At 42.6% G+C, this 144,179-nt stretch overlaps 1 protein-coding gene across 1 annotated transcript; it reads left to right on the forward strand.

The window, feature by feature from the left end:
• Positions 1-28,683: 28,683 nt before the first annotated feature.
• Positions 28,684-65,421, forward strand: LOC309557435 (uncharacterized protein). The gene is made up of 4 exons (XM_082260153.1): positions 28,684-28,789; positions 58,448-58,792; positions 60,565-60,695; positions 65,308-65,421. Exons 1-4 carry the CDS (start codon positions 28,711-28,713, stop codon positions 65,410-65,412), a joined length of 660 nt encoding a protein of 219 aa, XP_082116279.1. The 5' UTR covers positions 28,684-28,710; the 3' UTR covers positions 65,413-65,421.
• The last annotated feature ends 78,758 nt before the right edge of the window (positions 65,422-144,179 follow it).

The following is a 144,179-nucleotide window of genomic DNA, read 5'->3' on the forward strand; positions in this document are numbered from 1 at the left end:
TATGGTCAGCAGGTAGTTTACCTTGTCGGCCAAACATGAGATAGTAAGGTGTATACCCAGTAGAACAGTGAATGGTGTTATTGTAGGTGTACATCAATTGAGGCAATAGAGTAGGCCAATCACTTCTTGTAGCAGGTGGTACTGCTCTTAACATCTCAATTAAAGTTTGGTTCATTTTCTCGCAAAGTCCATTCCCTTGGGGGTGGTAGGCTGTGGTCCTGATTTTCTGGCAATTGTGAAGTGTACACAGTTCTTTGAAGAGTTGCGACTCAAAGGCAGATCCCTGATCTGTAAGGATTCTTTCTGGGCATCCATATGGCAATAGGAAATGTTTCCAAAAGGCATCTGTAGTTGTTTTAGCGGTCAAGTCCTTCACAGGTACGGCTACAACAAATTTGGTATAATGATCAATGATGGTCATGGCGTATGTGTAACCTGAGCGACTTGGTTCCAGCTTCACATGGTCAATTGCAACTATTTCTAGCGGTGTTCTGCTTACAATGGGATGTAAGGGTGATTTTTGGTCATGTTTTTCATTTCTTCCAACAGCACAGGTGGAACATTCTCGACACCACTTTTCAATGTCTCCTCTCATCCCAATCCAATAGAATCTTCTACGGATGGTAGCTTCTGTCTTCTGCACACCAAAGTGTCCCGATTGATCATGATACATCTCAAGAATGATTCTTGCATCTCGGCGTGGTATTAAGATTTGGTATAGACGATCCCAGGTAATTGGGTCTAAAGTTCTTCTTAATAGTAGGCCCTTCTGTAGGAAGAGATGTTTTCTGTGTCTCCATAGTTTTGACAATTCTGGATCAGCATTTCTTCTGCGAATTCTTTCAGGTGTTCTTCCGCTGGTGAAGAAATCTTGCAGTTCTCCCAACACTCTGCTTTCATTTTGCAGCTTGATCCACCTTTCTTTGTCCACTTGGGATCTTGGATCCACTTGTTGTTGAAGGTTAAGGACTTTTCTTCCTTTGATGGTGATAATGTCTTGTTGGGCAAAATTTTTGTAAAAAGCTGGCATTTCTACCTCTTCCCAAACATCTTCCTGTGTAGTAGGGTCTTCTTGGGTAGGCAGACGGGATAATGCATCCGCATTTTCATTTGCTTTTCCTGTTCTGTATTTTATGGTGAAATCGTAGTTAGCTAGGCGTGAGGCCCATCTTTGTTCCAATGCTCCCAACTTGGCGGTATTAAGATGTGCTAGCGGGTTGTTATCTGTGAAGGCCACAAATGGTGTTGCGGCAAGGTAATCTTTAAATTTTTCTGTAACAGCCCACACGAGTGCGAGGAATTCCAATTTGAAGGAACTATAGTTTTGGTCGTTTCTTTCAGTACCTCTAAGAGATCTACTAGCGTAGGAAATTACTCTTTCCTTACCTTCTTGTACTTGCGACAGGACAGCTCCCAGACCTTTCTTACTAGCATCTGTGTAAAGATGAAATGGCTGCTGGTAATCTGGATAGCCTAGGATTGGTGGTTCTGTTAACTTCTTCTTCAGGAGCTGGAAGGCAATTTCTCTTTCTGTGTTCCATTCAACTGGTATTGGAGACTTTTGGTACCTCTTAGGATGTCCTCTCAGAAGTTCTAGTATTGGCCCCGCAATTTGGGCAAAATGAGGAATAAAGCGTCTGTAGTATCCTGCGAAACTGAGAAAACTCCTCACTTCTTTCACTGTAGTAGGAGTAGGCCAATTTCGAACTGCGGCTATCTTCTCTGGATCCGGTTTAACACCTTCAGAGCTTACAATATGCCCTAAGTATTTGACTTCTGACTTCAGTAGATAGCACTTAGATGGTTTGACTTTGAGTCCATGTTTAATGAGGACTTGAAAAACTTCGGCCAAATGTTTCAAGTGATCTTCATAAGATTTGGAGTAGATGATGACATCGTCCAAGTACAACAGGACGGTTTCAAAATGTTTGTGTCCTAAGCAACGCTCCATTAATCTTTGAAAAGTTCCGGGCGCATTGCAAAGTCCAAAAGGCATGCAGTTGAACTCAAATAGGCCCATAGGGGTGGTAAATGCAGTCTTCTCACGATCTTCAGGTGCCATTGGTACTTGCCAGTATCCACTGGTTAAATCAAGGGTAGAGAAGTAGGCTGAAGATCCTAAAGCTGTCAAAGATTCCTCTATGCGTGGTAAAGGGTAAGCATCCTTGTGGGTGATTTGGTTAATTTTTCTGTAATCCACACAGAATCTGATGTTACCATCCTTTTTACGGACAAGGACTAGAGGTGCAGCCCATGGACTATGGCTGTCTCTAATGACATTGGAGTCCTTCATCTCTTGGATCATTTGCTTTACTGATTGGTACATAGTTGGTGGTATAGGCCGATATCTTTCCTTGATCGGTGGGTGTGAACCTGTAGGGATGGAGTGCTTGATGATATCCACTTCTCCATAGTCTGTGGAATGCTTACTGAAGGCACGGTGAAGCTCCTTCACAATTTTTAGTACTCCCTCAATTTGGTTTGCTGGTGTGGAAGCATCTCCCACATGAAGTTCTTTCCACCAGGATGTGTTTACATTTTGGTCCTGTGGGTTCTGGCTCTTGGTAATTTGCTCTGTGGTAGCTGTAGCCACACTGATGACATCTTGAAAAGTGACTTGGATTAGCTGTGCAATAGGACGGTGTTTTGTTAGTGTTACACTGCTATCACTCAAGTTTAGGAGTCGTATAGGCACTTTACCTTCAGAGACGGTTACTAGGCTTCTTGCAGCTCTAACTAGAGGATAGTCTTCCAAAACAACTGGCTCTACCAGGGCTTGGTAGTCTTGACCCTGAATTCCGACTACAGCTCGGCACCACAAGAGAGTTTCGGTGTTGGGTTTGAGGATCACAGGTTGCTTATCTCGGATGCGGGCACAGCAAATTTCTCCTTTTTCGTTGGTGAATCTCTGTTGCGCACTTAGTACACGGATGGTTTGTTGGATCACCTTCTTAGAATCAGGAGAGGCAGTAGGCACTAACTGGTGCAAGGCTTCTAGCATCTCAACATAACAGTTCCTGAGGACATTCATTCCTAGGACTATTGGAGGGTTAGGGTTATTGTCTCTGACTCGTACCACAATAAGGCCTTGTCGAGGAAGTGTAGTTCCTCCTACTTGAATGGTAGGTTCCCAATAACCATGGACTGGTATGGGTTTGCCGTTACTGGCTATGAGACTCAGCCAGGATTCTGGAGGCTGGGTAAGCTGATTTTGATCCCAGTATTTTTCAAAGGCTGCTTGTTGGATAGTGGTGACTTGGGATCCGGTGTCAACTAGGGCAACAAAAGGAACTCCATTTATTTGAAGTGCCACTTCAGGACGGGATCCAACGTATCTTGGCATCCAGTGGGGATCTTCTGGACCTATTGGTTTACCTCCCGAGGGGTGGTCCTTGGCCTCGGGGGTTTCCCTGTTTAACTGCCAGCAGGTTGCTTCTGTATGGCCTGGCTTGTGACAGTACGTGCAGATAGGCCGCTTAGGGGTACTAGTGCGGTCAGGGGGGCGTCCGCCAGAATTTCTGGAATAAGTCTCTCTATAATTAGAGGGGAAGAGTCTTCTGGACACAGGTTTCTCATTCTCTAGCATTAATGGTTTCTCCCATTGTTCCAACTTTTGGTGGACTTTCTCCAGACTTTTAGTCAGGAAATGGACTTGCTCAGTCAAAGCAGCAACTGCGTCAGGAACTGGAGCTTGGGTTGCCTGACTGACTATAGGTAAAGACTTTGCAGGGGTAACCAGCTGTGATACAGGCACTTCAACAGATCTAACAGGTTCTGTTGGTGGGCTTTTTCCCAGTATGCTGATAGCTAATTCTTTAAAATCTAAGAAGGTAGCTCCTGGATGTTGGGCGGCTAACATTCTTAGTTGGCTCTTTAGATTGTCTGTATGGACGCCTTCAATAAATTGTTCTTTCAGGGTTTTGTCCTGATTCTCTGCCTCACGGGGGTCTACTTGGACAACAGCTCTAAGGGCTTCCTGCAAAGATAATGCAAAGTCTCTGAGTGACTCACCAGATTGCTGTTTCTTGCTGAAGAACCTCATCTTGACCTCTGACACGGTTCTGGGTTCAAAGGTGGTGTAGAGACGTTCAAAAATCTGCTCCATGGTCTTTCTCTCTGAGCTCGGCCAAGATTTCACTTCTCTGAGCGCAGCTCCTTCCAATTGCGCAAGAAGAATCTCCATCTGTTGCTCTGAGGATACAGGGTACAATCTGAACACAGCAAGAATTTTTTCTTTAAAGTCCCTTAAAGTATGAATTTCTCCAGAATATCGTGGGAACCAGGGGGCCCCAAAATAATAAGGCATGGTTAAAGGCATTAAGCTTGGTGCTGCAGCGGTTGGTATTGTACTGGGACCGACTGTGGCTGATGCAGGGGGTCCGCCGAGGTCAGGCTGCACGTCATCTTCCTGCACAGACATGGTAACAGCAGGTGAATTCTAGTTAGGTAAGTCAAATGCGTTTTTAGACAATTTTTGTGCGGCGTTGCTATGGGCAACCGCTGTCTTGCGGGTGTATGTCCCTTTAAGAATTATATTCCAGCTGAATACAATGCTGCAGCAATGTTGATTTTGGGTCTCTGGCAGCGTTCCTGCTATTAGTGCTACTTATAGTTAGTAGAGGCAGCTGACAGGTTGCGATTACTGCTCGGACGGCAAGCAATGCGATTATTTTCTCTTTTGCTCGCCTGCAAAGTCTCGTGACTTCTGGGACGTGCGCTTGTGACACTCTCCTCCCAGGATTGACACAGGAAAGGTAAGGCGGGCTGGCTGGACAATTTTGCATAAATGGGTGGCACCAAAATTTCCCGCTCTTCAGGGAGTGTCACTAACTTATCCACAGTGATGGCGCAGACATTTTTAAACAAGAAGGCCTCCGGCAGCCATTTTAAGTGAATAGAAACAGTCAATTCAAATACAGCAAGCAGTTTTGTTGACACACAAACGTCTGATTTTCTCACTTTGGATGCTGCGATTTTGATGCTGATAACTGGGATAACACTTCCATGCGACTTTGAAACAGTTTAAACAGTTCTGTGGCCCCACACAGCATGCAATAAGTAAATAGTCTCTCAATAAAGCAAAGGGGCTTATTCTGATGCAACAGTCTTTTAGATAAGGCGCAGGGGCTAATATCCTGTTCATGACGCCAAAATTTTATGCGACGAGCCAGAACCGCAGGGGCGACACGTGAGGTGCACGGTGGGCCGATGAGAGACAGCAATAATACAGTTCATCGGTTTACTCACGGTTAGCAGAAAGCCTCCCTGGGCTGGTCGCACAGTGAAGAGGAAGACAGCACGAAATCCTCCGGGGCACGCTCTGTGATAGGGAAACGCCAGCCAAGATGGTGGTTGAGGTGCCCGTGATGACAGGGGTGTTTAGAGTGCTTGTGGTGGCTGGGTCCCTTGATGGTATTTGTCGTGACGCCAGTACCGTTAATGGTGGTACAACCAGTTGTAATAGCAATAGTGAAGAATGAGGTAGACAGTGGTAGGATACAACTCACAACTTTTACTGTGACTGGTTTTGATTGCAGTACAAACATCCAGATAGAATACAGTCTCTGGGTAAATAGAGGAATTCTGCTGATCCACTGTTAATAGGTTTTGGTAGGTCTTGTCTCAGGCTGTGGTTCAGTATAATGCTTACTTGTTTCTGGTCCCTTTAGAATCCAGAGAAAATTGGTGAGATTGCCAGTGGCTAAGAAATCCTTCACCTTTATTCTCAAAGGTCTTGCTGCCGTTTGGTGGCTTTTACCCTTTGATTTTAGCAGTTCCAATTTGTCCCTTCTCTGGACTGACCTTCACTAACCTTCTACATGGTGCTTCTCTCCTGTACACTCACTTCCTGAACTGAACACTTGACCACAGATAAACCTGAGCTGGGATAGATATCCCAAAGTGGTGCTATCCCCATCTTGTGGTGGGAAGTATGAAGCACACTTGACCAACCTATGAACAGGGATTAACAAATGTCAAATGCAAAATGACATGCAATAGAGCGATGACAAAGAAATAATACATTTGCAGTTCCCACGTGTCATGAGTGGGACGCTGCATGGGGTGGAGCGAGAGCGAGTCCGTCGGGATCTCACATGTTCACACAGACCCTCCCCCTCACACTTTTCCCTATAGCTCTCTTCTAACCGCATCTCTGCCCAGACCAGCCTGCTTAACTCAGCTGTCTGCTCCTTGTGTGGTGTATCTCCCAAAACAGCTCCCGCAATCCATACTGCGACCAGTACCTTGTCTGGATGGAGGGGAGGATTTTTCCCTGATGGCACTGCTCATGGGCTAGAGTTTCCTTCCAGAGATCCAAGTGCACAGAACCATGCCATCCTAGCAGGACCTGGTATGACACCGGTCCCCTGTGCTGTATCTGCATCTCTCGCAACCTCCTTTTGAATTCCTCTTCCATGGCGACACTGCACGGGTGTTAGCTCGCTCAATAACGTTACCGGTGTCTCCGAGCTGCTTCTCCTCGCACTAGGATGCCATCCCACCACTTGCTACCAATGTAACGGATCAACCGACACCCCGACCTGGTACCTCTGTTGACGGATGCTCCTAGTGCTTCCCGAGGGCTCCAAGCACTCCACCAGACACCGTAACCACTTCAGACCCCACGAACCGTCACAGCTTGGTTAGGGTCTCGCTGTCTCGTACCCACCCTGGACCTACGACAAGGCTCCAGGTTCCAGTGGGGGAAAATTTCTTTCCCCAGAGAGTGCAGCAGGAAAAGGAACAAGCTCTTACAAAAGATTAGTGATTATCCAAGGGAGTATGAAGAACATAGCAATCCCTTGTAGCATATTCCCCCAATGAGAGACAGGACTCTAGATTGAGGGTGAAGTATAACTTCCTCAACGTCTGTGGTTGGGCTTCGACGTCACGCGTATAGGGGACAGAGCCTGCGTGCTGGAAGCTGTCTCTTCCTAGACACCATTTATGCAGGGCTGGTGCTAGACTATTTTGCGCCCTAGGCAAGACCAGCTACTTGCACTCCCCCCCCCACAAAAAAAAAACTGTACACATTGCCCCGCATCCTGCACACAATTCCCCCCTCTTTAACCCTACACTTCTCTTCCTGTATACACTGCCCCCTTTAATCCTACACCCCCCCTTCCTGTACACATTGCCCCCCTTTAGAGCTACACCCCCCTCCCTGCACAAACTGCCCTCCTTTAACGCTACACCCCTTCCCTGCAAACACTGCCTCCTTTAACGCTACACCCCCTCCCTGAACACACTGCTCTCCTTTAACGCTACACCCCCTCCCTGAACACACTGCTCTCCTTGAATGCTACACCCCCTCCCTGCACACACTGCCCCCCTTTACAGCTACACCCCCTTCCTGCACACACTGCCATCCTTTAATGCTACACCCCCTTCCCTGCAAACACTGCCCCCCTTTACAGCTACACCCCCTTCCTGCACACACTGCCCTCCTTTAATGCTACACCCCCTTCCTGCACACACTGCCCCCCTTTACAGCTACACCCCCTTCCTGCACACACTGCCCTCCTTTAATGCTACACCCCCTTCCCTGCAAACACTGCCCCCTTTACAGCTACACCCCCTTCCTGCACACACTGCCCTCCTTTAATGCTACACCTCCTTCCTGCACACACTGCCCTCCTTTAATGCTACACCCCCTCCCTGCACACACTGCCCCCCTTTACAGCTACACCCCCTTCCTGCACACACTGCCCACCTTTAACGCTACACCCCTTCCCTGCAAACACTGCCCTCCTTTAACGTCACACCCCCTCCATGCACACACTGCCCACCTTTAATGCTACGCCCCCTCCCTGACCACACTGCCCTCCTTTAACGCTACACCCCCTCCCTGAACACACTGCCCTCCTTTAATGCTACACCCCTCCCTGCACACACTGCCCCCTTTTACAGCTACACCCCTTCCTGCACACACTGCCCTCCTTTAATGCTACACCCCTTCCTGCACAAACTGCCCCCCTTTAACCCTACACCCCCTTGCTGTACACAATGCCCCCCTCTCTAAAGGTGACAACTACCAGGGATGAGGAGGTGACAGGAGAGTAATGTGGCACTTGCCATGGCTGCGCCCTAGGTGGCAGTGCGCCCTAGGCGGCTGCCTAGTTCGCCTAGTGGTAGCACCGGCCCTGCATTTATGCTGATTGCTATGCGCTTTGGAAGCGCCACTATGTGAGTACTATTCCTTTTACTCAATAAAGTGGTTTACTGCAACCATACAGAGAGCACTAGATCTCTTCCTTTGTTCCCCCTTTATGTTTATCGGTGAGAATCCCTCTGGAGGTGATAGGCTATCCATAGCCTTTACTATCTGAAGGTCCCTGTGTATATACAACGCTGTGATTGACCCAGCAGTGGGTCTATAGTGGAGGTGAGAGACCAATTCACCTGGTGGTGGGATTGCACTAATCAGGAAAGCACTAATTAAGTTTTGCACAAGATTCTTTTGGACACGTGGATTCACTGTTTATTTAATTGATTGTATGGACATTGGAACATGTATGGACACTGATTTTGAGTTTTATTACACTATGTGTGCACATGACTGGCGCATCACTACTTTTTGGTTAATTTAGTGTGACAAGGAGTACCTAGCGACTGTGAGTAACCTTAGCGACTGGGAGGAAACTTAGCGACTGGGTGTAACCTTAGCGACTGGGTGTAACCTCAGTGACTGGGTGTAACCTTAGTGACTGGGTGTAACCTTAGCGACTGGGAGCAGCGTTAGCGTCTGGGACCAACCTCAGTGACTGGGAGCTACTGTAGTGACTTGGACCGAGAATACCTTGTGACTGGGAGTACATTAACGACTGGTGGATAACCTAGCGACCAGGAGGACCCAGCGACTGGGAATACCTTGTGACATTGTGACTGGTGAGTACCTTAGCGACTGGTGAGTACCTTAGTGACTGGTGAGTACCGTAGATGACTGGTAAGTACATTAGGGACTGGTGAGTACCTTAGCGACTTGTGAGTACCTTAGCGACCGGTGAGTACCCTAGGGTTAGTACCAGGGGAGATAGAGGTAGTGTAGGTAACGAATAGCAGGTCGTTATACTAATTATCCCCATAGAGTAGAGGGTAATAATGTCCGACAGGATTGGGGATGTCACTCAGTGCACTTCTTGCTGCATGTATGCGTTCCTTGGTGAACCAATCGAGGGTGAATACTGCTGTGCAAGATGTGAGCGACTTGTTTCCCTGTAAGCTCAGATCCTGGATCTAGAAAACAAGGTGGCAATGATGCATAGCATCAACAACCTGGAAAGGAGCTTGGACATTACCCAGCAGGTGCTGGCAGGGGCCAGCATAGAGGAGGGAGGAGAAGAGGAGACGCATGTTCCAGAGGTAGGCAGTTGGGTGACATTTAGAAGGAGGGGAAGAGGGTAGAGCACTAGGGAGGCCAGTCCTGAGTTGGTACTCCCCAACAAATATGCCAAGTTGCATGATTATGGGAATATCAGCTCAGGGGTGGCAGTGCTGGAGCAGGCGTCCTCCCCCAGCTACTAGGGGAGTGACAGCTCCAGGAAGGAGGGTGGCCGAGACTCAGGAAAGGCTAGACAGGTTGTGGTAGTGGGGGACTCAATTATCAAGAGGACAGAGAGGGCAATCTGTCAAAACGATCGTGGTAGCCGAACAGTATGTTGTTTACCGGGCGCTGGAGTTCGGCACATCACGGATCGTGTGGACAGATTATTGGGCAGGTCTGGGGAGGACCCAGCGGTCATGGTGCATGTAGGCACCAATGACCAAGTAGGAGGAAGGTGGAGGATCCTAAAGAATGATTTCAGGGACTTAGGGAATAGATTGAGGAATAGGACCTCCAAGGTGGTTTTCTCTGAAATACTGCCTGTAGCCACACCAAAGAGGCAGAAGGAGATTAGGGAACTGAACAACTGGTGTAGGAAGTAGGAGTTCGGGTTCCTGGAGAACTAAGCTCACTTCTCAGTTGGCTACCGACTCTTTAGTATGGACAGGCTGCACCTTAATGGGGACAGTACAGCTCTATTGGGGAGAAAGATGGCCACAAAGTTGGAGGGGCTTTTAAACTAGGAGTTGGGGGGGGGTCCAGAGGTAGAGTCAGTTAGGAGGGAGCAAAGGACAGTAGATATTATTGGGTTCAGCAGCGACAGTAGGTCCGTAACGTCTACAATTGAGGGGTCTGTGCGGACAAACCTCAGACCAAACAGGAATAAAATTAAACATTATTCCCTATCAACTTCCACAAAACTAAGAGGGGTATATGCAAATGCCAGGAGCCTAGCTAATAAAATGGATGAGTTGGAACTGTTAGTACACGAGGAGGACATAGACCTTGTGGGAATAGCAGAAACTTGGTTCGACCCCTCACACGACTGGCTGGCCAATATCCAAGGGTATTCTGTGTATCGGAAGGACAGGGAAGGAAAAAGAGGGGGAGGGGTATGTCTCTATGTCAAGAATAATGTAAGGGTGGAAGAGAGTAGTGATATTATGGAAGGGATAAGTATGGAGTTAGAATCCGTGTGGGTAGAACTCCATAGGGAAGAAGTGAAGGGGAAAAAAATGGTGGGGGTTTGTTATAGGCCACCCAACCAAAGGGAGGAGGTAGAGCTGGAATTTATATCACTGTTGGGTATCACAGTAAAGCTCTGATCAGTCATCATATTAGGGGACTTTTTTTATCCCGATATCGACTGGGAAGATGGGACTGCACACTGCCATGAAGGCCCGTCTCTTCATGGAAACCTTACAGGACAACTACATGTCTCAGTTGGTGGATTCTCCTAATAGAAAGAATGCAGTGCTGGATCTATTAATTACTAATGGCGCAGACCTAATCTCAGATGTAGGAGTCCGGAACAACTTGGGTTCTAGCGATCACAGGATGATCACATTTAGCGTAAATCACAATATAGCCAGGGAACATAAGAACCCTAAACTTCAGAAGGGCAAACTTTCCCAAACTGTGCTCAATGATAGAGGAAATAAAAAGTTAATTCCTATGGGAAATAAATTTAGAAGAGCCAAAGCCGAAACCTGGCTGGCTAAACCGTAATGTAACAAAACTTATTAGAGAAAAAAATAGCCAAGAAATATAAATCAGAGGACACATTATCAGCTTTCTATCAGTACAAGGAATCAAATAAGAAATGTTAATACGAAATCAAAATTGCTAAAATAAACTTTGAGAGACAAATAGCAGAGTATAGTAATAAGAACCCTAAGAAATTCTTTAAATATATCAACAGCAAGAAAACCAGGTCAGAGCATGTTGCACATATAATTAACAATGATGGGAGGATGGTTACAGAGGACACTGAGAAGGCAACCGTGCTTAATGCTTTCTTCTCCTCAGTCTTTACACAAGAAAAGGAGGGGTACACTGACCATGACTGTATGGTTAGCAGTACTTCACTGGACTTGCCGATATTGCTAACAGAGGGTGAAATCAGGTAAAGACTGGATAAAATTAACACAAGTAAATCACCAGGCCTGGATGGCGTACATCCGAGAGTACTCAAAGAATTCAGTAAAGTTATATCTAGAAAACTGTTCCTGATCTTTGCTAATAGTATTTTGACAGGAACTGTACCAGGTGACTGGAGGAAAGCTAACGTGATACCAATATTCAAAAAAGGGCAGAGGCATATCCTGGGAAATTATAGGCCAGTCAGCCTGACGTCAATAGCATGTAAACTTCTGGAAGGGATGATAAGGGACTATATCCAAGAGTTTGCTAAAGATAACAACATCATCAGCAGTAATCAGCACGGGTTTACAAAAGGGCGTTCTTGTCAAACCAATCTGTAAATATTCTACGAGGAAGTGAGCTGTGAGCTAGATAGGGGGAGACCAGTTAACGTGGTGTACTGGGATTTTGCTAAGGCGTTTGATACAGTTCCCCACAAACGCTTAATTTATAAAATCAGGTCTGCAGGCATCAACCACAAGGTTTGCTCTTGGATACGGAACTGGTTAAAGGGGTGTGTCCAAAGGGTGGTAATAAATAATGCATACTCAGACTGGTCTGGGGTGGTAAGTGGGGTCCCCCAAAGGCTCAGTCCTGGGACCAATTTTGTTCAATTTATTCATAAATAGCATTGAGAACGGGATCATTAGCTCAATCTCAGTTTTTGCAGATGACACAAAGTTAAGCAGGGCAATAACTTCACATCGTGTGGCAGAAATCTTACAAAATTACCTGAACAAAATAACAGAGTGGGCAACTACATGGCAAATGAGGTTTCATTTGAATAAAGATCTGGGAGTCTTAGTAGAAGATAGACTTAGCAATAGCATGCAATGTCAAGCTGCAGCTGCCAAAGCCGGCAGAATATTAGCATGCATAATGAAGGGGATGTATTCCAGAGATAAAACTATAATCCTACCACTTTATAAAACAATGGTCTGACCGCATCTGGAGTATTCTGTCCAGTTCTGGTCACCAGTCCTCAGAAGGGATGTGTCGGAGCTGGAGAGAGTTCAGAGAAGGGCAACTAAACTAATTAGGGGATTGGAGGACCTTAATTATGAAGAGTGCTTACAAGCGCTTAAATTTATTCTCCCTGGAGAGGAGACACCCAAGAGGGGACATGATAGTGATTTACAAATACCTCAACGGTGATCTCAACATAGAAAAAAAAATATTCATTTGCAAGGAATGCATTAAGGACACAAGGCCATACAATGCGATTAAAAGGAGAAGTGTTTTAAACACAGGCTACACAGGCTACGCTATACAGTAAGGGCTACAAGACTGTGTAATTCTCTACCACAAATGGTAGTAACTGCGGGGAGTATGGCTACTTTTAAAAGACTCTTGGATGTACATCTCAAGGATCAAAACAATCAGGGGTATGTGAAATGATTACGGCCACACACACCTACACAGGTTGAACTGGATGGACTATTGTCTTTATTCAACCTCAACTACTATGTAACTATGAAAAATACCAGCTTACATACCCTAAATATGAGAATGGTAACCGGGGTCTTCCCTGGTAAAGTACCTTGTCTGCATGTTAATAAAAACAAGGACCTCTTCCTCAAAATCCCTAGCCAGTGGACGTGGGGGTATGCAGACGTTGGGCTTATTGGAATCTGAAAACTCCTTTAACCAGTTCCCATCTGGCCTATTGTACAATGTCTGACGGGTGGGACCGCTCTTGTTCTGGGAGGACATTATATGACATCCTCCTATTCTTGCCATGCATGTGATCGGTAGTGCTACAGCCATCAGTGGTGAGCTGTGTCCCTTGGACACAGCACATCACCGATCAGATTAAAGAGCAAATGATGAAGAAATCATAACCAGCTTTCCTGTGACAGAGACATTTACACTGATAATCAGGGCATTGATCATCAGTGCCATGATTATCAGTGCAGCCCCATCAGTGCCAATCAGTGTCCATCATTGCAGTATATTAGTGCCCACCAGTGCAGCATATCAGTGCCCAACAGTGCAGCATATTAGTGCCCAACAGTGCTGCATATCAGTGCCCATCAGTGCAGCATATCATTGACCATCAGTGTCGCCTATCAGTGCCACCCTATCAGTGCATCCTCATCAGTGCCACTTTATCAGTGCCTGTCAGTGCACATCAGTGCAGCCTCATTATCACACATCAGTGAAGAGGAACAATTATGGTACTTATATGCAAAATTTTATAACAGAACCCAAGAAAAAGCTTTTTGATTTTTTTTTACAAATTTTTTTTTTGTTTGTTTAGCAAAAAAATAAAAAAACAGGGGTGATAAAATACCACCAAAAGAAAGCTCCCTCTGTCTCAAAAAAATGATAACAATTTAATTCGGGTACAGTGTTTCATGGCTGCGCAATTGTTATTCAAAGTCCAACAGCACTAAAAGCTGAAAATTGGCCTGAGCATGAAGGGGGTGAAAGTGCCAGTATTGAAGTTGCTAATATAAGTGGACCACCAAATATCACCTCTCCCTATGTGAATGAATACGGAGTACAAAATACCCTTGGTTATTCATTAAAAAAAAAAAAAATATTGCCATATTGCAGCATCAATAAATACACATCTTTGACTAAGCTCTTAAAAAATAAAACAAAAAAAAAAGCATCCAACAATGTAAAGCCACCATCAATCTTGTCATCCAATGATGCAGATCCTCATAATTTAAAAGAAATAGTGATTCTGATGGGACAATAAAAGGAAGATCAGCTAATGTGCATAACCATCTGATACTGATAAACTCCACATCACATATGACATTTACTGCCCCCCACCCCAAAGCAACTTGTCCCCATGTTGATGATGACAACAGCCTATTTCCCACAACCCTGGGCAGTGGTTGCGGGTTCTGTGGGCCCCAGATCTCGCCCTCCTATGTGAATGAGTATGGGGTACTACTCATTCACCAAAAAAGTGTCAAAAAGAAATAAAAACACACGCAGTTTTTGACAATTCCTTTATAAAAAACAATGTCCCCTGATATAGATCCATCATCAATCATGATGACCGCTGCACCGCTGGACCCGAAAAAAGAAAAAAAAAAAGCTCTGCCCACGACGAAAGATAGCCCCCAACTGCCTGCTTTGCTGTGTGAGAGTTCTTAAATGTTTAAGGGACGGGGCTACCTGGGGACGTCACCTGGTGGCAAAGCCCCCTTGTGACATCCCACCAATCGCCCCAAAAATGTGGGTATTTGCCAAACAGGCAGAGAACTGCTCGTTCAACACCAGCTGGGAGCAGCTGCTGCAGAAAGAGAAGATATAAAACAGTATTGCCTTAAAGTAGCTCTAAGCTTAGAAGATTTTTTATCTTAATGTACTTTATATATGTATTTATCTTAATAAATAAATAAAAAAACCTTCTGTGGGCAGCAGCCCCCCTCAGCCCCCTAATACTTACCTGAGCCCATTTCGATCCAGCAATGTTGCATAAGAGGCTTTGCTGTTGAGCGCTCCCCCTCCTCTTTGGCCGAGACAGCAGCGGGTGCAATTGGCTCCCTCTGCTGTCAATTAAATTCAGTAAGCTAATGAGGAGAGAGAGGGGGCAGGGCCGAGCAGCGGCTCCGTGTCTGATAGTGTTGCCAACCCCCCCAAAGCCAGTTTTTTACTGGCAAAAATCATGAAATTTACTGACAAAGCCACATTTTTTACTGACACTGCAAAAAAGTACCCAAAATGGCCATTTTCAGTGCTAAATGGAAAATATCAATATTTAAACTATCAACATGTAGTTAGTGCTATTAGCAATGTGCTTAAGTTAAACTAAAAACCAAAACACATATTTCTCCATATACATGAAGGTCAGGTTAATATAACCCAGCTAGCACAGAGTTCCCCCATGCATCAGATACTGCAGGATTATCCCTTACAGTGCAAGGTAACTCTGACGTAAAGGGGAATGCTGCAGATCATGATCTAATGGGGAACTCTGATGTAAGGAGGGTGACCAGAGACCACCTTATATTGAAGTCCACTGCGTTCCCCTTTACATCAGAGTTCCTATTTACATCAGCGTCTGCAGCATTTACCTTTACATCAGAGTTCCCCTTTACATCAGGATCTACAGAGTTCCCTCTTGCACTGTAAGGGGGAATCCTGCAGTCTCTGATATAAAGGGGAACACCGGGAACTCTGATGTGGGGGTGACCAGAGACCACCTTCTGCAGAGTGAATGCACTAAGGTAAGGATGTTACTGATATAAAGGGAAATCTTTAAATCAGTGCCCCCTTACATTATTGTATTAACTCCCTTCTTGCATCAGTGACCCTCCCTTAGATTGGTAAGAGAACTAGAATAAGGTGTGGGGACAGAATACAGTCATCATAAAGTGGTGATCGAAAGTTTGGGCACCCCAGGTAAAAATTTGTATTAATGTGCATAAAGAAGCCAAGGAAAGATGGAAAAATCTCCAAAAGGCATCAAATTACAGATTAGACATTCTTATAATATGTCAACAAAAGTTAGATTTTATTTCCATCATTGACACTTTCAAAATTACAGAAAACAAAAAAAATGGCGTCTGCAAAAGTTTGGGCACCCTACAGATTTTAAAGCATGCACTGCCCCCTTTGCAAGGCTGAGACCTGCCAGTGTCATGGATTGTTCTCAATCATCGTCTGGGAAAACCAGGTGATGTCAATCTCAAAGTTTTTAAATGTCCAGACTCATCTGACCTTGCCCCAACAATCAGCACCATGGGATCTTCTAAGCAGTTGTCTAGAAACCTGAAGTCATCAGGAACAGTGGAAGTTAAAGCAAGATCTGGAAGACCAAGAAACAAATCAGACAGAACAGCTCGCAGGATTGTGAGAAAAACAATTCAAAACCCATGTTTGACTGCATGATCCCTCCAGAAAGATCTGGCAGACACTGGAGTTGTGGTACACTATTCCACTATAAAGAGATACTTATACAAATATGGTCTTCATGGAAGAGTCATCAGAAGAAAACCTCTTCTACGTCCTCACCACAAAAATCAGCATTTGAACTTTGCAAATGAACATATAGACAAGCCTGATGCATTTTGGAAACAAGTTCTGTGGACCGATGAGGTTAAAATTGAACTTTTTGGCCGGAATGAGCAAAGGTACGTTTGGAAAAGAAGGGGCACCTCTGTCCAACTGTTAAGCATGAGGGTGGATCAATCATGCTTTGGGGTTGTATTGCAGCCAGTGGCACAGTGAACATCTCACCAGTAGAAGGAAAAATGGATTCAATAAAATTCAGCAAATTTTGGATGGTAACTTGATGCCATCTGTGAAAAAAGCTGAAGTTAAAGAGAGGATGGCTTCTACAAATGGATAATGATCCTAAACACACCTCGAATTACATCAAGAGGCGTAAACTGAAGGTTTTAACCATGGTCTTCACAATCTCCTGACCTCAACATAATTGAAAATCTATGGATAGACCTTAAAAGAGCAGTGCGTGACAGACAGCCCAGAAATCTCAAAGAACTGGAAGACTTTTGTAAGGAAGAATGGGCAAAGATTCCCTTTAAACAAGAATTGAAAGACTCTTGGCTGGCTACAAAAAGTGTTTACAAGCTGTGATACTTGCCAAAGGGGCCAGTACAAGATATTAACTCTGCAGGGTGCCCAAACTTTTGCAGACGCCATTTTTTTGTTTTCTGTCATTTTGAAAGTGTAAATGATGGAAATAAAATCTAAACATTTTTACCTGGGGTGCCTAAACTTTCGATCACCACTGTATGTATACCATATCGCCAGTAAGGTTCTGGCCAAATAACCAATTGCATACAGAAAAAACCCAAAGAATATACCTTTGGGGGTAAAGCGCCCCAGTGATATAAGAAAGTGGTTAATGACTGGCACAAATGTCACTCACGTGTCATGGACTGTGTCAGCGGAAGCCCAAGCTGATCCACGGATTGGTGAGAAGGGCTGTGTACCAGACTCCCATACTGGGACTGAGAGGAGTAGCCAAACAGACTGTAGGAGGGCTGTGGACTCTACAAGGGGTTGAACTTTCATCCTCACAGACCCCCCACAAGGTGTTTGAGGCTCGGTCTATATCAAGGTGACTTTACCTCAGCGAGGATTCAATTGAGCTGAAGCCTATAATTCGTGAGTAACCTCACCTGTGGTCTTTCAGAACCATCCTGGTCTGAGCAAAGGTGCAGTAAGACTTCCTTGCTCATCTTTTAAATGTAACTCCATCATTATACATGCTGGTTTGGCCCACCACACCCTGTGGCTACTCCCTTGATGACTGTAACTCCAGCTTTATCACAACCCTTATGTCGCCTTTCACATGCGTAATGCAATATATAAGCTTGTTGTGACCCTAAGCACAGTATATACACAGTATGTGTATATACTGTGGTCCCTATCAAGCTATTATTGTCATTGTACATACGTGTGTACTTTAAACATCATTACCTGTCGAACTTGCCAGTCATTAACCGCTTTCTTATACCACTGGGGAGCTTTACCCCCAGAGGTATATTCTTTGGGTTTTTTTCCTCTCTCAGATTTTCCTGGCAGCACTGTTACTGACCTCCTCCCAAGTGCACCATGCAGGGTTCAGTCAAACGGCTCCTTCTTGGTGGCTATGGTTTTATCCTATAGTCTCCTCTCCACAGTCCACACACGTCTGACTCCTCCTGTGACTACCATCCCCACGGTGCTTCCACTCTTGACTCCTCTCCAGGCTCCCCTTCAGAGACTGCAGACGTGATACATGACAAGAGATTGCAGATATGATGCAAGAGATGGTTAGATGCTGCAGACATGATACAAGGAGATAGTCAGAGATTGCGGACATGATACAGGAGGTGGTTAGAGGCTGGGGACATAATACAGGAGGTGGTGAGAGGCTGGGGACATGTGGTACAAGATGTAATAAGAGGCTGCAGACATGATACAGGAGGTAGTTAGAGGATGCAGACATGGTACAGTAGGCGGTTAGAGGATGCGGACAGGATACAGAAGGTGGTTAGAGGATGCAGTTATGGACAGGAGGTGGTTAGAGGATGCGGAAAGTATACAGGAGGTGGTAAGAGTCTGCAGACATGGTACAGGAGGTGGTTAGAGGCTGCAGACATGATACAGAAAATGGTTAGAGGTTGCAGACATGGTACGGGAGATAGCAAGCGATTGTGAACATCATTTTGTAAAATCCCACCACTGCCATTCTTGTCTGGTAACGGCTGTGCCTCCTCAGACCTCAAGTGTGGACATCGCATAGATACCTGCCAAGCCATGGATAGATGGATGGATGGATGAATGTTGCAAGGGTCCAGTGATGGGAGTTCCCAGCAGTTATGGACTGTGCAGGGGTACAGTGCTGTGGTGGTGGTGGTGGGAGTCCCCACAGGCTCCTTCAGCCATGGCGGTCCAGCGGGGTCTAGTCTCGTGACTGCTGATGTGCTACTGAGGCACTGAGACTGAGTGCCGACTGCCATCCATTCAAAAATAGCACCAGGTGGCACCATTACGTCACTGACTCAATGCGCATGCGCCCACCAAGCTGAAAGTGGCTGGGCATGTACGGACTTTCCCAAGCCCAGTAGGCTTTGGAATGGCGCATGCGCATTTTCACTGACAGCCGGCAGCCATATTTTTTACAAGTGCCGCTGTCCGTAAAAGACATTTACAAGCAGACCGAAAATAGGTTGAAATTTATGGGCTGCCATAAATTTACAGGCAGTTGGCATCACTTGTGTCTTAATGGACATACAGAGCAGAGGCTCGGCTTGAGTGCCCCCATAGCAAGCTGCTTGCTTTGGGGACACTCAGCAGGAGGGAGGGACCAGAAGTTCCGGCAGGGGGACCCGAGAAGAGGAGGACCTGGGCTGCTCTGTGCAAAATTGCTACACAGAGCAGATAAGTATAACATGTTTGTTATTTTTAAACAAATAAAAAATTAGAATTTAGTATCACTTCAATAAAGGCCTGAGGTTAAAACTCCTATTTGTCCCCATAACGCAACCTCATATCCGTAGTCCACTCCTTACTCTTTGAGAAACACTCCCGGAATACAAGCAAAGCCTGTACTTCCTGGGAAAGGGAGCTTGCTCTATCCCTCTCACAGGAAGACTGGGAACAGATACAGTATACACAAATATCCATAAAGGCTCAATTAATGTATCCACTAAGGAAAACGGTTACAAAATCCAAACGCGCTGGTATCGCACTCCAGACCTACTACACAAATTCAACTCCAAAATCCCAGAGACATGCTGGAGATGCCACTCAGAATGAGGGTCGCTATTACACATCTGGTGGTCATGTCCACAGATCCGACCCATCTGGCAGGAAGTTAGACGTATCATATCACGGATAACCACCTTTGAACTAAAGCTTTCCCCCCTCTCAATTTCTCTTACACCATTCACCTCTCCCACACAAAACCTATCACAAGTCATTAGCCATGCATATGGTCAATTCAGCAAAACAATGCCTACCGATGCATTGGAACTCCCCTCACCCCCATCAATCAAAAAATGGCTCCACCGCATTAAATAAGATCACAGAAATGGAAGAATGAATCCATAGTTCTCGAGATACACCATCAAAATTCAGTAAAAAATGGGCTTGCTGGACACACTTTAAGACAACTGATGAATTTTCTCATTTAAATAGCTTTCCTAGAGAAACTTAAGACAGACACAAATCAACAGATTTCTATCTCACTGATTAACCAAAACCAAATCCAACCACATTAGGTCTGATACGCTTTCCCCCAGCTCCATAATAACTAGGCCCTCCTTAAATAAGAAACTATAATAACGGGTAGAGTTGAGCGGACACCTGGATGTCCGTGTTCGGCGGGTTCGGCCGAACTTGAAAAAAAAGTCCGGATCCGTGTCCCGGACTTTTTCCGAACTTTGCCCAGACACCGAACCCCATTGAAGTCAATAGGGACCCGAACTTTCAGGCACTAAAATGGCTCTAAAACACCAATGGAAAGGGCTAGAGTGCTGCAAATGGCAGCAAAACGTAGTTAAGAGCATGGCAAGTGCTCTACAAACAAATGTGGATAGGGAAATAACTTAAAACAACAAAAAAAACCCAGAAAAATAAAACAATTTTCTTCATCTGTGAAGGACCAGGCCCATATGGAGTAGGAGGGAGGTTGAGGTGGCGGTGGATGTGGCGGTGTAGGTGGAAGCGGCAGTGGAGGAGGACGAGGTAGCCAACGCTGCTTTTTTTCAGTCATTTTAAATGAGGGTACACCCCAAAAGAGTGAGAAAGATCAAAAATATAACAATGGCTGGGTAAGGTCGGTATCCATCTCTATTCTGCACAAGGTATGGAAAAGTCTTGTGGGATCCATGCCTGGTTCATTTTAATTGAACATAAGCTTGTCCACATTGTCTCTGGACAGGCGGCTGCGCTTGTCTGTGATAACGCCCCCAGCCGTGCTAAATACACGTTCAGCACCTCCAAGGCGTAAAGGGCAAGCTCAGGCCATGTGCCCAATTTGGAGACCCAGAAGTTGAAGGGGGCAGACCCGTAATTCACTACATGTAGGCGTGTGCACACATACTGCTCCACCATGTTGGTGAAATACTGCCTCCTGCTAAGACGTTCCATATGAGCTGCTGGTGCTGCTGTTTGTTGTGGCGTGCTGACAAAGCTTTTCCACATTTCGGCCATGCTAACCCTGCCTTCTGAGGTGCTGGCGGTGCCCTGGTTGCGTTGGCGACCTCTTCCTCCTCCTCCTCTGCCTTGGCCTTGTGCTTCCACTGTGGCCCCGCTGTCAGGTGGGAATGCCAGCAGCATCGCGTCTACCAGCGTGCGCTTGTACTCGTGCATCTTGCGATCGCGCTCCAGTGAGTGAATTAAGGACGGTACGTTGTCCTTGTAACGGGGATCCAGCAGCGTGGCCACCCAGTAATCAGCACAAGTTATAATGTGGGCAACTCGGCGGTCGTTGTGGAGACACTGCAGCATGTATTCGCTCATGTGTGCCAGGCTGCCCAGAGGCAACAAAAGGCTGTCCTCTGTGGGAGGTGCAACAAAAGGCTGTGCTCTGTATCCCCCCAGCCACGCACCAGTGATGACCATGAGCTGGCCTGGGTGCCACCCTGCTGTGAACATGGTTCAATCTCCTCCTTCATCTCCTCCTCCTCATCCTCCTCATCCTCCAGAACTGTGCCCCTGCTGGACAATTGTGTCCCTGGCGTTTGTGGGTGCAGGAACCCACCCTCGGGGCCACTTGCGAATGACTGCCCTGAAAGCCTTGGAAATGTTACTTCTTCATCCTCCTCCTCCTCATCCTGTGCCACATCCTCTTCCATCATCGCCCGAATCGTTTTTTGAAGGAGGCATAGAAGTGGGATAGTTAAGCTGACAACGGCGTCATCGGCACTGGCCATGTTGGTGGAGTACTCAAAACAGCGCAACAAGGCACACAGGTCTCGCATGGAGGCCCAGTTATTGGTGGTGAAGTGGTGCTGTTCCGCAGAGCGACTCACGCGTGCGTGCTGCAGCTGAAACTCCACTATGGCCTGCTACTGCTCGCACAGTCTTTCCAGCATGTGCAAGGTGGAGTTCCACCTTGTGGGCACGTCACATATGAGGCGGTGAGTGGGAAGGCCGAAGTTACGCTGCAGCGCTGACAGGCAAGCAGCAGCAGGGTGAGAACTCCGAAAGTGTGCACAGACGGCCCGCACTTTCTGCAGCAGCTCTGACATATCGGGGTAATTTTTAAGGAACCTCTGCACCACCAAATTCAGCACATGCGCCAGGCAAGGGATGTGCGTCAAACCGGCTAGGCCCAGAGCTGCTATGAGATTTCGCCCGTTATCGCACACCACCAGGCCGGGCTTGAGGCTCGCTGGCAGCAGCCACTCATTTGTCTGCTGTTCCATGCTCCTCCACAACTCCTGCGCGGTGTGTGGTTTTTCCCCCAAACAGGCAAGTTTTAAAACTGCCTGCTGTCGTTTACCCCTGGCTGTGCTGAAGTTGGTGGTGAAGGTGTTACGCTGACCGGATGAGGAGGCGGTAGAGGATGAGGAAGCGGAGTAGGAGGAGTTAGGAACAGGAGGCAAACTGAAGCGCCCTGCAATCCTCGGTGGTGGAAGGACATGCGCCAAATTGCTATCCGCCTCTGGCCCATCCGCCACTGCATTTACCCAGTGTGCCGTTAGGGAGATATAACGCCCCTGACCATGCTTACTGGTCCACGTATCGGTAGTTAGGTGGACCTTGGCACAGATGGCGTTGCGCAGTGCACACCTGATTTTTCCCCCACTTGGTTGTGCAGGGAAGGGATGGCTTGCCTGGAAAAGTAGTGGCGGCTGGGCACAACGTACTGTGGGACAGCCACCGACATAAGGCTTTTAAAACTGTGCGTCTCCACCAGACGGAATGACAGCATTTCAAAGACCAAGAATTTTGAAATGCTGGCATTCAGGGCCAGGGATCGCGGGTGGGTAGGGGGGTACTTCCTCTTCCTCTGAAGTGTTTGGGAGATGGAAAGCTGAACGCTTCCACGGGACATTGTGGAGATGGTTGGTGACCCAGGTGGTGGTGTTGCTGACAGATCCTCTGTTTGCGGGGTGGCAGGTGCCGGTATCACTACAGAGGTGGATGAAGAGACCGAGACTGCAGCAGAAGAGGAAGCAGGAGGAGCCAGAGACCTTTCTTGGTTTTGAAGGTGTCTACTCCACTGCTTTGCACTTAGATGCCTGATCATGCAGGTTGTGCTCAGGTTGAGAAGGTTTATGCCTCGCTTCAGGCTCTCATTGCACAGGGTGCAAACCACTCGTGTCCTGTCATCAGCACATTTTCTGAAGAACTTCCACACTAGAGAACTCCTTTGAGCTGGCTTTGGTGCGCTCGGTCCCTTGCTGCGTTGGGCAGTAGCAGGCGTAGTGTCTAGGGCACGGCCGCTCCGCTTCTGCACCCTGCTCCCTCTTCTGCTGTGCTGGTGGCTCTGTGCGACCACCGCCTCTTCCTCCAAACTACTCAGGTCACCTGCATGACCTTCATTCCATGTGGGGTCGAGGACCTCATCGTCCTCCACATCATCTTCCACCCAGTCTTCACCCCTGCCCTCCTTGTCGGTCTCCACAATTCTGAGTGCCGCAGCAGTTGGCACCTGCGTTTCGTCATCATCGGAGACGTGCTGCGATGGTCCTTCCATGTACTCATCTTGAGAAATAAGTGGTTGGGCATCGCTGCAATCAATCTCTTCCACTTCTGGGGCAGAGCTAGGTGGATGGCCCTGGGAAACCCTGCTGACAGAGTCATCAAAAAGAAGAAGAGACTGCTGCATGACTTGGGGCTCAGACTGCTTGCCTGATTTGCAAGGGAGTGAGGTGAAAGACGGTTGGACATCGGCTGCAGGTGCCAACTCTGACCTTTCTGCAGTAGACTTGGTGGGAGACAATGTGAAGGAACAGGAGGCACTGTCAGCAACCCAATCTACTATCGCCTGTACTTCTTCTGGCCTCATCACTTCTAGAGGCGCATGATGCCCTACCAAATACTGCTGCAGGTTCTGTCGCCTACTCACACTTGAGGAAGGTGTTTCACTTGTGCGTGTAGCTGGCACAGATCGACCACGTCCTCTCCTTGCAACAGGAGCTCTACCAGCAGCACCACGACCCAGGCCACGGCCCCTATTTGACGGTCTCCTCATATTTCTGTAATTTATGATCTTGCCCTAGAAAGGTGTTTATTGAATAGCGGAACAATACAACAACAGTATTGCATGGGTGTATCTCACAGTCAAATATGCAAACTATGCCGCAATTAAATTTTTTACACTCCAAAAGGGTGTATATTGAATAGCGGAATAGAAAAAAATTTACAAAACGGTGTATCTCACACGTACAAACACAGACTAGGCCCCGATTACAATTTTTTGTACCCTAAAGGGAGGATGAGGATGAGGAAGAGGAGTAGGAGGAGTTCGGAACAGGAGGCAAACTGAAGCACCCTGCAATCCTCGGCGGTGGAAGATGCGCCCCAAAAATTTGGAAGGTGTATCTCACACGTACCGATACAGACTATGCCGCAATTTAATTCTTTTTACCCTAAAGGGTGTAGATTGAATAGCAGAATAGAAATTTTTTTATAAAACGGTGTATCTATCTCACACGTACAGACCCAGACTAGGCCCCGATTACAATTTTTTGTACCCTAAAGGCAGGATGAGGAGTAGGAGGAGTTCGGAACAGGCAGGAGGCAAACTGAAGCACCCTGCAATCCTCGGCGGTGTAAGATGCGCCCCAAAAATTAGAAAGGTGTATCCCACACGTACCGAAACAGACTATGCCGCAATTTAATTCTTTTTACCCCAAAGGGTGTAGATTGAATAGCGGAATAGAAAATATGATATAAAAAGGTGTATCTATCTCACACGTACAGACCCAGACTAGGCCCCGATGACTATTTTTTGTACCCTAAAGGCAGGATGAGGAGTAGGAGGAGTTCGGAACAGGCAGGAGGCAAACTGAAGTACCCTGCAATCCTCGGCGGTGGAAGATGCGCCCCAAAAATTTGGAAGGTGTATCTCACACGTACCGAAACAGACTATGCCGCAATTTAATTCTTTTTACCCCAAAGGGTGTAGATTGAATAGCGAAATAGAAAATATGATATCAAAAGGTGTATCTATCTCACATGTACAGACCCAGACTAGGCCCCGATTACTATTTTTTGTACCCTAAAGGCAGGATGAGACGTAGGAGGAGTTCAGAACAGGCAGGAGGCAAACTAAAGCACCCTGCAATCCTCGGCAGTGGAAGATGCGCCCCAAAAATTTGGAAGGTGTATCTCACACGTACTGATAAAGACTTTGCCGCAATTTAATTATTTTTACCCCAAGGGTGTAGATTGAATAGCGGAATAGTAAATATGATATCAAAAGGTGTATCTATCTCACACGTACAGACCCAGACTAGGCCCCAATTACTATTTTTTGTACCCTAAAGGCAGGATGAGGAGTAGGAGGAGTTCGGAACAGGCAGGAGGCAAACTGAAACACCCTGCAATCCTCGGCGGTGTAAGATGCACCCAAAAAATTGGAAAGGTGTATCTCACACGTACCAATACAGACTATACCGCAATTTAATTCTTTTTACCCCAAGGGTGTAGATTGAATAGCGGAATAGAAAATATGATATCAAAAGGTGTATCTATCTCATACGTACAGACCCAGACTAGGCCCCAATTACTATTTTATGTACCCTAAAGGCAGGATGAGGAGTAGGAGGAGTTCGGAACAGGCAGGAGGCAAACTGAAGCACCCTGCAATCCTCGGCGGTGGAAGATGCGCCCCAAAAATTGGAAAGGTGTATCTCACACGTACCGATACAGACTATGCCGCAATTTAATTATTTTTACCCCAAGGGTGTAGATTGAATAGCGGAATAGAAAATATGATATCAAAAGGTGTATCTATCTCATACGTACAAACCCAGACTAGGCCCCGATTACTATTTTTTGTACCCTAAAGGCAGGATGAGGAGTAGGAGGAGTTCGGAACAGGCAGGAGGCAAACTGAAGCACCCTGCAATCCTCGGCGGTGGAAGATGCGCCCCAAAAATTGGAAAGGTGTATCTCACACGTACCGATATAGACTATGCCGCAATTTAATTCTTTTTACCCCAAGGGTGTAGATTGAATAGCGGAATAGAAAATATGATATAAAATTGGTGATTTTTCAATAGCACATGTGAACACAGCAGTGTCTTATGTCAGTCAGCTCTGCAGCAGGCTATGAAGGGAAAAAAAAAGAAAATTCCCCTTTAAGTTTGTAATTTTTAAATAGATTAGTACAGACTATGCCACAATTTATGTTTTTTTTAACCCAAAAGGGTGTATATTGAATAGTGGAATAGGAAAAAGTGTATAAAATTGAAAATCACTCAATAGCACATGTGAACACAGGAGTGTCTTATGTCACAGTCAGCACTGGAGCAAAAAGGCTATGAAGGGGTAAAAAAAAAAAACACACGGACACAATTTTTCACAGAATCACTGTCTGTCCCTAATCAGCAGCCAGCACGTATGATGTGTGCTCTGTCCCTAAACTACAGCAGAATGACGCGGCGCGCTGGGGCTCTCGAACTTATAAAGACATGGTCACATGCTTCAGATGGCCAATCACAGCTACTAATACATTAGTAGGCATGGCTGGGATGGCTTAAGGCACACCAGTTAAACGCTTGTTGAAAGCCCGCCATTAAAAGCGCGCCATTACATACAAAACAGGAAATAAAATGACCAAACACGGATTTTAAACCCGAACATACAGTAAAGTTTTCGGGTCCGTGTTCGGGTAACAAAAATCCAATTATTTGGTAGGAACACGAATAATACAGTCCGTGTTCGCTCAACACTAATACCGGGGTTATAATTTTATTTCTACCTCTATTATTATCTCTAATCCTATTTCCGCACAACGACTCCCCGAGGTAGCAGGAGCTGACAATCCCCACCTCCCTCCTTCCCTTTTTTTTCTTCCCCCCCCTCCCCTTTCCCCCCTTAACCTCTATTAAACCTATTTTCATCATATACTGAAACGGATTACTAAGCTCACAACAGAACTAATGCTGTCTGCATTTCACATCAACATTATTTCGTAGCCAACTAAAAGCTAAAGAACAGCCATTCCTTCCTACTCACTCTCTCTGAACCATGTCCCCCTTTGGAGACTCATATATTATCACACTGAGCTATGCTCCTGTCTAAGATCCTCTTTTAGGGGTCTAGGACCCATTGGCAGAAAGAACTATATTGTAATGACAGAGGGGGCAATAGCATACTCACTCAAATACACATCAGCATCCCTGACACGATGACCCCATCTTACTCCAACACATTACTGTATCCCATCTATGTTCTCACAGATCCAGTCCACATAATCTATGAGCTGGTATCACTTAACATTGTAACTATCAGTTCTGTATTTCGATTCTGTTAATTTGTTGTATTTCTAAAGACCTCAACATCAGTGTACTAGAAGACTGTTACTTTACGCTGTATATTTTATGTTGTACATTGTACCTTCCTTTTCTCAATAAAAATCTTTTGGAAAACAAAACAAAAAAAAAAAACCCCTATTCTTCATCAAACAGCTACCCTTTTAAAATTACCTTGTCATGCACTAAAAAAATCCAGCTGAAAGTTCACAACAATAGGTATTACACTTAGAATGGGTCCTCTAGTTTGTAAAAGTAAGACAACTATAAACTTTGACATACCCTCCAACTGTACTACTTACCCAGTGACTGTAAACAAGCCCATTGTTCAACAGGCATGTATAAGGCCAGTGGTTTCATACTACCTTCCCTGCACAGTCGTGGCTCCTGTCACCTGTAGCTATGCAGGGTGTCCTGCATACTGGCAAAGTGCCTTGTCAGACCTTAGATACGCAATGGCAGTAGATCAGACCAAAGGGAACCCCTATGCTCCAGCTTACCTCTGATGTCATGTGATGACATTTGTGCTGAGGGCATGTTTACAGCTGGGGGAATGTTGATGTTGGGGAAGGAAGGTTTATTGCTTAGGAGACATGTTTATTTCTGCGATGGAGGTGTGATTCAGAGGGAGGATGATTTTTGTTAGAGGAAGTTTGTGCCAGGGGAAAGTTTTGTGTCTTGGGTTTTTTTTTTTTCTTTTTATTGGGGTGAGTTGGGCCTTGGGGAGATTTTTTTGCTTCTGCTGGGCTTATACTCTTGGCAATCCATTGGCTGATTGCTTTCGGTATCCAGAAGACACCCTTCAGTGATGACTTCACTGTGAGGGAATCAGCCAGAGCAGGCATTTGCAGGCTTGGACCCTTGAACCTGGAATTGTTCCATTGAGGGACACAAACAGTAAACGGGGATATGTAGTATAGAGGAAATTCCGATTAAGATACCAACACTTTTCTACAATTTTCTTATTTTTTAATAAATATAATTATTTTTTAAATCAGTACCTAATTTAATTAACTGGTGTTTTTCACATGTGTCTAGGTGTCTAGAGTTCAGCTTTAATATTTTTTCTATATATTTCCAATGAACTTAAGAGGAAGTTATTTTTTCCATTAAGCAAATTTATAGTAAATGAACATAGGGAAATTTTGTGATCTCAGACGATGCCGTTACCACTTGTGCCTAATATTTCAGCAAACCACATCAAGGCATACACAGAGAGATGAAAATGCAAACTAAACTCTTCCGTTAAAAACATGGCCCACACAAAAAGAGCCACTTCCCTCATTAGTGTGTCAAAAACACTTGAGGAGCTTGCATCTGTTGGTAGCAATGTCACATCGGATAATCCTTAGCGTGAACATATTTCTAAAGAATCAATGTCTTCTTGCATTTATTCTTCAAGTTCTTGGTGAGTTTTCAGTTTATGTATTTTGTCATTTGTTATGAGTATTATGTGAATGGAGATACTATTAGGCGGTACATTAAAGCTACCATAGATATTTTTGATTTTTTTCTGCATTAAATCGTATGTATACAATTTACATTTTGCTTCAATATTGTTGTATTCTAAGTTTGATAACCACAAAATATGAAACAAATACACCTAATATATATATAACTCTGTCTGCTAAAATGTAGGTTTCCCTTTTTATTTATTTTATGCTTTTAAAACTTATTTTAGAAAATATAATACTATTGAATTGCTATTTTTTTTTTTTTTTTTTTAATTTCAGAATTTAGAATAGCTAAAATAAAAGGGAAATATTTTTATGTGATATTAGTTCTTTGATGTGGCTCTTCTTTTTTTTTTTTTTCATCATACACACCTGGAGGGGACATGGTGGCCAAGTAAAAATAATATATAAATAGACATCTGAAGACTGAATATGTACTAGAGTTCACAATAGCAATTTAAATTGACTGTATATAATTATATTTACTTTTATCACAACATTTTACAGCATAATTTGCGGTTGTGGTTCTCTGTGACAGTGTGGTTTAATTTTGAATGTGAAATTAAAGAGAAATTTCAGCCCTTATTTTTTGTGGCTCTGTCCCCACTCCGGTGCTGTCAATATGATACGTGCCTATACAGTATCTCACAAAAGTGAGTACACCCCTCATGTTTTTGTAAATATTTTATTATACCTTTTCGGCCCCGTTCACATAGGGGCGATCCGACTTCGGGTGGCGACCTCCGAGGTCGCGGTGCGAGCAGCGCGCCGCGACCTCGGAGCGGCCGCCACGGACTTCATAACATTGAAGTCTATGGCGGTCGCCTCCGGGTCGCCCCAAAGAAGCTCCGGACCCTATTTCTAAGTCGGAGCGACTTGTGTCGCTCCTATTAGAACGGGTCCGCAGCTTCCCTATGGAAGGCGACCTATGGCGACCTGTGAGGCGACCAGGTCGCCTCACAGGTCGCCTTAGTGTGAACGGGGGCTTAATGTGGCAACACTGAAGAAATGACACTTTGCTACAATGTAAAGTAGTGAGTGTACAGCTTGTATAAATGTATAAGTGTATAAGTGTAAATTTGCTGTCCCCTCAAAATAACTCAACACACAGCCATTAATGTCTAAACCACTGGCAACAAAAGTGAGTACACCCCTAAGTGGAAATATCCAAATTGTGTCCAAAGTGTCAATATTTTGTGTGGCCACCAGTATTTTTCAGCACTGCCTTAACTCTCTTGGGCATGGAGTTCACCAGAGCTTCACAGGTTGCCACTGGAGTCCTCTTCCTCTCCTCCATGACGACATCACGGATGTGTTGGATGTTAGAGATCTTGCACTCCTCCACCTTCCATTTGAGGATCCCCCACAGATGCTTAATAGGGTTTAGGTCTGGAGACATGCTTGGCTAATCCATCACCTTTACCCTCATCTTCTTTAGCAAGGTAATGGTCATCTTGGTGGTGTGTTTGGGGGTCGTTATCATGTTGGAATACTGCCCAGTGTCGATAATGAGGGGATCATGCTCTGCTTCAATATGTCACAGTACATGTTGGTATTCATGGTTCCCTCAATGAACTGTAGCTCCCCAGTGCCGGCAGCACACATGCAGCCCCAAACCATGACACTCCCACCACCATGCTTGACTGTAGGCAAGACAAACTTGTCTTTGTACTTCTCACGTGGCTGCCGCCACACACACTTGACACCATCTGAACCAAATAAGTTTATCTTGGTCTCATCAGACCACAGGACATTATTCTAGTAATCCAAGTCCTTAGTCTGCTTGTTTTCAGCAAACTGTTTGCGGGCTTTCTTGTGCATCATCTTTAGAAGAGGCTTCCTTCTGGTACAAAAGCCATGCAGAACAATTTGATGCAGAGTGCAGCGTATGATATGAGCACTGAGAGGCTGACCCCCCACTCTTTCAACCTCTTTAGCAATGCTGGAAGCACTTATACGTTTTTTTCCCAAAGACAACCTCTGGATATGACGCTGAGCACGTGCACTAAACTTCTTTGGTCGACCATAGTGAGGCCTGTTCTGAGTGGAACATGTCCTGTTAAAATGCTGTATGGTCTTGGCCACCATGCTGCAGCTCAGTTTCAGGATCTTGGCAATCTTCTTATAGCCTAGGCCATCTTTATGTAGAGCAACAATTCTTTATTGCAGATCCTCAGAGAGTTTTTTGCCATGAGGTGCCATGTTGAGCTTCCAGTGACCAGTATGAGAGAGTGAGAGCGATAACACCAAATTTAACACACCTTCTCCCCATTCACACCTGAGACCTTGTAACACTAACGAGTCACATGAAACCCGGGGTGGGAAGATTACTAGTTGGGCCCAATTTGGACATGTTCACTTAGGAATGTACTCACTTTTGTTGCCAGCGATTTAGACATGAAGGCTGTGTGTTGGGTTATTATGAGGGGACAGCAAATGTACACTGTTATACAAGTTGTACACTCACCACATTATAGCAAAGTGGCGTTTCAGTGTTGTCCCATGAAAAGATATAATCAAATATTTAGAAAAATGTGAGGGGTGTACTCACTTTTGTGAGATACTGTATGTCGAAAGGCTCTGCCCTACTGTCGGGTCCTGACAGAGCCCTTTGGTCCTTCGGTTTAGGCTTATGGTCTGCTTTAAGTTCTATTTAAATCCAAATCAACAGAAAACACATATTTTGATTTTAAATAAAGTGACTTGAGGTGAATGTAGCAGTATTAGTGTACTTGCGACAAAAAAAATTGAATATTAAATTATTAATATTAATTGCACTAATGTACAATTTTTCAGGACAAACTTTTTACACATTATCCAACAGTTTTACGATCCCCTCTGTCTTATCTTACTAACTATGCTAGTTTTATTACCATTGCCATGTACATTTGTTTGTGTGTGTTTGTTTTTCCTTTTTTTCCTTTCCATCAGAAATTATTTTTTTAACATTTTGCTAAAAGTTTTGTGAATTAGTAATTCTGGAACCTTAAAGAAGGGTGCTTGTTTGTTGAGTATTTAGAAAAAAATTATTATTTGAATTATTTTTATTTGAATTATTACTTTGAAAGCAAGATTGTTATTCTACAACTTCACAGAGGGAATTTCCCTTCATTTATCGTATATTTCACTGTGACGTATATAATGTGACAGTGTTAAATTGTAGATCTGTTAACTTGCTGCACATTTTCACTGGACAGTTTTACCCTTGCAACCTAGTTGACAATTTTCCAATTTGTAACAAATTTGTGTGGCGGGTCTCTAGCAAGAGCAAAGTTGCAGTGGGGAGTCTACAGCAAAAGCTCTGCAAGCCTACAGCATAACAATTCAGCCACAGTGACCCCTGTGGTGGGATAACTATTTAGCAACATAACTGGACCAGAACTTGTGGCAGACTTGCAGAATGTTTGCAAAGAAAGTTGATCTGGAGTCATGCAATGCAGACTTGCTGCAATTGTGCAAAAAACTTTTTGAAGCCTGGAGTGTGTAGTAATAGCTTAGCAAGTCATTTTCAAACCTGCAGCACAATTGCTTGCTATCTGGGAAGCAACAATAAAAAGCTCAGAAAATTTTCAACCCATCTTCATTCTACTAGTGTTTTTGTTGCTGTCCCCTTTCCATCACTTCTAGCCCCTCTGATCTCCTGTCACCAGGAAAAAAAATAGGGAAGTGAGGGGAAACAGACAACTATCAAAATATGGTAGATGTTCTATCCTTTTTCCATCATAAATAATAGAGAATATTGTGAGAAAGATTTGTAGCCTATCATTATTTACCTGATCATCATACTGATTTTATTAATTTAGTTTATGACCTAAAAACGTATGCAGCTAAAAAAGATACAGTGAAGTCAGAGATCCTTCTCAGCGTAATTGTTTTAGCTCAGTGACTCTAAATGTATTTAAATGAACGCATGGGCAGCTCCAGAGAATTTTTTTGTACTACTGGTGCTGGTACTAGGAGTATAAATGGGGGAGTTAAAGTAATTGTAAAGTCATGTTTTTTTTTTTTATAAACATGTTATACTTACCTCCTCTGCACAGTGGTTTTGCACAGGGCAGCCTGGATCCTCCTCTTCTCAGGTCCCTCTTCGCTGCTCCTCGCCCCTCCCTCCTGTCCAGTGCCCCCACAGCAAGCAGCTTGCTGTGGGGGCACTCGAGCCGAGCTGCAGCTCCTTGTGTCCATTCAGACATGGAGCTGCCCCTGGACCCTGCCCCCTCTCTCTCATGATTGACTAACTAACTTTGATTGACAGCAGTGGGAGCTAATGGCCGAGGGACTCATGGACATTGCTGCATAGTGAGGGGGCTCAGGTATTAGGGGGTGCTTGGGTGGCTGATACACAGAGAAGCCTTTTTATCTTAATGCATAGAATGCATTTGGTTAAAAAACTTCTGCCTTTACAACCGCTTTAACTCTCCAACCGTGAATCCCAATCACAGTGTAATAAGAACATGGACTTTAAGCACCATAAATCATACAGAGTGCAGCTGTCACAGGTATAAAAACTGCCACTTACATTGCTGGCCAGTAAGTGCAAAAATCAGTTCTATAACTGAGGTCAGTACATGTAAAAACCATTGTTGTCAACCTTTGAAAATAATTCCGACTGACACCTTGAAGAACTGAAAATAAAAATGCAATACCCTATGTGGGCCACTCTCTGCCTATATTGAAGACGCTGAACACGTGCAGGTGTGGTGAATACAGTGGTTGCCTCTAGCTGTACACTTAGGAGATTATATCACTTTGTTCCCAGTGCCTAACTGATATTGAATGTCTTCAAACATAAAAAGCAAACAGAAAATGCCCCAAAACACTAAAAAACAATGTTAACAACCAAAAAATATAAAAAAAGATCAACAAACTAACAACTGTATCCAAGATGCAAATAAAGAAACCAAAAGTCCATATATAAATCAAGTATTCACAATATAAGTGTTCAGATGCCTGTAGTATATTCTATTTGCTTTGTCCTCACTTATGCACCAAATATGCCGTGTGCCCTAAATCAAAAGTGGTTTATATCTTTAGACATTATGAGGCATTTGTTTTTATACATTCCACCTTAGTGCTACACATACTAAAATCCTTGTGGAAAACAAGCAGACAAAATATTGGTGCACTATAGGGATGCTGGTAAAAATAATTCCCAAATAGTAATGTGTGAAGAGATATAGGTGGCTACACTTGTTACACTTAGATGGTGCTGCTCCTCTCTTCATTTACAATCATTGTGGACACATTCTTCCACCAAACTAACCTCTTGCTAAGAAAGATGAAAAAACACTTGTGGTTAATTCTTCAATGTTTTCCCTGTGTTCCACATACACTTCACAGGGACAGTCTATTTGCCAGAACACAAAGGCACAGAGGAAGAGATTGCTGCACTAACAACTCTTAGTGTTAGTAAAACGATCTCTCTGTTTTTTAATTCTTAGGAAAAAAACAGTAAAAGTAAAAATAATCTTTAATAAATTATTAATAAATGAATTAATTAATTAATGTATGAATAAATTAAATTATTTAATAAATTATTAAATTATTATTAAAAATGATTAATAAAAATAAAAGGATTAAAAAAATAAAAGTGCAGGCAGGGCACTGGACAAAGCTGAGGTGAAATGGTTTGATACAGTAATGTCATCCTAACAGAGTACAATGTATCATGTCATGTTTTGTGTACTTTTTTTGAATTTCCCACCCGGTTCTGCCCCCCTGCGTCGACTTGCGGCACTCGCAGGGAAGAGAACCCGGAAGATGGATGCCGGCATCGGCCAGAGGTAGGGATGAGCTTTGAGTTCGACTCGAACATTGGCTGTTCGCTCGTTCGTCGAATGACGAACAAATGGGCTTCTTCATGGGAACTTCAAGTTCCCGCATTATAATGGGCTCTGACCTCTGAATTCCAATAAATCACTTGCTGGCCGAGGGATTCAAACCCACAGCCTTCTCATTGCAAGCACTGCAATGCCACGTTAAGCCTGCTTAAGCTGAGCACACTCTCCCTAACTTTTATCTCATCCACTGTGTGTAGGGTGAGATAGTTAGTTAGGCAGGGAAAGTGTGTACTTGACAGAGACGTAGCTGGTAGAATACCAGGCCTGCAATTGCAAGGTTTGGGTTTGATCCCTTGGCCAGCGGTGATTTATAAGTGGAATTCTATTGTTAATAATACATTGCTGGCAGGGAGAGAGATTTTTGATTTTTACAATTTGTTGAGATCAGATGCAGTGTATACCACAAAGTTATATATATACATAACTGACCTCATGTAATTTATTCACTGTACCTGAGCAGTGCATTGTGGGGCGGCTCGTGACGTCAGGTCCCTATAAAAGAGTTGTCAAAATCAAAATAGCTCAGAGCACAGGAAGCGTCAGTAGAAGCAGGAGCTTCTTTTTTTTTTTTTTCTTTCTTTAGGGCGGGCAGGTGACTGATCATCTGGGAACACTATATTTTCATTTTTTAATAAAGGACTTTTCCAAAACTGACTTTTGTCTTTATTTTTTTTTTGTACACTTTTTTGGTGAATGGGTAGGGGTACAATGTACCTGATGTCCATTCACTTAGGGGGGGGCAGGATCTGGGGGGCCCCCTTGTTAAAGGGGCTTCCACATTCCGATAAGCCTCCCCCCGCAGACCCCAACAACCACAGCCCACGGTTGTCGGGAAGAGACCCCTGTCCCCATCAACATGGGGACAAAGTACCCAGGTCTCCATACACTTTTTTGGGCCAATAACTTGCATTTAAGCCTTTAAAATGAGGACTTTTGATTTTTCATGTTCGTGTCCCATAGACTTTAATGGAGTTCGCCTGTTCGCTAGAACATTTCCCCTGTTCGAGATGTTCTGGTGCGAACCGAACAGGGGGTGTTCGGCTCATCACTAGCCAGAGGACATAGCGGGAGAACATCAGGGGATCGTAAGGGAAAAGGTATGTTTAACTACAGGGTAACCCCGAGTGTGGCTTGGGGTTACTGCTTTTGGTACTGAAAATTACCCCGAGCCACACTTGGGATTATCGCCAGGGAGGTTAAAATGAAAAAGTAATAGAAAACCCCAAATTTTGGGTTGTCCCCAGAAAAGTAATAGAGGGGAACTCTTCCAATGGGGTTACTAGTTCCGGTGACTTGGGGTTCCCCAAAGAATCCCCTTAATTTGCAGGTATTTGTTCTCACTGCCTGTTTGTCTATGAGACAGGAAGTGAAGGTAAATCTCCACAATGGGACATAGATAGTGAAATAAAATCAGACAGTGGTAATAACTCTCTCTTGCTCTATCCAAAATGAAAAAAAAAGTTTTGCCCCTAGTTCTACTTTAAGGGAGAATCCAACTTGACTCACAGGTATTCTACTTAAATTTAATTTCTCTTTAGAAAAAACAAGAATGTTTTGTAAACAAGAATGCTGAAGCCATATCTAATATGTGTTGGTTTTGAAATACAGCCAAGATAGCAAGCACGTGTGCTGCAAGTTTGAAAATGACTTGCTAAGCTATTGCTAGACTTGCCAGGCTTCACAAATTTGTTGCACAATTGCAGCAAGTCCGCATTGCATGACTCCAGATGAACTTTCTTTGCAAACATTCTGCAAGTTTGCTGCAAGTTCTGGATCAGTTATGTTGTGCAATAGTCATCCCACCACAGGGGTCACTGTGGTTGAATTTTCACGCTGTATACTTGCAGAGCTCTTGCTGTAGACTCTTCACTGCAACTTCGCTCTTGCTAGAGACTTGCCAAGCAAAATTTGAAAAGTGTCAACTAGAACTTGTGGTTCAAGTGCTCTGTAAGTGTACAACTTGCCAGTGAAAATGTGCAGCAAGTTAACACGTGTACAATTCAACACTGCCACAGATTTGTGGCACGTTATCCTTGCTATCTGGGAGGCAGTCCGCAAGTTAAATACATCCGACTTATACTTAAAAATGGGGGGAGACAACAGGAAGTGAGAGGAAACCTACCCCTAGGAAGGGAAATTCACTCATGTAAAAATTACTATGAGAATAGGTGTCTCCACCAAAGCTTTATCACTAATCCTTGTTTCTATGACAACTCAAAATTTTCAGAATCCATTTGTCACAGGGACAGAAAGTGAGGAGAAATCTTCTGAACTGGGGCACAGGCAGCAAAACAAACCCTGTGTTATCTAAAACTTAAACTTTTACACTTAAAAAATGTATACCTGTTCCAACTTACATACAAATTTAACTTAAGAATAAACCTAAAGACTAGGGATGATCGAACGGTTCGGGTCGACCATCGGTTCGGCCCGAACATTGGGTGTTCGAGGTTCGGCCGAATTTAGAACTTTTTGCCCAAAAAGTTCGGAATTCGGCAACCAGAACCGCCCAAAATGCAATGCTTCAGGAAATGGGCTTTAAAAGCCTGTGATTGGACCAGAACCATTAGCAAAAGCCAATTGAGGGGGCAGGAGAATGCTAGGAATGTGATTGGAGTGACTAGGGGGTCCCTAGACCAATCATTAGTGGATACACCCCCCAGTATATAAGATCGCCCCCGCCATATTCCTAGCATTGTTATACTGGACATGGAAGAGAGTGGAAGCAGTTCTGTTAATTTTACTTTAAAAGTGTCATTTAGCTATTTTTTAGTGTGAGGAAAGGGATATCTAGTGTAGTTAGAGTGCTCCTTTACACTTAAGTTAGCTTCAAAAATTTAGTTTCTGTAGGGAAAGTGTTAAGTGTAAGGGGACCGTAGTGTAGTGTAGGGTTAATTGGCAGTGACTGCTATGGCAGGGTGACAAAACCCTTCCATATCAGGGTGACCGCTATAGAGAAATGATAATTTCTCTGAATTGCTTCGGCACACCCATATGGCTTCTCACCAGCCAAGCATTTTTTATGCTGCAGTGGCTGCCACTGCCAGTGCTTTTTTGAGGACATGTTTGATGTCAGACATGACATCTGAACATTAGGGATGATCGAACGGTTCGGGTCCACCATCGGTTCGGCCCGAACATTGGGTGTTCGAGGTTCGGCCGAATTTAGAACTTTTTGCCCAAAAAGTTCGGAATTCGGCAACCAGAACCGCCCAAAATGCAATGCTTCAGGAAATGGGCTTTAAAAGCCCGTGATTGGACCAGAACCATTAGCAAAAGCCAATTGAGGGGGCAGAAGAATGCTAGGAATGTGATTGGAGTGACTAGGGGGTCCCTAGACCAATCATTAGTGAATACGCCCCCCAGTATATAAGATCGCCCCCGCCATATTCCCAGCATTGTTATACTGGACATGGAAGAGAGTGGAAGCAGTTCTGTTAATTTTACTTTAAAAGTGTCATTTAGCTATTTTTAGTGTGAGGAAAGGGATATCTAGTGTAGTTAGAGTGCTCCTTTACACTTAAGTTAGCTTCAAAAATTTAGTTTCTGTAGGGAAAGTGTTAAGTGTCAGGGGACCGTAGTGTAGTGTAGGGTTAACTGACAGTGACTGCTATGGCAGGGTGACAAAACCCTTCCATAGCAGGGTGACCGCTATAGAGAAATGATCATTTCTCTGCTTCGGGACAGGAATGTGGCTTCTCACCAGCAAGCATTTTTTAATGCTGCAGGGGCTGCCACTGCCAGTGCTTTTTTGAGGACATGTTTGATGTCAGACATGACATCTGAATATGTGTATAGGGGGTATATATAGACATATATGTCTGAATATATACCCCTAGACATATATAGGTGTGATAGTAGCAGAAATAAATGCTTGCGCTAATGAAATCATTTACAGTAATATATTTCTGCTACTATCACACCTATATATGTCTAGGGGTATATATTCAGACATATATGCCTATATATACCCCCTATACACATGTTCAGATGTTTTGCCTGCCTCAAAAGAACCCCAAAAAATGCCAAAAAAACGCTAGTGTCAAAAAAAAAATGCCCAGGTGTGTTTTTGCTGGCATTTTTTGGGGGGTTTTGGAGGCAGGCAAAACATCAGAACTTGTGCACAGTACCACTATACACAAGTTCAGATGTTTTGCCTGCCTCAAAAGAACCCCAAAAAATGCCAAAAAAAACGCTAGCGTCAAAAAAAAAATGCCCAGGTGTGTTTTTGCTGGCATTTTTTGGGGGGTTTTGGAGGCAGGCAAAACATCAGAACTTGTGCACAGTACCACTATACACAAGTTCAGATGTTTTGCCTGCCTCAAAAGAACCCCAAAAAATGCCAAAAAAAACGCTAGCGTCAAAAAAAAAATGCCCAGGTGTGTTTTTGCTGGCATTTTTTGGGGGGTTTTGGAGGCAGGCAAAACATCAGAACTTGTGCACAGTACCACTATACACAAGTTCAGATGTTTTTCCTGACTGCAAAGAACCCAAAAAAATGCCTGCTATTAAACCGGCAAGGTGTTACAGCAGAGAAGCCATATTCCTGTGCTTAAAGTTTTCTAATACAAACGATCTTTTTTTTTATGGTTCTGGACATGCTACAGAGCTGAAACTTCACAGGTACACCTTTTAGACCCCCCAGACACAAAATCACACAAAAAAAAGTTCTTAAAAATTGTCATTTTTGATAAAAAAGCCAATTATTGAAAAATTAAAAAAAAAAAAAAAAAAAAAAAAAAAGAGATTTTTTGATTTTTACTTTGGATTTAGTATCTGGAGGGTCTAAAAAGTGTACATGTGAAGTTTCAGCTCTGTAGCATGTCCAGAACCCCCCAAAAATTAGCATTTTCTTATAATTTTTATTAGAACAGGAATACGGCTTCTCTACGGCGCTTTTTCTTGCATTTATCGGGCATTTTTGGAGGCAGGCATGACTTTTTTTGGATTTAGTGTCTGGGGGGTCTAAAAAGTGTACCTGTGAAGTTTCAGCTCTGTAGCATGTCCAGAACCAGAAAAAAAAGATAATTTTTCAGTAGAGCAGGGATGGTGGGACCCCTCTTTTACACTTATATGATCTTTTTTTGGGGTTCTGGACATGCTACAGAGCTGAAACTTCACAGGTACACCTTTTAGACCCCCCAGACACAAAATCACACAAAAAAAGTTCTTAAAAATTGTCATTTTTGATAAAAAAGCCAATTATTGAAAAATTAAAAAAAAAAAAAAAAAAAAAAAAAGAGATTTTTTGATTTTAGTATCTGGGGGGTCTAAAAGGTGTGCATGTGAAGTTTCAGGTCTGTAGCATGTCCAGAACCAGAAAAAAAAAGATCGTTTGTATTAGAAAACTTTAAGCACAGGAATATGGCTTCTCTGCTGTAACACCTTGCCGGTTTAATAGCAGGCATTTTTTTGGGTTCTTTGCAGTCAGGAAAAACATCTGAACTTGTGTATAGTGGTACTGTGCACAAGTTCTGATGTTTTGCCTGCCTCCAAAATCCCCAAAAAATGCCAGCAAAAACACACCTGGGCATTTTTTTTTTTGACGCTAGCGTTTTTTTTGGCATTTTTTGGGGTTCTTTTGAGGCAGGCAAAACATCTGAACATGTGTATAGGGTGTATATATAGGCATATATGTCTGAATATATACCCCGAGACATATATAGGTGTGATAGTAGCAGAAATATATTACTGTAAATGATTTCATTAGCGCAAGCATTTATTTCTGCTACTATCACACCTATATATGTCTAGGGGTATATATTCAGACATATATGTCTATATATCCCCCCTATACACATGTTCAGATGTTTTGCCTGCCTCAAAAGAACCCCAAAAAATGCCAAAAAAAAACGCTAGCGTCAAAAAAAAAAATGCCCAGGTGTGTTTTTGCTGGCATTTTTTGGGGAATTTTGGAGGCAGGCAAAACATCAGAACTTGTGCACAGTACTACTATACACAAGTTCAGATGTTTTTCCTGACTGCAAAGAACCCAAAAAAATGCCTGCTATTAAACCGGCAAGGTGTTACAGCAGAGAAGCCATATTCCTGTGCTTAAAGTTTTCTAATACAAACGATCTTTTTTTTTCTGGTTCTGGACATGCTACAGACCTGAAACTTCACATGCACACCTTTTAGACCCCCCAGATACTAAATCCAAAGTAAAAATCAAAAAATCTCTTTTTTTTTTTTTTTTTTTTAATTTTTCAATAATTGGCTTTTTTATCAAAAATGACAATTTTTAAGAACTTTTTTTGTGTGATTTTGTGTCTGGGGGGGTCTAAAAGGTGTACCTGTGAAGTTTCAGCTCTGTAGCATGTCCAGAACCCCAAAAAAAGATCATATAAGTGTAAAAGAGGGGTCCCACCATCCCTGCTCTACTGAAAAATTATCTTTTTTTCTGGTTCTGGACATGCTACAGAGCTGAAACTTCACAGGTACACTTTTTAGACCCCCCAGACACTAAATCCAAAAAAAGTCATGCCTGCCTCCAAAAATGCCCGATAAATGCAAGAAAAAGCGCCGTAGAGAAGCCGTATTCCTGTTCTAATAAAAATTATAAGAAAATGCTAATTTTTGGGGGGTTCTGGACATGCTACAGACCTGAAACTTCACATGCACACCTTTTAGACCCCCCAGATACTAAATCCAAAGTAAAAATCAAAAAATCTCTCTTTTTTTTTTTTTTTTAATTTTTCAATAATTGGCTTTTTTATCAAAAATTACAATTTTTAAGAACTTTTTTTGTGTGATTTTGTGTCTGGGGGGTCTAAAAGGTGTACCTGTGAAGTTTCAGCTCTGTAGCATGTCCAGAACCAGAAAAAAAGATCATATAGGTGTTAAAGTTAAAGGAGGCTCCCGAACCACATCCCTGTTCTACTGAAAAATTATCTTTTTTTTTTTCATGGTTCTGGACATGCTACAGAGCTGAAACTTCACATGCACACCTTTTAGACCCCCCAGATACTAAATCCAAAGTAAAAATCAAAAAATCTCTTTTTTTTTTTTTTTTTAATTTTTCAATAATTGGCTTTTTTATCAAAAATGACAATTTTTAAGAACTTTTTTTGTGTGATTTTGTGTCTGGGGGGGTCTAAAAGGTGTACCTGTGAAGTTTCAGCTCTGTAGCATGTCCAGAACCCCAAAAAAAGATCATATAAGTGTAAAAGAGGGGTCCCACCATCCCTGCTCTACTGAAAAATTATCTTTTTTTCTGGTTCTGGACATGCTACAGAGCTGAAACTTCACAGGTACACTTTTTAGACCCCCCAGACACTAAATCCAAAAAAAGTCATGCCTGCCTCCAAAAATGCCCGATAAATGCAAGAAAAAGCGCCGTAGAGAAGCCGTATTCCTGTTCTAATAAAAATTATAAGAAAATGCTAATTTTTGGGGGGTTCTGGACATGCTACAGACCTGAAACTTCACATGCACACCTTTTAGACCCCCCAGATACTAAATCCAAAGTAAAAATCAAAAAATCTCTCTTTTTTTTTTTTTTTTAATTTTTCAATAATTGGCTTTTTTATCAAAAATTACAATTTTTAAGAACTTTTTTTGTGTGATTTTGTGTCTGGGGGGTCTAAAAGGTGTACCTGTGAAGTTTCAGCTCTGTAGCATGTCCAGAACCAGAAAAAAAGATCATATAGGTGTTAAAGTTAAAGGAGGCTCCCGAACCACATCCCTGTTCTACTGAAAAATTATCTTTTTTTTTTTCATGGTTCTGGACATGCTACAGAGCTGAAACTTCACATGCACACCTTTTAGACCCCCCAGATACTAAATCCAAAGTAAAAATCAAAAAATCTCTTTTTTTTTTTTTTTTTTTTAATTTTTCAATAATTGGCTTTTTTATCAAAAATGACAATTTTTAAGAACTTTTTTTTGTGTGATTAATAGTCCCTGGGGCATGACCCAGAACCCTAGGCACTTTTTAGGGGCATTTATTGGGTTTTAGGGCTTAAAAATTGTGTTTTTTGATTACAGAAGTTCGGGTCCCATTGATTTCAATGGGGTTCTGAAATCCGAACCGAACTTTCGTGAAGTTCGGGTGTTCTGGTCGAACCGAACTTTTCAAAAGTTCGATCATCCCTACTGAACATGTGTATAGGGGGTATATATAGACATATATGTCTGAATATATACCCCTAGACATATATAGGTGTGATAGTAGCAGAAATAAATGCTTGCGCTAATGAAATCATTTACAGTAATATATTTCTGCTACTATCACACCTATATATGTCTAGGGGTATATATTCAGACATATATGTCTATATATACCCCCTATACACATGTTCAGATCTTTTGCCTGCCTCAAAAGAACCCAAAAAAATGCCAAAAAAACGCTAGCGTCAAAAAAAAAAAAATGCCCAGGTGTGTTTTTGCTGGCATTTTTGGGGGGTTTTGGAGGCAGGCAAAACATCTGAACTTGTGTATAGTGGTGTATATACACACATCCATATATTTATATACACACCTAGACATATATAGGTGTGATAGTAGTAGAAATATATGCTTGCGCTAATGAAATCATTTACAGTAATATATTTCTGCTACTATCACACCTATATATGTCTAGGTGTGTATATAAATATATGTATGTGTGTATATATACCACTATACACAAGTTCAGATGTTTTGCCTGCCTCAAAAGAACCCAAAAAAATGCCAAAAAAACGCTAGCGTCAAAAAAAAAATGCCCAGGTGTGTTTTTGCTGGCATTTTTTGGGGGGTTTTGGAGGCAGGCAAAACATCTGAACTTGTGCACAGTACCACTATACACAAGTTCAGATGTTTTTCCTGACTGCAAAGAACCCAAAAAAAAATGCCTGCTTTGAAACCGGCAAGGTGTGGAGAGAAGCTAACTCCCTGAGCTGAAAGTTTTCTAATACATACAATCCTTTTTTTTTCTGGTTCTGGACATGCTACAGAGCTGAAACTTCACAGGTACACATTTTAGACCCCCCAGACACAAAATCACACAAAAAAAGTTCTTAAAAATTGTCATTTTTGATAAAAAAGCCAATTATTGGAAAAAAAAAAAAGAGATTTTTTGATTTTTACTTTGGATTTCAGATCTGGGGGGTCTAAAAAGTGTACATGTGAAGTTTCAGCTCTGTAGCATGTCCAGAACTATAAAAAAAAAGATTGTTTGTATTAGAAAACTTTCAGACAGGGGGTTGGCTTCACTGCTGTAACACCTTGCCGGTTTAATAGAAGGCATTTTTTTGGGTTCTTTGCAGTCAGGAAAAACATCTGAACTTGTGTATAGTGGTACTGTGCACAAGTTCTGATGTTTTGCCTGCCTCCAAAAACCCCCAAAAAATGCCAGCAAAAACACACCTGGGCATTTTTTTTTGACGCTAGCGTTTTTTTTTGGCATTTTTTGGGGTTCTTTTGAGGCAGGCAAAACATCTGAACTTGTGTATAGTGGTATATATACACACATACATATATTTATATACACACCTAGACATATATAGGTGTGATAGTAGCAGAAATATATTACTGTAAATGATTTCATTAGCGCAAGCATATATTTCTGCTACTATCACACCTATATATGTCTAGGTGTGTATATAAATATATGGATGTGTGTATATACACCACTATACACAAGTTCAGATGTTTTGCCTGCCTCAAAAGAACCCCAAAAAATGCCAAAAAAAAACGCTAGCGTCAAAAAAAAAATGTCCAGGTGTGTTTTTGTTGGCATTTTTGGGGGGTTTTGGAGGCAGGCAAAACATCTGAACATGTGCGCAGTACCACTATACACAAGTTCAGATGTTTTTCCTGACTGCAAAGAACCCAAAAAAAATGCCTTCTATTAAACCGGCAAGGTGTTACAGCAGCGGAGCCAACCTCCTGTGCTGAAAGTTTTCTAATACAAACAATCTTTTTTTTCATGGTTCTGGACATGCTACAGAGCTGAAACTTCACATGTACACTTTTTAGACCCCCCCAGATACTAAATCCAAAGTAAAAATCTCTCTTTTTTTTTTTTTAATTTTTCAATAATTGGCTTTTTTTATCAAAAATGACAATTTTTAAGAACTTTTTTTTATGTGATTTTGTGTCTGGGGGTCTAAAAGGTGTACCTGTGAAGTTTCAGCTCTGTAGCATGTCCAGAACCAGAAAAAAAGATCATATAGGTGTTAAAGCTAAAGGAGAGTCCCGACCCACATCCCTGTTCTACTGAAAAATTATCTTTTTTTTCTCATGGTTCTGGACATGCTACAGAGCTGAAACTTCACATGCACACCTTTTAGACACCCCAGATACTAAATCCAAAGTAAAAATCAAAAAATCTCTCTTTTTTTAAAATGTTTTCAATAATTGGCTTTTTTTATCAAAAATGACAATTTTTAAGAACTTTTTTTTTTGTGTGATTAATAGTTAATGGGGCATGACCCAGAACCCTAGGCACTTTTTAGGGGAATTTATTGGGTTTTAGGGCTTAAAAATTGTGTTTTTTGATTACCGAAGTTCGGGTCCCATTGATTTCAATGGGGTTCTGAAATCCGAACCGAACTTTTGGGAAATTCGGGTGTTCTGGTCAAACCGAACTTTTCAAAAGTTCGATCATCCCTACTAAAGACCCTATCTTGGTTGTTACCCAGGGACTGCCTGTATTAGAAATGGCTAATGTTGTACCTTATGCAGCGGTTTAGTTCAATCTGAGTTTATTGAGGAACAACCAAAGTTACAAGCATACAAATCAGTCAGGTATCGTGAGGTATAGAGAGGTTCAATGGCTATAATTCACAGTTTGTCACGCATAGTTAGAAAATAAAGAATATATACAGTGCAAGAAGATATAACATAGGTAGAGAAGCATTATGCACGTTAAGGCATCAAAGATATTTAAACAAGTGATGAGCTGTAAAAGACATATTAGCATCAACATAATAATAACAATAACAATAATAACAAATGTATGCTGAAGGGATCGTGTAGCATAATATGTTTCAAGGATGCCTTATTACATGGGTGTAATAGGGTCATAGAGGAGTTTTCAGGCAAAGTGAGGAAAGTACAGCTTAAAGTGAAACACAAGGAATAAGTTAGAACAGAGTAAGGAGAAGGGTTCACTCCGCCATGGAGGTGTGGGTGAAGAGTCCATGTCGCTTGTGGCCCATGTTAGAAAATCCAAAGAATATCGGAACGTGGACCAAGAGGTTCAGGTAAGAGAGAACTGGAATTCCTGTCCTATCTCCCGTGCCAACAGTCGTTCAAGGTCTCTTATAGAATCCAGTTTGATGGATTCTCCCCCAGTGTAGGTACCTTAAGCAATGGTTTGAGTGAAAAAATGTATTGATTCCCCCATATATATTGAGTGTGTGAATGGGGGAATCAAGTCGTTTTTTTTATTGTTCAACTATTGTATTTTGAGTGGAGCGGGGAGACTACTTTGATCGTTTTTGAGCATTGTTCGCTAGGAGATATTCAAGAACCTGCACCCACCAGACTTACCAGCCAAAGCCTAATAGACCCCTGTGCAGTATTGCCCAGGGGTCCACATTGTCTGGTAAGTGTATTCACTTAGGGGGGCGTGAAACTAATTCACTTGCATATTTTGGATTAAGGAGCACCTTTCACAAACTTTCACTGGACACTTGCTTGTTTATGCATTTTTTTCATAGTTTTTTTTAAAAACCTAATTTTTGGTGATTATCTCTCACAGACTCTCACTTGCTTATATATGGATCTTTCGTAATATATAATTTTTTGGGGATTTTAATTTTTCATTTTAATTTTTTTGGAAACATGGATTTCACTTGCTAGTTTCATTCAACATTTCTATGTATTATGTACGTATATTTCATTTTTATTAGCCATATGTGGTAGCACTTGTCACACCTTAGGGGTTTTGAAGTGTTGCGCTGTGCTATTGTTATATAATTGTTTTGAGTCACTGATTGATGAACAGCGGCAGCAGTATTTGAGGTGCGGGATACATACTCAAGTGCAGGGTAGACATTTTCACTCATTCATTTACCACTACTGCATGATTATCAATACATTTTGGTAAACTGGGCCTTCATGAGACAAATGATAACCGCGTGAGTGTTACTCACTTACCAGTAATTTAGATTACTCAGAATTGAAGAGGTCACAAACCTATGAAACACATCATCCCCACAACTCTTCCTCTTGGTTATCTTACTGATATGCTATTGCCTTCTCGTATGGATGCTTTACATTGGAGAAGATATACAGGTAACAAATTTAAAGCAGAACTCAAGAGATATTAAAAAACAAAACATCAATTAATGTAGTTATGCATTACCTCTTGAATCTGACTTCATGCATATAAAGTGTGTGGCAGCATGGACTGGGCCTTAACCACTTCTGGACCGGAAGATTATCCCCTTAATGACCAAGCCATATTTTGCGATTTGGCACTGAGTTAATTTAACAGACAATTGCGCGGCCGTGCGATGCTGTACCTAAATCAAATTGATGTATTTTTTTCTTTTGGTGGTACTTGATCACCTGTGTGATTTTTATTTTTGCGCTATAAACAGGGCCGTCTTTTCGAATGGGCACGCCCGGCAGTTGCCCGGGGATCCCACTTGCCACGGGGCCCCACACACAGAGTGGCAATTTACACACTGATCTGTCCCCCCCCCCCCAGGCCAGATTAGTTTACCTGGTGGTCTAGGGCACCCCCCCCCGTTGTCCGCCGGGAGCGGTCGCCTGCTGCTTTGGTGTGGATCAGAGTGTGGTTCAGAGTCTTCAGACTGGTTGCTAGGAAGGCCAGCCTACTGGCATCTAGCAACCAGTGACGCTCTCCTCTCCTCTGCGCCTAGAAGAATGGCTCCACCCACCTCCTCCCTTCATGTGCTGTGCGGCCGGTGGAAGGTAATCAGACTGCTGCAGGCTGCTTGATTATTTTTTTCTCTCTCTCTCTCTCCATTGACTGTCTGTGCCATCCTCTGTGTGCCATGTACATCCTCTGCGTGCCATCCTCTGTGTCCCATGTACATCCTCTGTGTGCCATCCTCTGTGTGCCATTCTCTGTGTGCCATCCTCTGTGTGCCATGTACATCCTCTGTGTGCCATCCTCTGTGTGCCACCCACTGTGTGCCATCCTCTGTGTGCCATGTACATCCTCTGTGTGCCATTCTCTGTGTACGATCCTCTGTGTGCCATGTACATCCTCTGTGTGCCATCCTCTGTGTGCCATGTACATCCTCTGTGTGCCCTCCTCTGCGTGCCATTCTCTGTGTGCCATCCTCTGTGTGCCATGTACATCCTCTGTGTGTCATCCTCTGTGTGTCATGTACATCCTCTGTGGGCCATCCTCTGTGTGCCACCCTCTGTGTGCCATGTACATCCTCTGTGTGCCATCCTCTGTGTGCCATGTACATCCTCTGTGTGCCATGTACATCCTCTGTGTGCCATTCTATAGTTGCCATGTACATCCTCTGTCTGTGTCATCCTATACCTGCCATGTACATCCTCTGTGTGCCATCCTATACCTGCCATGTACATCCTCTGAAAATACAAAGCAAAAGAAGGGCGCACCAGCCTAGCGCATTATTCTCAGCAAGTTTATTTGGATAAAACTATTTAAAATCGAATACTCACAAACAAACATGAAGTTCAGGCACATCAATTCCATACACCTGCCTCCTACCAGAGGATCAACGTCTTTACTGGAAGCAGGGGGCTGACGCGTTTCGAGGCCGTGCCTCTTCCTCAGAGCCTGGAGGCCATGGTCAAGTCCATAGTTTAAATATAGTATGAAAGGCCAGGCCTCCACATGACCCTTGGGGATGCGGGAGGAGATATCGCCCAAATGGGCATGACTACACAGCTAATTACCCAAAAACTGTTGCAAGTCACAATTGTAATTACATTTCGATTGGCTAGCCCCACGCGACCATTTATTCCATTGGTGAGCTGTCCAAAAAACTTCCCAGCCCATCGTGGACTCCATTTCACATATCATACATGCCAAAATGTTAGATTAAAGCTGGTGTGGTAAACTGACCTGTGCATGTCTTGGTCCTAAACCAAATAGAGCATCACATCCTCCAAGCAGTTACAAAGGGACAATCCGGCGCCTAGTGGGAAACGAGCCATTGCTTGTGCACATCCAAAGAGATGTGCATACACACACTCTTTGTAAGTAGATGGCGTGTGAAGTTACCATCATGATACACTGCGGACCGTTAGGGGTTTGCTGTGATAAGCTGAAACTATCGGGTGTAGGTCGATAATCAAGAATCTCATACTGGGCATATTGGGCATATTACCTGGTGGTCTAATGGTGTTCACTGTAGGCTTGGCTATCAGGATATTCCAGATAGTATGCTATATCGGCAGGGCGGCGGTGGAACGCACGCCGCTCATCCCGGAATTAGCGTGCGCACCACCGCATAACGTCACTTCCGCCCATCCAGGCCGTGACGACTTCCGTATACATTAGCGGCGGGACAGCGGTGGAACGCACGCCGCTCGTCCCGGAACTGGCGTGCGCACCACCGCATAACGTCACTTCCGCCCGTCCAGGCAATGACAACTTCCGCCCCCGGCAAGCCGTTCCTATAGTAACCGCAAAAGGGAGGACGCATGTGTGCCCCGCCGATGCAGCATGTACACTGTACCATACGGACCATATCCAGGGGAACTATATTTAAATGCACCATACAGAATCCACTCTGGTGGGAATTAATTGGAGAGCTCACCAAAATTGGAAGCAATGGTGGTCGCACATATTAGTAATAGCGGTGGAGATATTATAACATCAGATAAAATAACCTGAACCAGTAAAGTTAAAGTTAACATTAGCATTAATAATATCAAATGATGGGTACTTGTGTACCAATAATGTGACTTGCTAAGCCAAAATAAGAATCACATATATAAGAATAAATAAATAGATAAAAAATTGTTCAATATCCAATTAAATTATACAACTATGGATAAAAAATATATATAAATATATATACAATATATATATAGATACATACACATATATATAAATACTGAACCAAAATGATTCATGATATAAAATCTATATTAAAACCATATAAATATATGTGTGCATATAATGTGACTCGTTGAATATGGCATGTAGAACTTTAGACACGAATTTACGCGTGCCATACCTCCTCTACGAACAAACCTTGGAGAGCTTGAAAAACTTAACTCAGTAAGCCAATATAAAACTTTAGGTGTGGGAAAAAAGAAAAAGAAAAAGGAGGATGGTATGACGGACAGTGTATGTATGTGCGTGCATTGGCTGCGCACACACACACTCACACAATTGAGGAGACGGGGAGGGGAGAGGGGCACACACATGCACATACGTCAGCCTGAACATATACACACCAGCATATGCGTGTAGACCCCAAAAGGAAATAGAGAGTGGTGTGGTACTAGGATGGAACCATAAAAGGAGCAGTGGTAACTGCAGCAGATGCCGGGGGGACAGAAACACATACAGAAGGGGGGGAAAAACAGGAATGCACTGCAAGAAACTACAGTACACCCTGGATTTCAAGATCTTCGTTCAAACCCCCAGGGGACATGGACCCTAGGGTGAAGATCCAGTAAGACTCCCTTCTGCACAGCCTCTGAAATCTAGCCCCCTCATCAGGGTCCTTAGCTATTAGCTCAATGCCAAAGACCCGTAGGCCCGTTGGATCCTGAGGAATTGTGGAACCTGTTCATATATGTGGCATAGAAAGAGTGAGGTCCTCGGGCTGGATGGCCGCAGTAGGAGTATTAAACAGTTTATCAATTGCGGTACCAACTATGTAGTCTACGGTATAGTCTGCCCGTGTAACCTACTCTATGTAGGCCGTACTATACGGCCCCTTAGAGTAAGGTTTGGTGAACACAAGTGCAGCATACTGAACAGGAAAACGAAGGCAGGAACGAAGGACCGCAACATCTATTCCATACCTCGCCACTTTGAGCAGCATCATGATGGGGATCCAACGGGCCTACGGGTCTTTGGCATTGAGCTAATAGCTAAGGACCCTGATGAGGGGGCTAGATTTCAGAGGCTGTGCAGAAGGGAGTCTTACTGGATCTTCACCCTAGGGTCCATGTCCCCTGGGGGTTTGAACGAAGATCTTGAAATCCAGGGTGTACTGTAGTTTCTTGCAGTGCATTCCTGTTTTTCCCCCCCTTCTGTATGTGTTTCTGTCCCCCCGGCATCTGCTGCAGTTACCACTGCTCCTTTTATGGTTCCATCCTAGTACCACACCACTCTCTATTTCCTTTTGGGGTCTACAAGCATATGCTGGTGTGTATATGTTCAGGCTGACGTATGTGCATGTGTGTGCCCCTCTCCCCTCCCCGTCTCCTCAATTGTGTGAGTGTGTGTGTGCGCAGCCAATGCACGCACATACACACACTGTCCGTCATACCATCCTCCTTTTTCTTTTTCCTTTCCCCTCAATTTATTCGAAGTGTATAGTTTTTTAGTATAGGTCCCACACCTAAAGTTTTATATTGGCTTACTGAGTTAAGTTTTTCAAGCTCTCCAAGGTTTGTTCGTAGAGGAGGTATGGCACGCGTAAATTCGTGTCTAAAGTTCTACATGCCATATTCAACGAGTCACATTATATGCACACATATATTTATATGGTTTTAATATAGATTTTATATCATGAATCATTTTGGTTCAGTATTTATATATATGTGTATGTATCTATATATATATTGTATATATATTTATATATATTTTTTATCCATAGTTGTATAATTTAATTGGATATTGAACAATTTTTTATCTATTTATTTATTCTTATATATGTGATTCTTATTTTGGCTTAGCAAGTCACATTATTGGTACACAAGTACCCATCATTTGATATTATTAATGCTAATGTTAACTTTAACTTTACTGGTTCAGGTTATTTTATCTGATGTTATAATATCTCCACCGCTATTACTAATATGTGCGACCACCATTGCTTCCAATTTTGGTGAGCTCTCCAATTAATTCCCACCAGAGTGGATTCTGTATGGTGCATTTAAATATAGTTCCCCTGGATATGGTCCGTATGGTACAGTGTACATGCTGCATCGGCGGGGCACACATGCGTCCTCCCTTTTGCGGTTACTATAGGAACGGCTTGCCGGGGGCGGAAGTCGTCACGGCCTGGATGGGCGGAAGTGACGTTATGCGGTGGTGCGCACGCTAGTACCGGGATGAGCGGTGTGCGTTCCACCGCCGCCCTGCCGATATAGCATACTATCTGGAATATCCTGATAGCCAAGCCTACAGTGAACACCATTAGACCACCAGGTAATATGCCCAATATGCCCAGTATGAGATTCTTGATTATCGATCTACACCCGATAGTTTCAGCTTATCACAGCAAACCCCTAACGGTCCGCAGTGTATCATGATGGTAACTTCACACGCCATCTACTTACAAAGAGTGTGTGTATGCACATCTCTTTGGATGTGCACAAGCAATGGCTCGTTTCCCACTAGGCGCTGGATTGTCCCTTTGTAACTGCTTGGAGGATGTGATGCTCTATTTGGTTTAGGACCAAGACATGCACAGGTCAGTTTACCACACCAGCTTTAATCTAACATTTTGGCATGTATGATATGTGAAATGGAGTCCACGATGGGCTGGGAAGTTTTTTGGACAGCTCACCAATGGAATAAATGGTCGCGTGGGGCTAGCCAATCGAAATGTAATTACAATTGTGACTTGCAACAGTTTTTGGGTAATTAGCTGTGTAGTCATGCCCATTTGGGCGATATCTCCTCCCACATCCCCAAGGGTCATGTGGAGGCCTGGCCTTTAATACTATATTTAAACTGTGGACTTGACCATGGCCTCCAGGCTCTGAGGAAGAGGCACGGCCTCGAAACGCGTCAGCCCCCTGCTTCCAGTAAAGACGTTGATCCTCTGGTAGGAGGCAGGTGTATGGAATTGATGTTTGTTTGTGAGTATTCGATTTTAAATAATTTTATCCAAATAAACTTGCTGAGGATAATGCGCTAGGCTGGTGCGCCCTTCTTTTGCTTTGTATTTTCAGTGTCTGGTCGACCACCCTGGTCGTAAGGGGCAGCAAAGCCTAGCCATCATGGATGCCTAATATCAGCACGAGTTCTGGGATTGAGACAGCCTGAGGACCAGGTTCTGAGCGCAGGAAAGGGGGTGCTGTTCAGCACATCTTTTTTGGAACATGTACATACTCTGTCTGTGCCATCCTTTACCTGCCATGTACATCCTCTGTGTGCCATCCTATACTTGCCATGTACATCCTCTGTCTGTTCCATCCTATACCTGCCATGTTCATCCTCTGTCTGTGCCATCCTTTACCTGCCATGTACTTCCTCTGTGTGCCATCCTATACCTGCCATGTACATCCTGTGTCTGTGCCATCCTTTACCTGCCATGTACATCATCTTTGTGCCATCCTGTGTGCCATCATATATCTGTCCTGTACATCCTATGTGTCATCCCATACATGCCATGTACATCCTCTGTGTGCTATCCTATATCTGTCCTCTAAATCCTCTGTGTGCCATTCTATACCTGTCATGTACATCCTCTTGTGTGCCATCCTATACCTCCCATGTACATTACATTCTGTGCCATGTGCCCTCCTGTACCTGTCCTGTAAGTCATCTCACTGTACCATCCTATATCTGTTATGTACATCCTCTGTATGCCATCCTATACCTGTCATGTACATCCGCTGTCTCTACCATCCTATACCTGTCATGTATATCCGCTGTCTCTGCCATCCCATACCTGCCATGTACATCTTCTGTGTGCCATCCTATATCTGCCATGTACATCCTCTGTGTGCGTTTTTCTCTCTCTCTCTCTCTCTCTCTCTCTCTCTCTCGTTGTGTTTATGTTTAAACACTGATTTTGTTGGAGGTACCAATACATATCGCCTTATCGATAATTTGCATTTTTATTCTCGTGGGTGATTGTGTAGGCAGGGCCCCAGTGCACTGCAGTGCCCAGGGGCCTATAAGACTCTTAAGATGGCACTGGCTATAAACAAAAAAAGAGAGACAATTCTGAAAAAAAAAAAAAAAACGATATTTTTCACATTCTGCTATATACAGTAACATTCCCAAAAAAAAAAAAAAAAATCAAAATTTTTTAACATTTTAGGCCAATTTGTTTTCTGCTACATATTTTTGGTACAAAAAATCGCAATAAGCGTATTTTGATTGGTTTGCACAAAAGTTATTGCATCTACTAACTACGGGAAAGATTTATGTCATTTTATTGATTTTATTACGAGTAATAGCAGCGATCTGCGATTTTTGGTGGGACTGTGACATTGCGACCGACCAATCGGACCCCTGACTGACATTTTTGACACTTTTGGGGGGACCAGTGACATTACTACAGTAATCAGTGCTAAAAATATGCACTGTTACTGTAATAATGACACTGGCAGGGAAGGGGTTAACAGTGTGGGTGATCAAGGGGTTAAATGTGTACCTAAAGGCATGTTTCTAACTGTGGGGGGGGGGCGTGGCTTGTGGAATGACCATAGAGATCTGTGATCCTATATAGAAGGATTACAGGGGTTCTGTGATCATTCCCAGGAGAAGAACAGTGAGCTGTGCTTACAACAGCTGCCCGTCCTTCTCTCTCAGCGGGGAATGATTGCGGGGGTCAGGCGGCAATCGGAGCCACCTGACCCGTACATTGGCTTGCCCGCTGATGAACAGGGGTTGGCGATTACTTGCATTTATATATGGATAGCTGCAGTACATTGCTCCTGGACGCTGTCAACTTTATTTTTCCTAAATGCACAAAATGGTATGTTATGAAAACATTGCTAAACGCACTGTGTGAACGGGGACATAGGGATGCATTGTCTGCTTTTAGCTGTGGTAAAGCTCCTGAAATCTAACCGTTCGTGTGAAAGCGGCCTTAATGTCAGTAGTAGCATTAGGCTGGCCATACACTATACAATTTTCTTATTCAATTTCCTTTAGATTTACCTTCAACTATGTAGTGCAAGGGCTTGTCTGATTGCATATAAATTGAAAGTGTTTAGGTTTGACCTCATATTATATGGTTTTGGTAAATCTAAAGGAAAGTTGAACAAGAAAATTGTATAGTGTATGGCCAGCCTTAGTCAGTGCCAGTGTCCTTGTTAGGGTTAGTATATTTTAGTTAGTATAAAAAGAAAAGTTTTATATTTAGTGTCAGTGCCAGCATTGGTGTCAGTGTCTGTCTGTTTAAGGTAGGATAAAAAAAAACTAAATGTTAATTTTTGTTTCTGGGCTCAACATAAAATTCACATACTGTATATGTAATTTCCTTGTGCATGTCAGGAAAAGGAAAACATATTTAAAGTTGTTTTTTGATGGTGGGTTGTGATATATGTATATTTTTTTACTATTTAACCTACTGTGGTTGCAGGAAAGAGATTCCCTCCGTGTATGGCTGACCTTAGTAGCAACATTTGCAATGAACTCAGCCTCCCATAACCTCTTGCAATTAATGCTGACAGTGAGCATCTGTCAAAAAGAAAAAAGTTAGAATGAGCACAGCAGGCTGGGGGTATGTTTGTGACCCGTGCCTACAGTGTCAGTCCAATGCCTGGCTGTGTTGACTGGTATGGCTGTCTTGATCACAATACTGGCTGGACCGAATAATACATCTTTTGGCAGAAAAAATCTGAAGTTACTGTATTTTTGCTCCAGAGAATGTGTTGGGGCAAATGAGTATAATGAAGACATTGCTGTTATACTGTGTATTCTTATATTTAAGGTATATATGATGAGCAGGCCCTAAAAGGTTAGATACTAGGGACATAAGGCAGCAATAAAGAAATACATATTGTCCAGTAACTTTCAAGATTGTGCAGAACATTTTTGGGAATCTGAACTAAGGTGTTTACCTAACACAACTATTTATTTTAATAAAAAAACTAACACAAGCATAAGGATAATTCTGCATTTCAATTGTTAACAGATTAATATATATGCTAGCCCATAAAAACACAGTTTTTATGCCGTAAAATCAAATGATACTTGCAAATATCAACTACATGGCTGAAAAAAATGATCATTGGGGTTGATTTACTAAAACTGGAGAATGGAAAATCCAGTGCAGCTCTGCATAGAAACCAATCAACTTCCAGGTTTTTTTGTCAAAGCTTAATTAAGGAAGCTGAAGTTAGAAGCTGATTGGCTACCATGCACAGCTGCATCAGATTTTGCACTCTCCAGCTTTAGTGAATTAACCCCATTATGCCAAATGACACATAGTTGTGTTAATTGAGCCTAATGATTAAAAGAGATGTATGGGTTGTTTTTTTTTTTGATACATATTTACCTAGGTGAGTGCATCTGTCCACTGGTGCCTCTAACACTGAGAACCAAGCGATCAAACACCACCGATCACTCGGTTCTCACAGCTCCCAGAGCAGAGTGCTCCCTCCTCGCTCACTGGGGTGCTGGACTGTGGAGGGGGCGGGAGTGGCCGGCTCAGGCTCTCAACGGCTCGCTTATGGCGCTTTTCCACTGCATGGAACCGAACGGTTCTGCTCAAATTTGCGCTTTTCCACTGCATGGTACCGCATGGTACGGTGTTGGAACGGTTCGGTATGGTACGGTACGGCGGCGCTTTTCCACTACATGGAACCGAACGGTACGGCTCGCTTAAACAGTACCACCTCGGTTGTGGTTCCAAGAGGGCCGTACCGATACCATATCCCACAATCCTTTGCATGCAGCCTTGACTGTTTGTCACTACTAGCCACTGATTGGTCAGAGAATCGTTGTTATCCCACCCACTTACTACTTTAGTGGAAAAGCAAACCGTACCAAACCGTTCCAACACCGTACCATGCGGGCCAAGTGGCGCCGAGCCAGTACTTGCAGTGGAAAAGTGCCATTAGAGGCTGAGCTGGGTGCTGGTCCAGGCATGTGGGCGGATCACGACTCCATGGTCATGATGATACCGGAGCCTGGACTGACTTCTGTGACATCAGCAGAGAGTGGACTTAAGCCTGCTCTCTGCTAAAAACAGGTCACAGGTGTGCAGAACGAACTGCACTTCTGTGATCTATAGAAGTACAGCCAAAAAAGCTTTTGCTGTACTTCTCCTTTAAAGGATATAAACAACATAGGCCTAACTGACCCTCCTTTCATTATTAACTTATCTAAGATCAGTGAATGGAGTCTCACAGTACTGCACTTGGGTAATGTTTATGTGTAGGATCTAATAGCAAAGTTAGATGGCTATATTTATTAAATACAGAATAGGCCACACATGTACTGTCCTGTGCACCTCTGTCGGCTGTGGGAGGATTTATTTAAGGTGCCTAAATGTATAGTTATCCTTTAAACGATATAACAAGAGCAATATTTAAATTGATTAAAAAAAGCATGTTATTACATATTAAAATGTAAAGGTAATCAGTGCAGCGCAAAATAAATAACTGCTATATATTTCCAAAACAGTGAAAATAATCTGAAATCAAAATTACTCCTATATGTATCAGTGAATATTGTCATACTTGCATATAGGATACATACCTGCGCTTGCATGTATCAAGCTGATACATACAAGTGCATCAGTGGGCATCTGTTCAGCCATCCGTCAGAGTATCCACCTGTATTTTACGTCCTGCTTGGATAGACTGGTGCACTTTAGCACCAGTCACATGTGAGTGTTTTGTGATTTTACAATAAATTTGCGATTCTACCATATGGTACTTGCATTATGGATCTGTGGGTTTTCCCATATTTGTGAGAGCTGCTGAGTTCAACACCGGAGGAAATCATCCACCCTTTCCCTGCTGGGGTTTACATGCTGTTTTAAGCCTAGTACACACGCAACGATTATCGGCCGACCGGTCGTCCGACTTTTGTCCAGAGTGGTGTTTTGTTGGTTGGAATGTGCCTAGACTGCACACGAATTTTCTCGCCCAACAAAATTCTACTTCAGAAGTGATGTCATGTGTTGGTTTGCTTTCTTTGTGTTCTTTCTTCTCTGAGCATGCCCAGTCTTGCTCATTAGATTTTTCCCTGTCGAAATCTGTACTGACTGCACGAAAATTGGCCGTGTTTTGACGGCGGACAAAAATTTTATAGCCTGCACACCAGATTTTTTTCGGCCGAAAAGTCGGAGTCGGTTGTCGGAAGCATCATACTAACAAGCCGAAAATCGGCAGGTCGGTCGTCGGACGAAAATTCCCTGCCGAATTTCGACACGTGTGTACGGGGCTTTAGACCAAGCTAAATTGCGAGGTCACACTCAATGAGGTGAGCACCCACTCAAAGGGGGGGTCACAAGTGTGGAGGTGACACGTCCGACAAACTTTCTTATTGACCTCTTTTAACGGATTGTCAATTTTTATTTTGAGCACTGGAAATTGGGACAGCTTTTTATTAATTCACGCATTAACTACATTTACTGATATTTTAATATATTATATAAAATTGTTTTTTTTTGATGATTATGAATATTTGCTGTGTACATAAAAGATAATTATACATAAGATATGCAAGCATGACAATATTCACTGATGCATATAGGAGTATTTTGATTTCAATTTATTTTCACTGTTTTGGTAATATATAGCAGTTATTTATTTTGTGTAGAACTGATTAACTTTATATTTTATGTACACTGACCGACTGGGGAGTGTCTAGTGCAAGTAGCATTATTAACCCTTGTTATCATAGTAGTTCACAGGACTATCACCATATACCGTACATATTAAAATGGTTTGTTATATTTTGTACAGCAATTCTTTCTTTTTTGATATTACGTCTTTTTTTTGTTTCTGTTACAGTACAAACCCCAGTGAACACTACTCCACCGTTGTTAATCGCCTCTCAAGATGGTACAGTGGATCTTTGTAAATATGAACTCCGTGAAAATTCCAGATTTAATTTGACTTTAGAGAAAGGCAACGAAAAAGAAGTCGTATGCAAGGTTTATACTATTAAGGATGTAAAAAAAGTTGACAGCTGGGAAGACAAAGTGCAGTGTCACTTTAAGGAAATCGATGGTTCCCTTTTTCTCACTCTCACTAACCTTGATGTCATGTATACGGACAACTACACTTGTCATATGCAATACTTTGTCCCGCCTCCTTTCAAAACCAATGTGACTGAGACGTATGTTTATGTTCATGGTAAGAACCCTTTTTTAATTAGACCAGCTAAATATTGCAGTTGTCAAATGATTTGCTCTTTGCCTTGAATTCAGCTGAAATTGCATGTTTATGTGAGCGTTTCCTGAGCCGTGTTCAAAACACGCTGCAGCTGCGATATGCAGTGGGTGTCAATATGCAGGTTGCTTTTTCCCACGTCAGATCACATGGCACAGAAGTTCCATGAGATCTGGTTGCAGTGAGTTTCCAAAAGTAGTACCTGCACTACCTTTGGTGGAGTGCTGGTCGATTTTAGCCCATTAAGAATGAATGGGCTGAAATTGCACTGCACAGACCTGCATGTGAATTGCACAGGAACGCACAAGTAGGTTCCTGTGTGATTCCTGGTGTGAACCGGCCAATAAAGTTCTTTGTACTTGTATTTTTTTTACCTTTTTTTTGTTTATTTGATATTTTTTTATTGTAGCTTTGAAGCAGAATTATTCTGCATCTGCGCACCAAAAACCAAAAATGCTATTTAATTATTTTTTTATTATTCAACGCAAACTCACCTATCCATTCCTGTCCCTAGGTTTTATTGTTCTTTATGATGCTATATTTTATAGTGAGAAATCACTAGGAAAAACAGCCCTGGTAGCATTTTTAAGTCTCCGTTTCCCCTACCGCGGCTACAAAGTCGTGCTACTTCTAGCGCGACTTCGTAGTGAAAGTAAACTGCGGCTTTCAGTGCGACTTGTCCCTCATTATAGAGGGAAGTCGCACTGAAGTCGGCTCAAAAGTAGTGCACAAACTACTTTTGAAGTCGCCGCAACTGAAGTCGCGGCAGTGAAAACGGGCCCGATTGAAACAAATGGCTTTTGACTTGCTGTGCGACTTGACATGTGTCGAGTCGCACAGCAAGTCGCACTAGTGGAAACCGGCCCTAACCGTGGCCATCTTGAGTAAGGGCAGACGATTGATGTATTACTTCATGAAATACATTCATTAGGCCAGAAATGCAGCAGGAGGGTGTGCTTAGCTGGAAAAAAAAAAACCCTCTTCCCCTCCTGAAAATTATTTGGGTGTATGATATTATTTGCCTAGACCTGGAAACCAGGAAGTAACTGAGAAAATTTAAGAAAAAAAGTTTAAAACAAAAAAATATGATATATTTTCCTATATACCGTATTTGCTAATGCTAGCAGCATCAGGAATAAAAATAGTCGGTGTAGATTGAAAGAGCGAAGTTCCACTTTAACTTTTTTCGTTATTTTCTTACAGTTTTTTTTCCTTTCTGTGAAAAAAACATAAAATAATGAAGCTAATGAGAGACTGTATTTTGACACTAGAACACATCAAGGATAGTTGAAAGGTGTTTCCATAACCTTTAGGAGCCACTCAGTGGCCACTGAACACTCATAAAACCACAGAAGTAGATTTACATTAACCCTGTTTACCATTGATCGAGTTTCGAATACTGTAACCTAGAAGATTGTTTATCCTGTCTATCTCTTTTTTCTTGTTCATTTTTCTTGAAAATTAATAAAAATTATTGAAAGTAAAACCACAGAACTAACCTTAATTTTGCATTCCTTATTGCCTTTTCTGATTTTCACTGAAATTTTGGAGAACATAAGTCATATTTTGCTTATCCCTAATACTAATCCTGTACAGAATTTGTTTTCTACATCAATTTAGCCACAGTATGAATGTATTGTTTTACATCAAATTCCTACCAATTAAATACAAATCCTTGTAGTTCTAGAATGGGAAGGTTGTACTGATAAAATTATTTCGACTTTTACATTTTTCAGATTATTCTTTATGCAATTTAGAAGCTTTAGACTGTGATATGTCCAACTTTCCAATATGGATTCTGTCCGGAATTGCTAGTTTTTTCTTTATATGTTGCATAATAATGATATATTTAACAATACAAAGAAAGGTGAGTATGCGAAAAATCTAAATGCCTGTGTGTATACTGTTTGTTATTATAATAGTATTATTATTAGTATTTTAAAAATTGCATGCTACGTAATACCCACTGAGGCCTGGTTCACACCTATGCATGTTTTAGTGCCTTTTCAGTTTTGCCGAAACACACTGCAGTCCATTTAACATGGTTTCCTATGGGTCACGTTCACATCTGTGCATTTTATAAAAGGAGCAGGACCAGCAGGTTGTGTTTTTGGTTCCATAGACTTCAATTGATTAAAAACGTGTATTGAAAAACGCAAAATCCACCTGGAATTTGCAACAACTGCAACCTGCATAGGTGTGAACCAGGCCAAGTTTTTCTAAAGCCAAAACATGTTTTAGTTTTTGATAGAGTGGCAATGGGTTACCCCAGTAAAATAATTACTGGATCTGAAAGCAAGGGAAAATCCTGTGGCAACTGTCAAAGATTTACGTCCTGTTGTGTGTAAAGGACAGGGAATAAAGGGCAATCTCTTGAATCGGGGGTGATAATTACTATACCCTACTCTATCCATTTTGGAGGGAATTGCAGTGGCATGGCCCATGAAGATGCATTGTGGAGAAAGAAGTAATACCATTTTTTTTTTTTTTTTTTTTTGCATGCAGCATCATTTCTGAGTACCGCAATGTTTTTTTTCATGGGCTTATTATATTGAAGGGCAAAATATATTTATCAGCATTAGGCAATGATTGATTTGGCTGCAAGGTTGCTGTTTGGATGTGTATCCTCTATTGTACAAGACCTAATGATATACAGAAACATGAGGCATATTATTTTAGTTTAGCAGACAATTACCATTTAAGTAAACAGAAGGCACATACTTAATACTTGAAAATGCAAATAAACTACCGGATGCTAGCAATACAGATTACTGACAATAGATAACAATCAGCAGACCTAATGAACAAAGCTGATCTTGCCCTTTTTATTTTGCCTAAATGGCCAATTTGCCTTTATGTAATTTTCATAAACTGGTTAATGTAAAATAGGGTTTAATAACATTAGCTGATGAGAACACAATGGTTTAATGAGATTTTCGGGCCTGAAGATATTTAAAGCTGACCTCTGGGCAAGCCAATACCATTGAAAAATACATATGTGAACTGTTTTATCTGCCAAAGATTATCTACCTTCTGCACAGGCACTGATTTGGATTTGGAGGGTGACACCGCTTTCTCTTTTACAGTTAAAGAGACACTGTCACGTTGCCCCTGTCCCAGTTATAATTACATAACCAAGGATCCCACACTGCCTATGCTGAGGCTAGGGGAAGCAATGACCCCCCTCCATGTGACAGTGTTTAGGCCTGTAGATTGGTTGCCAAATCTGTGCACTGTCAGTGGAAGAAGTCCCATGATCTTCCATACCAGGAGGCATTGAGTTTCAGGCCTCATGCACACTGAACATTATAAAAACGCTAGTAGCTTTGTAGTGAGTTTTTCAGGTTTTTTTGCATTGGCATTTTTCAGCGTTTTTAACGTTTTTTGGCGTTAGCGTTTTCTGGCGTTCTTAGCTAAAAATCCCCTCTCTGCTATTTTAGTAACTCCTACTTTCCCACAATGCAATGCTTGCCAGAATTGACCCATGTGATAAGATTTAGGTGCGGGGAAAAAAGGGTCCCACAACATTTTGGTGCAAATGTGGACCCTTTTTTCCCCGCAACAAAATCGGGAGTTGCGATTCTGTCAAGCTCACTGCATTTTGCAATCTTTCAGGGTGTTGTTCATGGAACATTAAACCCCCATTCACATCAGGCAGATTTGACATGCCATTTGAAATGTCAAATCCCATGCCAAATCAGAGCCTATTGCCGGCAACGTCACTGTCCGAATTGGTGCAACCCTGACTTTATGGAGCCTCACCGGTTCCCAAAAGTAGTTTCTGTACTACTTTTGGCGACTTCAGGGCGATTTCAACAGACATCTGTGCATGAGCCTGTACAGGTTTCTGTCAAATCGCCCCCGAACTCGCACTGACATGCAAGTTTGAACCGTTGCCTGCAATAGGCACCGATTTGACATGACAAATCGACACAATGTCAACAGGGGCTTTATGTTCCATGAACGATACCCCAAAACAGATTGCAAAAGGCAGTGCACCTGCCAGAATCACATTGCATGGATGATCAGACTGATGCAATGCGATTAGGTATGGAGAAAAAAAAGGGTCCTACAACATTTTGGTGCAAATGTAATGCAATTTGAGTCATACAAAATATATAGCTCAAATCACATCGCACAGACATCACATGTGATGTGCACAGGAATGCGGTGCATTTTGGTGCAAAATCACATCCGGTGTTCAGCATGCACCAGTGTGAACCCAGACTATGTTCCATGAATGACACCTCGAAACAGAACCCAGACTTAAAAAAAGCAATGGAATCAAAAACATAAAAAAATGCCAGTTAGCAGCGTTTTTTGGCATTTATCAGCGTTTATTTATGTTTATCGACGTTAGAGTGTTTTTACAGCTGAAAAACACCACTCAAAACCCACTAGTTATCGGGTTTTTTTACAGCCGGAAACTGTCCCTGCTAAAAACTGCAGATAACAGCCTGTGTGTTCATGTACACATAGGATAACATGCTGGGGCATTTATTGGCTGCAGAAAAAAACATCTGATGCCAAAAACTGCATGAGGTGTGAAAGTATTCAGCTGCAGCAGAGCCAGGAGAATCATTGCTAATGTAAATGTAAGTGCAATAGGTACTGGAACTCTTTAGAACCCACTAAATGGGCAAAATGGCAGTATCTCTTTAAGGAATGCAATGAAATCACCTTCATGCCTGCTAGCTTGACAATGACAGAGCAGCATTGCTGCCCCTTCTTCCCCATTCCGAAGCTGGACATAAACCTGGATTGAAATTTAACCAATTCCACAGGGGCCAGTCAAATTTCGATCCCCGTGTGGCCACTGTGGTTGAACAGAAGTTAAACTGCCAATTGACTACTGTTCCACCGCCCTGACGGTATTTACTTGCTTGATCAGCACCACAGGCAACAGACTGCAGGGATTATTAGTGTATTCTGACAGCGGGGGAGCCTCCTCAGAATACGATGAAACAGCCGGGAGGATTTCCCCATCTACCTCGAATGTGTAAAACCGATCAGGTCGGTTTTTTCCTTCAATCCGCTGGCTGAACAAGAAATAAAATAATTCATGTATAGCCAGCTTAAAGCCTCGTACACATGATCAGATTTTCGAACGGTCTTGCGTCTGATTTTTGTTGCATGCTAGTCTTATATCGAAAGTGAAGAGGTTACTTTCATACGAAAATTCCCGTACGACAGAATTCAACTTCAGAAGTGATGTCATGTGTTGAATTGTTTTGTATGTGTTCTTTCGTTTCGGAGCATGCCTAGTCTTGCTCTTACGATTTTTTTTCGGACGAAAACTGTACTAATTAAATGAAAATCGGACGTTGTGTTGAAGTATGATAAAAATTTTATAGCCTGCACATCCATATTTTGTCGTTCGAAAATTCATAATCGGCTGTCGAAAGCACCATACTAACAATCCGAAAATCAGCAGATTGTTCGTCGGACAAAATTTTACTTCCGATTTTCGTATCGTATGTAACGGCCTTTAGTGTTGATCTGGCACTTGGTAAATCTGACACTGAGATTTAATAATTTTAAAAAGACAAGCAAAATTGCATTAAATGCTGTTTTTTTTTAACTTCCTAAAACTTAGGTGACATAGTAGATATTGATTTACAGCACACCTGACTTCTTTTCCATCAAATACATTGAAAAAACTACCGATTATCATTTTTTGCCATCAATTACAGCTTACACAAAGCAATAGGACATACAACAAAGTTTCATTAAGCTGGCCATACATGGACTCATCGATATTCGGTCTGTTCAGCAGGGACTGGACGAATTTAGATACCATTACAGGTACCCTGGTTGTACATATGTCGATCTATCGATTGGCTTTTGTACAACCAGCCTGAACAATTAGCTGCCGGCTATACCTGACAACAATAATCGTGTTCTGTTGGCAGGGAAGGCTCTTCACCGGCAGAACACAATAATGCTGTGGGAGGGATTCCCCTATCAACGCTCATTGTGTTAATGGGGGAATAAAGACATTTTCTTTAATTAGACCTATGGTGAAAGGAAAGAAAATTGCACAAACTAGGGCCTGCCTTAGTACCACTGTAAATTCAACAATGTCCTTAAAACCCTGCAGGGAATTCATATCATGGCATATTGATAGAGATTTCAAAAAATACATTTCACACAGTCCCCTTAAAGTGTCCTATAATTCATAATGAATATATAATGCAATATATTGGATTCTTTGGTTTACCTTCAAATTTAATTTTCTCATACTAAGAATGGAATATTTTAACATATGAACATAATTCTGTAACATTTTCTTAATTTAACCTATATACTATGCAAGTCTATGAATGGGTGCTCCTTCTTTACAGATGTGGAAGTTAAGTTTGGGTAAAATTTGAGTTTTGTTGGGGGATACATTTTATAAATGAATAACAGATAAGAACAATTATAACAAAATGTCATGGATTTCAAACTCTAATTTTAAGTGGTTTCTTATGTTGCAGCATTGCAAAGAATGTAAAGCTAGAACCACAGAACTTTCAAAGGAGTATAATGGCGAATACATGCATATGGCTGCTGTCTCTCTTGTCAGACCCCCTTTGTGTTAAGGTATTTTTCTTTTTCTTTATAACTGGAAATATTTCAACATTTTGACACATTGTGAGTAGTAATGAGTGAACTGAGCAAAGTTCAGTGTGCTGAACATTCACCAAACACTGGGAAAACCCTCTAAACCCAAACATAGCAGTGAACGATATTGAAGTCTATCGGAATGGAATCTTGACATTTTTTTGGCCTTTTACAAGCTTTTGGCAAAAAAGGGCATGGGTAATGGAACACTGTCATGCAGGACATGCACCAATACAGAATTTGTTTTTAAATACCATTTAGCGGAAAGCAGGTTAGAATAAAGATAAGCATTAAAAATACACAAATACTTAACATGTTTCGGGGATCAACATTCAAACCTTTGTGTTATATTGCACACAAATGAGATGTACTCTTTTAAAAGTGACATTTAAAAAGGAAAAAAACTACCACTGATAAATAACAGGCATGTTCCCACATGCTTCTATTTGTATACAAAGTGCCTAGGGGATCCTGAGTGATGTCATCTACCCAGTATTAACATGGCCATATTTAGTCAGTGACATCATTCAGGTTTCCAAGCCAGTTTGTTTACATAGGCAGATGATGACCCGTCATCAGTGATAGGAGCTGACTGAGAGAAACTATTGTCTGTCATAAATGGATGATATGTTTGATGCTAAATTCACATCAAGAAAAAAAGTTTGTCTTTTTGTTTTTTGTTTTCTTTAGGACTTTTTTTGTGGTGTCTTTGTTTTTCTAATGTTTACATTTTTTTGTGAATGAGTAGGCGCATTTTGATTGGTTTGCGCAAAAGTTATCGTGTCTACAAACTAGGGGAAATATTTATTTTATTTTATATTTATGATTTATTTTTATTGTTTTTTTTTTTTACTAGTAATGGCGGTGATCTGCGATTTTTGCGGGACTGCGACATTGCGGCGGACAGATCGGACCCCTAACTGACATTTTTGACACTTTTGGGGGTACCAGTGACATTACTATAGTAATCAGTGCTAAAAATATGCACTGTAACTGTAATAATGACACTGGCAGGGAAGGGGCTAACACAGTAAGTGATCAAGGGGTTAAATGTGTACCTAGGGGCGTGTTTCTAAAGGTGGTGGGGCGTGGCTTGTGAAATGATCACAGAGACCTATGTTCCTATATAGCAGGATCACAGGCGCTCTGTGATCATTGCAGAGAGAAGAACGGTCGGCTGTGTTTACAACATCTGCCCGTCCTTCTCTCTCAGCTGGGAGCGATCATGGGTGTCAGGCAGCAATCATAGCCCCCTAGCTGCAGGCGCGCGACCGACGTATACCTACGTCGGTTCATGCAGGAGGGCCGCCCTGCCGCAGTATAAGTGCGGCGGTCGGTCCGGAAGTGGTTAAGGAAGTTGTGTATTTAACATTTTGCCATTTAAGAAACATTTACCCTTTTCACTGCTAGAGCTGTTTTTTAATTTTTTTGTGCACATTAATATTGGTGCAATTGTTTATCAAGCACACATTTTCAATAAAATAACAATGAACTTCAATACTCTATATTTTCCATAGGCGACACTTTAAAATCACTTTAGTGTTAATAATGGCTCTAGAATTATCGCTCTTGCTCAGGCAAGTGCAACCATATGTAACGTGTAGTGCAAACAATGTTTTTGTATAGAGGCACATATGATGGGTGTGTTTATGTTAATCAGGGCAGGATTAAAATGTATATTTTTTACACTTTTTTCACTAAAACTTTATTTATATTACGTAAGGGACAAAATGTTCCCGTGTGGCATAAACTCCTTGTGAAAGGTTCTCTTTTACCCTAGGTTTACACCTATGCATTTTTTTGTGTGCGTTTTTAAGTTTGCAGAAACGCATTACAGTCCATTTAACATGGTTCCCTTTGGTACAAGTTCACATCTATGCATTTTTCATACGGTGTATTTTTGGACTGACAGCTGACAGCTGAATGTAAAAAAAAAAAGATGGGGGGTCCCTCCCAATCTATACCAGAACCTTCGGGCCTGGTATGGATTTAAGGGGAACCTCATGCCAAAGTTTTTTTAAAAAGTCACGTGGGATCCCCCCAAAATCCATACCAGACACTTATCTTAGCATGCAGCCAGGCAGGTCAGGAAAGGGACAAGCGCCCCCCCCCCCTCCTGAACTGTACCAAGACACATGCCCTCAACATGGGGGGTGCCACCCTAAAGCACCTTGTCCTTATGCTGATGGGGACAAAGGCCTCTTCCCCCCAACCTTGGCCAGTAGATGTGGGGGTCTGCGGGCAGGGGGCTTATCAGAATCTGGAAGTCCCCTTTAACAGAGCTCTGGCTCTGAAGAAGACCGTGTTACCTTCAAAACGTGTCAGCCAGATTGGACCCCGGCAGTGTCCCCTCGAATTCTGGTGTATACTGTGTCTAGGGCTGTAAAGCTACAGATGGGTAGCTTGATGAGCATTGTTTATTTGCAAAATTGCGAGTACATTTTATGGCAATTCCTTCATAAACAGTATTTGTGGGATAATGCACTAGGCTGATGCACTTTTCTGTGCTTGTTTCTTGTAGTGACTTCAGGACAGCCCCAGTCCTAGAGGGCAGCACAGCTTGAAGTGTATCCCCGCAATGTGAATTAATCTCCAACACTTGTAACAGGCTACCACATTCGCAAGCAGGGGCATTTTCTATGAGTTGCTATATAGCTGCCTGATCGCTTTAATTCAAAAGTCGACAGTCAGCATTTGGCCTGTGAAGTGTGTGTGTGGACAGTGGCTTGTGGAGTGTGTGTAAAGCGCCTCACTGCTACTTACTTATGACATATGGTGGTGGCAGTAAAAGGATTGACATCCCACTGAACTGCATTTTTTTACTTTTTTTTTTTTACCAAAAGCTTGCAAACTGGCCTTGAAAATAGACAGAGAATATTTGATTGGTTCGCTAATTACTACAAAAGAGCAGTGCAAGGAGCAAGTAGTGCAGTAACATCGCAATTATTCTGCATTCGTTATGGACTGGTGTCTTTTTTCAACCTCACTAACTATGTAACTATGTAACTATGTATTTGACTTTGGTAATATATGATATTGGTAATATATTTTGTTATCTGATATGACTTGATCCCTGCTATGTTTACTGAATCTATTATTGCAATCAGGTTTTATGACTAATTTCTGCGTGTGTGTATTTATATAGTATGAAATTGCTCATCTGTGTTAAAATAAAACGTCAAGATTAAGGTTTTAGCATTTGTGAACTGGTTATTGGGTTTAAGCAGCGAAAACAGAAAAGTGAAAGTTGTAACACTTTGTATAAATGTTCTTGGTGCTATGAGGTGTCTAATAAAGGTGCCTCTAATTTTCGTTTTGTCTAAACCAAATCACTAATACTAGCCTAAAAGGATAGCGCAGATGAGGTGCACTAATCCTTTGCTGCTCTCTCCCCCTAGCCCAGCTGTTTGTTCATAGCTCAGTCACCTTTAGTGAGATCTTTTATGCTGCACAGCCTTTTTTCTGACATTAAAATCCTGCTACCTGTGAATGTGCACCATTAACTCCTTTCACTGCAATGAAGGCAATACAAGGCCATGGTGTATGTGCAGTAGTAGTGTTATACACAACTTTAAAGAGCTTGGAAGAAAGGCTGAGTACTGTTGGCCATGCCACAACTGGAATAACTCACAGGAGTGCGGATACAGGCAAAAGGGAAAAAAACAAAAAAACTAGGGGAGCATAAATTGAGCAATAAAAGATAAGTGCATGAAAAGCTGTATTAAATCTAAATACAAAAATGTATTATTTTGCAGCTTGCAATTTCCTAGATGTGATGGCTGCATTCAGGGCTGGCTCAAGACATTGTGCTGCCTGGGTCCAAGAATGAAATTCTGCCCCACACCCCAAAAAAAAAATCACACTCACCAAAAGGCCCCCACATCCATTATTTTATATCATGAGAGGGTGAGCGAGAGAGGGGGGGTAAGAGAGAGGTAGGAGTAAGAGAGGGAGGGGGTGAGAAAGAGGAGTGAGAGAGGAGGGGGATTGAGAGAGAGGGGGGAGTGAGAGGGGGAGTGAAAGAGAGGGAGTAGTGATAGGGCTGAAAGAGACCAAATAGCCCTGTCCCTATCTGCAGTCCTGCCTCTGCCCCACCATGCAGGCTCTGTGTGCGGGTAGGTATGTGTAGAATGCCCGGTACCTGATGGCCAGCAGCAGGCAGCGCCCAGTCTTCTTTTGGATATGGAGGTGCTCTCCCTGCTCTACTCCTTCCAGTGGCTCATTGTGTCCTCCAGGCCTCACTGTTGATTTTGGAGCAGAGAGGAGGCTGGAGGAATCCAGGTTCTGGGACTGCCGGGGAGGCTGCGCCCACTCCTGCTTGCCTCTTCGGTGGTCAGGGAGGGGGTGGAGCTCTTCTCCCTCCCAAGATCTCACAGGTCTATCTGCCCTCCTTGCTGGCCACCGCCCCTTGAGTACCCACTGCCTTGCCGCTGTTTGCTATCACACTTGAACTCTGCATGAAAACAAGTGGCTCAAGGGGCAGTGTGTTAGGCACTCTGCTGCCCCTCTCAAAATTCCACCTGGTTCTAATGGATCCAACGGGACCGAAGGTAGGGCCAGCCCTGGCTGTGTTTGTTTTCTTTTTAGGTAATTTTTCTCCTATTTTCATCTGGTGGTCTAAACCAGTGGTCCTCAACCCGGGCCTACAGGGCCCACTAACAGGCCAGATTTGCAAGATAACTGAAATACATCCCAGGTGATATCATTTGCTGCTCAGTGATTGCAGTACTCTAGTCTGCATCTCCCCAAGGTAATACCTAAAATCTGGCCTGTTAGTGGGCCCTGTAGGCCAGGGTTGAGGACCACTGGTCTAAACCATTAAGTCTGCTGTCTTTCAAAAGAACAGGTTCTCCTGCAGTTGTATCATTTACAGGAATGAGGCAAACCATTCAGCACTGGCAGCAAAGCTTACAATGATCGTTTTTTTTTTTTTTAAATAGGTAAAAGCTTTATCCTATAAAGAAAATACCCTATTGATGTCACTGTTTATAAAGTGTTAGTTGGTGTTTGTCTTCATTTTTTTGTGTATTAAAATCTGCTAGTATGTCTAACTTTACCCTCACCCCCAGACTGCTGTCCTTCAAAGTGTAGGCACTCCAATACAGGAAGTTTGTTACTGGACAGATCACCAGATAAAAACAGAGGGAAAAAGCCATAAAAAGAAAACTAATGCAGCCACCACATCTAATAATAAGTATTATTACATTTTTGCATTTGGGTTTGATACTACTTAAAAGTTAAAAGTTGATGTAAACCCTAAATGAATGACATTTAGTTTGCAAAACAATTGCTATTTTGCAAGCAAAATACTATTCTTTACACTTCATCCTTGGTTGCATCTCATAGTTGCAGGTCTACTGTAGCCTCTTTACAGTCACTTTGTGCCTAGAGGCATGCACTTAACTTCTTAGGGCAGTTTTTATGATGGTGACAATAGTAGATCATGTATAAGTAATGTGTGTTGAAATGGCTACATCAGAAGCTCGTGTGACACGGTGACAATACAGATGAACAATTGGGGGACAAAGCCTCAGTTCAGGCTGCCGCAACTTGTCATGCATCTTGAGAGTTCAAAGTCGCATGACAAGTCACGCCCCATTAGCAGCAATGGAACCGTTCTAATTGCTCCGACTTAGAAAAAGGCTTCTGCACTATTTTGGTATGACTTCAACAAAACTTGCATTGACTTCTGTTAAAGAAATCATATGCAAGCCGTGATGAAGTCACGCAAGGATGTTGGTTTCAAAGTCGCATGACTTTGAAGCCATGACAATGTGAACAGGGGGTAAATCAGGAAATGACTAACCAAGGACCTTCAAGGCAGGACCAGCAAGTTTTATTTTAAGTAAAGCTGCAGATTTAAAAATACAGTATAACCTTGGATTGGGAGCATAATTTGTTCCGGAAACATGCTTGTTATCCAAAGCACTCGTATATCAAAGTGAATTTCCCCATAAGAAATATTGGAAACTCAGATGATTCATTCCACAACCATTTATTTATAGGTTTTTCATTTTATAGTCTATATAAAAAGATTATAGCAATGTGATAGGTTGTGTAACCCTAAAATGTCCATCTACAAATGGCAGCCTCCACAAGGGGATTAGAAGTAAAATCCAGCAGGATCTACAGTATATAACAGAGAATAAAGGACCATCCTCCTCACCGCTGGCTTTCATCGCCGTCAGTCTGCAATTGTGATGGGGAAGTCTACGCTGCAGTAGAGCGATCTGTAAGTGAGGCTTAAAACGGTGGAGGAGTGTAGCGTGGAAGGGATGATGTTGATGGCGGTGCGAAGGATGGTCTGTCAGGGATCCTCAAACTACGGCCCTCCAGCTGCAAAACTACACGTCCCATGAAGCATTGTAAAACTCTGACATTCACAGACATGACTAGGCATGATGGGAATTACAGTTCCTGAACAACTAGAGGGCCATAGTTTAAAGGCCTCTGGTCTATGTCGACAGCTTTACCCCAGATGCCTGCATATTTAAATGGGCCTGTTTTATTCATCAACCATGTGAGTTGTTAAATGTTGTACCTTTATTAAATGCAACTACAGGCGGTCCCCGGGTTACAAACATCCGACTTACAAACGACTCCTACTTACAAACGGAAGGAGGCAACAGGAAGTCAGAGGAAATCTCCCCCTAGGAAGGGAAATTTACTCCTTTAAGAGTTCTCATGGGAAAAAGGTGTCTCCACTGAAGCTTTATCACCAATCCTTTTTTTTCACAACAACCCAACATTTTTAAAATCCAGTTGTTATAGGGACAGAAAGTGAGGTGAAATCTTCTGAACAGGGGTACAGACAGCAAAACAAATGGTATAGGGGTGTTACCCCTTCCCTATGCTATCCAAAAAACGTAAAAATTATTATTTTGGCTGAAGCTACACTTAAAAAAGTTACCTGTTACGACTTACAAACAAATTCGACTTAAGAACAAACCTACAGACCATATCTTGTTTGTAACCCGGGGACTGCCTGTATTGTATATTGCTACACTTAGAGGCACCTCTCTTCTCTTTTACACTCAGTTGTGACGTGACGCTACTTGTATATCAAGACATCGCTTATTTATCAAGTCAAAGTTTATAAAAAATGTTTCCTTGTCTTGCAGAACACACTCAATCCAAGGTTTTACTGTATTGAAAAATTCTTCTGAAAATAAATTAACATGTTAAAGCGTATATGAGATTTTAGTAATTGGGTTTAAATATACTTTACTAGTTCAATATTCAGCAAACATACCAGTGGTGGTCAACTCTCTTGCTATAAGGGTTTTCACATGTGACCCCTGACAAAACCTAAGGACCACACATGACATGTTCGGTAAATGTTATGCTACAGAACGATAATAGACTATTGACATGCAACAAGAGATGGTCAGAAACTGTACACATGCTGGTCAGATGGTGAACATGCTATAGAAGTCATTGGGGACTTGATACATGCTTCTGGAGACAGTTATAGACTAAAGGCACATTACATGATACTGCTACTAAAGCCCTGAGCTGGTGACATCCAAGGACATTTTGAACTATATTGTAACATTAAATAATTTTTGGGATTGATTGAAACCTCTGTCAGATTAATGTAGTATATTGTACAATTATATATATTAATTTACTTGTCCTGGTGATACAGTAGGAAGTAAATATTCTTACTGAGGATACAGACAGCAACAAAATAAAATTATAGCAAAAGTATCATTTTAAAATGAGCAAAATTTAGATTTTAAAAGTAATTTACAATCAAATTACAAATATTTTAGAAGAATTACAAGAGGTACATAAAACACACAGAAATGTAGTTACACGTATTTACATATACAGTAAATGTACAAGTAAAGCAGCATACAACTGTGTCAAATAATTACGCTGTGTTTTCATTTTTTAGGTGCTTTTGATCGCAAATTCATCACCACAAGAACATGTCAGGGAGTTTCTCTACATTCTGGTCAATGGAGCTGACTCATTGCTTGCTCAATATTGATCTCCTAGGAATCAAAGCAATCACCCACTGTCTTTAGAGATTCTGTAACTTGTACTGGCTTAATAATTTTAGCAAATAATATACAAACATACTCATTTTGGGGCGAATTTACTAAAGGAGTACTTTTGAAGTCAACCTGTGATTAAGATAAACTTTCAGTAAGAAGCAGAAACAGGCTTTGGTGTTTAAAGTGCTTATATTTTAACCAAGAGTGAAAATGCTTACAGTATTTCGTAAATCATGTCTTTGGTATCTCTAAAACAAGAGGTAATGTTTAACTAATAAGTAAAGAAAACCATGGCTTAGATTGAGGTACCAATGGGCAATCTGCTGACTACACAAATCCTGCATTTTGTATCCCAGACTTGTACTACAAAATAACTGACTGTGCTTTACTTTGGTTAGGGGGCTGGATTTCTTCATAGTATATCAACAATTTTTTATTATGATGGGGTTACCTGCCTCCCCTCTCCCTGGCCATCCCTTATGTAGTGCTCACCACGGCCCTCATATCAGTGGATACAGAGAACAGGCCCCACACGCAAAGGTATAGAGGACTGAAGACCTACCAAATGTAGGCCATGTCTCTTGGCCAAGGTCATTCACTGTTCTAAGGCCTGCAGGAGGCACTATACTCTATAGGGAAAGCAGAAGGTAAAGGGGTAGTTAGGTAATTTATATGTGGCCTCATGTTGCCTAGAAGCCTGTTTTGATATTATATCATGTCAATACCTGACAGAAAATAAAGATACAAAAAGTGCCGGTGTCGTGTCGTTGTTTGTCTTCTTGTATGGGTAATTTGATTAATTCTGTGTGTCTCTCTGAATATTCTATATACTATTTATAAACAGTATATCTCTAGATTTTTTCTTTTCCAAACATTAATGTTACCTACTAATGTGGATAAGGTTAAAGTGATTCTAAAGGCTCAAATGTTATTTTTTAAAAATAAAAAACATGGTATACAATAACTTTTTGCACAGAGCAGCTCCAATTCTCCTCTTCTCGGGTCCCCTCCTGATGCTTCTGGCTTCTCCACCCCCATAGCAAGCCACTAATGCATGCTCACACCCTAGATAGCTTTCTGTGACCCACCCCCTGCTCCCTCCCCAATTGTGATTGACAGCAATAGGAGCCAATGGCTCCCACTTCTGTGTCTGAGCCAATAAAGAGAGAGAGAGAGCTGAGAGAGCCTCTGCTCTTGTGCACAATGCTAGATTGTGACCAGGCTCAGGTAAACATAAGGGAGGCTGTGGGGGGGGGGGAGCTGCATGCAGAAGGTTTTTTACCTTAATACATAGAATGCATTAAAGTGTTTGTAAACCTTAGACATGAAATATGAACAAAGCATATAGCATATACCTCTTTATTGTGTATTTGTCTCAATTAAGAGCACTATAGTGTAATTTCTGCCTGTTGCTGCATTCCTCTACTATTAGCATGAATCACTTCTAACAAGTTTTCCTGACGCCAAGAGAAAAAAGGTGATAGGGCATAGGAGCTCCAGCTGATTGACAGCCTCAGCTATGTTCCTGTGTGTTGTTTAAAGGGGTGTGTTCCTTCCCTCCAATCAGCTCTCCTCACTGAGATCTGCAGAGTGTAACTTCAGCTCTCCACCCCCTTTTTTCTGCCAACTCAGACAAGCTTTATACATTCTGAACGTTGAACCAATGTAGAGAAGACTACAGAAAAACAGGTACAACTTATGTGGGAAGATTGTTTTTGTCCCTGTGTATTACCTGGGACTAATCACTGCATATTTGTAAGTGTTTACAACCACTTTAAGATAATAAAAAACAAAACCTTTAGTCCCGGTTCACACTACCGTGACTTGTCAGGCGACTTGGCCGCCTGACAAATCGCGGTCCATTCAGTGCAATTGGAACCGTTCTAATAGGAGCGACTCAAGTCACTCCGACTTAGAAAATAGTTCCTGCACTACTTTTGACCGAAGTCGGAGCGACTTGCATTGACTTCCATTATGTGAAGTCCGTGCAAGTCGCGCCGAAGTCGCGGTGCATGGCGACTTCACTAGTCGCCCCCGAAGTCATGTCGCCATAGTGTGAACCGACTCTTAAGGTTTGAACTGAATCTTGGTTTTTGGGGCATTTATCTGTTTGGCTGGAGCCAAAACATTATGAATAATAGCTCCCATTAACTACTTGCCGACCGCCGCAAGTAAATTTACTGCGGCGGTCAGCCCCGGCCAGGCAGAGTGACGTTAATTAACGTCACTAGCCTATCACTCCTTTTAGAGCCAATAGCGGGCGGGCGCGCGCCCGCCTCGGCTCGTTCACGGAGGAGTGCGGGAGTGTGACTGGCGGACCCGATGTCCGCCGGTCACACTACGATCGCTGGTACAGCGGGAGAAAGACAGAGCGGCTTATGTAAACAAGCCGCCTGTCATTCTCCCCTGTGTAAAAATGAAGATCAGACGGTTCTACTATGTAGAACCGTTGATCTTTGTTTTTACACTAGGAGACCTGTCCAATCACAGTTAGAAACACGCCCCTAGGACACACTTAACCCCTCCCTGTCCAATACAGTTAACCCCTTCCCTGCCAGTGTCATTTTTGCAGTAACAGTGCATATATATAGCACTGATTACTGCAGTAATGTCACTGGTACCCCCAAAAGTGTCAAAAATGTCAGTCAAGGGTCCCATCTGTCCGCCGCAATGTCGCAGTACCGCAAAAAAAACGTAGATCGCCGCCATTACTCGTTAAAAGAAAACACCAAAAATGACAAAAATCTTTCCCTTTGTTAGTAAACGCGATAACTTTTGCGCAAACCAATCAAAATACGCTTTTTGCGATTTTTTTTACCAAACATATGTAGCGTAAAAACAATTTGGCCGGAAATGTTAAAAAATTTTGATTTTTACATTTTTTTTGGGGGGAATTATTTTTGCAAAAATTACGCTCTTTTTTTGTTTATAGCGCATGATCAAAAAATCGCACAGGTGATCAAATACCACCAAAAGAAAGCTCTGTTTGTGGGAAAAAAAGGACGTGAAATTCGTTTAGGTACAGCGTCGCACGACCGCGCAATTGTCCATTAAAGTCACGCAGTAAAAAATCGCAAAAAACCCCCTGGTCAGGAAGGGGGTAAAATCTTCCCGGGCTTAAGTGGTTAAACACAAGAGCTTCCCGGCGTAATCATTGATAAAGTGGTGTTAAACCCAAAGCAAACATTTATTATATTGCAGCTTACCAGTCCTTAGATGTGATGTATGCATTTGTTTTCTTTTTTTAGGCTTTCTTTCTTTTATTTTCACCTGGTGATCTTGCCAGTAAGTCTGTTGTTTTCCAAAAAAGCAAACTGCCCTGCAGATGTAGCAGTTATAGGGTTGAGACAAAGCTTTTTACACTTATAGGGTGTTTACCATGGTCAGCTTTTATTTATTTATGTGAAACCTCTATCCCATAAGGAAAAAAAAACTGCTGCTGTATCTGCTTAAAAAAGTATGAGCTGGAATTTGGCTTTAGTTTGTTAGTGTCCTAATCGGCTAATGCATCTAACACTACCCCGCAAGCCTGACAACACCAGCCTTAACAACCAGTGATGTAATGAAAGCAAAGAAGAAGGGTGCTAATGAAATTTGGCCATGTTCATATTTGGTCAGTGTTGTCACTACATCTTTTCCCCCTTGTATTTGCACCTATTGATGGTTCTGGAAAGCTATCATGTGTGGTGCGAGCGGATAGGGGCAGTATATCAACTGTTTATTCTTTCAACAATCTTTTGGAGATGTTCATTGTTATTGATGCTGGATTTACAATGATGGATTTTTTTTTTTTTTTTCAAATAAAATACTTTACAACTGACTTGAGTGAGTGAGTGATTAAGGGTACTAACTTGGCCTGCCAGCCTGCAAGCTCGGCCACACAAAATATTGACACTTTGGGCCCAAATTTGGACATTTCACTTAGGGGTGTACTCACTTCTGTTGCCAGCAGTTTAGACATTAATGGCTGTGTGTTGAGTTATTTTGAGGGGACAGCAAATTTACACTGTTATACAAGCTGTACACTCACTACTTTACATTGTAGCAAAGTGAAGCAAAGGACCTTGCGCTCCTCCACCTTCCATTTGAGGATGCCCCACAGATGCTCAACTGCTTCTTTATCAAGGCAGTGGTCGTCTTGGAGGTATGTTTGGGGTCTTCATCATGTTGGAATACTGCCCTGCGGCCCAGTCTCCGAATGGAGGGGATCATGCTCTGCTTTAGTATGTCACAGTACATGTTCGCATTCATGGTCCCTTCAATGAACTGTAGCTCCCCAGTGTCGGCAGCGCTCATGCAGCCCCAGACCATGACACTCCCACCACTATGCTTGACTGTAGGCAAGACACACTTGTCTTTATATTCCTCACCTGGTTGCTGTCCCACATGCTTGACACCATCTTAACCAAATACGTTTATCTTGGTCTCATCTGACCACAGGACATGGTTCCAGTAATCCATGTCTTTAGTCTGTTGCAGACTTTCTTATGTATCAACTTTAAAATAGGCTTCCTTCTGGGGCCACAGCCATGCAGAACAATTTGATGCAGTGTGCGGCATATGTATGAGCACTGACAGACTGACCTCCTACCCCTTCAACCTCTGCAGCAATTATCCATCTATTTCCCAAAGACAACCTCTGGATATGATGCTGAGCACATGCATTCAACTTCTTTGGTTGACCATGGCGAGGCCTGTCCGGTTAAACCGCTGTATGGTCTTGGCCACCGTGCATCAGCTCAGTTTCAGAGTCTTGACAATCTTCTTGTAGCCTAGGCCATCTTTATGTAGAGCAACAATTCTTTTTTTTTCAGATCCTCAGAGAGTTCTTTGCCATGAGGTGGCATGGTGAACTTCCCGTGACCAGTATGTGAGAGTGAGAGTGATAACACCAAATGTATCCCACCTGCTCCCCATTCACACCTGAGACCTTGTAACATTAATGAGTCACATGACACCGGGGAGGGAAAATGGCTAATTGGGCCCAATTTAGACATTTTTACTTAGGGGTGTAGTCACTTTTGTTGCGAGTGGTTTAGACATTAATGGCTGTGTGTTGGGTTATTTTGAGGGGACAGCAAATTTACACTGTTATACAAGCTGTACACTCACTACTTTACATTGTAGCAAAGTGTCATTTCTTCAGTGTTGTCACATGAAAAGATGTAATAAAATATTTACAAAAATGTGAGGGGTGTACTCACTTTTGTGAGATACTGTATATAGCAAAAGTGACATATAGAAAAAAGAGCCTTTATTTCACCTTTCTTTTTAAGCTTACTTTATTTTGTAAATAATGCAATAGGGTCCCCTAAAAATAAATACAGACCACCATGCTCCTTAACCCCCCTGGCGGTAATCCCGAGCGTGACTCGGGTGGATTTTTTAGGTTAGGATCGGTAACCCTGAGTCACGCTCGGGGTGGATGTGCAGAGAGCGCAGCGGTGTTCTCTTACCTTCTCCTGGCGATCCAGCGATGATCTCTCATTGCTGTGACCGCCAGCTGAGAGTCCCGCCGCTCCTCCGTCCTCCGTCGGTATGATGACTTCCTAGTTCCGTTCCCTGCAGCAGCAATGCTGCATGGGAGCGGAACTAGGGAGGGAAATTAAAAAAAAAAAAAAAAAAACGTTGCACAAAACACAAACACATAGCACATTTTATATTATATTTTATATTATATTACATATATATATGTATATATGTGTATATATTTATATATATATATATATATATATATATATATATATATATATGCACACACACACACATATATATTTATATATGTATATATATATATATATATATATATATATATAAAATTATATTATTGATTCAATTATAATTAATGCGTTATATATTATATATATATATATGTGTGTGTATATATATATATATATATATATATATATATATACACACACACACACACACACACACACACACATATATATATATACAGTATATAATATATAATATATAATGCATGAATTATAATCTAATCAATAATATAATTTTATTATATATATTATATATTATATAATAAAATTATATTATTGATTCGATTATAATTAATGCGTTTGTGTTTCAAATTTATCACATCTGGGATGTCTACTAGAGTCTTGTTTTGGTCAGGTTTAAGTCAGTAATTACTAAGAATTGTAGGCCTATAATACATAGCGCCAAATTTCCATGAAAACAATTGTACCGCTTTTGGTAAATAATTCCTGACATAATCATACCGCCAGGGAGGTTAATGAGGCATGTTAAACTGCTTTTTATAAATCTTTTTAAATCTCAATTTTGCTATGCTACTTTGTTTACTTGGTAAAGAGGCACCACATCACAGGCAGGTTTAGGCAGGTTTTTAAGGGAAAGGTGCATTTTTAATGTTTTCCTTTTTGCATTAATGAATTGCATACAAAAAAATTTGTATTGATTTTTTTCTTTTGCATTGGTACATGTCCCCTGGGGCATTGCCCAGCCAACCCCTCATTCCTGTGCCCCGTACTTTTTGCCAATCCCTTGGCTATTAGCCTTACAAATCTGAGAAAATTGACAGCTTGGGCTCTGATTGACCTCGATAGTGTACAGATTCGGCATCAGAACGTTTGATCTTTTATGCTGAGCCTCCACAAACTGAAACCACCTCTCCTGGGCTAACCGACGTAGTACTATGTCGCTCGCTCAGGAGACTCTAGGGGGCAAGCGCGCTGGACGTGGCTTGTGAAGATCTTTACAGTTAGAATCACTCCCCTAGGCTTACATTTAACCCCTTGATCACTAATAGTATTAACCCCTTCCCTGCCAATGGCATTATTACAGTAACAGTGCATATTTTTAGCACTGATTACTGTAGTAATGTCACTGGTCCCCCCAAAAGTGTCAAAAATGTTAGTTGCAGTCCCGCAAAAAATTGCAGATCGATGCCGTTGCTAGTAAAAAATAAAAAAAACAATAAAAATTACATAAATCTTTCCTGTAGTTAGTAGACGCAATAACTTTCGTGCAAACCAATCAAAATATGCTTATTGCTATTTTTTTTTTTACCAATAGCAGAATGTGAAAAATATTGTTTTTTTTTCAGAATTGTCGGTGTTTTTTGTTTATAGCGTGAAAAAATAAAAATAGCACAGGTGATCAAATACCACCAAAAGAAAGCTTTATTTGTGGGAAAAAAGGACGTCAATTTTATTTGGGTACAGCGTGGCACGACCGCGCAATTGTCCGTTAAAATAACGCAGTGCCAAATCGCAAAATACGGCCTGGTCATTAAGCAGCAAAATCCTCCTGGGCTAAAGTGGTTAAACATGCACAAGCAGGACATAGTCCCACCAAACAAATGGGCTTAGTTCACCCTTCCTGCTGTTATCACCATGCAGCAGGTGGGGGTCTTCCATATCAGCTCCATCCACTTGATGCTTGAAAAAGTCAAAGATAGAGTCCATACATAATCCACAGGAAATTCAGACAAAAAATGAATGGGACTTTTAAGGGTGCTTAGTACAAACTGTAATAGACTATAATTAAAATTCATAATTTATTAGTTTACAGTGTTAAAAACATTCCGTAATAAAATCATACACATTTTTTGCATGGTCTTGTTCTCATTTTCATAGCGAGTAACATTGTAAACTCCCAACTTGTTTCACCCTGTGTGGCTTCTCCAGGGGAAATGATAACCGCTAGTAATCTGAAAGCTATATAAGAGAAACAACATATAGCTCACATACTGATATGACATCCAAATAATGCACGATACATTCAACATTAGGTGTTCACAGTGTTTGGCCTTGTCATGCTTACCCTGACACAATATCATTAATCAATAGATCATTTTCCACACAATGTCAAATAACAGGCTTGCATGTGACCACAGGAGCCATTAAAGGATACTTACTTATACATATACCACCATGTGAAATTTTACATTTGTAGACGATAATGTCAAACTGATATATGACTCATTACTTACAGTTTGTAATATTACAAGGAACCACATGGGGGCACCTGATCACTGGAGAAGATAACAGCCAGCTTTGAATCAGCTATATAAAAAGGAGTGATATTGAAATAATAACTAATAAGTAACATCCAACTTGCTGCACCAAACACTAAAGAGATATTTCCATTAACATAAGGATGCCAGCAGGTTCATATCATAAATCATGTATACTCAGTATCCAGGCCACCCACGTGGCTCCAGCAAGCTGTCCGCTGGAGACGTTGGCATTTTATACCTTCCATAGGGCCAGCGTGTGATGTCATCTGCTGGGCAAGGATGCCCAGGATTCACTGCACATGCACAGGCACCAGGAACCACCATCCAGACCCCGGGGCTGGCAGGGTCCTAATGTCAGCATATGGGCCACAGAAGAAAATAGCATCATCCTCGGCCAGAGAACTAGTGCGATCGGCATAGCTGGACCAGGTGTTACGACCAGCGCCATCTAGTGTCTAAATTCCTAAATTAAAGGATGTGGTTCCATGTATTTGTGTTTTAGGGTAAAATGCATAGTAGTGATATACAGTATATATATTATTATCAATATTTTATATCCCCTTTTGAACCAGCAGGTGGAACTTTAGGCCTTTGTTATCTGTTTTCTAGGGACTCCTTTGCCACGTTTTGCCTGTTGTTTACCAAGTTCCATAGCTTAAGTTAATATTAAGGCTCCATGCACACTAGCATTTTTTAAAGCTCCTAGAAGCTGTTATTAGCTTTTTTTTCACCTCCTAGAAGCCAGTGTTATCCTATATGTCCATGCACACTACTTTAGGCAATTTGCATTTTTTGAGCTTCAGCATCTAGGAGCAAAAAAAAAAATATTTTTTTTTGGAGCTTTTTTCCAGCAGAAAAAAAAACGCTGAATGCTCCTAATCGCTCTTTACGACTTACCCCTTTCCTATCTCCTGAACATCTCTGTTGGAGGTTTCAATGAGAGATAGTATTACCTGAAAGAATGTAGACACTGCTGTGCTGTCTCTTTAGCTAAACATAAACAATAGGCAGCCCTCCAAACAGCTAACTTTTTGATTTCCATATATTTATGAAAGAAAGCATCATATAGAGATATAATATTACATCAGAGTACATGCATAATATCTCGCCGCAGTTCCTCTATCTAGACAAAGGCAAACTCTCAGCTACAAGCATCATAAACATTTTCTCCAGAACAGGGAGGAGGTCCAGACTAAAAGTACAATAATTAACAAACATCAATACTCATGGATAGATACAAGAAAAAAACCTTCAGCTTGCATGTGGACATTCAGGTCTTGTGGAGGTGGAAATCAAAACATTTTGTCAAATGAGATCCACGGTTTGCATGTGGCCTCCAAACCATTTAAATACACAAAATGGCTCCAAAACTCACGAAACTTGCCTCTTCCCCCAGCCTAGAGTGATGTCATATCCAGCACAGGAAGTCACACTTTGATGACATCACTTCTAGTCCACAACATCTCGGATACAGCTTGCCAAGCCATGTATGAAGGAGCCAACCAGGGGGCAGGGAGGTCATCCCACACTGGGTAGAGCAGACTGCTCTTGCTGTCCTAAAGGGACACACTCCATCAGAGCTAATAATTATAAAGAGGAAAGGATCGCCGCTACTCTGGACCAGCCCAGGTAAACAAACCATAAAGAGCGGCCTCAGTCTACATGTCTCCACCACACCACAGATCCTGATGCATTTCCCCCTGCTCATCAACGCTTAGTCATGGAGTACACTATGACTAAGCCCTGATGGCCGGGGTAAAATGCATGAGGATGTGTGGTGTGGTGCAGACATGTAGGCTGAGGCCGTTCCTTAACATTTGTACAAAGGATAAGCCTGCACCCCATGCTCTGGGACACAGGGATAAACTTTCACCTCTACTTTGAGTGGCGCCAAAAGCAATAAAACAGGACATACTCCATCAGTTAGACCTTATTGTATAAAAAGAAAAATAAACAGCCTCCTGAGGAAGCTGTGGGGAGACCTTGTGCATGTACTCTAATGTACTGTTATGTTTCTATATGATGCTTTCTTTCATAAATATATGAAAATCAAAAAGCTAGCTGTTTGGAGTGCTGCCTATAATTGATTTGTAGAGTATTATTCCTGGGTCTTTCTTGAGGATACCTATTCTATGGTTTCAGCACTGTTAGTTATGTAATGAACCATTTATGTGCTAATGTTGTGATTTGAGTGTGCATTATCTTACCTTTTGTTTTACTAATTTTCTGTCTCTTAGCTAACTCATGGTGCTCTAGAAATCCATTGTCGTGAAATATATGTTTATTTGCACAACTAAGATTGTATATATAGTATAAAAACATAAAATATCAGTTTAAAAACTTATGAACACAAAACAAAATGATTACAATTGACCTAAACATAAATTAATTAGCATTAAAACTGATCCTTATATAGTTTGGTGTTTCAAACTTCCTATTTTGGATGTAGTGAAAGGGCCTGTCTAACCCAATACAAACTGCATACATTGTTTAGGTATATCCCCTATTTAATTTAGGCAAATCAGTCTAAGGGAGATTGTACAAATATTGTATAATCAGATTAAGACTCATCCTTAGCCCTCATTCACATCGAACACGGCTTTGAAATTGTGCGACTTCATCTGAACTTACACGATTTCAAAGCCGCATTTCAGTGCGACTTCCAGTGAGCCTTGAAAGACATCTGTGCAGCTTCATGTTAATCGATGTCTTTTAAAATCGCACCCGAAATCGCCAAAAGTAGTGCGGGACCTACTTTTGGAAATCGGTGCGGCGCCACAAAGCCAGCATCAGACCGATTGGGACAGTGCCATTGCCGGCAATAGGCTGCGATTTGTCAAGCAATTTGACTGTCAAATCGCATGACAAATCGCTCCAATGGGAACGAGGGCTTAGGACTATGCAATCTCTCTAACCCCTCCTATGTGACAGTGCTTGGGTCTGGAAAATAGTTGCTTAGAAATTAGTACATCTTTGTGGAAGGCAATAAAGGTTTATATTTTATGGGGCTGTAGTGGTGCCGTGTCGCGGGGCAGGGGAAATGCATACTGTAGGTAATAAAAGTCAGTGGGGTGGATTTACTAAAGACAAATAGACTTGCAAGTGCAGTTGCACTCTTTTCATTTAGTAAATGTAGATGTGGTAAAGCGTCACTTTGTAAAGAATACCCAATGGAGTGCAAGAAATAAAAGCATTTTTGCTTTTTTGCTTTTACGTGATTGGATGATGGGAATCAGCAGAGCTTTACCACATTCACTAAGTTCTAAAGGAAAATGAGTGCAACTACACTTGAAAAATGGACAGTCTATTTGGCTTTAGTAAATCAACTCTATATGCTGGACCTTCTATGTAAAGACAGGTTTTGTTTTTGATTTTTTTCTGCAGGGTAGTTTAAAGCGGAGTTCCACCCAAAAGTGGAACTTCCGCTTTAGGTATTCTAACCCCCTGACATGCCTATTTTGGCATGTCATTTTTTTGGGGGGGGGAGCGGGTACCTAGTTTTGAGAGGTACCCGCTCCCACTTCCGCTCGGAGCGCCGCGGCGCCCTGAACGGAAGTTCTCCTCTCCCCCTCCCTCCCTGCAATCTTCTGGGACATGTCAGAGGTCCCAGAAGATTGCCGGCCAATCAAGACGCGCAGCGCGACTCGCGCATGCGCAGTGGGTACCCGGCTGTGAAGCCGCAAACTGTCACAGCCGGGTGCCCACAGCAGTGATGCCGGCGCCGCCGAGGCCAGAGGGAGAGGATCGAGGCTTCGGGCAGCCGCATCGCTGGACCGTTGGAAAGGTGAGTGAAATGGCTTGAACTCCGCTTTAAAGAAGGGTCTCTCTCTGACAACTCCATCAACTTCTCTGTGGTGACATGTCAGTAAACAAATGGATGTTTTAGTTACCATTTGAAGAGACTGCCCCTCTTTTGAAGCTAAATTGCTTTGTTACTCTTTGATCCTAAGTTGTCCATATTATTGGTCTAATATATATACCACTATAAATAATGCAAATTATTACACTACATTAAGCCTTTCATCCAAACTCTATTTTATTGCATTTGTCTTATTTATCTATCGCAAGTGTTATACTACATTAAATCTTTCATCTAACCTGTAAATTATTGCATTAGTTATTCCAAAAATCCTATATCAGTGATGGTGAACCTTGGCACCCCAGATGTTTTGGAACTACATTTCCCATGATGCTCAACTATACTGCATGAGCATCATGGGAAATGTAGTTCCAAAACATCTGGGGTGCCAAGGTTCACCATCACTGTCCTATATCAATGTACTGGTGAAAGGAAGAATTTTTCGGTATAACTAATAATTGCATATTAATTATTCGTGGTCTGGATAACTAGGGGAGTGACGAAGATGTGTCCTTTGACTCCATACATTGTACAATATAGTGTCCTTCTTTAACCTCTCAGAAAGTTTGGTGGTTTCCAAGCCTCCTGATGTGTAAACAAACTTTTTCAACTTCATCCAAACATCATGCAAATGCTTAGTTAGATTGCTATACAAAATAAATCCAAATCACCAATTCAGAGCAATCCTTTCACTTGGTATAAGTACAAGTGGTCTCAATGAAAACCAAGTTGCACTTGAACCTGATATACAGAGGTTATAACCTCCCATTAGCCTTGGGCAATAAAACAGAGGTGCTTGACTGTAATTTACCCAGCATATTAGTTAGGCATTTGGATATCTGGTGTATGGTTCAGAAATCAGTTACTTGCATTATTTAGATCTAAAAAAATAAATGTAATCCTGCCTTGATGATTTCAAAGCAACATTAATGTGTGTCTTGTCTATCTGTCTAGAATTCAGCTTTAAAAATGTTTAAAGTCTAATTTAGCTAAAACCTTAAACAGAAGAATCAACACAAGGGACATAACTTACCAGTTCGTTTGATGTGACCCTTGTGCTGATTCTTCTGTTTTTAGTAGAAATCTTCATCTATCCTAACAACCCCCAATCTTCCAGTGCAGTGGGGGGTTAATACAACTAATGGGCGGTCAGGAGCTCTCAGCTGGAGAGCTTGAATATGCCCTCCCTTTCCGGCCAGAGCTGCCATTCATAGAAGCTGTACTACAGCTTCTATCAATGATCAATGACATAGGAAGTCCAAATGGAGGGGCCTAAACTATCAATCATTCTCCCCCATTCAGGGATCTCTGTAGTATGGCTTCTTTGAATGGTGGATTGGGTAGGAAAAGGCAGTCATAGTCAGCTCTCTTGATGAGAGATCCTGACAGCCCACTAGTTGTATTTACCCCAGCCACACAGGAAGATTACCGTAGTGGGGCAATGGAGGCCAGGACGTATGGAGATTTCTACTGAAAGCAGAAGAGTCAACACAAGGGATATAGTATAATAATTGTAAGTTGTGTCCCTTGTGCTGATTCTTCTGTTTTTAGTTTTAGACTAACTTAAGCTTTAATTGTAAATAAATAAAATTACTAAAGTAAACAATGTAAATAATGTCTTCTCATATTTGATCACTTGCGTACTTTTACCCCCTTCCTGCCCAGGCCAATTTTCAGCTTTCAGCGCTGTCACACTTTGAATGACAATTGCGCGGTAATGCAACACTGTACCCATATGAAATTTTTATATATTTTTTCACACAAACAGAGCTTTATTTTGGTGGTATTTAATCACCACTGGATTTTTTATTTTTTTGCTTAACAAATCAAAAAATGCATTTTTCTTAGTTTGTTATAAAATTTTGCAAACAAGTAATTTTTCTACTTCACTGATGTGCGCTGATGAGACTGCACTGATGGGTACTGATAAGCTGCAATGATGGGCAATGATGAGGCGGCACTGATAGGTGGCACTGATGTGGTGGCACTGGTGGACACTGAGGAGGTGGCACTGATGAGGCTGCGCTAATAGGTGGCACTAATGGGCAGTGATAGATGGAACTGATGGGAACTGATAGGGGGCACTGATAGGCTCTGATAGGTGGCACTGAATGGCACTGATAGGTGGCACAGATAGGCGGCACAGATAGGCATCACTGATGGGCACTAATAAGTGGCACTGATGGACACTGATAGGTGGCACTGATGGATACTGATAGGCACTGGTAGGCAGCACTGATGGGCACTGGAAGGTGGCACTGATAGAGGACACTGATAATGAGGCAGTTATGAGCACTGATTGGCAGCACTGATGGGCACTGATTGGCAGCTCTGGTAGGCACTGTTGGGACTGTCCTGGTAATCAGGATACTGATAATCAGCGCTGTGATTATCAGTGTAGATGTCCCCTTAGCACACGCTGGTTATCAGCTCTCTTCTCTCCTCACGCTGTTAGTGTGAGGAAAGAAAAGCCAATAGCCATTTTTTAGTTTACATTCATGATCAACTGTCATTGGACACAGCTGATCACATAGTAAAGGGCCACTGTGGTTAAAAGAAACATGTGCTGAGAGGTTTCTGCCATTCCTTACCTTCTATTTAAAGTTTGCCATTTGTGTTCTGTTCCAAAAGTTGCTTGGTTCAAAAGACATGTCTCCTGAGACCTGGTCCATATGGCCAGTATAGTGTATAAGTAACTGCACTAAGTTTGTAACCAATGGAGTTAATTTACTAAAACTGAAGAGTGCAAAATCAGTTGCAGCTGTGCACTGTAGCCAATCAGATTCTGACTTCAGCTTGTTTAAATAAGCTTTGAAAAATAAAACTTGAATGGTTTCTATGCAGAGCTGCAACAGACTTTGCACACTTCAATTTTAGTAAATCAACCCCAATGCTTTTCAGCAGCAGTTTATTTGCTCATTGCTGGGTGGTTATTCTGGCTCACACTCTGATTAGATGTGAGTAGCCCAGCGGGGTTCCCGCGATTAGCTACGGGAGGCAGCTCCATTGAAAACAAGAGGAGGCTGCCGACTCCTGCAGCTAATTATGGCCACTTGCATGTGATCACTGCATGAGAATTTAACCACTTGCCGACCGCCGCACGACTATCTACGTCGGCGGTCAGCCCCTCACAGGCAAACTAACGTAGGGCTACGTTGCTTGCTTGTGAGGGTCTAGGGAGCGAGCGCGCGCCCCCGGAGGCGCGCTCCCGCTCCCGCGTGGTCACGGACCCCCCCGCGCGTGTGACCAGCGGACCCGATGTCCGCCGGCCACTCGGCGATCGGCGGGGGAGAGGAAGAATGTCAGGCAGCTTGTGTAAACAAGCCACCTGTCATTCTCCTCGCTGCAAAGACACTGATCACATGGATCTACTATGTAGATCCGTTGATCAGTGTCCTTACAGCTGAAGCCACAGCCAATCACAGTAGAAAGCACGCCCCTAGGGACACACACAGCCCCTCCCTCCCAAATAAAGTTAACCCCTTCACTACCAGTGTATTTTTACAGTAACAGTGCATATATATAGCACTGATTACTGTAGAAATGTCACTGGTAACCCCAAAAGTGTCAAAAATGTCAGTCAAGGGTCCGATCTGTCCGCTGCAATGTCGCAGTACCGCAAAAAAATCGCAGATCGCCGCCATTACGCGTTAAAAAAAAAAACAACAAAAATGACAAAAATCTTTCCCTTTGTTAGTAAACGCAATAACTTTTGCGCAAACCAATCAAAATACGCTTTTTGCGATTTTTTTTACCAAACATAGGTAGCATAAAACAAATTGGCCGAAAATGTTAAAAAATTTTGATTTTTACATTTTTTTTGGGGGGAATTTCATATAAAAAAATGTGAAAAATATTGTTATTTTTGCAAAATTAACGCTCTTTTTTTGTTTATAGCGCGTGATCAAAAAATCGCACAGGTGATCAAATACCACCAAAAGAAAGCTCTGTTTGTGGGAAAAAAAGGACGCCAAATTCGTTTAGGTACAGCGTCGCACGACCGTGCAATTGTCCGTTAAAGTCACGCAGTGCCGAATCGCAAAATACCCCCTGGTCGGAATGGGGGTAAAATCTTCCGGGGCTTAAGTGGTTAAATGCGAGTGTCTATGATTAGCTGCAGGAGTTGGCAGAATCCCTGTCATGTACCTGGATGAGGCCGAGCTGACGGGAGGGCTTTTCTCTTACACCTCCTGTCCCATTTCTCCTGATGGTGGTGACAGGATATAATAGTGCATGGAGTGGCATGGGTGCCTGGTTGGAGATCCTGGACAGAAGGTACTTGCAGCAGGTGCCAATTAGCAGGCAAACTCATGGACTGGCTGATGCGGAAACACAGCAGCAGGTTCACAGCGGCAGGTGCAGAACAGCAAGCAGCAACTAAGCCGGTGAGCAGGCAAATGCAGGATCTTGGGTGGTCAGCAAATTAGAAGTCAGTAACGGCCAAGCAGCAGAGGTACAGAGTGTTGGATCCAGAGCAGAGTCAAGGCTAAGCCAGGGTCAGTATCAGGTGAGCAGAGAAGGCACTGGAATGGTAGGCAAATGGCAGAGTCAGGTCACAATTGGGTCAGCTTAAGGTATCAGGAATGAGCAGAATAAAACAGACGGGGTATATACAGGATCAAACAAAGGATCAGGTCACAGATGGTAGAAACTGACAACCACTCAGCAATCTTCTGGTCTCTGGAGCAACTTTAAATGGGTAAGTGAGCGCCAAGTATTCACGCATGCCCATGCTAATGGTTAGGGCACGTCTAGTTGTCACTCAAGAATTTTTAAGCGCATGTGCGCGAGTTAGAGAACCTCTAGATTTCACTTGACAATTATGAGCAAATGCACATCTTCATGCATGACTGTGCATACAATTTCGCTGACACTCCTGTTGCTTTCAATGGGGCTGCCTCCCACAGCTAATTGTGGGAATTTTGCTTGTTTGAAGGTTCATCAACTTTTCAAAAAAAAAAAAAGAGTGTATTCCTACCTGGCCTATTCAGCTGACAGGTGAATGTAAATACAGGGGCAGAGATGGGTCCCCTCCAAAATTTGTAAAGTAAACTCCCCAAATCCATACCGGACCCTTATCTGACCATATAGATTGGCAGGTGAGGAAAGGGGACAGATGATAGTGTGTATCCTGAAACATGGGCGGGGAAGGGGGGGGGGGGGGGGTTGTATCTGGTGGCCCAGTTATTGTAAAGGGGGAAATTGATTCTGATAACCCCCCTTGCACACACAGACCCCCATAACCACTGGTTCATAGTTGTGTGGAAGAGGCCCTTGCCCTCATCAGCATAAGGACAAGGTGCTTGACCAGGATTCCCCCCTGGGAACTTCAGTAAAATGTGCTGATCCCACCTTGAACTGAACCGAGTTACATTTGGCTCATCACTGATTGTGAATAAATATTTATCTTTGTATTTAGGAGTGTAGGGGAAACCCCAAAATGTATGGGTTTCAGTAACATTTTGACTGCTGAAGCCAGATTGAAAAGAAGATGTATTTATTATGCAAGCATGTAGTTAGAACTACATGCAGGGAGAGCAGCACAATACATATTGTTGGTTTCAAAGGTATTGCTCTAACTTGCTGGGAGAGCTAATACAATTTATATGTCCTAAGATAGGTGGGATCTAGCTATCTAAACTTTCCTTGAAGTCAAATCTTTGTCTCTGGTGAAACTGATTGAATGCGGATGGTCATTCACATAGCCTTGTCACTTCCAGTGGCTATGTGAATGTCCATCCGCTGAGATAGCAATCTTCCAAGCTGGAGGTGTAAAAGGTGTAAAAAGCACTTTAACACAAGCAATACAGCTGTTACACAATCTGACTTCTGACAAAATATACATCCAAGATACCTGCTTAATCAGAAATACTGTAAATGTTTAATAATCAGAAATAAATGTTTGATGAATAAAATGGCTATTCCATTGTCCCTCTCAATTCCTTCTCTTGACCATTATAATTGCCCACACAACTATTAACAATTCATACTCTGGTTGTGAACAGTTGGGTTCTTGACTATTCACGGTGTAGAGATACCTTTGGTGACAGTCAAAGCTGTGTAGGGCCTAACTAGATGTGGATATTGGAGGTACTGATATTGGGGAAAATGGAGCAAACTAGGTCTCACAACACATACAAAACCTAACATAAAATGTATTTTGAAGAAAGGCAGATAATATTAATCTCAATCCCTTCTGCATTCCCTTACATCCCCCTCCCTAACTGCCTAATCTTAGTTTAAATATTTATTATTCCAGTTCATTTTTCTCCTGATTTATGTATCCAATTTACTTCTGCAGAAAAATCGAATTTTGCTGTGTTGGTCTAACAGTGTTTAAGCGCCAAGTCTTTTGTTGATACCTCTGATGTATCTTTGACAGCTAGTCCCCCATAAGACTGCACTGCAACACCTAAGAACCCATACAATGTTTATACATAATATTCTCCTCTTCAGGACCATCACAGTCCACATGACAAGAAACTTCCGTTAGGTGTGCAGATCTTTTTGCAATCATAGCAAACTGAGCTTTGACTTTTTCACAGACAGCTGAAATGATAAGTATCAAAATTCTTTAGATATTGAAAAACTTTTGAAAGCACTCTTCTCCATCCATGTAGTTTGTGGCAGATATCATAAAGCCCAGGAATGGGGGAGAATATTTTTGAAGATGGTGTCACTCAGATTGTTAGTCCAACATTAGATCATTAACAAAAAATGCCTATAAAGCACTTAAGTTGTTTTCTGCTAAAGTAAATCTATGTTATAGAGGTAATAAGACCTAGAAGAAAAGAAAAGAAAAACATCTTACAGGACTTACATGAATGGAAGGAGTATAGTGCAGCACTGGGGTGCTGGTCTTGCAAGCAGTCAGGACACAAAATAATAAGAAACACTTGCCCTGGGATTCGGGGTATACAGGCTAAACACACAGGATAAAGTTGATGTATACAAGGATTCTAAGGTTTCAATCTGGGGAGAAACCCAGCATGTCTGCACATGCAACAAGGGCGAGGGTCCTTGGAATGGCCCAGACGCAGAGTCTTAGGAACCACCTTGTCTTCTCCAGGGCCCTTGAAGGTGGAGATGGGTTGAGCTGCAGACAGTTCTCAGGGTACGGTCCCTGTACTCACCCAAGTAGGCAGCTACTGAGAACTAAGGGCCAAGAGACAAATGAGAATCCCTTGCAACGCTGAGGTGCTGGGATCACTGAACAGTAAGGAGTACAATTCAAGCTGACAGGTGTGCATGGAAACACGCAGACACTGGGGACAGATACACAAAGACACACAAGACAGCTAAAAGAGAGTAGTCATGTAAGCAGACAAACCGGAATCTCTAAGAGCAGGTAGTGACACTGAACAGGAAACAGGCTTGAAGTACATTTGGGGACACAAAGACAGACTGCTAGGAACATTAGGATGCAAAGCCTGGGGCAATGAACCACGTTAGAATAAAGAGAAAAGGGGTTAACTAGCCCCTTTTATTTGTGGGGTAGTGGCAGGTACGGATAGTGTAGCTTAGATGTTGAGGAGAGGATGCGGGTTGCTAGGGAGTTTAAGCCAGTCAGCTCATCCTTAAGCTGATTGGGTGGTCGGTCAAGGGGTTAGTTGCCCAAGTATCTAGGTAGATTAGGGTTCCTACCTGTTTTATCCTGTTTTTCCCGCCGGTGCCATTCTTGTCCAGGATTGGTCCAGAGCCCTCCAGCAGCTCCATTTAAGAGGTCCCCTCACGGACGGGACTCCAGATCGCCTCAGGAAGAAGAAGCCGAGCGGTTCCCGTCATCTGAAGTCATGAGTCTCCTACGCCGCCTGATCAAACGCGCTGGAGAGGAAGGAGGAGAAGACTGGATAGAAGATGCTTGGAGTTACCTATGGCTGCGGGTCAAGAGGAGTCGCCGGGAGTCGGGCCCACAGGAACATCTTCGCAGAGGACGCCAGGAGGAAGCGGAAGGCGCGGACCGGATGACGCGGACGTCGGCGGAGAAAGGGCGTCATCACCGACGAGACCGGAGGAAGCGGACGTCACGACGGGAGGGGTGCGCAGGCGCGTCACCCCCGGAAGATCCGGATCCGAGGCCGGAGCGGCGAAGAGAAGGCGCGCTCCGCGCCAGCGGTTCTCTCCTCCTTCCCAGCACCAGACACGCCAGGAGGATCGGCGGTGATTCCCCGGGAGGACGAGCTACGCGAGGAGCGGCGCAAGGGACCGGAGCTCGGCGGACAGGATCACAGGCAGCCGCAACCGTCCAGGCAAGGAGTCCGGGCAGGTGAGGAAGAGTGTAATGTGTTTGCCACTACCCCTGAGTTAGTTACACATCCCACGGAGGTATCTCAGCCTAGAGCCGTTCAGACTAGTGGGGGTTTTGGTAGAGCCGAGAGTTCCTTACAAACTTCGGCTATCACTAGCCTTTTCCAAGGTTTTTTGAATGATTTTAGATCTATCATTGATGCCTCCAATCCTTTACCTGCAAGCAACACTGTCACAGCTCAGTCTGTTCCATCACCAATTGACGTATGGGTGCTACCTAGTGGCGGTTTAGAAGCCAGCCACAATAGACCTCAGAGTATTCATTCTGAGGTTTCCAATTAATTTTTGTTGGCAAAATCCCAAAATTTGCCGGAGACAGCATTGAGAGAGTCACTCACCTGTGAAATTTCTCCGTTAGGCTTTCACTTGTCTGAGGCCATTAAGGAAAAAATTTGGCAGGGTAGTTTCATTGACATGCTGTCTCTGTTGCCCTCGGCTAGAGATTTTGTCTCAAAAAGCGACAAGAGAGATGATGATGAAAGGAGGCGCCCTGTGACAAAATCTTTTAACAACTGGCTGTAGGCGTTTTTTTATTTTTTCGTCTGTGATGTGTGAAAAGTTTCCTACCAAGAGCATAGGACTTTTCCAGCATCTGGACATAATTCTAGAGGCATACAAAAATTTTGGAGACACTTCATGGTTTCAGTATGATGTGGCTTTCCGCCAAAAGCTGGCAGTTCAGACGGCTTTGAAGTGGGGAGTGAAGGATGTCAGCTTATGGCTGGACCTTTTTCTCCCGCAAAGATCAATTTTTTCCAGACCGAATTTTTCCAATCAGCAACCCCAGCCTTCCAATTCCGGCTTTAATTTTAGAAAAGGGGTGTGCTTTAACTATAATGAGTCCGTCTGCAAGTGGCCGGGGGCGTGTAAATATAGACATGAGTGTGCCTTTTGCTCTGGGTCGCACCCCATTGCAAAATGCTTTAAGAGACAAGGAGGTCAGGCTTCAGGACATGTGCAGAAAGGCAACAACCCCAGTGAACCTCAACGCCATGCTTCCATGGCTTCAGCGGTACCCAGACAAGGTGAAGGCCACCCTTCTAATTGAGGGCTTTAGCAATGGTTTTGCTTTGCCTAAATATTCAGGCCACGGGTGTAAGTTGGTTGATAATTTGAAGTCTGTGAATAGTCTGGAATCTGTGGTTGCTGAAAAAATTGCTAAGGAATTAGAATTAGGTAGATTTGCTGGCCCCTTTTCTTCCCCTCCATTTTATAATTTTAGAATTTCCCCATTGGGCATTGTCCAAAAGAAAGAACCCAACACATACAGGCTTATAAATCATTTATCGTTTCCCTTTGGGGATTTATTGAATGATGAGATAAGCGATGATTTGGCTACAGTTCAATATTCATCCTTTGATGATGCGTTGGTAAAATTGAGAAGGCTTGGTAGAGGCGTTTTGATGACCAAAACGGACATCAAATCCGCCTTTCGCCTGTTACCTGTACACCCCGATGCTTTCAACTCTCTGGGTTTTTTCTTTTCAGGTAAATTTTATTTTGACAGGTGTCTCCCTATGGGATGTTCACTATCCTGCTTTTACTTTGAATGTTTTGCCAGGTTTTTAGAATGGGTCGTTTCTTTCAGATGTAACTCCGATGCGATTGTCCACTATCTGGACAATTTCTTGTTTTTAGGTAAGGAGGGGTCTCCTGATTGTCTACACTTATTGAACAATTTCTTCGATATGTGTGCACAATTTGGAATTCCCCTGGCACATGAGAAAACAGCCTGGCCTTCCACATGCGTCCAGTTTCTAGGCATCACCATCGACTCAGAGAACATGGAGTTTAGGCTTCCCCAGGAGAAGATTTCGAAGCTGAAGGTATGTCTATTAAGCCTGATTCGCAGGCGTAAGGTATGTTTGAAAGAAATGCAGTCTTTGCTAGGTTTGTTAGCATTTGCCTCTAGGGTTATCCCCTTAGGCAAATTATTTTCAAGAAAACTGTACGCAGCTATATCGGGTTTAAAATCTCCCACTGCCCATATTAGATTAACGCAGGAGATCAGGGAGGATATGTTGGTGTGGGTTCAATTTTTAATCGATTTTAATGGCAGAAATGTTTGGCAGGAGGATTTTATCCTGGACAAAGATTTCTGTCTCTTTACAGATTCGGCGGGTTCGGTAGGTTTTGCCGCTATTTGGCGCACCCATTGGTGCGCCGATTGCTGGTGTCACAGGTGGGTCCAGCTGGGGTATACCCGCAATAGTGTACTGCTGGAGCTGTTTCCCATTGTGGTGGCCTTGGAAATCTGGGGTCATCACTTTCGGAATAAGCGTATACTAGTTAGAACGGATAATAGGGGGGTATTGTTTGCAATCAATTGCTTATCCTCTAAATCCCCCCCTGTTATTGCTTTGCTAAGATACCTAGTATCCAAATGTTTGTTGCTGAACATATGGATTAAAGCTACGTTTGTCCCGGGCAGAGATAACGTATTGGCGGATGCTTTATGTCGCCTGCAGATGGAGCGCTTTTTTACGTTGTTCCCGGGAGCAGACAAGGAGAGTTATCGGTACCCGACCCATCTGTGGAGCATAATTTAAATTTGGTTACTCGAAATATTATGAATTCGCTAGCCCCGTCAACCATTGCCGGATATCAGTCGGCATGGTCTCTTTGGTTATCCCACCTGGCTTCTTTGGGGGAACCCCTGGACAATTTTTCGAGAGCATCTAGTATTATTATTCCTGAATTCTTTATTCCAGAAAAGATATGCATGGGCACATATCAACAAAATATTAGCCGGAGTGTCCTTTTTTGCTAAGCTAAAAAATTTTCCTCCTTGTTCCTCGTTTTTTACTGTGCGTCAAGCCCTCAAAGGATATCGTAAAGTTACTTTTCAGCCAGATTCTAGGAAACCCATCACTATCCGCATACTGGCTAGGCTATGCGCGGTTTCCGTTTCGGTTTGTTACTCCATGTACGAGTCGGTCCTGTTTAAGGCGGCTTTTTCGTTGATGTTCTTCGCGGCACTGAGGATTTCTGAACTAGTGCCCGCTGGAAGACTGCAAAATTCGGGGCTTTTATACTCAGATGTTGTTTTATCAGTTGACAGTATTAGCATTTTGATTCGTTTTTCGAAGACAGATCAATTGGGAGTAGGGAAACGTGTCCACCTACACATGTTCAGGGATTCTGCTATATGTCCCATTCGTTTGTTGAATGAATTTTTGGCCATATGTTCGGCAGGTTCTGAGTTTTTGTTTACACACAATACGGGAAGGCCATTAACTGGCTATCAATTTAATGTAGTGTTTAAAAAATGTCTCATTTCCTTGAACTTAGAGAATGAGAAACTGACTTCATATTCTTTCCGTATTGGCGCAGCCACGGAAGCCGCCAGGTTGGGGTTGGGTGAGCATTTGCTGAAAAAACTGGGTAGATTGAAATCTGATGTTTTTCAATCATATATTCGCCCTGATTCTTTTTGTTAATGTTCCAGGACGCAGAGTTGCTGTATGGATCATCGGCCATTCATTTGCTCACTGGGCCCGTGCCAGAGCTAGAAGGAGGACATACGGCGAAAGTATTGGCCTGGATCCGGCTCATTTTCAAGTACAATGGTTTAGTAAGAGAGGGATGTTATGGTCTGAGTTCCGCCCAGAGGTTTTTCGGTTATTGCAGTTCCTTTCCCCCCCAGATGTACTCATCGTGCATCTTGGGGGAAATGATGTGGGTAAGGCCAAAACTCTTGATTTAATTTACGCCATCAGGGATGATTTACAGCTTCTCAAGTTGTCCTATCCGAATATGATTGTAGTGTTCTCGGAAATCATAACCAGGTTAGCATGGTTCAAGCATAGTTACCTTAAATCGTTAGAAAGAATTAGGAAACGAGTAAACAGGGCTTTGGAAAAGCTGCTGCGCACCGCGGGTCTTTTGTCTTTCAGACATATAGAGCTCGAGGGTGGTATTAGGGGTCTTTACAGGTATGATGACACCCATTTGTCGGACATAGTTCTTGACATATTCAATGCCAACTTAGGGACTTGCGTTGAAGAGGCCGCGCGTTGGGGTTGTGCCAGGCGGGCGTAAGCCGCCTGCCTTTTGGATAAATTATTTGAAGTATTAAATTTTTGCTGATGGCATCCTTTCTTCTGATGTATACTGATATTTGAAAAAGTTATTGGTTATATTTTTATTAAATAATAAACGGCCGCGGCCTCTTCTATTCCAAACTTTGTTCATTGTGGTGTCAGTTATTTAATTAGTATAAGGTATTTATACAGGTAAGAAATCCTGCCTACTGCCCCATAAAGAGAAAAGGGGTTAACTAGCCCCTTTTATTTATGGGGTAGTGGCAGGTACGGATAGTGTAGCTTAGATGTAGGCAGTTTAAGCCAGTCAGCTCATCCTTAAGCTGATTGGGTGGTCGGTCAAGGGGTTAGCTGCCCAAGTATCTAGGTAGATTAGGGTTCCTACCTGTTTTATCCTGTTTTTCCCGCCGGTGCCATTCTTGTCCAGGATTGGTCCAGAGCCCTCCAGCAGCTCCATTTGAGAGGTCCCCTCACGGACGGGACTCCAGATCGCCTCAGGAAGAAGAAGCCGAGCGGTTCCCCTCCCCCCCTTTTTTTTTATTTATTTGATTTGTCGCGGTCAGTTTATTATTTTAGGGTCACCTTTGCATGTTGCAAAGGGGGACGTTCATTGTTTGTGAAAATATGGTTTTAGTTCAGTTGGATAAATTATTTGAAGTATTACATTTTTGCTGATGGCAACCTGGGTCGTGGTGACCGGGTTGTTTTCTTCTGATGTATACTGATATTTGAAAAAGTTATTGGTTATATTTTTATTAAATAATAAACGGCCGCGGCCTCTTCTATTCCAAACTTTAATCATTGTGGTGTCAGTTATTTAATTAGTATAAGGTATTTATACAGGTAAGAAATCCTGCCTACTGCCCCATTAAGAGAGGTGGCCTGGCTGGGCATGTAGCTTATTGAATTAACAGCAGGAGGTAAACCAGCAGTGGCGTCACTAGGGTTGGTGTCACCCGGTACGGTAACTCACGGTGTCACCCCAACCCCTTTCAATAATGTTTTTTTGTTTTTTTTACTAATGTAACTTGTAAATCATAGCTCCCATATAACACTAAATGTAATGGCAATATCGACATTAATAACTAGGAGAATTAAAATGACCTTTAAATTACAATATCATATAAAAATAATAAAACACAGCTGTTAGGTCCCCATGCATCTCTATGGGGGAAATTGGATGGGAACAGACCGTCTGTCTGTTCTCATCCGATCCGATCCGATCCCCTGGACGGATGGAAAATAGGGTTTCCATCCGTCCATATTTATCGATTGGATTGGATGTCAGCAGTACAAAACAGGTTTCGGTGCAACCCCAGTGTGTACCCAGCTTTACACAATGTGTCAGAGAGTTTAATGGACTCAAAGACAAAGCTCCTGGGCAAACTAATCTACATAAGCAAAAATAAAGATAACAGGAAAAACATTTGTCATTGTTAATACTCATGAACAAGAACACTATAGGTGAGCATACACTATACAATCTGATTGTACAATCTCTGCACAATCTCTTTTAGATTTACCAAAACTTTGTAATATATGAACAAACCTAAACAATTAATTTAAATAGTATCCAATCAGGCAGGCCTTTGTACTACATAGTTGGTGGTAGATCCAAAATATATTTTACAATCAGATTGTACAATGTATGGATAGCTGAAGGCTGGCCATAGATGGATCAGTTTTTTTTTTGATTTTTATCAGTCAGTGTCTGATCGAAAAAAAATGAGTGGATGCCCCCATCCACACAACTAAGGTGGATGAGGGAATCCTTTCTGCTGAGATATCTATGTCAGGGCTGCAGATCGACGGAAACAATTCTGCTGGTTTGAGAGAAGTTACTCATTTAAATTGATGCCTCTTTAGCAAGAATGGCCATAGATGGATTAAAACTCATCCAGTCCTTGTTGGACCAGTTGAATTTCCATCCATCTATGGCCAGCTTTATTAGCTCCTGAGTAAAATCCATTTTCTTATATCTGGGGAGCTCACTAAACCTCCATATACATGAGTTCTTTAGGGCCCATTCATATGTGGTGCAGACGTGTAACCTGTGCAGGGCGCTCTGTTATCAGCACAGGGATGTACGGGTGCTGTGTGGGGGGTCAGAGGGAAGGGCACAGGAGGAGGGGGTCACTACACAGAGGAGGAATGGGCTCTGAGATTGTCCAGAGCAGGGAGAGATAAAAACAGAAGGCTGGGGGGGGGGGATGATGCTGATGTCCCATGGACATCGGCAAACTGTGACAGAAAGCAGGAGTGATAGAAAGGATTAGATAGGGGAGGGCCAGCCGCTGTTCAGAAGCAGGAAAGTTGTACAGTGTGCATCTATTCTGGAGTCAATCAGGAAGCTCTGATAGTCGGTGCCTTCCCAACCTCACCTGCTCCGCCTTCTCCACTCTGTCACTGGGGGAATAGTACAGTGCGCTGTGCAGGCAGGGGGCGGGTGCTACCATCTACTCTACATGCAGGAACATAGCCAGCCGCTCTCTGTCTCTTACATTCGGCAGCATATTCTGTGCAGGGCAGGGTTGTACCCGGCAAACTGCGCCCTCTTCCCATACCGGTCCTGCTTAGTACTATGCGACGCAGCGGCGATGCGATGCCGGCCCGCATAGATGAGAGGCAGAGTGGTGTCACCCTCCCCCTGTGGACACCCTGATGCTGTCTGCCCCCCCCCGCACCCCCCTTGTGACGCCCCTGTAAACCAGACTTAAACACGGTTAGAACTACATGCAGGTAGAGCAGCACAATACATAGTGTTGGTTCCAAAGGTGTTGCTCTAACTGGCTGGGAGATCTAATACAATTTATATGGCCTAAGATAGGTGGGGCTTAGCTATCTAAACTTTCTTTTAAGTCAAATCTATGTCTCTGATGCAACTGATTGAAATGCGGATGGTCATTCTCATAGGCTTGCCACTTCCAGTGGCTCTTTGGGGGAAAAGGCTGAGATAGCAAACTTCCCAGCTGGAGGTGAATATAGCACGTTAACACAAGCAATACAGCTGTTACACAATATGACTTCTGACAAAATATACATCCAAGATATCTGCTTAATCAGAAATAACTGTTGGACAATCAGAAATAAATGATTGATAAATAAAATGGCTATTCCATTTTCCCTTTTAGGGGCATATCTCTAAAGCAGTGAATATGACATCAAATATTCAATATGCTACGGGTGAATTTCTTTGGTGCATGAGTTTTAATCTATAGTAAGGCCCCTTTCACACAGGCTTTCCGATCCGGTCCGCCTGTCAGTTTTTCAGGCAGACCTGATCGGATGCTCCATGCAGCCCTTTAAAACAGCGGATGTCAGCGGAGACATCTCCGCAGACACCCACTGCTATCCGATCCGATCCTGTCTGTGAAATCCAGAGAGAGGGAAACCCTATTTTCCATCTGTCTGGAGGATGCGATCAGATAAGATTGGATGAAAATGGACAGGACGGACAGAGCGTGTCTCTGACAGCTCCATAATTGATTCACCTGCAGTGAGTGTTTAGTGAATTCTCTGCTTTATAAATATGCTTTGCAGAAAATTCAGTGTAAATATTTTAATAGAAAACAATTAATTGTATGCACATATAATACCAATATAGTCATCAAGATAGCAATAAATGTAGTTCAAATGAGAATGAAAAAAGAGAAATATTCTCGCTGACTTAGATAATCGGAAGTTTGTAGCACACAAAAGTGCTGCATTTGAATAAGTTTCACTTGCTGCAATTATGTTAAGACAATGCCACTTGCTAAAATGACAACTGCTGAATAGTGATAACTTGTAAACAAAGACACCTCAACCACTGAAAGTTCACAAAAACTGTTTTTGCTGAAGCCAGCAAATTCAAGTGTTACAACACTGAAAACAATTGCACATATACCTCTTATTTTGTATACTTGAACTTTGTAATTCGATTTACAGAAAGTCAGTAAACAATTAATATCATGTGATGTGGTAAATATTGGTTCATAGATACACAATTATCACATAGATGAAATATAGAAAAGCTCCTATTAAACACTTTAGATTAGTATTAGAAAGTGTATAAATAAAATCAACTATGTGAAAGACATATACGCAAGCAGAAATTAAAACAAGAAAACAGGAAAATAAACACATTCTTTCTTCTGTTAGTTCGTGTTTCACATAGCACTGCCACAGATATGTAGCAGATATGTAGCATTGACTATTTCAGCCCCGGAAGATTTTACCCCCTAATGACCAGGCCATTTTTTGCGATTTGGCACTGTTATTTTAACGAACAATTGCGCAGTCGTGCGACGATGTGTCCAAATAAAATTGATGTCCTTTTTTCCCCCACAAATAGAGCTTCCTTTTGGTGGTATTTGATCACCTCTGCAATTTTTATTTTATGTGCTATAAACAAAAAAAGAGCAACAATTATGGGAAAAAAACAATATTTTTCACATTCTGCTATATAACATTACCATTAAAAAAAATGTAATAATATATTTTTGTTTTCATAATTTTAGGCCAATTTGTATTCTGATACATATTTTTGGTAAACAAAATCCCAATAAGCGTATTTTGATCGGATCGGACAGATCGGACCCCTAATTGACATTTTTGCTAAAAATATGCACTGTTACTGTAATAATGACACTGGCAGGGAAGGAGTTAACTCAGGGACAATCAAAGTGTTAAGTGTATTCCTAGGGGGCGTTTTCTAACTGTGAGGGGGAGGGGCTTGTGAAATCAACAGAGAGACCTGTGTTCCTAAATAGGAGGATCACAGGTGATCTGTGTTGATTCCTGAGAGAACAACTGTCTGCTGTGTTTACAACAGGAGACCGTCGTTCTCTCTCCACGAGGAGTGATCGCGGGCGCCCGGCTTCCCGATTGGCTAATGGGGGCGCTCTCATGCCCCCCACGAGCGCTCCTGCGAACTACCGTACAAGTACTGCGGCGGGCGGTCGGCGGTTGGCAAATAGTTAAAAGGCAAATTAAGTGTAGTGCTACCCCCAGAGAAGCCTCTGAATAGTTTTGTGATTTATTTAGATACCTGAAGATAATCCAGCATGTGACCGTCACTGGAGGTGAGGAGCAGATACTTAATGGTTTGAATTGCTTCAGATAGGACAGTAATATTTATCAACCATATCTTCATATAGAAATATAAAGATTTAATACCACCTTACACAGTGTATTCCATGTGCTTGTCTGTGAGAGAGACAGACTGTCATTGGTAGACTTCCCTATTGCTTGTGTATTGGGAGGGAATGTGGATTGTGCCCTTTCTCATTGTTAAATGTTAATGACCTCACATTGTTCTGTCTGCCTTAAGATAAGCTTATTATACAATGTATATGTGTATGTGGATTGGCTGCTAAGGGGGAGGGGGGTTTTCCCACAGTGTATATCTTTGTGTACACTGTATGGGAGTGTAAAACTCTGTTTTCATTGGAATGTGAATGTCAAGGCCTGTTTTCAACAAGGTCCACCTGGGCGGTAACCTTGTGGGGGAAAACTGTATAAAAGTATGTTTCTTGTTCAATAAATTTGATTTATACTTCACCCTCAATCTAGAGGCCTGTCTCTCATTGGAAGAATTTGCTACAAGGGATTGCTATGTCCTTCATACTCCCTTGGGTAATTACTAAGCTCTTATAAGAGCTTGTGTAAGAGCTTGTTCCTGTTCCGGCAGCACTCTCTAGGGAAAGAGAGGTTCACCCACGGGAACCTGGAGCCCTGTCGTAGGTCCAGGGTGGGTAGGAGACGGCGAGACCCTAACCAAGCTGCGGCGGTTCGTGGGGTCTGAAGTGGTTATGGTGTCTGGTGGAGTGCTTGGAGCCCTCTGGAAGCACTAGGAGCATCCGTCAATGGTGTGCCCGGTCAGGGTGCAGGTTGATCCGTAACATTGGGATGATGTCCTAGTGCGAATAGAATCAGCTCGGAGACGTTATTGAGTGAGCTAACACCCGTGCAGTGTCGCCATGGAAGAGGAAGAGGTTGCAAGAGATGCAGATACAGCACAGGGGACCAGTTTCATACCAGGTCCTGCTAGGATGGCATGATTCTGTGTGCTTGGATCTCTGGAAGGAAACGCTAGCCAATGAGCAGCGCCACCAGGTAAAAATCCTCCCCCCCCATCCAGAAAAGGTACCGGTCACAGTATGGATTGCGGGAGCTGTTTTTGGGAGATATACCGCACAAGGAGCAGACAGCTGAGTTAAGCAGGCTGGTCTGGGCAGAGATACGGTTGGAAGAGAGCTATAGAGCCCTCCTGTGACATGCATTCCAAACATGCCCTTGGATAGTGGATGACAGCCCAATGGAAGGCTTTGGCTACGGTGGCCGGGGACTGTTGTACAAGAAGCTGTCAGGGTACCCTAGCTTTGGGAGCAATTTGGAGTGACGGTTAGAGGAAATTATGGTTTACAGAGAAAGGATTCTCGGAAGTGCTCTGGGCACTGGAAGATGTGGAGTTTCTGGCCGTTCAGGAATGGGAGCTGGAGATCGCCTACAGATGGCTGCTGGACTCTGCTCAGCACCAGGGCTGGGCTCCCCTTGCCTGGGAATATCCAGAAGAACCAGCTGACAGTCCAGAAATCCTGACTAAATAATCGACAATATGAGACAGTAATAGTGTGCTTTGCTCACCTGCACCCACGGTCTTGGATGCGGATGTCTTATGGTGGATGCAGCAAGTGCTGACTCATCTGAACGAACCTGTTTCTGCATGGGACGAGCTTGGATGCAGGAATGCGTCTGTCCAGCCACTGGATAAAGGTATGGGAGAAGAGGAAGCCATCTTCATTCCCCAACCACAGGGAGACAGCAGCCCTGACCCCAATGGTGCAGATGGGACCGCGGTCTCTGCACCAGACCTACAGGGATGCTGGATGGCCGGTACAGATCCCCAACCTACCCCGCAGGAATACCAGGAGGAGGAGGTAGGCGATCCCTCCTCTCTACAGCAGACCCCCAACCAGGTTCTGGGGGTAGTATTCACCAACCCCAACCCAGCAGAAGAGCTGGCAACAGGGCAGAGTGCTACCAACCTCTGCCCAGCACCCGCAAAAGCTACAGAGTTCCAGAAAGCTGGTGAAATTGGCCCCTTGCTCCAGCAACAAGCTGTTGAACTGAAGCTTCTTCACCCAGCTGAAGTTCTGGCAGCCGGACAGAGAGTCAACGGCCTCTGCCTCACACCTTTGGCAGTTCTGGAGGCCCAGGGTGAGAAGAGAGAGGAGGTTGCTGTCCTCTCTCCCCAACAGCCAGTCAGAGCGGAGGAAACCAGGATTCTGTGCATCTGGGAGACAGTACCGGAGAAAGGTTTTCCCAACCGCCAGATGGGGGTAAGGAAGATGGAACAGCTGACTCCCCTTCCCAGCAGCAGTTGGTGCCCCAGAATGATGACACCAACCCAGCAGAAAAGCTGGCAACAGAGCAGAATGCAGTTGGCCTCTGCCCCCAACATACAAAAGATGGAGTTCCTGTGGTAGTGGATGGGACTGCAGTCTTCACGTTTATATCCCAGGGATGCTGGTGTCACAGCACTGCCACGTACTCACCTGTGTCTGGGCACCTGCGGCGTTCTCGCAACAGAGTCTCGGTGCTTGCCATCCTCAGAGACACCTCCTCCAGGTCTGCTGTGGTTCCTTCTCCTCCTCTCGCCTCTGAGGACTGCAGCAGGCACACTGTTGTGGCAAGATGGCGGCCGCCATGCGGTTCCAGTGTCTTACACAGAGGGAGAGAGGAGAGTTGCAGATCTGGTAAGGTCAGGGTCTATAAAGCAAATCAAGATGGCGCTGGGTCTCTGACCTCCCTTTTTAGCTCCTGTCTGCCCCACCTACTGGCGGGAGGTGGCGGGTCATGTGATTCTGGCTCCCTATATAAACCAAGCACACCTTCCAATGCTTGGTTATTTTCCTTGCTCCTTTGTGTCTGCTGTTGCTTTGCCTGTGTTCCTGGTTCCTGATAATTTCTTCCTCAGGTTAATAGTCCTTGATTGCCTGCCAGACCTGACTCCAGAGTTGTCGACTTTACTTCCTCCTTTTCATTAAAGGCCTCCGTGCCACCACAGACCCTGCGGGGCCCTGTTCTCACTTCCAGGGATTCCTGAGGGTCGTGATTGTAAGGGAGTGCTGTTCCACTGCAACTGGGTTCCCTCTCCATTGCAAGACCCCAGGTGGGTGTGACATAATAACCAAGCCCAAAAAAATGGAACTCACAGGAACAGCCGAAGCTATTGCCGCTCTCACCCAACAGATGACAGCCTTGGCTCAAGCCTTTCAAGATCTGCAAGCCAGTAACACTGTGCTTCTTCAACATGAACAAAGAAGGGCTCATGTACTGACTGTATTCCCAGAACCGGCCATTCCTATTGCCTGAAAGGTTTACTGGAAAGAAGTCTGAACTGCGATCATTCATCACAGCTTTTGAACTACTCTTCACTCTAAAACCACGCACCTACCCCAATGATTATGTGAAGGTCCGCACAACCATTGCCTTGCTGTCAGGTCAACCTCAAACCTGGGCACACCAACTCCTGCATTCAAAAAATCCAATATTGGACACCTGGGACTCTTTTGCCGCAGCTATGCGCACATTATATGATGACCCTTTGAGACCCTCCGCTGCTCGCTCAGCCCTCTGTTCCCTCCGGCAAGGAAGAAGACCTGTGGAGGACTACACCACGGATTTCCGGGAGTTGGCGTCTAACACCGGTTATAATGAAACTGGCCTGATAGAACAGTACCGACTAGGCCTATCCGAGGCCTTAAAAGACGAATTAGCCAGAGTTGGGGTATCCACTTTCTTGGAGGGTCTGATCTACCTAGTCACCCAATTAGACCGACGCTTCTGTGAACGAAGAAGTTAGAGACAGGCCCCAGATTTCCCAGGGCCTGTGCCTTCTGCTTCTCTGTCCTCTTCCTCATCCAAAGAACCTATGCAAATAGGCATGGTTCGTTGTCCACTAATGGAAGAAGAATGCAAGAGACGCCGTTCTCAAGGACTCTGTCTCTATTGTGGGAAAGCCGATCACCAACTTCGGTCATGCCAAGTCTGACCCACAACCTCACCTGGTAAGGGTTCCTTAGCCCCTTCTTCCTGGACTTCTACTGTTCCATCCACCTCTTCTTACTTATCTGTTTCTCTTTCTCTCCAGTGGGGAAGTAGAGATCTCCAGATCACAGCCATCATCGACTCAGGAGCCAGGGGGTGTTTTATAGACCAGACCTTGGTCCGATCACATCATCTGCCTATGCAATTTTAGTCACGACCGTTATCCCTATTCGTGGTAGATGGGACTCCTATCAAAACTGGACCAGTACTACATGAAACTGGCCCCATCTGTCTCCTCCTTGGTCACCACAAAGAGACTAGAGTGATAAACTGGATCAAGGGCACTCTCACCTTCTCTTCCACCTTTTGCACCACCACTTGGTTAAAAGAGACACCCAAGCATCTACTCACGATGAACTTTGACCCTCCAGTTATCTTGCCAGACAAATACAAGGAATTCCAGGATGTCTTTAACAAGCAGAATGCAGATCAGTTGCCCCCAAGATGTCCATATGATTGTCCAATCGATCTGCTCCCAGGTGCCCCTATCCCCTATGGACGTGTATTCCCTCTCTCTGAAACTGAACTCACACACCTCAAAGAGTACATTACTGACAGCCTCGCCAAAGGTTTCATCAAACCTTCCACATCACCAACGGGAGCAGGTATATTTTTCGTTGGTAAGAAAGATGGAGGTCTTCGCCCATGTATTGACTACCGTGCCTTGAACAACATCACTATTAAGAATCTATATCCCCTACCTCTGATACCCGAGCTCCTAGATCGATTAAAGAAAGCAAAGATTTTCTCTAAACTAGACCTACGAGGGGCATATAACCTGGTCCGTATACGCAAGGGGGATGAGTGGAAGACGGCATTCAGAACACGCTACGGACATTTTGAATACCTCGTCATGCACTTCGGGCTCTGCAATGCTCCGGCCACATTCCAGCACTTCCTGAATGATGTCTTCCATGATATACTGGATTCTTTTGTTGTAATATATCTAGACGACATCCTGATCTTCTCCTCTTCTTCTGCTGAACATAACGAGCATATGAGGAGGGTACTTCTCTGTCTCCATGAGCACAGACTCTATGCCAAATTGGAGAAATGTGTTTTTGATACAGAATCCGTGGAATTCCTGGGGTACTTGATCTCTCTGGGGCAAATACAAATGGACCCTCTTAGGATCACAGCTATCCTGGAATGGCCTATCCCTAAAGATAAGAAGTCTGTACAGCGCTTTATTGGGTTCGACAACTTCTATAGACGCTTTATCAGAGGTTTTTCCCAGGTATGCTCCCCCATTACAGCCCTGACAAAAAACCACAACCGTTTCACATGGACCAGCCAAGCTCAAGAGGCCTTTAAGAAACTAAAAGAACTGTTTACCCAGGCTCCTATTCTCATTCAGCCCCATTCCACTAAGGCCTTCTTCCTTGAGGTTGATGCCTCCGATATTGCCATCGGGGGTATCCTGTCCCAAAGAGGAGAGAGGGATGATTGACTTCACCCCGTGGCATTCTACTCACAGAAACTCCTGCCTGCTGAAAGAAACTATGACGTGGGCGAAAGGGAACTTCTTGCTGTCAAGAACATTCTAGAGAAATGGCACCATCTACTTGAAGGAGCACCCTTACCTGTAACTCTATATACAGACCACCGTAATCTAGAGTACCTACGTACTGCCAAATGATTGCATCCCCATCAAGCCCGCTGGGATTTATTATTTTCCAGATTTAATTTGCAGATCACCTACCGCCCTGGGTCAAAAAATCAAAAGGCAGATGCTCTATCATGCATGTAAGAAAAGACAAACTCAACAGATCAAACCCAAGACACCATCCTACCCCCAAACCAATTCCTAGCAATACAGGTCTCACTCCTAGATTGTATACGCAATTCAACAGTCCAACCACCAGTTATGATACCTCCTCTGATCCAGAAACAAGGCTTATGGTACTATGGCGAACAACTGTATATACCACCCTCACTCCAGTCCGAGGTAATTGGCCAGTTCCATGATACCCTTTCAGCAGGTCATGGAGGAATTACCCAGACATTTGAAAACATTAGCCCTTATTATTGGCAGCCTTCTATTAAGTCGGATGTCAGGGATTATGTCCTTTTTTGTGATATATGTGGTCGAACAAACACCCCAAAGAAAAAACCTGTGGGTCTTCTCCAACCTCCTGCAGTTCATCGAGGACCATGGACCGACATAGCCATGGACTTTATTGTGGATCTACCCCTATCACACAAACACAACACCATCATGGTGGTAGTGTATAGATTCACGAAGATGACACATTGCATTACTTCTGTAGAACTTCCATCTGCTTCAAAGACTGCCTCTTGTTCCTGAAAAACATATTTCGGATACATGGATTACCCCAAACCATCATCACTGACTGTGGGTCCCTGTTCACCTCTCGTTTCTGGTCCCATTTTTGACGTCACCTAAGGATCCAGCGATGTTTATCCTCGGCTTATCATCCTCAGACCAACGGTCAAACAGAACGTACCAACCAGATTCTAGAACAATATCTTCGTTGTTTCACTACACATCTGCAAGACGGATGGTTATCTCTGCTTCCCACAGCAGAGTTCTCCTACAACAACCACATGCACCACTCCAGCAAGATGATACCTTTTATGTCAACTATGGTTTCCATCCATGTGCTCTTCCAGAGCTACCTTGTCCTAACACAGTGCCGATGTAGCCTCACGACTGAACAAACTTAGACATCTTAGGCCTATGTTGTACCGGACCCTGAACATAGCACAACAACGCTACAAAGGATATGCAGACAAGAGAGGTCCCCAGCACCCACCTATGTGCCAGGGGACAAATTCTGGCAGTCCACACAACATATGTGTTTGTCCTGCCCTTCACAGAAGTCGGGACCACGCTACATAGGGCCTTTCACTATAATCGAGATCCTATCTCATGTGGTCGTCCGCCTGGATCTCCCTTCTACCTACAGGTTACACCCAGTTTTTCATGTATCCCTCCTAAAACCATGGAAACCCAACAGATTTCCTTCCCGTATTGTTGCTCCACCCTCTCCAGTGATTGTGGATGGCTTTGAAGAGTTTGAAGTCCAAGAGATTCTCAACTCCAGACGTCGTAGGGGAAATCTGGAGTATCTCATCCACTGGAAAGGGTATGTGAAAGGTTGTATTAATATGCCTTATGATTTTTCAGATATATATTTCGGTTTGTGCCCATTCTGTGATGAAGTGTAGGCCCTTGTATTTACATATTAACGAGCTGGCACTGACAGCCATTCATCCACCTTGGTCAGCAGACAGCTATGTTTTGCATTTAGACGACATGTAAACACCTGTTCATTCATTCATTGGGACACTTGACAAAGTTAAGTCTGCGCATGGAAATTACGGACAAACCCATAAACAATTGACAATTGCTTACATTAACACATGACAACGAAATGCAGACAGGGCGACTGTCATAGGACACACATTCAGATTCGGGAACGCCTTAGATTGACATACAGATGCATGGCAAAAGCAAAGGCCCTTTCATGTATTGTTCTGTCTGATATGTAATTCGACTGATGAACTGTAAGACCGGTTTGGAGCAGTCTTTTCCTGCTCAACAAATATGCTTTAAATATGAGCTTCACATTCAATAAAGTTAGTTGTGACTGCACCAAGTTTGAGTGCTGTGTGTCGTCATAACTCCCAGCTGGTTGGAGGGGAAATCCATTATCTATTGGGGGAAATCCATTATCTATTGGGGGAAATCCATTATTGATTGGGGGCGTTAGCAACTGAAGGGCTGTAATATCATCATGATTGCCTCCTGACAGGAATTGAGCTAACAGTTTTGGTGTCAGAAAAGTGGGATCTGCCAAAAACAGTATGGGGTAAGTAATCATATTTTCTATTATTATTATTACTACCCTATACTGTCAGAGCAGATAAACGGTACCCAGTTAACCGCTAATTTTAGCAACTCCCGGGAATCTGAAATTCCCAAAGATGGGGTCTGATACTCCAGCGCTTGGAGCGCCAAAGATAAAAAGGGGTCTGGAACCCGGTTACAAAGCAGTACTGTGTGTGATGGTGGATTCCCCCTCCAAAACCTTGTATATATTTGTATAGACACTTAAGTGTATTTAGTCGTTATATAAGATTGCATGCCATTGTATAGATGTATGTGGAAATTGTATGTGATATTAAGCTGAGCTTGAAGGTATAGCCTTGCCCACCAAGGATAGTTAATCAGCAGACCATAAATTGGATATATGTATAAATCTGATTATTTAGACGCAAGAAACCGCATAAGTTGGGAACTAGGTTTTTCCAATAAAGTATAAACACTGATGTCACTACCCATAGAGATATAAACCTTCAAACTCAGCTGATCTCACTTTGTATTCTGAGCTTAAGATAATGGGAAATTTTCAAGGTAAGGAGAATTCCGGGAAAATGATGAAATTTACGTTTAGGAAGATTGTATGAAAATTGTATCATGTATGGGCAACCTTAGATCCATAAATCGTTATGTTGTGTTTGTTTTAACATTTGTTCCTATAGGTGCTGCTGTATCAACAAAGCATTTCATAACATTGAATGAATGTTGGTTGCATAATAATTTGTTTTGTGGTTATTACTTATGTTTTAAAAGTGATGTGATTTTGCCGTACTATGCTGGTCATGGCAGCTTTTAGAAGCAAGGAAATATGTATTTGGTGTATAAAGTGTGACCTTAAGGACTAAAATTGTATTTCTATCCTTAAAAATCGTAAGCAATTTTGAAACTTTCATCATTAAGGTTTTGTGTCACCAACTTTTCTTTCTTTATCACTGGCTTTTAAAAAAAAAAAAAAAAAAAAGTATATATTTTCTAAGTGCCCTTTTAGCAAACAAACCCCCCTTCCCCCCCCCCACCTCTTTTGGTCTGTGACACAGGTAACTGCAAAGGGACTGTAAACAGCTGTATTGTCATACAAATTAACGATCAGTTTTGCCTTTTAGAGAAAACAAGTTTTAAGGAATGTTCCGAATTGCTAAAGACTGGGTGATGTATGGGTTCTTGTATTTCAAATGTGAAATTACTAATATTTTGAGCTGCTCGTTTTTTTTTTCAACCATGGTGAACAATAATAATTTTTTTCTTTAAGTTTATGGTATACCATTATAATAACAAAAAAAAATAGAAATCCACGTGGTAATAATTAATTTGACGTCAACAATTTTTGGTATTAGAAAAGTGCACTGTTAGGAAGGAAATGTTTGATATGCTTACTGTATGCTCAATTCCTCTAACCGTTGGTTTATTTTTAGGAGGAAAAGTAAAATGTTTGTTACTAAACCTTTCTGATGCTTATTCCTCAGATAAGTGAAATTTGAGATTTTCAGAACAACCAAGCACAGCCTTCAACAACAACCAATCATATGGGAGTATTGTTTCCAAATAGATTTTTTCCTGATTGATTAGACTATTTTTATGGGTGTTAGAAAGTTTTTATTTATTGGGTGTCAGATATTTGATGTGTTCTAATTTGACACATATGAGCTCTGGCATAAATGAGGTGCTATGCTTTAGATAATTAAGCATCTCTGTTTTTTTTTTTAGAGTTTTCCTTTGGTATATTGGTACATACTTTTGTATTCTGGTGCTAAACACTAATTTTTGAATTTATGCACTTATGCTTTTACTACCTTTTCTCTTGACAAGATTATTGGTATGGGATAATGTGCTCAGGCAGATACTGGAGTACTACTCTTATATAATAATCTTGGATACAAATGAAATTTTACAGATTTGTGTACATATACCATATGTAACTCTGGAAAACTAGTTAACTGATTGTCATTTATATGTCACAGCACGTTATCAGATGTGCAGTATGTGAAATCTGTATTGTTAAATAGTAGAATAGAAAGCTGTCATTCAAAAAAAAAAAAAAATAGGATGGAAGTGGTTGGCTTGTTGATAGTATGCTAAGAATTAAAATGAATTTATGCCAGCGTTACTACTTTGAAAGGTAAACCTCCTGCGGTGAATTCAATTAGTTGATCTCTTTTCATCCTGAAAGTGACTCACTGCCCAGGTTTTGCATATGAATGGTCCTTGGAGTCAGATTTTGTGTCTCCAAGGCTATTTGGGTTTCAATTTCCTGTTCAGGTGTCACCAAGCAAACTGAGCAATCACTTATAGATTTATGTCTGCATGAGTACTGACTTCTAGCTGTTTTGTGTGTCTCTATTTGTCCATGTACACAAGACAGCTTGAATTTCACTCCCTGTTGTTCAGTGATCACAGCATCTTAGCCATGCAAGGGATACTCAGTTCTAGGTAGCTTCCTGCTTGGGTGAGTCAGAGGACTGCAATTTAACCCATTTCCACCTTTGGAGGAATACAAGGCAGTTCAACCCCTCCAAGGGCCCCCACCATTGTTGCATGTGTAGACATGTTGTGTTCTCCCAAAACAGTGCCATTAAGTATCCTTCCTGTTACCTGCCTTCCTGTAGGCCCTAAACCTCAGTACTGCGAGTAGCTTCACTAGCATTTATTTTTGCTGCCTGTCTATAGGCCAGAAGCCCAGTGGCGCAAAATACTCCTGCCATTCTTGTAAAACTTGTATTTTGTCTCAGTACTTACCTGCTATTCTTGCTAAAGTCAGAATGACTTCAGACCCGTCTCAACCCCATGAGTCCATTTATTCTCATATCTAGAGATTTTGCAAGAGGAAAATGTGGCAGAATTAATTAATTGGAAAATTAAACAGTGATTATGGTGATCTCTCGCTCTCGTTTCCTTTGCCAACAGGTGCACCAACCCACCCATTCAAGCCTGGTGACAGAATTCTGGTGAAGGCCCCTCCATAAGCTGACGTCGCTAGACCGATCCTACGGACCCCCTGCAATAGTTCAAGCAGTGACCAGAACAGCGGTACTGACAGACGACTCCCCGGTTTGGATCCACGCATCGCGACTGAAGGAAGCCCCACCCCTGGACCCCACGACGACGGACCGGAGATTGTGACGCGCACCAGACGAATTCCAGTTGGATCCAGACAGACGCATTGGTACAATGCCAACGGACACCCCTACTCCTGTAAAACTTCCCATTTTTGCAGCAGTGGTACTGTTTACAGCAAGCTCAACACTAGTAGCCACTGTTTGGTTACTGGCAACATGTGCTCACCACCCTGAGAACCTCTCCTCATTTTGCCCTTCCTCACCCCAGGAAAGGAGAGAGACACGAGACATTCATGTCTCCACTTTACAGTTAAAGTCAAGTTTATTGGACACAAAGGACAACATATGGATGTTTATTGCTACCAACATACTGAACTCTTCTGACTTTTGCCTTTCTGATCACTACAATTCTAATGATTTGTTCTCTACCTGCCTGCTAGCTGTTCCTACCCCAGTTAATGTTTTAAAAGTCTATTATAGTGGGGTGTGGGCTGACTCAAGTATAGAAGACACTGATGTATACACTCATCCAAATCTATATGCTTATCGTAGTGACAGATCCTCATATTCACTCACAGAGACACTGGTAGAGATAGATACAGGATATGTAACCTCCGCTGAGGTATGTTACAACATGACCTGCAATAGAAGCTATATCGCTATGTGCACACAACCAAGTCGCCAGCCTACATACACCTTGGAATATAATGTCACCTGTTTTGTGCTATTCAGAGACTCTAAGTGATCCCACCGTTATAAATAAGCTGGGATCAAAGGTTGGGTTGAAAGGTTGTATTAATATGCCTTATGATTTTTCAGATATATATTTCGGTTTGTGCCCATTCTGTGATGAAGTGTAGGCCCTTGTATTTACATATTAACGAGCTGGCACTGACAGCCATTCATCCACCTTGGTCAGCAGACAGCTATGTTTTGCATTTAGACGACATGTAAACACCTGTTCATTCATTCATTGGGACACTTGACAAAGTTAAGTCTGCGCATGGAAATTACGGACAAACCCATAAACAATTGACAATTGCTTACATTAACACATGACAACGAAATGCAGACAGGGCGACTGTCATAGGACACACATTCAGATTCGGGAACGCCTTAGATTGACATACAGATGCATGGCAAAAGCAAAGGCCCTTTCATGTATTGTTCTGTCTGATATGTAATTCGACTGATGAACTGTAAGACCGGTTTGGAGCAGTCTTTTCCTGCTCAACAAATATGCTTTAAATATGAGCTTCACATTCAATAAAGTTAGTTGTGACTGCACCAAGTTTGAGTGCTGTGTGTCGTCATAACTCCCAGCTGGTTGGAGGGGAAATCCATTATCTATTGGGGGAAATCCATTATCTATTGGGGGAAATCCATTATTGATTGGGGGCGTTAGCAACTGAAGGGCTGTAATATCATCATGATTGCCTCCTGACAGGAATTGAGCTAACAGTATGGCCCAGAGGAAAGATTCTGGGAGCCTGCTAAAAATGTTTATGCACCTGAAGACACCCTGGTCGAACAACCCTATTTCGCGCTCTGAGGTCACGTTTATTATACTTCACCCTCAATCTAGAGTCCTGTCTCTCATTGGGGGATTATGCTACAAGGGATTGATATGTCCTTCATACTCCCTTGGATAATCACTAAGCTCTTGTAAAAGCTTGTTCCAGTTCTGGCACTCTCTAGGGAAAGAGAGGTTCACCCATGGGAACTTAAAGCCTTGTCGTACAGGGTGGGTAGGAGACGGTGAGACCCTAACCAAGCTGCGGCGGTTCGTGGGGTCTGAAGTGGTTATGGTGTCTGGTGGAGTGCTTGGAGCCCTCGGGAAGCAATAGGAGCATCCGTCAACGGAGGTGCCCGGTCAGGGTGCAGGTTGATCTGTTACACAGCACTTTTGGTCACAACCTAAGGTAATTCAAATAATTTATTAGACCAAGCATAGCCTAAAAGAAGAGAGATTTAGAAAGTGTTCTTATACAAACAATCAATAAGACAGTAGTGTTACTCTGAGAGATATGGTTAAACACCTGCAATATTCTGACTATTAGTGAATAACAGAACTGAATTGCTTTTACATAGCGACAGTATATAGAAACAGCCCTAACTTGCTATAAAAGTCCCTGTTTTATTCAACAGGCCAGTGAATGATGGAAAAAGAAAGGCTGGCTGGCAAAATATGGGCCCTTAAAGAAAGCACAACAATTTCCTGCAGACAACAGTTTGACTTGTATGATGTTAGTCTCTAACTAGTACCGTGGTGCCCTCTTTTGAGTCTTCAGACACATTTTCTGATTCATTTAAAGTCCAGGTCAAGTCAGACAGGGATAGAAGTTGCTGATCTCTTTCTCTTTTAATCCTGCTGAGACAGTCAATCTTTTCCTTTCTTACAAGTTATGGGAATGCTCTCTAGTACATTCTGATCTCACAGGCATTCAAATCACAAACTCCCAGGGAGAAGGCTCTCATTTTCTCTTTAGTTCTCAACCAGTTTTGGTCAACTTTGGCAGGGTTCTGCTCAGCTAGCAGTCAAGTCCCTTGTTATCAACTTATCTTCTTTTAAGACTGTCCCCTCTCTTCCTCTCAGTGCAGACCTTCTCCTTCTTGCTTTGTTGCATCAGCCATTCATCTTGCAAGCTCAATGCAGACCCCCTTGCACTGGAGACACTCTATAGATGAACATTGCAAAGTGGTCTCCCTAATGATGGCTACTGCATTAATGAATATTCAGTTTAACCATGTCCACACTGCAGAAGGACAACACAGCAGCAACAAAGTAAGAAGTTCCACTGCAGCTACAGCTACAGTCCAGGTTACAGAAGCAAATAAAAGCAGGTTACCATTTCAATATTACAATTAGATATTCAATGTCCAGTGCCTTAAAGTTTTTTTTGTTCAGCCGCTGTCAAAATACACAGATAAGCCATGCAACCATTGGCTGTCGCCGCTAATCAGGCAGCTTTTTATCCAACAGGGTGGGTGAACAGAAGTCAATCCATAGATCAATTTTTGTTCAACTGCAGTGGCCGCATATGGATTGAAATTTGGCCAATCAGTGTTTAACCAGCCAATTTCGATCCATCTATTGCTACCTGAAGAATGGGGCAACCCATAGGTGAGTCCTTTTTTTTCATTCAACCAATGGGTTGAACAAAAAAGACTGACCAGATTCCCCCATCCACACATTCAAGGTGTGTCTTTGTATTCTGACAGCAGAATACACAGATCAACACTGCAGGTTTAGTATCTTTAAAGTGATACTCTTTTTTGGCTAACTTAAGTTATTAAAAAACAAGCTAAGTTCCTTTCTTGGGCATTATACAATTGTAAAAATGGTTCAGAAAAACACATATTTAGACACAGTAACAATAAAATACAACTTTTTTTTTCTTGACGTACGTGAAGGGTAACTCCACTTTCGTAGGGGGAAAAAAAAAATAGCAAAAAAAAAAAAAAGAACAATTTTTATATATTATAAAAATGTATACTTTTGCGACAAAGTCATATTGTATTTGAATGTTATTAAAAATTACCTTTCCTTTTCAGTCTGCAGCTGCTGTAATTTTCTGATAATTCAATCCAATACAATGTATTACATTTTCTTAACAAAAGTGAAGTTACGCTTTAAGTAGAACTGGCTTTTTTTTTTTAATCTTAGCATATTTGGAAAGTGATCAGAGCTTACAAGTGTTGCTGCTGTAATTGACATATGTTTTGCCTGGACTCTTTATCCTAAAATATATACTGCATCAATGATCTAAATAATTATTATCTTTATTTCCTTTTACAGTAGCTGTTATTACTTCCTAATATACTGTATATTTGGGCACACTTGCAACCTCATACCGAGTCATGCATTGAGGATATATCACTCCTCTGTTTAAGCTACTAAGCTCTGTAAACAACAATTTTTTTTAACCACTTGCCGACTGCCCCACACAGATTTACTGTGGCAGGGTGGCTCTAGTCTGCATAATCACGTAGATCTACGTCATTACGTACAGGGAAGAAAGGAGAGCGCCTCTTAAGTGCAAGTTAAAATTTATTGCAGAGATAAAAACATAGTAACTCACATCACAGTAAGAGGTATTGCTTGTGTCCGGGTCATCAGCAGCCCCGCAATGAAAGGGCGGTGATCTGCAGGGTCCAGGGAAGCCTTGGGAGCAGACAGTCATGCTGGCTGACTGTGTGTTTCCGGGTGGACGGGAGACCGCGAGGCTGAGGCTGGGAGGCGTCTGACGTCAATGGCGGAAATGGCTTCACAACGCGTTACAGAGTCTGCGCTAAACCTCGACGGGGCATGCACACCTTTTTCAAGTGTCCAGGCCATAGGGAGAAAAACGGTCTTATATAGGCAGCTGCAGGGGGCGTTTATTAGTCCTAAAGGTGACAATTGAAGGCTAAAAGCGGCAATAAATATGGGGCAAGTGGGACCAAAGACATTGCTAATGCTGATAAAGGCATGAGGGAAAAATGTGGGGGAAAGCAATGGTTTCTGTGCATATGAGGGCGGCATGAGTATTAACTGAAAAAAACAAATAATTATGCAGACATATGCACATAAATATAAGTATAAATAAAGACCATGTACAAATTGTATGAAAACTGGAGTGAGGCATGGAAGATATCGGCAAATACAGAGGGGGCATAATACAACCGATATACAAGTGTCAAACGTGCATATATATATATATATATATATATATATATATATATATACTGTGTATATATATATAAACAGTAAAGGCTAGTTACACATGTAAGTGATTTAGACCAATAAGAAATTGTAAGGATCAGGACAAGGCATAAGTAGATGCACAAAGGATACATTTCCATGGGGAATGAAGCATATAAATATATAAAAAAATAAATGAATAAATAAATAAATATATAAATAAATATACATCTGCACACATGCGCATACACATAACCAAACACGCATGTAAACGTGTGCATACATACGCATGCACATAATATCGGGCATGTAGGTTATAAATGTATCTAAAGTATTGAACAATTGTATAATATGTGAAAATATATATGATTATTATGTGTATGTATGTGGCATAGTAACTGAAGTGTATGGGATGGAGAGGGGGAAAGGGAGGGGGGAGGAAAGGGGGAGGTTGTTTATAGCGCAAAAACAAAAAACCACAGAGGTGATCAAATACCACCAAAAGAAAGCTCTATTTGTGGGAAAAAAAGGACATCAATTGTATTTGGGTACGGTGTCGCACAACCGCGCAATTGTCAGTTAAAGCAACTCAGTGCCAAATCGCAAAAAATGGCCTGGTCATTAAGGGGGTAAAACCTTTCAGGGCTGAAGTTGTTAAAGAAAGGAACGAAGAATACAGAAGAAAACATGAAAAAGAGTCTACTGGTCATTGGATGTACAATGTAAAGGAGGCAGGCTCAACAGGGATTGGCAGTGGTGAAACATACATGAAACAGTAATGCGCAGAGGGTGGTTAGGCAGATTGATCCTACACTTTTATTCTTCAAGGCAGAAAACAAATGCTGCTTTCAATGCAGGAGGGCATAGCATTAAATAAACAAAACATCTGCTTGTCCAAGTTATTACCTAAACTTCTGTCTATTCCTGGCTAATACCGTGCCCCCATAATGGGATTCCAAAATTCAAATAGGCAGATTTTGCATCTTTTTTTTTAGTGTTCTGTCAGTACTCAGCCTTTTTATTCAACAGTAGGCTCTCACAGCATAGAATGCATGCGTGGGAGAGAGAGAGCTGAGAATCAGTCAGCTCACATATATAAAAGCTGATGGAGAGCTGAGACTAATAATAAGGTCTGGCTACCAGGTAGGATGTGGACCTAGGAATGAAGGCTTGTTCCACCTGAAATAACTTCTATTTTTTCTCTTCTTCCAGAATTAAGTTAATTTGGTCAAGCGCTGATACTTTTAATAAATTAATAATTTAATAAATTATAATAAATTAATAATAAAATAGCAATAATAATAAATTTAATAACAAAAGTTCTAAAGTAAGCACAGGCCTTTAAAAAAAAAAGAATAACATGACTTTGGCCCAGGTCAACGTTATTCACACCATGCCTTTTGATCCATTTGGGATGGATAGTAAGCAGATGGTATTATCTTTAGCACTGCAGAGCATCTCGAGGGTGATTTTTGTTTCAATAATTTTTATTAAAGTTTTCAAATCAAACATGAACAAAATAACAAAGTGTGAAACAAGGCAAATACCAGAAGAAAGACATAAGCCATAAAGGGGGAACCCCATACACATGGAACATATGAAAGAAAACGTACAGGAGGAGCAAGCAGCAGAGTCCACCACATAACTGTGAACAATAAAACCACCCCTCCAGGGGAGTAGCCCAAGGCTAGGAGTGTTCGGGCACCAACATGGCGATAACTGCTCCTGCACCCCGGTGGGTGCGTGTCGCCCCCCCCCCCCCCCGCCGACCTCAATTCACCACAGGACCGTAGGGTGGCGAGATGAGCGCCACAGCCAGAGCCACCTGGGGGTCCCCGACCTCCAGCCCCAATGTGGCTATGATACAATGATCATGAAAGATGAAAAGAAAACAGAAATGTAAAAGGAGCAGAGCACAGAATAGCAGAACAGGAAATAAAAAGAAAGAAAAGAGAAGAAAGAAGAGAAGTCCAGGAGCAAACCCCTCATGTAGACAAAGTCACACCCAGCTGGGCTACAATGAAGCAGACAGATACTGGATCCAGGGTTCCCAAATGTTGTCAAATTGAGCCCGCCTGTCGGAAAGAGTAGCAGACAGGCGTTCGTTAACTATAGAAAAAAGAAAATCAAACAGTGTTGCGCCAAATCTATACCATAACACAATTAAATTATATGATATACTTCAAAGTGAAAAATAATGTGCTTCAGGGTGAAAAATAAAGAGTTCAAAAAATCAGGTGAAAAAAGTCTTCAGTACTTCACACCACAGTGACTGTGCTCTCCAACCCTTCACCAATAAATTTGGCCTCTCACCTCACTTTTAGACCCCCGCATCACCAGGGGTCTAAATAAGCTTGTTCCCTCTAATGGGGTATATACGAGATGGTAACATCAATGGGTATGTATGGAAGATCACTCCGATCCAAATCAGTCCAAAACATGCATAGAGAGATAAATGGACACATTTTGTGCTTTCCATATGGTTAAATAATCCAGATATTTATTAGAATGCACTTACATGAATGAATGATCAGAACAGCATAAGAAAATCGGTTACAAACAATCCAGGACGCTCGTCTCGAGGGAATATGACGTCAGGCATGCAGGCTCCGCCCCCTATACGCGTTACGTCAGCTCGTAAGCATTGACTTCCTCGGTAGGGGTGGAGATTGCACTGCCTCTGCATCAATTATAAGGCTGAGCCGGGCCACAATAGAATCTGATTGGTCTATGCTTCCTACACTTGACCTCATATAGTTGACAGCCTGGGACACCGGATGCTGCTCACTCGAGAGACTTATGCTCCGTGACACAGGAAATGAATTCTGGCAATTTCCACTCTGTGGCACAAGAGGGAATTCCAGATCTCAAGTGGTAATAAATGACAATAGTACATAACCTCGGAGTCAGCATGCCTGTCATCATATAAACCCCTCTTCCATATTTAAAAGACATTAAACCTTACTAAAAACAGTTAAAACCTACTGGAAATGTTACAAAGATATTACAAAAAATACTATATTTTGCAAAAAGAGGGGGGGATAATGGAAAATGAAAATAAATTAAAAATAAATAAAAATGAAAATAAAAATAAAATAAAAAAATAGAAATAAAATAGAAATAAAAATAAAAGTAAAATAAAATAAAAATAAAAATAAGATTAAAAATGAAATAAAAATTAAAATTAAAAAAATATATATCAAAAAATATATAAAAATCTAACTAAACATAAAAATTAAAATTAAAATAAAAAATAAAAAATATAAATTAAAAATAAAATAGTATCAGAAAGATTAAAATATTAAAAAAGTCTAACATATACCTATGTATCACTAAAATTATGGAGATAAAACGGATACACATATACAAATCACTCGACACAAGTTTTATTTATCACTGAGCAGTTCAGGTTGAAGTCCACGTTTAGGCCCCTAGGTACTAAAACTTTCGCCTCAAATATCCAAAAAGATTTTTTCTACTAATTTGGCGTATATAGTGACCACCCCTCCAGTGCTTTTTCACATGTTCTATACCCCAAAATTTTAATGAATTCGACTTTCTATCATGCACTTCCCTAAAGTGTTTCGACACATTATGCAAAACTTCACCTTTTTTAATACTCTTAACATGTTCAGCGATTCTCACATTCAGAGCTCTAGATGTGCGGCCCACATATTGGAGTCCGCATCCACACTCCAACATGTAGACCACACAAACGGTAGAGCAAGTGATCAGGTCTTTGCTTGCATATTATTTTCCTGTACTATTGGCCTTGAAGGTTTTCCTCTTTTTCTCATTATGAAGAGAGTGTTAGTCTTGACAATAGGGGAGTTGACGACTCCTGGGGCTAGGCGGTCTTTTAAAATAGGGGATCTTCTATAGACAAATCTTGGCTGCTTTGGAAGATGTGGTCCAAGGCCCCTTTCCTGCTTTAGAATATTCCAGTGTAGTTTGAAAATGTGTTCCACCTGTTTATGTTGAATGTTAAAATCAAAAATCATCCTAAAGTCAATGTTGGAAGATAAAGGTTTGGGGGGTATCAACTAAGAGTGTGTCTCTCTCCATTGCTTCAACTGCCCGTTGATCTGCTAAAACGTTATTCACATCATATCCTTTGTCACGAAACCGTTCGACAAGGATATTGGATTGTGAAATATAATCGGTCTGATTACAACAGTTCCTGCGTATCCGGATCAGCTGTCCCTTAGGAATGTTAAATAGCCTATTCCTATGGTGGCAGCTGTCCATAGATAGGTATGAGTTCCTATCTGTAGGTTTTAAAAAACTTTTTGTCTGAATCTGACCTTGACTTTTGAAAATTTCCAAATCCAGGAACTGTATATTATTTGTACTCACTTCCCATGTAAGCTCAATACCCCTATCATTCCTATTCATTTTATCTTGAAATGTGTTAAAAGAGTTAATGTCCCCCTTCCACACAATCAATAGGTCATCAATAAATCTCTTGTAACACAAGAGTTCTGCTGGACGGTTATTAGAACCATATTGTTTTCCCACCTGGCCATAAATAAATTTGCTACACTGGGGGCAAATCTTGCCCCCATTGCAACACCCCTTATTTGAAGATAGTAGCCTCCTGCGTACCAAAAATAATTATGGCTTGAACAAAAATCTAAACACTCCAAAATTAATTTAGAGTGTTCAGCTTCCAGCTCCGAGTGGCACAATGCCCACTTAACCGCATCCAGAGCTGCTTGATGTCCGATAATTGTGTACAGTGAGCCAACATCGGCTGTAGCCAAAATACATGTATCGGTGTCATTCAAAGACTGTAGGCATTGAATAACATGCTTTGTATCCTTCAAAAAGGCTTCTGTTTGTGTGACTAGGGGTTGCAAAAAGAAATCTATGTATTGGCCTAGTCTGGCGCTAAGGGAGTCAATCCCATTTATAATCGGTCTTCCGGGAGGTTTGTTTACATCTTTGTGTATTTTAGGGAGGAAATAAATGATAGGGGTTCTACAAGCAGTGGGATTGAGATATTGGGCTTCTTTTTTGGTCAGAATTTCCCTACTTGCTCCTCTTTTGATAAGTTCATCAAGCTGCAATTTGTAAATATTTAAAGGGTTGTGACTGAGCGGATGGTATGTATCTTTATCGGAGAGTTGCCTCATCATCTCTTCTTTGTAGTATTCTGCGCTCATCACTACTAACCCTCACCCTTTATCAGCTGGACGTATCACTAGCTGTTTATTGTTTTCTAAACTTGCTATCCCATTTTTGATCCATGGGGGGTCCTGGACACTCTTAATTTTTAATTTCTCCAAATCGGTCACCACTAGGTTTTTAAACACTTCAACATATTTATTGTCTTTGTTGGGCGGATTAAAAACCGATTTGTTCCTTAGAGAGGAGTGTTGACCCCTCTCTACTACTGCGGGTCGATTATCAGGTTTAGCAAGGAAGTATTTCTTTTGATTTAACGTGCGTACAAAATTTCTGCAGGTTAACATAGGTATTGAATTTGTCAAGGTTCTTGGCAGGGGCATATTTAAGCCCCTTGTCAAAAAACATGATTTCATCCTTACTTAAGGTCGTACCACTTATATTGAAATTACTGGTTCCTACTGGTGTTTTCTTTTTTTGGAGGCATCTTTCCGCTTTCCTTCCTCTTTTCCTTTTCTTTTTCCCCCAGATGGATTTCCATTGGGTCTCCCGTACCCCCATGGTGCACTGGGTTTCCCTAAAAAAACCTCTGGCGGACCGGCGTCAGCGCCCTGGTATAATGGAGTAAACCGGTTAGTCGTAGGAATATCATACTGAAATGGAGGATAGGGGGAATCAGAGGGTCCTCCCCTTCTGATATTAGTATACTGTGGAGGCGGTCCATTGTCAGTCGGATAACTCCAACATCCCTGGGGATGGCCATTGGATCCCTGATTATTCCTCCAATAGCCCCTTCCTCTGGAGGGGCCTCCTCTCCCTCTCCAATTACCTCTGAATGGAGAATGGGAGATCGGAGCTTCAGTATAATTATTAACCACACTCCTCTCCCCTCCTCCCCTGGGATACATATCCTGGGTCGGAGGTCCCCCACTTCTTCCAGGTGGTGCTCTCTCCTGCCTCTGGGGAGTGCTCTCTCGGGATGAGAAGGGTAGATCGTTTTTGAGGAGTTGTTGCCATTTAAATACCTCTTTTTCTCTAAAGTCATTCATATCACGGATGAATTTTTTCCTTTTCTTTTCTTGGGTTTCGCTGTCAACTTTTTCTAATCTCTTTTTTAGTTCCCCAGCTAATTTAGTAGAGTCTGGTTCTATCTTTACTTTCAGGTCTGTGATGTTCTGTTCTACTACCTGTAATTTCTTGCGTTTCCGCTGTAGCAAGAATTCCATCAACTCTTGACCTTTAGTATTAAAGAATATGAACCATTCTTTCAGGGATTCATCATCTTCCAGTCGGGGGAACATCCCACCTAAGATGTCTTGGAACAAGATGATTGGCTATATATTGCTCAAAGGACACCATGTCCCACCATGCCCTGGTTTTCTTATCCATAAGGAAACCTAATTGTTTGAAACAATGGGATAAATCTTCATGTTTACCCCTATCTTTGTCCCCAGAAAAAATGTCATCAATTTTCACCTCTCTTGTCACAAAATAATTAAAAATCTCCATTTTCTGCAGCTAATATGTAGGTGAGAAAAGACGAATAAAAAACAAGTGAAAATATCAGCGCAAAAAATGATGCAGCATATACAATGTGCAGAAATAATATTATGAGAAGTGATCAATTCAAATAAATGTGCCACAAAAATGGTATATGCAAGAAATAATATGTTTGTCTAAACGTGATGTGAGAGGCCAAATTTATTGGTGAAGGGTTGGTGATCACAGTCACTGTGGTGTGAAGTACTGAAGACTTTTTTCACCTGATTTTTTGGACTCTTTATTTTTCACCCTGAAGCACATTATTTTTCACTTTGAAGTATATCATATAATTTAATTGTTTTATGGTATAGATTTGGCGCAACACTGTTTGATTTTCTGTATTCTTATTGTGGAGTGTGGACACAGTTGGTGGGTGCTGCCAGTCACTAATATTAGTTTGATAATAACACATTAATATTTTTGCGCATTTTTTTGCATATTTATCACATATTATTTGTTGCATATACCATTTTTGTGGCACATTTATTTGAATTGATCACTCCTCATAATATTATTTCTGCACATTGTATATGCTGCATCATTTTTTGCGCTGACATTTTCACTTGTTTTTGGTTCGTTAACCATAATCCAATTGAGCTTGTGTTTTACAAGCTCGAACGTAATGGTCAGGGACCTCCATGACCGAGCCACCGCCAAACTAGCTGCCGTGAAGATAAACCCCACAAGTTTCCTGGCCCTACGTGGGACCTTCACTGTAGAATGCCCAAGTAAGGCCTTTTCGGGGGACTTGGGTAGATTGACTTGTGTTAATGAATAAATAAAATTGTAAACCCGGATCCAGAACCTCTTGACCTTAGGGCAGGCCAGGTAATGGAACCATTATTTATGATCCTTTGCCATTAATATCCAGCTGAATACCCTTCTCCACTGGTCTTAAAGTGCATTTAGTTATGACAGCAGATGGCTCATTGATAACCAAAATAATCTTGCTCCCATATCAGACGGCTGTCCAGAAATGTCTAATTTCTGTTTCATAACTGTATTAATATATGGAAATGTTGCACACTACAAAACCCCCCCAGGGCTCTACATAGTCTTTCTAGAACTGTTTCCAGAACAGAACATTAGTATTCTGAGAAAACAAAAAGGTTGTTTCCCCCCCCCATCAGTCATAAACCCTGGAGCCCCTAACCACATGCATGTAATAAACCTTGGTGACATATACACACCATCCACAATCCCGCCAGGCAGTTCCCCACAAGTACATGTTCACACAAACATGTTCAAAACCACATTACATTCTCTTTAACCTGTTTATGACCAGATGTCATTGATGCCTGGATACCTATACAAAATTTAGCAACATCAGTATGTGCTGGTTATTTTAACAAATACACCATAAATAATATGCCTACCTAACTCATTTTATACATTTTTTTTATAACCAGTGATTGATGATGTGAGCTGTAGGTGACAGCTTGGAATGAAAGCTAGCAGCATGCAGTGGTGCACACTGTTAGCTGTCATCTACAGATGTGGAACATAAATTAACCACTTTAAGACCGGAAGTATTTTCCCCCTTAATGACCAGTCCCTATTTTGCGATTTGGCACTGCGTTACTATAACGGACAATTGCACGGTCGTGCGATGATGTACCCAAATAAAATTGACGTCCTTTTTTCCCACAAATAGAGCTTTGTTTTGGTGGTATTTGATCACCTGTGTGATTTTTATTTTTTGCGCTATAAACAAAAAAAGAGCGACAATTTTGAAAAAAAAAAAAAAAAAAAACAATATTTTTCACATTCTGCTATATGACGTTCTTAAAAAAAAAAATGTAAAAATTAAAATTTTTAAGCATTTTTTGTTTTCTGCTACATATTTTTGGTAAAAACATTTTGATTGGTTTGCGCAAAAGTTATCGCGTCTACTTACTACGGGAAAGAGTTATGTCATTTTTAATATTTTTTTTTTTTACTAGTAATGGTGGCGATCTGGTATTTTATGCAGGACTGCAACATTGTGGCAGACAGATCGGACCCCTGACTGTAATTTTTTACACTTTTGGGGGTACCAGTGATATTACTACAGTAATCAGTGCTATAAATATGCACTGTTACTGTAATAATGCCATTGGCAGGGAAGGGGTTAACAGTATAGGTGATCAAGGGGTTAAATGTGACCCTAGTGGTGTGATTCTAACTGTATGGGGGTTGGACTTGTGAAATGACCACAGAGACATGCGATCCTATATAGCAGGATCACCTGAGCTCTGTGATCATTGCAGGGAGAAGGGCGGTCGGTTGTGTTTACAACAGCCGACCGTCCTTCTCTCTCAGCCGGGAGTGATCGTGGGTGTCAGGCGGCAATCAGAGCTGCCTGACACCTCATCGGCTTCCCCGCGCTCGCCCCCTAGCTCCTCCCAGGTGAGCGACGTATACCTACGTCCCTTTGCCTGTACGAGCCAACTTGCTGCTGTAAATATAACGTAAGCGGTCGGCAGCTGGTTAACATTCTCTCAACAAAGGGGCCCTTGCCTAGGAGCAATAATCTACAGATAAATACCTGTTAATCCTGCCAAAAAATCAAGCAAGATCCTAACTTCCTGTAATGTGCTGACAACACTGCCACTGGAGCATTGTTATCCCTGCTGGCCTACAGAACTAGTCATTTCACATTACCTAAATACACCTTTAGAAACTAAAGCCTCGTACACACAATCCGATTATCGGACAAATTTTCTTTAGTTTTTTGTTGCATGCTATTTTCATATGGAAAATGAAGAGGATACTTTCATACGAAAATTCTCGTATGACAGAATTCAACTTCAGAAGTGATGTCATGTGTTGAATTGTTTTTGTATGTATTCTTTAATTTCTGAGCATGACTAGTCTTGCTTTTATGATTTTTTTTCGGACGAAAACTGTACTAATTAAACGAAAATCAGACGTTGTGTTCACGTACGATAAAAATTTTATAGCCTATAAATCAGCTGTCGAAAGCACTATACTAAGGATCCTAAAATCGGCAGATCGTTCGTCGGACGAAATTTTACTACCGATTTTCTTGGTTCGCCAATTTTACAGGTAAAGTATAAACCATCCAGAAAATAAACTGCAGCAAATACTTATTTCTTGAATAAGAAATACACAATTATTGCAAGGTTATAGAATAAAATAGCTCAGCTGTGATACAGCATACATGATACATGGAAAAATATATTTATGGGCAAACAAAAACACCAACGACTCAAAAATATACTATTGCCTCTGACTCTGTAAGTGATATAGGAATATAAAAGGAACTTGTATGATTCAGAACACAACTTATTCAGTAAACATTTCCTGTCTGATAAGCAACCACACTTTAAGAGCAGTAATCAGGTATGTGTGATGTAACGGTTTGTCTGAAATGTGCTGAAGTGTGAGATTTTGTGACTACAAATATGAAAAAAATAAATTTGCATTTGTCCTACTTATAAAGTTATACAAATAAAAACACATAATTGGGTATACATAATTCAACTCTAAAATATAAGATGTGAAGACAGACTGCCCATTAGGCATTGTTGTAGTGCATCTGTCCATCCCACTTTGTTTTGCTGGTAATCTGGTTAACTGAAAACCCAACTGTGATGCAGGAGAGCTATTTAAAAGCACACACACTGTAGGCTTCTTGATGTCTCAAAAATACAGGAAGCCTCATTGCATTACTGGTACATTTCTCACAGCCATCAATCCAACTGGAACAGGCCTTGTAATTTTTTAACTTGATCGGAAATACAGATATCATTTTATTGAACTAACATATCCAACCACACATTGGGTCACCCTAGATTGGAGATAAAAAGTGATATAAATAACCACCTTGGAGTGACTCCTTATTTGTTATTGTTTATCAATACTGATGACAAGGAACCAATTAGGATCTCTATAGATATCACATATGAAGGCCTAAAATGCCTCATATCCTTTCAAATTTTTGATCAGATTGCAATATATATGCAATATCTATGCAACAAGTGAGTACACCCCTCACATTTTTGTAAATAATTTATTATATCTTTTCATGTGACAACACTAAAGAGATGACACTTTGCTACAATGTAAAAAAAAAAAGTAGTGGGTGTACAGCTTGTATAACAGTGTAAATTTGCTGCCCCCTCAAAATAACTCAACACATAGCCATTAATGTCTAAGCCGCTGGCAACAAAGGTGAGTACACCCCTAAGGGAAAACTCCAAATTGGGCCCAAAGTGTCAATATTTTGTGTGGCCACCATTATTTTCCAGTATTGCCTTAACCCTGTTGGGCATGGGGTTCACCAGAGCTTCACAGATTGCCACTGGAGTCCTCTTCTACTCCTCCATGATGACATCACGAAGCTGGTGGATGTTAGAGACCTTGCGCTCCTCCACCTTCCATTTGAGGATGCCCCACAGATGCTCAATAGGGTTTAGGTCTGAAGACATGCTTGGCCAGTCCATCACTTTTACCCTCAGCTTCTTTAGCAAGGCAGTGGTCATCTTGGAGGTTTGTTTGGGGTCTTTATCATGTTGAAAAACTGCCCTGCGGCCCAGTCTCCGAAGGGAGGGGATCATGCTCTGCTTCAGTATGTCACAGTACAAGTTGGAATTCAGGGTTCGCTCATCGAACTGTAGCTCCCCATTAATGGCAGTACTCATCCAGACCATCACACTCCCACCACCATGCTTGACTGTAGGCAAGACACAATTGTCTTTGTACTCCTCGTCTGGTTGTTGCCACACTCACTTAACACCATCTGAACCAAATACGTTTATCTTGGTGTCATCAGACCACAGGACATAGTTCCAGTAATCCATGTCCTTAGTCTGCTTGTCTTCAGCAAACTATTTGTGGGCTTTCTTGTGCGTCATTTTTAGAAGAGGCTTCCTTCTGGGACGACAGAAATGCAAACCAATTTGATGCAGTGTGCAGTGTATGGTCTGAGCACTGACAGGCTGACAACCCACCCCTTCAACCTCTGTAGCAATGCAGGCAGCACTCTATTTCCAAAAGACAACCTCTTGATATGACGCTGAGCACATGCACACAACTTCTTTGGATGACCATGGCGAGGCCTGTTCTGAGTGGAACCTGTCCTATTAAACCGCTGTATGGTCTTGGCCACCGTGCTATAGCTCAGTTTCAGGGTTTTGGCAATCTTCTTATAGCCTCGGCCATCTTTATGTAGAGCAACAATTCTTTTTTTCATATCCTCAGAGAGTTCTTTGCCATGAGGTGCCATGTTGAACTTCCAGTGGGCAGTATAAGAGAGTGAGAGCGATAACACCAAATTTAACACACCTGCTCCCCATTCACACCTAAGACCTATTAACACTAACGAATCACCTGACACCGGGCAGGGAAAATGGGTAATTGGGCCGTAATTGGACATTTTCACTTAGGGGTGTACTCACTTTTGTTGCCAGCGGTTTAGACATTTATGGCTGTGTTTTGAGTTATTTTGAGGGGACAGCAAATTTGCACTGTTATGCAACCTATACACCCACTACTTTATATTGTAGCAAAGTATCATTTCTTCAGTGTTGTCACATGAAAAGTTATAATACAAACTTTCCAGTCGCCTGCTCGCATTTTGTGAGCGGAAAATTATGTAGGGCGAGCTCCGGGAGCCGCTCAGGGGAAGAGAGGAGAGGAAAGCCGATGGATAATGACAGAGCGCGGATCATCCAACTGTAACAGCTTTAATTGTAATTGCCGGGCGCTCGCCGACACAAACAGTCCCGCCTCCTAGCCTGGCTTCTTTGATAGACAGAACAGCTGGCCAACCAGGACGTGTGACGTCTATCAAAGAAGCCGGGCTAGGAGGCGGGACTGTGTGTCTCGGTGAGCGCCCGGCAATTACAATTAAAGCTGTTACAGTGGGATGATCCACGCTCTGTCATTATTCGGCCAGCAGTGGCATACCAATGGGGGGTGTCAAGCCGGTACTCGCGACGATCATCTCCTCATGTTAAGGCAGCTGCTCCCTCGGTCTGTGCTGCGCTGCTCGCGGGGGCTGGAAGAAGGTGAGTGCCAGATGTATTGAGCAGCCTCCCTGAGTGACTGGATAGGAGGAGCGGTGGGGCGGCTGCATATAGAGGAATTGATCTTTCCATATTCCCCCTGTAGCCGCTGGATGCCTGATTCTCCTCTCTGCAGGCATTCAGTGGTTGCAGGAGGAATATGGAAAGATCAATTCCTTTATATGCAGCCCCCTCCTATACAACTTATTTGTTTCTTTTGCTGGCCCCCCAGTGCTGTACAGCCCCCCCCCTCCAGCCCCTTAGTGCTCTTCAGCCCCCCCTCTTCAGTCCTCCCAGTGCTCTTCAGCCCCCCCTCCAGCCCCCCCAATGCTCTTCAGCCCTCCCAGTGCTCTTCAGCCCCCCCTCTCTAGCCCCCCAGTGCTCTTCAACCCCCCCTCCAGCCCCCCCAGTGCTCTTCAGCCCCCCTCCAGCCCCTCAGTGCTCTTCAGCCCCCCCCTCCAGCCCCTTAGTGCTCTTCAGCCCCCCCCCAGTGCTCTTCAGCCCCCCCTCCAGCCCCTTAGTGCTCTTCAGCCCCCCTCCAGCCCCCTCAGTGCTCTTCAGCTCCCCGCCCTCCAGACCCTTGATGGCCACTGATAAGGCTGTACTGATGGGCACTGAAAACGTTGTTATTAATTATTTTTGTAACTTCTGCATTAATGCAAAAACATTTAACAGTGTAATTTTATGAGATAATTTATGAGGGCGTGTTTAGGGGCGGAATTTAGGGTAGGAGTTGGGTGGGGCAACTGGTGGCGAGTAACCCTGAAGGCCTTGCTAGTAGCTCAGGACTTTAAATGTTGAGCCCTGGTATATATATATATATATATATATATATATATATATATATATACAGTATATACAGTATATATATATATATATATATATATATATATATATATATATACACACACACACACACACACCATCCAAAACAAATAAAAGGAACACTTTGAAAACACATCATATCTCAATGGGGAAAAATATCATGCCGGATATCTATACTGATATGGACGGGGTACAGTGTAAGGAACAAAAGGATGCCACCTCATTTGATAGAAATTAAAATGATCAACCTGCACAGGGCTGAATTCAATTATGCAGCAGGACAGTCCTTTTTGCTGAAACTTCATTGCAGCAACTCAAAATGGTACTCAGTAGTTTGTATGGTCCACTCCCCACATGCTTATATGCATGCCTGACAATGTAAGGGCATGCTCCTAATGAGATGACGGATGGTGTCCTGGGATATTTCCTCCCCCCGATCTGGACCAGGGCATCACTGAGTCAACCTGGTGGCGTCCGTGGGACTGAAACATAATGTCCTAGAGGTGTCCTTTATGATTTAGGTCAGGCAAGCGTGGGGGCCATTCAATGGTATCAATTCCTTCAGCCTCCATGAACTGGCTGCATACTCTTGCCACATGAGGCCGGGCATTGTCACGCACTAGGAGGAACCCAGGACCCACTGCACCAGCGTAGGGTCTGACAATGGGTCCAAGGATTTTATCCAGATACCTAATGGCAGTCAGAGTGCCATTGTCTAGCCTGTAGAGGTATGTGTGTCCATCCATGGGTATGCCTCTCCAGATCATCACTGACTCACAACCAAACTAGTCATGCTAAACGATGTTACAGGCAACATAACCAATTGTGGTGTTCAATGGCAAATGCCAATCAAGCTCCGCAGTGACAGGCAGTGAGCACAGAGCCCACTAGAGGACATCGGGCCCTCAGGCCACCCTCATGAAGTCTGTTTTTGATTGTTTGGTCAGAGATATTCACACCAGTGGCCTGCTGAAGGTCATTTTGTAGGGCTCTGGTAGTGCTCATTCTGTTCCTCCTTGCACAAGGGATCAGATACCAGTCCTGCTGATGGGTTGAGGACCTTCTACAGCCCTGTCCAGCTCTCCTAGAGTAACTGCCTGTCTCCTAGAATCTCCTCCATGCTCTTGAGACTGTGCTGGGAGACACAGCAAACCTTCTGGCAATGGCACGTATAGATATGCCATACTGGAGGAGTAAGAATGCCTGTGCAACCTCTATAGGGTCCAGGTATCGCATCATGCTACCAGTAGTGACACTGACCCTAGCCAAATTCAAAACTTGTGAAAAGGAGTCAGAAAAGATGAGTAGGGAAAAATAATGCTAGTAGCCTCCACCTGAAAATCCATTCTGTTTTGGTGGTTGTTGCACCTGTTGTAAATTTCATTAACACCAAAGCAACTGAAACTGGTTAACAACCTCCCCTGCTACTTAACTGACCAGATCAATATCCCAGCAGTTTAATTGATTTTATACTATTTGCTGATTAAAAAGTGTTCCTTAAATTTTTTTGAGCAGTGTAAATAAAGGGGGTAAAATAAGTATTAAACACATCACCATTTTTCTAGGCAAATATTTTTCTAAAGCTGCTATTGACATGAATTTTTCACCACATGTTGATAACAACCCATGCAATCCATACATATAAAGAAACCAAAACAAATAAGTTCAGAAAATTAAGTTATGTGTAATAAAATGGAATGACACAGGGAAAAAGTATTGAATACATGAAAGAAAGGAGATACAAAAAAGCATGAAAATGCAAAACTCCAGCTGAAATCTATTAGTAATTAGAAAACAATCCTGACCCTTGTCATTAGAGATGTCCCGAACTATTCGCCGGCGAACAGTTCCAGGCGAACATCGCTTGTTCGCGTTCGATGCGGTGGGCGAACATATGCGATGTTCTGTCCGCCCCCTATACGTCGTCATTGAGCAAACTTTGACCCTCACAGTCAGCAGACACATTCCAGCCAATCAGCATCCCCTCCCTCCCAGACCCTCCCACCTCCTATAAAAAAGCAAAGACAGCATCCATCTTAGATTCATTCTGAAGCTGCAGTGTTAGTTAGAGCAGGGAGAGTGCTGCTGCTGCTGAATTAATAGCTAGGCCAGTGTTATGTGTCCACTCCAGTCCTCAAAGACTCATCTGCTGTAAGAACAGCATCCTGACAGCACCCCAAAAAAGCCCTTTTTAGGGCTGGTACATCAGTCTGCTTTTTTTAAATATATGTATATATATATATTGCAGTTGCCTGCCCGTGTGTGAGAGGCCACAGGCCCACAGACTGTACTGTGTGCACACCACTCATATAGGGTGGCACAGTACCTTGCACGCATAGTATCACTAATATTTTGAAGCTGCAGTGTTAGTTAGAGCAGGGAGAGTGCTGCTGCTGATGAATTAAAAGCTAGGCCAGTGTTCTGTGTCCACTCCAGTCCTCAAAGACTCATCTGCTGTAAAGACAGCATCCTGACAGCACCCCAAAAAGCCCTTTTTAGGGCTGGCACATCAAATATATATATATATATATATAAATTGCAGTTGCCTGCCCGTGTGTGAGAGGCCACAGGCCCACAGACTGTACTGTGTGCACACCACTCATATAGGGTGGCACAGTACATTGCACGGCGCACGCGCAGTGCCCCAAATTGGAAGTAAGAGGACCGACCAACCATCTTTTTCCATCTCCCGGTTCCTAAAATCTATTCCATACACCGGCTCCTGATAGGGGACATAACAGGGATTAAACTGATAAGAATAGTACTACTTAACACACCACTCATATAGGGTGGCACAGTACATTGCACGGCGCACGCGCAGTGCCCCAAATTGGAAGAGAGAGGACCGATCAACCATCTTTTTCCATCTCCCGTTTCCTAAAATCTATTCCATACACCGGCCCCTGATATGGGACGTAACAGGGATTAAACTGATAAGAATAGTACTACTTAACACACCACTCATATAGGGTGGCACAGTACATTGCATGGCACACGCGCAGTGCCCCAAATTGGAAGTAAGAGGACAAACCAACCATCTTTTCCCATCTCCCGGTTCCTAAAATCTATTCCATTCACCGGCCCCTGATAGGGGACAAAAGAGAGATTAAACTGGTAAGAACAGATTTTTTTAATTTAAAAAAAAGAGGACAGCCTCTGCGGAGCTGGGTATTTTTTGGCTGCGTTACTGAGCGCTCATGCACAATGGCTGTAGGCTAATGCGTCCTTTTGCGGAGATGACAAACTTGGTCAGTCAAACCCAAGGCAACATCATCGACCTCATCCCATATGCGTTTTTTATGGAGCGTGCCCTGGGAAGAGTGCTGGATCAGGCCGTAGATGAGCATGAAGAGGAAGAGTTGTGGTCACCATCACCACCAGAAGCAGCCTTGTCGTCGTCGATTGCTGGACCTGCGGCAACGCAGAGAGAGCAGTCTGAAGAAGAGGAGTCAGAGGAGGAAGGTGGCTTTGAGGAGGTGGAAGACCAACCACAGCAGGTGTCCCAGGGGGCTTGTTGTCACCTTTCGGGGACCCTTGGTGTTGTACGTGGCTGGGTGGAGGAAGAGACCTTCAATGGCTAGCTTGGTATCCAACCTTGTGCAAATGGGGAGTTTGCGGTTGTGCAAATGGACTGTTTGCGGTGCGTTACGGGGAGTTTGGTCTGTCAGAGTTTGGTCTGTCACTGTGAAGCTGGCATAACCCTTACACTACCTGATCAATACAACATCATACCTGATCATATACACACACTGGATGTTTTAAAGCATGTTATTTCAAACAATTCAGGAATGTTAGGTGATTTATGCCCTTTATGGATTAAAACCCAATCAACTACGTAATTTTCCATGGGAGTTTTGTCATGGATCCCCCTCCGGCATGCCACAGTCCAGGTGTTAGTCCCCTTGAAAGAACTTTTGCATCACTATTGTGGCCAGAAAGAGTCCCTGTGGGTTTTTAAAATTCGCCTGCCTATTTAAGTCTTTAGCAGTTCGCCCGGTTAGCCCGTTCGCGAACATTTGCCCAAATTCGCGTTCGCCATTCGCGAAATATGTTCGCAACATCTCTACTTGTCATTGCAAAATAATATTAGCTGGTTCAGTCTCAACTGATGGCTTATAAAAAGGTGTCTCATTACCAAGGTGTCACACAAGAAACATCTCATGATGGGTAAAAGCAAAGAGCTCTATCAAGACCTTCACAACCTTATTGTTGCAAAACAAGGATTTCTAAACTTCTGGATTGTCTAGTGAGCCCTGTTGGGGCCATAATCCGGAAGCGGTTTGGAAGTGCTGCCAACAAGGGAGCCAGTTAGCTTGGTATTTTCATTTGACTGTTTATATTGATTTGGAAGAACACCTTAGTGGGCCACTGATGTCTATGGAACTTTCCTTTTTTTATTACTAGTAGGATGCTATGTCTTAAAATACAGTTTGAAATGGGGCAGCTCATTGAGAAAGCACCTGCCACATGAGTATAATCTCCCTAATACCACAATATGTATTGGTTGGTATCAGAGACAGCTCTAGGTGCAAGCCAAGGACTTTTTTTTTATCATACTTGCTTTCCAAAGACATATGGCCACTCTAGACATTTCCACATATTTCCCCTGTAGGCATGGGTGTTAATTCTCCAAAACAGAGAAATAAATTGTTTATCAGGAAACTAGGGTCATCAGTTCCAATCCCTACTATGGCACTACCAATATGGAGTTTTTCGTGTTCTCCCTGTGCCTGTTTGGGTTTCCTCCAGGTACTCTGGTCTCCTCCCACACTACAAGGACATGCTCGTAGGGGATTTGGCTCCTGTCTAAATTGGCCCTAGTATGCATATGAATGTAAGTTAGAAACCTTAGATGAAAGCTCATGGAGGGCAGGGACTGCTGTGAATGTATAATATATATGTAAAGCACTGCGTAAAATTGACGGTGCTATATAATTAGCTGTAAGAATAAATATCCGCACTGTTGTTCTGTTGATATTCAGCTGTCAGAACATACAGTGGGTTCTTAAAAATGCATGGTAAGGGGCACAAATATCGAAAAGGTCAAGAGTGGCAACCTTCAATCTTATATTGCTAGCAGAACCAGCAATCAACTCCATATATGTGATTCAATAGATATAATCACCAGATAAATGCAGTAAAGTTCACAAACCTAAGAGGTTAAATAAATAATAATGGTGTTAATCCATTCAGGAAGTTCATCAAGATGAAAACATGCTTTAAACATTCTCCATGTATAATTTAATCATCAATATAGCTAACTTTATGACATTAAACAGCAGTCTCTATTGGTCATTGGTGACCCATTTATATACAGTACAGTGTGAAAAGTTAGAAAACGTTCATATAAACTATGCATAAAACATTCACTGATCAATATGACTCAAAGTTAAAGTGCAAACAATATTTATACATCACACAGCCGGGGAATGTGTCATTTCAACTGGAGTGTTTCCACTGCTAAATAAGTATGGTAAAGTTCATTACAGTAATTGTTAGAACAGAAGGCGGTAGTACTGGTCCACTAGAAAAATCATAATGTGGAAACATTAAATAGCAGCCTTTGCTCAGTCTGAAAGTTCATGCAGGTCTGATGCAAGTGTGCAGTCTTTGGGAGGCTCCTGACAGCCACAATAGCAATATTTGGTTGTAGACTGGCAGACTCTAATGGGATCATGAGACTTCTTTATTTAAAACAGGATTCAAAAATCAAGTTTCCTTAGTATCATAGCCATGATTAGGGCCCACATAGAACTGAAGCATTTAAGCAAGTGTAGCAGGTTTTCCAGGCATTGGGCCTGATATGGGTCTGCCATTGTTACCGGTGACAACCTTAACCCATTTAAGCTGAATACCCAAGTGTGAGAGTTGAGACAATGACCATTCCAGCATCTATGGTTTCTTTTGTTTATTTTAAAATGGGGATGGGAGAAGGGAATGAATGGGATACTCTTCTGGCTCAACTAGGTACAACTGGGACACTTTGCAGAAAAATGCCTGCTATCGCTGTCTTGGCGCGAGCTAGATGCTGACCAATGCTTACTGACACTTGAAAAATTCTTTATTACTGAACTGTGCTAGAACTTGACTTGTAACCCTCTGGTTAACTCAAAGATCCTGGACTGTAGTGAGACTTGACTCTTGACACTCTGTTAAGCTCAAAAGTCCTGTGAACAGCTCCCTCCAGCCTTTCACTGACTGAGGTAGCTCCTTGTAACTTCTTGTGCTGCTGCAACTCTCAACACTGTACACTGCACGCTGTACACATTAACTCTTCAGAGCCCAACTTTACACTTTCAGGCACCCCCTCTGGCATTTCAGGGTCCTCTTACTAGGCACCCTCTCTTACACATCAGGGTCCTCTCAGTAAGCACCCCCTCTGACACTTCGGGGTCCTCTCACTAGGCACCCCCTTTACCGCTAGCTAGCTCCTGGATCTCTTTGACCTTCACTGGAGTGGTCCCCTCTCAGTAGGCAGACCCCCAGGGCCAGTTGCAGTAATCACAAACTTGGAATGCTTTCCTGAAACTGGGCCCTCTCAACTCCACTGGTCCTCGGCACACCGGATCCTCTCTGCAGCTCAGCTCTCTCTGTACCCTCAGGCAATCCGCCCGAGACACCTGATCCTTCTGACAGGAGGAGAGACAGCTGTACTCTCCCTCCTGGGACTCTGCTTCCCACCAAAGAAGCTGCGTCATGCACTCCCCTCAAACTTATACCCACTCCCAGAATCCTGTTCGGCAGAATCTGTCTTTCTGGGGTAGATACAGGCCTGAATGTGCCACTGATTGGGTGTAATGTTCTGGTACCTTTGGGTACCCTAATTACTCTTTCATAAGTGTATGCGCCCCACCATTCTCTTTTGGTAAGGTGCGCATACACCTTTAAGACTGATGCTGTCATCACTGAGCGCCGGACTGGATGGCTATTTAGATCGCCGGCTCTCACTCACATGTGTTCGTTCAAACTGCTTTGTGCCTTGATGCTAACCTGTCTTGAAGCTCTCATGCTTGCAAGCATACTTCGCTGTCGGAACCACGCTGCGCTGATCCCTGTATCCCGCTACCGGATCATCCGCTCTTGCCGAACCTCTCCTCTACTACATTGCTATTAGTGATAAGTACCCCACAGGGGAAACCTCTATAACTTTCATACTAAAGCTTACACTATCTAGCTCTGCATACTAAGGACTATTACTACATCTGCATTATCTAAGATTGCTAGCTCTTGAGCCTACTACCACCTGTTCTTGCACTGGGTTGATCTCTCTTGTATGTCCACCTGCTACTCTGTCATCTGCTACCATACATGATTGCTAAACCTATCTGCATCCCATCTGCTACTATCTTACTTTCAAGAACATTTCCTTTCAAGTGTCTGTCATCTACCATCTCTACCCAACCTGTCTCTTCAGCCTATCATCACTGTGTTACTATATACATAAGTCACTCTAGGAAACATCTTATTGAGTGTGTGTATTTACTTGCTGAATTGAGATCATCCACACATGATGAGTCATTGAGAGTTGGGAGAGATGTCTCAGCGTTTCTCTACATGACTACTGAAGTGGAATATTTCTGCAGCTGAAAATCCACATCATACATAAAACGCAGGAGCGTTACAGATTGAACGAACCACAAATGGATTCAGCAGAAATAACCACTCAGATGACACAATTAAAACAGCAAGTAACTGCGTTAATACACGCACTTGCTGAATTAAAAGAAGACAATCAGGCTCTGTCGCAGCAGGTAATTAGACTGACACAACTTACCACTGCTCAGTCCCCTGAACCCAAAATAAATCCTCCTTTGGTATTTACAGGCGATCGCAAAAAATTTCACGAATTTAAAAACGCATGTGAGTTACTTTTCTTGCTAAAACCCCGTACCTACCTTACTGATCACATTAAGGTTTGTACTATTATTTCTTACCTAACAGGCGATCCTCGGGCCTGGGCAGACTCTCTTTTTGAGAAAAGCGATCAGCTTCTCAACTCCTATGCCTTGTTCCTAGCAGAACTCACTAGCCTATATGATGATCCCAATAGGCAGAGTACTGCCGATCTTCAATTAAGATCCTTGAAACAAGGTGGGAGACCTGTAGAAGACTTTGTCGCAGAATTCAAGAGATGGACCCTTGATTCAGAATGGAATGATGCATCTCTGAAAACCCAATTTAGGCTTGGCCTATCAGAGGCCGTTAAAGACGAGCTCGCCCGAGCGGATCTGCCAAAAACCCTGGATGCATTGATACAACTCAGTATCACCATAGATAGAAGACTACGAGAAAGAAAGGCTGAGAAAATGGGAATGCCATTATCCAGTTCTTCTCGGATTTCGGCCGTTGACCCCGTTCCTATGAAGGTAGGAACCATACGCCCACCTCTATCAATTATGGAAAGAGCCAGAAGACGATCTGGTAATCTCTGCTTGTACTGTGCATCCCCGGATCACAAGATAAACGTCTGTCCCCTAGTCTACAAAAAGAAGGGTGAGTGTTCACATGTCCTCCTAGGGGGATTGACAACTTCAATCACTAACCCTTACCTTTCTGTTTGCTTAACATTACAGTGGGACCAGAACAGGATTACTACTAAGGCCATGATTGACACAGGATCTTGTGGAAATTATATTGACATACGTTTTGCTGCTTTAAATAAAGTTCCTATTATTTCTAAACTTAAACCTGTCTCAGTGAGTCTTATTAACGGTGTTCCTTTATCCTCTGGTCCGATCACTGATCAGACACAGGCACTCCTAGTCACTACTAATGGGTCTCATATGGAGACCACTACCTTCGATCTAATACCTTCACACCACTTTCCTATTGTTTTGGGACTTCCCTGGTTGCACACACATCAACCAACCATAGATTGGAAGGAACGGACCCTGACCTTCCTCTCTTGCTATTGCGAGGGTACGTGTAACCTCCCGTCTTTCGGGAAGATCCTGTCTGTGGTGACAGATGAGATTGCACCACTATGTTATCAGGATCTCTCTGAGGTTTTTCTTGAGAAAAATGCTCAAGCACTACCTCCCCATCGAGACTATGATTGTAGCATTGATCTACTCCCAAATAGCAAATTGCCGTTCGGTCATGTTTATCCTCTTTCACAGGATGAACTTTCCCATCTCAAAGACTATTTGGATGAGAATTTGGAAAAAGGTTTTATTAGACCTTCCACTTCTTCCACAGCAGCAGGACTCTTATTTGTCAGCAATAAGGACTCAAGACTCAGGCCTATCATCGACTATAGGCAATTGAATGCTATTACAATAAAAGATCACTATCCTCTACCGCTTATCCCTGAGCTCATTGAGCAGGTGCGTGGGGCTACCTATTTTTCAAAATTGGACCTGAAAGGAGCATACAATCTCATTCGAATCCGTGATGGACACGAGTGGAAGACTGCATTCAGAACCAGATACGGATTGTTCGAATATCTTGTAATGCCATTCGGGCTATGCAACGCCCCTGCAGTTTTTCAACGATTTATAAATGATATTTTCAGAGACTTACTAGATGTCTGTGTTGTGGTATATCTGGACGATATACTTATATATTCACGATCCCTGTCTGAACACATAAGACATGTAAGACTAGTATTATCGAGATTGCTTGCACACAACCTTTATGTGAAACTGAAAAAATGCTTGTTTCATAAAGAAGAGGTACTCTTTCTAGGCTACATCATATCCAAAACAGGAATCAAGATGGACACGAGTAAGATATCCTGCATTCAGGATTGGCCTACACCAACCACACGCAAGGCGCTACAGCGATTCCTTGGATTTTCGAATTTCTACATGAAGTTCATTAGAAACCTCTCTGCCATTGTGAGACCCCTCACACAGCTCACTAGCATTAAAAAACCATTCAAATGGTCAGATGAAGCAAATAAAGCTTTTCACCTGCTAAAGACAAGGTTTACTTCTGCTCCCATACTACGCCATCCAGACCCATCCCTCCAATACATTCTGGAAGTAGATGCGTCAAACATGGCAGTAGGAGCAATACTCTCCCAACGACCAACTCACACTTCACCACTTCATCCAGTCGCCTTTTTTTCTAAATCCCTAAGCAGTCCCGAGATAAATTACCCATTGGGTGAAAAGGAACTGCTTGCTATAAAATTGGCTCTGGAGAATTGGTGACATCTACTCGAAGGCACCCAATTACCAATACTTATATACACGGACCATAAAAATCTCCAATATCTTCAGACTAACAAAACTCTCTCGCACCGACAGGTACGATGGTCACTATTCTTTCTAAGGTTTAACTTCCTAGTGACCTACACACCTGCAGATAAGAACAAAAAGGCGGATGCACTATCACGACTAACTGAAGAAAACTACTTCGAAATCCCTTCCGTTCCTATAATACCTCACAAACGCATTATTGGAGTTGTCCGTTCCTTGAAGGAAGAGGTTTTGCATGGTATAAGTTTGGATTCACCCCCACCACAACTAAATACTGATGCAGAAGGCTTCCTCTACTACAACGACAAACTTTACATACCACCTACCATACGCACCAAGATCTTGGAATTATCGCATGATGTGCCTATGGCAGGACATATGGGTATGACAAAGACTCTTAATCTGATTACCAGGCAATTCTGGTGGCCTGACATGAAAACATCTATACAAAAATTCGTCTCTTCATGCAATGTCTGTGCCAGGTCCAAAATTGACACTACGAGACCATCCGGTCTACTATGCAGTCTACCAATACCCCAAACTCCATGGGAAGTTGTGTCCTTGGACTTTATAGTGGAATTGCCTCCTTCCAAAGGATTTAATACCATCTTAGTGTCAGTGGACCATCTGACAAAAATGGCACATTTCATTGCTATTCGCAGACTACCTTCGTCCAAACAAACGGCAGAACTCCTGATGAAACATGTCTTTAAGTTACATGGTATCCCAAAAACTCTTCTGTCTGACCGTGGATCACAATTTATTTCCAAGTTCTGGCAAGAACTATGTCACATACTACGGATCGAGCGGAAGCTCACTTCTTCTTACCATCCGCAGACCAACGGACAGACTGAAAGAGTCAACCAATGCATCGAGCAATATTTACGTTGTTACACTTCTTACCAACAGGATGATTGGGTGGATCTTCTCCCTCTGGCAGAATTTGCCTACAACAACGCAACCCACAGTACGACCAAGCAGAGTCCGTTCTACTTGAACTATGGGTTTCATCCCTCTATTCTTCCACCACGCATCCTTCCTTCAAATAACCCAGTAGCTTCAGACTATCTTACCCAAATAAAGGACTCTCTGGGTTTGCTTATTACTACCATTGCACACGCTCATAGTCAACAAAAGAAGTACTATGATCTTTGCAGAAGACCTTCTCCTCAGTACGCTATCGGGGACCTCGTTTGGCTCTCAACAAAAAATTTAAGACTGAAAATCCCTAGCAAAAAGCTTGGACCTCTGTTCTTGGGACCTTTCCCAATCAAGAAACTTATTGGAAAAGCTGCAGTACAGCTTACATTGCCAATAGACCTCAAAATACATCCCATTTTCCATGTGTCGCTACTGAAGCCCCATGTTCCTGACCAAGGAATAAGGCCTACTATCCCACCTCCCCCTCCTGTACAAGTTGAAGGTGGAGAAGAATACGAGATAAAAGAGATTCTGGATTCTCGTATCCACAAAGGAAGACTTCAGTACTTGGTTCGATGGAAGAACTATGGGCCCCAAGACGACACCTGGCTAAACACCTCTGACATACATGCCTCTAGATTAATCCGCAATTTTCATGCGAAGTACCCAGACAAACCAGCTCCAGAGGCCTTCAGGAGCCGGCCTTTAGGGGGGGTTACTGTAATGTTCTGGTACCTTTGGGTACCCTAATTACTCTTTCATAAGTGTATGCGCCCCACCATTCTCTTTTGGTAAGGTGCGCATACACCTTTAAGACTGATGCTGTCATCACTGAGCGCCGGACTGGATGGCTATTTAGATCGCCGGCTCTCACTCACATGTGTTCGTTCAAACTGCTTTGTGCCTTGATGCTAACCTGTCTTGAAGCTCTCATGCTTGCAAGCATACCTCGCTGTCGGAACCACGCTGCGCTGATCCCTGTATCCCGCTACCGGATCATCCGCTCTTGCCGAACCTCTCCTCTGCTACATTGCTATTAGTGATAAGTACCCCACAGGGGAAACCTCTATAACTTTCATACTAAAGCTTACACTATCTAGCTCTGCATACTAAGGACTATTACTACATCTGCATTATCTAAGATTGCTAGCTCTTGAGCCTACTACCACCTGTTCTTGCACTGGGTTGATCTCTCTTGTATGTCCACCTGCTACTCTGTCATCTGC

This window comes from Pelophylax lessonae (genome assembly GCF_965119305.1).
Source record: "Pelophylax lessonae genome assembly, chromosome: 6".
Lineage (NCBI taxonomy): Eukaryota > Metazoa > Chordata > Amphibia > Anura > Ranidae > Pelophylax > Pelophylax lessonae.

Excerpts from the sequence above, each read along its gene's own strand:
- LOC309557435 (XM_082260153.1), top strand. The coding sequence starts at position 28,711 with ATGTCACATCGGATAATCCTTAGCGTGAACATATTTCTAAAGAATCAA. Across the intron at positions 58,793-60,564 it reads GACGTATGTTTATGTTCATG|ATTATTCTTTATGCAATTTA; the intron begins GTAAGAACCCTT and ends TACATTTTTCAG. Across the intron at positions 60,696-65,307 it reads ATTTAACAATACAAAGAAAG|CATTGCAAAGAATGTAAAGC; the intron begins GTGAGTATGCGA and ends CTTATGTTGCAG.